The sequence below is a fragment of the Mixophyes fleayi genome, chromosome 2 (genome assembly GCF_038048845.1).
Source record: "Mixophyes fleayi isolate aMixFle1 chromosome 2, aMixFle1.hap1, whole genome shotgun sequence".
NCBI lineage: Eukaryota > Metazoa > Chordata > Amphibia > Anura > Limnodynastidae > Mixophyes > Mixophyes fleayi.
Genome location: NC_134403.1, coordinates 322,739,845 through 322,841,834, shown reverse-complemented (window position 1 = coordinate 322,841,834; position 101,990 = coordinate 322,739,845). Strand labels below are relative to the sequence as shown.

Here is a 101,990-nt window from a genome sequence, read left to right as displayed (position 1 = left end):
CAATTATAGGCATTGTTGCTACTAAAAAAAAATCAGATATTTACAGAATTAACGTGTTTAATGCAAAAATGCCTATTGTAGAACTAATGTATCTAGCAGTGAGTTTATATATTTAAGGGCTCTTTCAGATATATGAGCTGGAAAAATGGGTAGGAAATTTTAATCACAGTGTTAACACTTTAGAGCATAATTGTGGTAACTGCAACTTTACTATTTACTATTATTTTCCTGTTTTGTGTTTATTTAACACATGAAAAGTATAACAACTTGGATATGTGTGAACAAGACCTAATGGTTTTTGTTTGTTTGTTATTAAAGGAAAAATATCTTTTTTTTTAATCCATAATAGAAATACCTATGTGGGCTAGTCCAAAGACTTTTAATTACTATGATACAACTGTTCAGCTTACTGCTTACTCTTCATGTCTTTGAACATATTTTTAATTAAGACATCTGATACTTTCTAATAAGGCAGTGTCCTGGCCTAGTTTAAATGCAAAGTATAATGTGCATCAAAGAAGATCAGTAATCACTAAACCCTCTCCCCTTTATTTGTCTACATACCTACCTACTAATGTTTCCTTAACTAATCTCTTAAAAATGCATCATCAAAATATTTTTTCTTTGTTGTTTAATTAAATCCCCCACCCCATTATTATTATCCACACAAATAATGGTCATTTGTTTTTGGGGTTGTTTTGTTTGTTTTTTGGGGGGGAGGGGGGTTACTCTTACCTACATCACAATTCAGCAGTGATTAAGCTAAGTATAGACACTATATGCCTCTCAGCTACTTGATCCCAGGCTGCATGCTTATCAGCTTTGAGGGGTATGTATTGCTAGGTTCCACTATAATGTTCTATCAGATATGGCACATTGCAGTGTATCACAGTGGCAGTATAACTGCCACTGTGATACTGCCACTGTGGCAGTATAACTGCTTGAAAATGATGGTCTACAGACATGTCAAATCCATTACCATGCAGGCTGGAGCAGGGAGCCAAGCAGTTTACAGTGTTTGTACACTGATTAGTGTTTACTCACTGTTTAGATAAGTGTAATTTAAAAAAAAAAATATGGGTTGTCAAAAAGAGTGAGGGAAAGTGAAAATCATTATTTAATGGGACAAAACCTTTAAGCAAAATTGGAGACTTGTATTTATTTTATTAGAAATGTGCTTAGTTTTGGTGATTGTGTAGCGATTTGTTTTGATTCTTCTCCTGTATACTTGTGGAAATCAACTAATGCAGACTTGGCCAGTTCGTTTAATTTCACAATACTTGGTCCTGTCCCAAGCGATCTCTAAGTATGATGGGATTTGATGAGGCAAGGTGGAAAATGAGGTCACCTATGTCCCCAGCAGTAATATTGGTGTCACAACTGGACGTGATATAGTGTGTGTGTGTGTGTGTGTGTGTGTGTGTGTGTGTGTGTGTGTGTGTGTGTGTGTGACCTGCTTTCTATTGCAATATTGTTGTTTGGCAAACCTATGCACTTTTTCTATGTCACGTAGAATGTGACCATTGAGTACCATGTAAGCAATACAAAGTCTGATTACCGTTATATAGTGCTCAGCCCATAGTTAACCCGTTTGATGTCCACTATGCAATACAGAGCCCCATTTCACCATTGTTATATTCACTCCCAACAGCAGTCCTGTCTCACTCACTACTACCACTAAGTTCATCAAACAAGCAGCAATGTCATTGACTGCTTTTCCTTCAGAATATCCAATTGAAATGTACTGAAGTTAAGTGAACGCTGATTGGCTGATAATCCATAGAGGAAAGAAAACAAATCAGCTAAGGACAGCATTGTCTTTCTCCTGATCTCCAAAATGCAGCACAGCTGCAGGGGGATATAAATATCTTGGAAAAGGGGCAAGAGGTATGGTTTCACATGTGGTGTATTGGAGAGTTGACACCTCTGTCTACCTTTTATATTATTACACATTATAATGTGCATTTTTTTTTATAGAATAAATCATATCTAAAAGTCTATGGAAGTGCATGTGCATATCTGTGCAAGCATGAGCAACTGCATCTTTTTATAACATATCTTAGTCCCTAGTAGGTGATTTCAGATGATGGGATTTAATAGGATGTGACAAGACAGACAAACCAAGAACAAGCATCGTAAAATGTAATCACATAAATGTACTCTGTTCTATCTTACATATAGCAATTTAGAATCTGGATTTAACAGTGTTATATTAAATAAGTTTTCCACCTTTTAGACAACTTTATTACTCCATTGTAATACAAAGAAATAGCTCTGCTAGTATAATATGAAACATCCGTAAAAGCATACATTGAAGCCAGATGGAATGTGAAGGTCAATACATTAAAGTCATCTGAAGGAAGAAAGTACATTACGTAACATCCAAGGCTACGTCCAGATTTACTTATTTGTAGCGTTGCATTACTCATTTGATACTACACTATTACAATGCTCCAAAAACCGTCTCTGCTCACTTGAATGGAACTAAGAAAAGAGGCTTATAAATGCCAATGACGTGTAATGTGAGCACTGCCTTGTTTTTCACACGCTTGGATGGGGTGAGGGAATAAAACACCTATGGCGATGGGCCTCTAGATAAACCACTGTACTAGTGTTTTGTAGATCACCTGGGAATGCACATACAATGATATGAAGGAGACAGCCACAGCAACAGCCTATTCTGCAAATACATAGACCTCTCCCAGGACTGTTGTAAGGAACTGCTGGGATTATGCAGGTTGGGACTAGAATCTTTGAACATGTTGGTGAACATGTTTTAATTTCCTTTAGTGGGCCAAAAAACCAACTGTAGCCGCTTGTTTCTGGTGACTGTTCTTTAACTTTAGCTATTTCTGTACAACTTTATAAAGCAATAAAACACTGTAAGATAGAAAGGTAAAAGCCATTTAATTGTATATAACCCTATAACCCAGTAATTTACAATTTTTTAAATGCCCCTAATGTTTATCATTATTGACTCGGATTAGTAAATTCACTGGCAGTCATTTCTTATATCCAAGCAAGTCATATCATTAGCTGTATGAAAATGTATGTTTGTCTACATGATGGCCTTCAGATTGTATGTCCTACTAACAAATGGTAATAGTTGTACTCTATGAGAGTATGACAGTATATAAAAAAAAAAGAAACTCGTCATAAAGAAAAGATAATTAGTTTCGGTGTGCATTTGGTAGTGCTGTGTGTGGATTCTGCGTACAGAACTGGTTTTAGAGAGGCCACCAAAGTCATAGGATAAGAGGCAATAAGGTGTAGCTTTATGGTGTAATTGCAACCTGCATTGGTGTGTATTTCCAGCCTATGGAAGATGGAAACATACCAGATTCCTGTATCAGAATGGATGATAGGGGAAGTTTAAAGTTATTTCTCCCTCCCCAAACAGCAAAACAGTAGTGGTATCATCCCTGACACTTTAATTGTTCCCAAAGTGTAGCCATTTAAATTGTCCAAGCATTGCTGCTGGTAGGAAGCTCTTACAGTCATCATCCACCTGGTGGCCAACTGTTAGGAGGAATAATCTCAGAAACGGTGGGACCACCATAGGGTTGTTTCCTCTTGGAGAAGGGAGAATAAAAGACTGCTTTTGATATGGCGACATCTTGACCTTTGCTTGAAGATGCTTAAAATGAAATATATATATATTATAACACATCAGTGTTAAAGTTAACATTAAAACTTCACAAATAACCCTTCCAATTGTAGGTCCACAAATCTCCCATATCTAGTGCCTGTAACATTAACTTCTATTTGCCTGACAACTGGATTTTAATTACATACATATCCCCTTCCTCATTAGCGGACAATGGGGAGGATGTATAATAATTTATAATTTATATGAATTTAACACCTTCCTTAGTGGACAGTGGCTGCTGCTCCTCTGCGTCAGGGATAGGCTGGGGACGTGGTATTGAGCTGATGCAACAGAGATGTGCCACACTCTCAGAGGGTTGAGATAGCAAGGCATAGCAATGAACTGGTGCGGCACGCAGCATTGAAGTAGTGTTTATATAGGAGGGGCTGCACCCTTCCCAGTGCTTTGGGAAGCGCTGTACGTGTTTTGGTGCCGTGACCCACCATGACGTGACCACACCACTTCACCTTCTTATGTGTGTGTAAGCATCTATTTTAATTACATGACTAATTTTGAAAATATTCAGTGGTGGAATGCATACTTTCACCCACTTTTACCCCTCCGTGCCTTTCATATCAGTCCTTTGCAGTCTTTGTTATTTTGCCATCTTTGTCATGAATAGTGCAATTGCCCTTATATTGTACACATGGGAGAGCAATAAAGAGGTTTATGGGGCCTATGTTACTTGTGCACTGTTCTGATTGTAATGTTGTATTTTTATTGGTTGTATCATCTGAGTTTTAATAAAACAGCCTGTCACCTTCTATTCACAACAAAAGTCTATGGAACAGGCATTTTGCAAATCCTAAGAGCTTGTTCACATGAGCATGTTGCAACTATTCAACCTCTAATGCGCTACATGAGATCATAAACTGGAAGAGGAAACAGGGAATTAGCTATCAGTGATATTGAACAAAAATGGATGTCCTTGTTCACATGGCACAAATGAGAGTAGGTTACATAGTGCAGATATGAATAAGTCCTAAAATGTATAAAACATCATATAATCAGACTTGTATACTACACATTTGCTTTTGTAATACTGAAACAATTTGATCTAGGACAAAAATTCTGTTTGGCTGTGAATGTTTAGCACAACAAAAAACTGTTTTCTTTTTAATATTTGATGTATGAAGATAGGTCATTTACGTGTTATGTATGTTTGGATTTTTTTATTGTGTTGCAATAAAACGTACCTAGGGCCAGATTTACTATGATGCCTATGACCCTATGGGACACAAGAGTTATAGAAGAAATAGAGCAGCTCCACTATGCTGATGTGGCTATAGTTGATGTGTCTCTGTTTTCACTAATCTATAGGCCTGCGCCTAGGTTGCCTAGTGGTAAATACGACCCTGAATGTACCACTGCTGTAAGTGTAATGAGGATCATGTTTTGAGTGCCTTAGAGCTTGTTCAAATTGCCAGTGTTGTGTACAGCTGGCAAACAGGTCTTACCTTATGTATAAATTAAGAATCAGCGAATGGCCGATAATGTCTATCATTAAGGGTATGTGCTGCTAGCAAGTATTATGTATTGCAGAGGTTCTCCATTCACACAACTTAGCCTCCTGTTCCTCATCCTGTGATAAAATAGAATTTACATGAATTATTGTGAAGGGAATCCAGTCATTAATGTATCTGACCATGCACATTTCAATAAATATATATATATATATATTGTTAGTAGATAAATGTTTTCTTTTTTAGAAAATAATGTGTTTTGCTATTTTTCAGCTGAATAAAACATGCGCCTTGGCATCTTTGACAAAAATTCTATTCTTTGTGTCTTTCTTGTTCTTGTTCTTGGTTGGTTCAAAGTTATTTTAAACATTTTCATATGTGCTAAAACTCTGTTACCAACACACAATGTAACATGTCAGTCTTCCCATGACATGACAGACATTTTTAAGACACTTTTGAGAACATACACACACTTGTAAAACGATTGCAAAATAACCGATGGAGTGCATGGCGGAGTGCAGCAAAAGGCATAATAACATTGAAGATTTGTGGACACATATTTAGAAAGCCCAGTAAGAGAAGATGGCAGAAACAGGGACTACATAAATAATGTAGGTTATTGGGCATATTTAGAAGGGCATGACCTTGAGGCAAGGTGGAGAAACATAATCTCACGTTACTTCCTTTGCAACTAATGTGCGAGATTGCCATGAATATACACATATATATTTCATAGTAGGAATATTGTCTGAAACACACATAGGAACATTTTGTCCCAGAGGTCTGTCTGTTTCTGACGATAGTATTAACATTCCTACTGCTGATTGGAAGAAGGATAACTTGTGACCATCTGTCTGCTCTTTAAACAGCACTTTTGTATGAGTTTACTCTTATGCCTCTGATGAAGCAGCACTTACAGCTGAGAAACGCGTGAGGCTAGGTTGCATCTTGCTCAAACTAAACTGGGGCCATTCTGTGAGACATCTAACCCCGGGGTATAGAGACTGCTTTTTGGATTTGAAAATCGATATATCCACTATTTTCTGTGCACTCCAGTTTCCTATTGTGTAGGACTACAAGACTCCACTGCATAAGTATCACAAGCTGACTGACATTATTTGCCATCCTTCGGTGCCTTGAAAAGTTCCCCCATTCTTGAGGGTTCTGTTTTTTATCAGCTTATTACGCCATCTGGCTGAATTAACAACTCTTATTACTAATAAGGAGTCATTTTGTTTGGAAATATTTATTGGAGGAACATTGAATTTATCTATTTTTATGAGTATTTCTCTATACACAACTCTGTATGAACCTACTGCTGTAGATAATACAGGACATATATTTCACTACTATATGTCTAGATCCCAGATAATTTATATTTCTTTTTGAGCCTATGCAACAGAATTACAGATTTAAATTATTTTTTAACTGTATTTTATGATCGTAAAATGTGATACTTTGCCAATAGCATTAAATTGTTTTGAATTTTTTCCTCTGGTACCGGGACTTTCCTGGTTATATTCTTCTGTCAGTTTTTAGACTAATGTGAGGAGGACAATGGCTTTCAGTAGTGCTCATGATTGGGTTGACAAGTGTACAGTTCCCTTTTAGAAGTTTTTTTCAGTAGATGGTATTCATGCACTGAAAGGCTTAGGAATGGGGGCCTTCATGTGATCATATATTAAGCACAGGCACAAAAAGATTGCCAATTCCACTCAACATCTGAACTGCTGCACTTGTGTTCTGGCCAATCATATAGATCTTTCAGGTTTGGGCATAACCGTACATCTGTGTGTATGGTAAAATCTAAGAAGACTATGTATCTTGAATGTAGTTCCACCCGTATTCAAGTTCAAGTATCTCACAAGATCGGTGGTAGTCGGTTTAACGATACTGACTACCCCGAAAGCCACTATAACGACATGGCAATTCCGAAGACTACTACCCCGACATGAAAAAAAAACGACTAACCATGACACAGATGAAGTGATGTGACGACCTGATGTGTTGCCAACTAAGGAAAATGAGGTCACGTCAAAACGCTACTTCTTTTAAAGCACTGATCGACGGACCCGGCTGCCATTCATCCAATGTAAGTACTATTTTAGGGGTTAGGAGTTAGGGTTAACCTTACCTTTACGAGCTGGGTCCATCCATCGGCGCTTTTAGAGGAGTCGCGTTTTGACGTGACTTCATTTTACTTAGTCGGCAACACATCGGGTCATCCCATCACTTCATCTGTGTCATGGTAAGTGGTTTTCTTTTCATGTCGGGGTAGTACTCTTCGGAATTGCCATGTCATAGTCGCTGTCAGGGTAGTGAGTATCGTTAAATGGTACTGCACCCCTCAAGATTGCCGTACATAGACACACATAACAGACTGCAGTATACTCACATGTGTAAGTATAATGAACGTTCACATCAGATCGTATAAAACTTTTATTTGATCGGAAATTAAAATAACTGTTAACAGTACAATAATTAAAAAATATTTATTTTTAAATATAAAACTTTTTTTAAATATCTTTTAACACTACATAAATAATTATAAAATTATTTTAATGCATACTGTTTAGATAGTATATCTTAATTGCAAACAGTGATAGCTAAGGACACGCATACGTGTAATGTAAAGATTGCCCTGTCGGTCATCACTATCAGCCAGCTTTTACATCTGACCTGTAGAGGGTGTAAAAGATACAGCTGAAAGCATACATACTACAGACATAGGACTTGTATCGGCCACATCTACATTAAAAAAAAACCTTATTGTACATGGCCTACATTAGTCCGCCCCTTTCCTCCCTTATTCTGCCTCTCAAGTCATAGGTAAGTGTCACTTGCGTGCGGATATGAATTGCCTGCAATTGCACTCGGTGGCGTAATGTCCGTTTCTGAGCATGTGCAGTTCAGAATCCCACAAGATACGCTACAGAAGTGGACGGACGACCGAACATGAATCAGGCCATAGTGTTGTTGTTCTTGCTGTTGGTGATTATGTATATGTTGATCATTATGGGGCTGAAGTTGTACCTGATGACTATTGTAACATGCAAACTATAAGTTCTCAGTCTTGCCAGGAAATATTTGTAATAACTCCATGAGACAATTTCAAACCAGCCACAGCTTTATTACCAACAACAATCTGAAGTATGAGATAGAGGTAAATAGTACAGCAGGATGCATCGGAAGGCCTTCTGCCTAAACTTGCACTTAAAAAAAATGTATAGCTTTAGAAATTATGCCTTTCAAGTTTGTTGAGTCTGCACCAAGTTTGTGCAACCCAGGACGGTATGTACCTATTCTATGTTAGCTTATTAACTACAACTGCACCTGCTCTGTATGCTGATATTGTTACAAACATAGAATGGCCACTTTCTAAATCTGTGTGTTCTGCCACAACAGATATGTGGTCAATACATGATTTTCACAACTCACTGGGTGGTGAAATTCGGGTAAAAAAAGTCAAGCCATACTTTCTTCACCGCCACCGTCATCATCCTTATCACCATTGCCTTCCACACTTTTTAATAAGGAGAAATTGAAGTATTTCCACACCAGCATATGTTTACTCAGTTTAGACCAGAAATCACAGCAAACAAAATCCTGTCTTGTATAAATCAAAGGATTAAGCACTGGTTGTCCTCCAGAAAACTTAAGGTTGGAAAAATGACCTCTGACAATGTCTAGAATATCATTGCCTTGCGGTCCAGATGATTCCTCACATATCCTATTTTGCTAATGTGCTTATTAACCTAATAGAAAAGAGATTCTTGCATACATAGCAGAGCATTGCAAGTATATTAGGAATGTCAATTACGATCTGTGGCAATTTGAATCGATCATATTAAGCAAAAAATGCCTTTACCATTTTACAAAGCTGTAACACCATCTGCTCATATGTGATCTTCTAACTAGATGTAATTCTACATTTGCTATAATTGAGAAATTGCATGAGCAAAAGGAAAGCCAATAATGATTATGTCATGTTACATAATTTGTGAGAAATGTATTTTTTCATCAAAGTTAATGGCAAATAATGGAGGGCAAGTGTTCTGCCCCTTTAATGAGGTGACCACATTTGTTAGTAGGGATTATTGTGGCATCAGCAAAATGATACCTACTATTTTGTGTTAGAGCAATGATAAGCTATAAGCGGCACGATAACAAAGGAGATCTCCAACCCGAAAATAATTTTCTGTGTGCTCTCGTGAGCAGACAACGTATGACGATGACAATGATGATGATGGTCTGCTAGGTATTAATGATGGTGCTCAAAAACTGATTGTTGAGGATGCTACGTGGATATTTTAGGTGGTAATGAATTAGAGCCCTGGCACGCAGAATGATGTTATACATGCAAAATGCAGTAATTTAGATAAAGTTTATTTAACTGCACCAGGTAATCAGGTGTATCAGCCTTTTCAAATGCCTCACCCTCACCTACAAGGCCTTCTACCACTCTACTGCCCCATATATCTCCAACCTCTCTATTCACACTACCTCACTCTGCCTGCGATTGGTCAATGACTGTTGCCTCTCTTCCACTCTGATCACCTCATCCCATTCCAGAATCCAAGATTTCTTGCGTGCTGCCCCCCTCGCCACACTACCTCACTCTGCCTGCGATTGGTCAATGACTGTTGCCTCTCTTCCACTCTGATCACCTCATCCCATTCCAGAATCCAAGATTTCTTGCGTGCTGCCCCCCTCCCCACACTGGAATGCCCTCCCATTCTCTATCTGACTGTCCCATGATCTGAGCTCCTTCAAACGGCACTTAAAACTCACCCGTTCCTCAAAGCCTATCAGCCACCCACCTAACCCTCTCTCCATGCTCCTTCTCTTCACCTCTCTCTTCCCGGCCCTTTTACCCCCTTGTCCTGCGCTAGATCCCACTGACTCTCCATTGTGCTTCCTGTCTGTTTGCCCTTCCTTTAGGATGTAAGCTCCAACAAGCAGAGCCCTCTGCCCTCCTGACTCTATACCATTTCTTATGCTCCAACTTCACTGTAACAGCTATGCTTGGAGATTTGGGAGTCTTGGTATTATTTGTTTATTGTTCTGTACTGTTTTATCCTGTATGCTCTACTGTTTGTATTATGTTCAGCGCTGCAGAAATCTTGTGGGGCCCTATAAATAAAGCATGATAATAATGATAATAATAATAATAATAATAATGTCCTAAATTCAACCAAAATATTTGGTTGCTCAGGATATTTATATATTACATAGCCCAAAGTGTGCACCGCACATTTAGAAGGCAACAGTCGCATAAAAAGAAGAATAAGATGTCTATACTGGGGCAATCTGGGATGCTAATTATATTAAAATTCAGAGACTTTAATACAATTAGCATCCCAGAGTGCCCCAGTATAAACATCTTTTTATCCTTTTCATGCGACAGATACATGCAAAATGACAAGCAAATGAATTGCCCTGCAGCACTTCTACCAGATTGTGATCCACTGGAATATTGGCAGAAGAAACTTCACCACAGATCGGAATTATCCAAATTTTATTTTGTATTGAATTTTACCATTGAAGCTCTTTGCTGTTCATGTTCAAGTGTATTGCCTAAATGTGTATTTGGTGCTGCTGGTGGAATTGTAACCAAAAAGTAGAATGTGGAAATAGTGACAGCTAAAAATCGAATCAAGGATGGATAACACCTAAATTCTCCCTCATTGCACAAGATTCACAAGATCAATAAGTGCTTTATATTAAAAATGTACTTGTCACACATCGCACCAGTTAACCATTCATTATGGTCTCTGTTCAAACCTGTTCCCTTGGTTTTCACTTCCTGCATTTACCTGGTCTTTTTGAAACTTACTGTGTTCACTTGATTGGCTAATTGCCTGTCAGCCCTGTCTATTTAAAGCGTCTGCCTCCAGGGTCGGACTGGGCCGCCGGGGGGCTGGGCTATCCCCCGGTAGGCCCCAACTCTGATCGCTCCCCTCTTCGTTGGTGGGGGGAGCGGGTAACTTAAAAAAAAATAGAGAAAAAAATACTCACGTGACCGAGGAGCCGGTGCCCCTCCTCTCTGCTCCGTTCTCACTGAGAGGAGGAGTGGCGCAGAGAGGAGTGGTCAAGAAGAGAGAAGACAGAAGAAGAGAAGAAAGAAGCCGATAAAAAAGGTAAGTGAAAGAATGGAAGCAAGAGGGAGTAAAGGCAGCATGGCAGAGAGTGAGAAGGGGCAAAGGCACCATGGCAGAGAGTGAGAAGGGGCAAAGGCATCATGGCAGAGAGTGAGAAGGGGGGCCAATGCCAGTGGCAGATCCAGGAGGGGGAGCGCCCCCCCCCTACCAGGAGCTTGCTGCCGACAGCTGCACACTGTGCAGGTCCGTTCAGCAGTGACAGTGTGCTGCCCGGCTGCTCTGATTGTGTTTTAAACACAATCAGAGCAGCGGGGCAGCACACTGCCACTGCAGAACGGACCTGCACACACTGTGCAGCCGCCGGCAGCCTTAGACATCAGAAAGGGGGCGGGGCCTAAACCCCCCCCCCCCTAAAATCGCCCCGGGTAGGACAAATGTCTAGATCCGCCCCTGGCCAATGCAGCATGGCAGAGAATGAAGGGCGGCCAAAGCAGCATGGCAGAGAGTGAAGGGGGGCCAAAGCATCATGGCAGAATGTGAAGGGGGGCCAAAGCAGCATGGCATAGGGTGATGAAGGAGGGGAGCAAAAGCAGCATGACACAGGGTGATGAAGGGGGGCCAGGAGAAGGGGGGAGAAAAAGCAGCTGGAGGGTGCAGTGTGTTCATAAGGAGGCACAGAATGGTGATGAAGGGGCACAGTAATGTGTGTGTGATGGCACAGCGGGCTTGTAGCAATGTAATGCGTGTGTGGTAGGTAGTGGCTAACTCATGGGTGCTATTTTGTTTGTGGGGTGATGGTGGGGCAATTTAATTTTATAGTGGGGACTATTAATTTAAGATGGGGTGGTTTGGGGGAAATAGGTATATTTATGATACGTAAATGCTATTAATTTATTGCTGGGGCTGTCTGGAGGGAAGGAAATAGGTTTAGTTATTAAATGGGAATTGTGACAGGATGGACCGCCTATGACACCCTGTCTGTTGTTGCTGGGAACCGGCTGTGCTTACTTTGCCACCGTTCCCTTTCGTTATCCAAAAAGCGCCCTCATGCTGCAGTAGTAGGGGCTTAAGCTGCTGCCATCACTGGACTCCTATACCGGCATCCAGAACCGGGTTTCTTCTGGGTCACTGACGCTGCTAGTGTACCTCGTTGCTGATGTACCTGGGCCGGTAACTCCGGACCTCTTACTATGGATCCGGGTTGCTGTAAATGGATCCCCCCTGGCCTATCACATGGAACAGGGCTGCATGGGTAGCAGGCAGAGCGTTGGTACCGGAAAAGCTTGGGTCCAAACCGCAGAGTCAGCCAGAGAACGGATTAGATTTTAGGGTCTAATCTGTAGATCACAGGAAAACAGCAATATTGAAGATGTTTCCAAGCAGGTCTTTGGAGCAAGATGGTTTATTTGCTCACACACACTGGTGGAAGATACCAGTGTGATCAGGTCAGATGAAAATTCAGAAGAACGATTACATGCTCACACAGCTCATCTTTTATACAGTTCTGACATAACTCCTAGCAGAGGTAAACCAGCCTCTGGCTCCAACCCGTCTAGAATATTCCCTTAGATCTCAGAATGTAATCTAATTTTGCATCTAATAATTGAACTTATATATCAACTTGATTTCCATCAGATCTCAGGATGTAATCTAGTTTTGCATCTAACACAATTTAACTTCCAAATCCCCCCTTCAGATGTTCTGTCTCCATTGTTTAGAGTTCCTGTCTGTCTAACATGACCTGTACTCAGGTAACAGCCCCCCTGTTGTGCATTCAAGTGTTGGTCACTCACATAGAATAGACTTAATTAGCCTTAATGGGGACACATCCTCTACTCTACACAACAGACTTACAAATGCTTATCAGACATAAAACATATACCTTAGACATGAATGCATTTCCTCTCACTAAGATATGCAAAAGGATTTCAAAACAAAGACTTATTGTATCAGATATATACATCAGAAATAGGCATTTCCTATAGCAAGGTTAAACAGAAAAAACAATTTTTCTACCCTGATCTCAGAGATAATGACTTCCTATCTTACACTAAACAAAAATAAATGCAAATGCAATTACATAAATAAGTGCCCTGCGCTATTCGCTTTAAATACATTTTTACCAAAAGTTATTTAATAGTGATCCAGTCACAGGAATACTATTACTTTAATGTTGGGGTTGAAGGAAGGCCTAAGTATTAATTGTGAGTCCTATTGATTTAACGCCAGGATTGGTTGGAATTTTTAAATGTACCCATTTTTTTTCCAAATAGGGCCCCCAACATTCCAGAAGCCAGACAAGCCGCAACTAAAGAAACCAGCAGCCACAGGTGGTGACAAGAACAGGTAGGACAGTCTGTCAAATGTTCTGAGTCTAGTGGGACAATCGCGATTTTTGGTGACTATTCTGCCCAATATAAGGGGCAGGTCAAGACTGTGTACTCTTTATACACACATTGCATTCTTTATAGACTACACTATGGTGCTAGCTGTCCTTCGTGGGCTGACCACTCCCCCTCTAGTGTCTGGTCTCTCCTCTTTGATGGCTGGCCACACCCTCTCTGGTGGCCCCTAGCATTGCAGTCCCCCGGTGGGCACTTCATGCCTTAGTCTGACACTGCCTGCCTCCCTTCTATAGTGCCAGATCTTCAGATCTCCTTATCTGTTAGGACGTTTCCTTCTCTGGCTCCTGTTTTTTGCTTCCACCTCGTTATTCGTTAGATTCAGCATCACCTCTGATCCTGCTCCAGGGCTTCCAGCTCATCAGGACTTCAGCGCTTCATCATTCTGCAGTCTATTACTGTCCTGTGTATACCAGTATCCACGCCGCTGCCAAGACGCAACAGCCACTCTGCAGATCATTGCGCATCTCCTCTGATCCTGCTCCAGAGCTTCCAGCTCGTCAGGACCTCAGCAATACCACCTTTAGCTCCTGTCCATCCATTTAGTCTCACTCTTTGCCCCCCCTAGAGGGCCGCGTTCTGCAGTTAGAGAGCCGCTAAGTCCATATCCCCCTGCGGAGATCCCTGCTGAATACCTCTCTACCGTTAGACTCTGCACCTCTCTTGAGGTAGTAACCACCTGAGCACACTTCGAGGCCTATCCTGACACTGAATTTGTGACAGTACTGTATATGTAACATTACATTAAACAAGAACAACAAAATATTCTGCAACGAGTATAACCTAGAAATATTAAACAGCAAATAACAATGTTTGGTATAACTTTACATTTCCAGAACAACTCTCTTCAGATATGCTGATTTAGACACTTTCGTTACCAGAAAAAAGTGTGTCACTGTAATTTGTTAGATTAAGTATAATGCCATTATATGTTTACAATGAATCGTTCAGATATAGTTTGAAAAGATCTATCATGTAAACAAAATGTTGGGGTGCTCCTGAATTTTTCTCCACATTTAACCTTCTTTTACCCATTCTCTGCTGTTGAAATCAAACTGACAGTCTGACACTTAGGGACAAAAAAGGGGGGAAGAAAAGTTGAACAAAGCTGCACCTGTAAATGAGAAAGGAAGTCCCTCATGTAATGTACCCAGGTTCACTGAAGAAGGTGGAAGACTTCAAATAGCCGAGGTCAAAGACGCAGGTGTCGAGCAATTTGTTAGTCAAACAGATAAGCCAAGCACTGGCACATGGATTATCACACACAGAAGTATGCTGGACACTGGTCAGGAAGGACTCAATAATCTGGCAACTCTACGCTTGCATTGCTGATCTTTATAGCCTCAGGTATGCTCCCGTCACCGCCTATCAGGAAATCACCTCTGCATAACGCATTTGAATCAGAGTAGCCATGAATCACTATCTCCTATCTCAGCTATACCTTCCCCTGCCCCAGTCCAGATGCCAGTACAGCATGTCAGAGCCCTAACTAGACATTTTAGTGCCCTGGGCGAAACAGGACACTGGTGCCCCCCCTTCCCCACAATTACCTTTATAAGAGTAGATGCTGTCTCTCAGTGGTTATGCATCGCCGGTGTCTTCTGCCTGCTGGTGTCTTATACTCTGTTGCTGCTTAGATGGATCATGGAATATTGGGGTCCTGTTTAGAAAAGAGATTGTTATTACTCACCTCCTGGAAAGTTGAGCAGTGAGTGAAGAATCTAGGTCTCTCTCAGCACAACCAGACAGACATTAACTTAGTAGCTTTTTCTGTGTAAAAACAGGCATCCTTCCACCCAATCGGCTCCAGAATTTAATTAATAGCATTTACAGTTAATGTCTATTTCCCTCCATATAGCCCGGACATCAAATTGATAGCACCTGCGTTTAATAAATAAGCCTCCCCCAACCAGTCCCGACATTAAATATTAACATTCCCATTTAATAAACAGACATACCCCACGCATTAGCCCATACATTAAATAAGTAGCATTCCCATCTAATTAATAGACCTACTTCACCCCTCACCAGCCTCCACCATTAAATTAATAGCATCCCCATTTAATAAACCAAATTATTCCTCACAATGCCCAGCATTAAAGTAAAAGCCTCCATATTTAACAAACAGACTCTCACCAGCCCTGACATAAAATTATTAATATTTCCATTTAATACAAATGCCTATTTCCCCCACCAGCCCCACAATTAAATTATGGCTTACAAATTTCTCCATGTTTAATAATAATAATAATTATTATTATATAATTAATATATTTATTATATAATTAATATTTTACTGATTTTTTACATTACTTACGTCATTTTCATAGTATGCATCATATACTTATGTACTCCAAAGAAGACCCCCTTCTCTCCAACCCCTGCATCTCCCTCTATTCTCTCCAAACCCCCCCTCCCCCACACACACACACACCTCCGGACTCCCTCCTCACCAGACCCTTCACTCCTCCTCACCAGACCCCTCACTCCTTCTCTCCAGACCCTCCAATTCACTACAGACACCTGCCTCTCCAGACCCTTCACTACTTCTCTGCAGACCCTCCCATTCACTCCAGACATCCTCCTCACCAGACCCCTCACTCCTTCTCTCCAGACCCTCCCATTCACTACAGACACCTTCCTCTCCAGCCCTCGCTCCTGTCCTCTCCAGACCCTCCCATTCACTACAGACGCCCTCCTCACCAGACCCCTCACTCCTTCTCTCCAGACCCTCCCATTCACTACAGACACCTGCCTCTCCACACCCCTCACTCCTTCTCTCCAGACCCTCCTATTCACTCCAGACATCCTCCTCACCAGACCCCTCACTCCTTCTCTCCAGACCCTCCCATTCACTACAGACACCCTCCTCACCAGACCCCTCACTCCTTCTCTCCAGACCCTCCCATTCACTACAGACACCTTCCTCTCCAGCCCTCGCTCCTGTCCTCTCCAGACCCTCCCATTCACTACAGACGCCCTCCTCACCAGACCCCTCACTCCTTCTCTCCAGACCCTCCCATTCACTACAGACACCTGCCTCTCCACACCCCTCACTCCTTCTCTCCAGATCCTCCTATTCACTCCAGACATCCTCCTCACCAGACCCCTCACTCCTTCTCTCCAGACCCTCCCATTCACTACAGACACCCTCCTCACCAGACCCCTCACTCCTTCTCTCCAGACCCTCCCATTCACTACAGACACCTTCCTCTCCAGCCCTCGCTCCTGTCCTCTCCAGACCCCTCATCCCATTCTCTCCAGCCCCCTCATCTCACCAGAACTGCAGTATTTTACTTACCTGAGCTTCTCTTCTTTCTGTCATCTTTTTCCTGTGTCCTTCTTCCTTCTGTCCCGGCTTCTCATCGCCTGTGTTCTGACAGCGTCCTGAATCATTATTTGTACGTCAGGATGTTGCATGAGCAGGAAGCTGGCACCCTCTTCCTTGCGCTGGCCAGTAGCTGTCTTTCAATGGGCAACGTAGTCCTGTGGTGCTGCCACCGCAGGACTAGATTGCCACTTCATTGGTGGGGATGTGATATGTAACAGGTGGGCGGGTGTTGCACACCCACTAGGCCTTGCGCCCTGGGCGGTCGCACCGGCCGCACCGCCCTTGTTACGGCTCTGCAGCATGTGAGTTGTAACTTTTTGCCAGTTGCTCATAGTGAGTCTGATTCATCTGCAGACCCTCTGCGCATGCTCAGAAACTGACCTTACTCCAATGACCGTAACTCCATGCAATTCAACTATGACACTTACAATGTCTACAGCTTGAAGGGCGGAATGGGGGCGGGAAGGTTCGGATGAACGTAAGCAATGCACAGTAAAGACGTTCCTCAGCAGATGCGGGCGATTCAAGATCAGCTGCTCGTATTCAGTCATAATGTTTGCACCAGCTCCAGGGCAGGTGTAACTGACAGATGATAGTGATGACCAAGCACGACATTCAGTCTCACAATCTAATGGGATGATTGACAATTCACACCTAATACCACTCATGTAAGCAAACAACACTATAGCAGATTGCAGATGGATACCAATGTGCCATTTAATTATAAAAAAAAGTTAAAAGAAAAATCTGCTTACTTAAAAGAGGCGTCTCAGTAGCAACACAAATATTTTATTTTATTTTTAAAGCACTGCATATGTTAGCATGTGAGGATGTTTTCAATTGTCTTACTGAACCCTTTTTAAAATTTAGCTCATTGTGAGAATTAAAAAATACAAATGATTTGACAATATGCATACAGTGCAAACATATTTTGCTTGATGGCAAATTTACCTACACGTCCATTTATAACTTAGTGATATTCCAAGGGCTCATCACAGAAAATACAGAGTAATCTTGCCTACAAGGCTAGGTTATCCAATAAGCTGACTAGGTTGCAGTTTAAGGCACTAGGCTCATATGTAAAAAGCCAAGTGGTGATTAATTTAGAAAACACAGGCATATTTACATTATTGGTGGGGCTGTTAAGATTTATTTAGTCACAACATTACAGTCATTTGAATAGTTAATGCATGCATTCTGATATTTGGGATTGTTATGCAATGGGGGGAGGGCTCTCACCAGTATCTATCCACCCCACACCTTGCACCATTTGGTCGTCAGTGCTGTCTGCTCCAGAAAACTGAGGTCTAAGGACTTCATGGGCCCACTACCTGTTCAAGTCTGCGATGCTGTCAGCATTTGTCTTTAAGTTTGTCTCTAAGTCTTCTCTTAATGTGGTATATTTACTAAACTGCAGGTTTGAAAAAGTAAAAATGTTGCCTATAGGAACCAATCAGATTCTAGCTGGCATTTATTTAGTACTTTCTATAAAATTACAGCTAGAATCTGATTGGCTGCTATAGGCAACATCTTCATTATTTTCAAATCCGCAGATTAGTAAATATTCGCCAAAGTTTTGCCACATGTGTGAAATGTCCAAAGTGAAGAATATTGCAATGTATACTGGCCAAAGCAAGTTCAAAATACTGGTGCAGACATACTGTACATATATATAAATGTATTTTTTGGGGGACCTAAAGCTTACACAATAATCACCGGTGGTAATCGCTTCAACGATGATGAGAAATCCGACACAGAGAAGACCTACAAAAAAAAAAATATTTCAGGAAAAAACGACTGCAATATACACAGACTTACCTGAAAACCGACTCTGCATGAATTTTAATTTAAAGCGGCAATGTCGGAACCCCGCTGATTAACTGTTTAAACTGTTTGTCCCGACATTGCCTCTTTAAATTAAAATTCATTCAGGTCGCACTGACGTCAGACACTACTGCCGGAGAGCTGTCCGTTCGAAAAGAGGTCCTGTCAGCCTTCTGGTGCCATCGGATATCTGCAGAGTCGGTTTTCAGGTAAGTCTGTGTATATTGCAGTCGTTTTTTCCTGAAATCGTTTTTTTTGTAGGTCTTCTCTGTGTCGGATTTCTTGTCATTGTTGAAGCGACTACCCAACCCATTATTACAGGCTGCTGCACACCCATAAACTATTTTTTCATCTCAAAATAAAACAGTTCACAATGTAATATTGCAAACATTTAAATTCTTATATTTTGAAAAGGTTTTGTGTTTGTTATGTCCTTGCCTTGCACAACATTTGTGGGTTTGACAATACTGAAAGATGGTGCCATTTTGGTAATGTATTCTGAACACAATATATTTAAAAACTTTGTGCGTTCGCTTACCATTTCTTAATCTCAGCCACAGACCTCCAAATATGACCTACAGCACTGACCAGCTCTGTGAGAAAAAGGGTGGTGGAGGGGAGAGGAGGCTACCGAAAAAAAGGAGAGAAGGGGCTGGAGAAAATGTGGGGGGAGAGGGGGCTATAGAAAATGTGGAGAAAGGGAGGTAGAGAAAACAGGGGGAGAGGGGGCTACAGAAAACAGGCGCAGGGGGGCTACAGAAAACAAGAGGGAGAGAAAACTACAGAAAATAGTGGGAGAGGAAGCCACAGTAAATGAGGGGAGAGGAGATTGCAGAATATGGGGAGAGAGGGGGCTACAGAAAAAAGTGGAGAGAGGGTTTACAGTAAATGGGTAGAGAGGGCTACAGAAAATTTGGGGGAGGAGGTTAAAGAAAATAGAGGGAGAGGGAGCTACAAAAAAAGAGGGGAGAGGGGGCTACAACAAATGTTGAGGAGAGGGGCTGGAGGAAATGTGGAGAGAGGTGGCTGGAGAAAATAGGGGAAAAGGTGGCTGGAGAAAAAAGAATGAGAAGGGGCTACAGAAAATGGGGGGGGGGGTGGCTGGAGAAAATAGGGGGAGAGGTGGCTGGAGAAAAAATGGGGAGATATGGCTGGAAAATAGGGGGAGAGGTGGCTGGAACAGCATGAGAGGGGCTACAGAAAATGGGGAGGAGGTGGCTGGAGAAAATGAGTGGGGGGAGGGAGCTGGAGTTACATAATATTGATTTAAAGGAATTCACCATTTATTTATTTTGTATTTGCCCACTATTTGGCTCTCCCCTGTTGCTATCTATTAGTATAATTAAATTTACATCTGCAGAATACAGTAATACATAAAGAAAGGTAATCTAAATGACATACATACAGCATTAAGATGTTTATTAGAATTTTGTGGGCAAGAGGCATGTGAGAAAAAAGCTGTTGGGCAGGGGGGGTATGTGTAAGAATAGCTGGTGGGCAGGGGGCATGTGTGAGAAAAGGCAGCGGAGGAATGTCAATAGGAAACAGGTGAGTGATGTCAACTTGTTCAGAAATGTAACATTTGGAGCCACCCCTCTATAAATCCTACGTTTGCTCCTGGGCAGAAGTGAAGCCTGGGCAGCATTCTGTGTCAGACATCAGCACATCTGGACATCAGTGCATCTGGACTGCAGCATTTCCAGGCAGCAAAGAGGAACTAATATTCACTATTTTTATTTTACAAATGTCAAACATGTGAGGGACTATGAAGTAGCAATTGGGGGGAGGTGGGGTGGTAGGCTGAAGCTTTGTCTAAGGTGCCGAAAAACCTTGCACAGACCCTGTGCAGCCTCTCCACCTCAAGCTCCACCTCTCTGTAGGCAATATTGGACTACCTGTGCTTGGTGGAGGATTGGCTTTGCCCAGCAGTCTCTTCCTCTGAATGGGACATTCCAAAAGGTCCAATAGATATAGATACACAGGAGGCAACCACTTCTCCTTGCAGAGCTAAAGAGGGAGCGTGTCAGGTGTAAGTTCACAATTGTAAATAAATACATATGATTATACTTTTATTTGCCCCATGTAGTTATATCCCAGTGTAGAAGACAAAGTAATATATATAGTAATGCGGCTTATAATAACCTTCATTGGACAAAGTAGAAAGTCTGCTATGTAATAGTGATGTTTCAATTTCGTATTAAATTCACTTTAGGATACTGAAGTTTTAATAAACCTTCTAGATCAGTGTTTCTTAACTCCAGTCCTCAGGACCCCTAACAGTGCATGTTTTCCATGTCTCCTTGCTTAAGCACAGGTGTATTCATTACTGACTGACACATTCAAACAGATCCACAGGTGGTATAATTATTTCCCTTGTCACTGGAAAACATGCACTGTTAGGGGTCCTGTGGACTGGAGTTGAGAAACACTGTTCTAGATGAAGTCCATATGCATGTCGTGTAGAGGTGTTTGTATTTGGCCAATTGTGGAGTAATGCTTTATGTTTGGTATTTAATAACTAACATTGAAACCTAAGATTAGATCTATGTATCCTTCTATCAACAAGAGAGAGTTAATATGTAATAAAAGACTAAAGTTTCAAATTTCTTCCGCCAGAACGCTGCCGCCACATGCATCACCAACAGGAGGCCAAGAAGGAGCCCCAAGAGGAGCACCAGAAGAAGCCCCAGAAAGAGTCATGGAACAAATCCTGGGAGGGACCCCTGGTCATTGAGGAGGAGCCCCAAGAGGAACCCTTAGAGGAGCCCCAGCTAGATGAGGCACTGAGCCCATCCAAGAGCCCTGAAGAAGAAGTTTCTTGATTTAATAATTAGTAGTATATTATTATTTTTTTCAACATAAAAGTATAGGCCCCAGAAATACTTTCTTTACAAAATCTGTGTTTGCCTAGACCTAGACAATTATTGCTTTTCTAGATGTTACTTTATGCATCTAGTAAGTGTTTATTGCCAAGCAATCCCCACCGCCCCACCTCCAACAATATATGTACATGTGTATCCAAAATGCAGTGCTCTGGCTAGTACTGTGTTCTCACTAAAGCTGGGTACACACTACACAGGTTTCATCCAATAATCGGCTAAATCAGCCGACATACGACCTCTCGTTCAAAAGTCGGGTCAGTGTGTGCAGTGACACGATGGTCGAAAGTCTGCCCAAATGGATGATTGTCGCCTCATTTGGTTGGTCGTACCGTTTAATATTTACGTTCCAATCTCGTTTCCGTTGTGTAGTGTGTATAAACTTCCGACCGATCCACAACAGTGAGTATGAAATTACAGTCATTGCTCACGACAACATGGCTTTAAAGAGTCGCTAAAGGGACGTCCGCTCTTCCCTTCATCGTCCTAAACAAGGCTAGTGTGTATGCAGTCCATGGACCGAGCTATCGGAACATCGATCGCATGTAAAATCGCTCGGCATAAAAAGTTGGTCGAAATTTCTGTAGTGTGTACCCAGCTTAAGATGTATTTTTCATAGAATTTCTATGAATGTAGAACCTCTGAACTCTACAGAGCTAGAAAAATGTGGGATTAATTTGCACCCATAGAGCAAAGAAATGTTTATAACAAGTAATAATGTTGTAATGTTTAAATATAGTAATATGTTTTCTGGTACAGACCCAACACCACCCCTGCACAAAATTTACCTTTAAAGCCATTGCCATTTTACATTTCCCGGCGACTTCCTAAATCCACACTTTAATACATTTACCTCCTAATCTTTCCACCCATCGTTTTTATGATTATTTACTAACATTGCATTGAGGTACAAATTTGTAATACAATTGAAGCATGTAGCCAGCAATTAGCTTTTTACCTGTGTAGGAGAATGTCAGATTGTTTGCTTTGGTTTACTGTAAATTTGTATCAAAATGCAATGTTAAATAACTCTCAGTGTCCTCTAATAGTGGAAAACTGCCCTTCAGAACCGTGATAGGACTATGGCTAGGCTTTCTGCATGCTTTGTTACAAAAACTTTACATGGATATTTATAATCATGCAATTGTTGTGTTCAACGGATGAAAAATTGCTCATTAATAAATAACCATAATGGAATATTGATAAGTGCATTATGCATTTGAATTTGTCTATGCACTTTGTCTGCAATACTTGTAGCTTGCACAATCTATGATTTCTTCCTGGTGGTGACACCAGTGTTTACTTACAAAATATAAACACTTAATAGTAATGTTGATACTGTTCTAAATGTAGTTTGAATGAAACCTTTACCACAAATCACATGCCCAAGCGTGACAAGTGTGTAATCTGAAGTAATTAGATATGCAATAACATACTTCAAACCAGTGGTGGGATTCAAATAAATTAACAACTGGTTCTCTGCCCTAATGACCGTTTTAATGGGGGTATTCAATTGTCAGCAAGTTGTTTTTTTTGAGAGTGTTAAGTCATTTTAACGCTGTTTTTTATCATTTTCGAGCAGGGTAACTTTACCCGCAATTCAATTCCATTTTTAACGCTACGTTTTTTTTCATGAAACGGTCCTCTTGCGCTCCAGTAGAAGGTCTATTGACAGTATAGGGTGTGTGAGAGGCAGCCGCGTTAGAAGCCATTCATTTGTTTTTTAACGCGACGGGTAAAACAGGAAAATATGCTGTTTTATCTCGCACCTCCTTGGGGTGTGTTAAAAATAAAAAACCTCTGTAAAGTATTTGAAATCATGTAAAAATGTTGAAAAAAAGTTAAACTTATGTTTATCACTAATGCCTAACTTGTGTAAGTTGATTTTCTTGTGAAAAAAGCTTGAAATAAAAAAAACATTAAAAAAAATAAAAAATAAAATCACTAATTAATTAGATTTATGTATATTTGTGGTACAAATATGAATGTAGTAATGTGTTTGACATGGTATAGATGATTGTATGGTAAAAAAAATATGCTAAAAGAAAGTACTGTAATGTAGATATTATCAATGTGAATCAATGTGTAATGCAATCTAATGTATGGAAAACCTTTTTTTTGTGTTATACATGACAGCGTTAAACAGGGGCAGCGTTCCCTCTTTTTCAATTGAATTGCACGAGTTTTCCCACTGTGCTAACTCAAAACGCTTGCTATTGCCGGCAAAAAAACACATGAGGTTTTTTTTTTAACACGGCGGGGAAAAAACAAATCTCACTAACAATTGAATACCCCCTTAAGTATACAAAAATGTGTTTTCCCCTCAAAACACTGTGCCATGTCGCTTTTGCCCCTCAAAACACTGTACCATGCTGCCTTTACTGCCCCTCAAAACACTCTGTCATGCTGCCTTTGCTCCCCCTTCAAACTCTGCCATGCTGCCTTTGCTTCCATTCCTTCACTTACCTTTTCTATTGGCTTCTTTCTTCTCTTTTCTTGTCTTCTTCTCTTCCTGTCTTCTCTCTTCTTGCTTGGCGCCGACTCCTCTCTAAACCGCTCCTCACTGAACTTCGAGCGTGACGTGATGCACGTGAGCAGGGAGGAGAAGTGCCGACGCCGCGGGCAGGTGAGGTTTTTTAAGTTTTTTTTCAAGGAACCTGCTCCCCCACCAACAAAATGAGTGGACTCAACCTGTAGTCATTGGTTCGCTGAACCAAGCCTAAAATTAGGTCACGGTTCTGGCGAACCAGTGAGACCCGGCTGAATCCCACCACTACTTCAAACCCTTCGTCCAATATTAATTATGTTACTTGGTAAGCCATATGTTTGAGTCAGAAGTCCACAGACGGTACTAGGCCAAGAGGCCTATTTAATAATAATAATAATAATAATAATAATATGTTGAATCACATTTCATCCAATCACATATCTGTAATTAAGTATAGTCAGACATATTAATGAAAGCAAAAATCTGATTGGCCTCTATCAGCAATTTTGATTAACATATCTGTGCTTACACAAGAAAAACATATTTTACACAATTGCCCCATTAATTTGTGTTCTTCAGTAGTATGAATAATGAGAATAGAAACAAGGGAATAACATGCATCGCTTAGCCATATAGCAAAATTTGGCTAGTGGCCCAGAGATGCTGCTCTAGCCTATAAGAGCTCCCTCCTCCGAGCTCAGCTCTCTGCATCATGAGTATCGCTCAGCTGCCTCTGGGACATTTTAATAATAAATCATGGAGATAGGTGGTTTTCTATTGCTGTGATAAGCGGTGATAGAAAAACAGCCCTATCACCATGTATTTGTAATAGACCCCTCAGTCCTAATCTTTAGTTGAAAATTGAAATTCCATTTCAAGGTTATCCCTTAGCACACCATAAATGCAAGCAGTGGTTGCACTACATTTTTTCTGTGCAGTAAAATGACTCCTCTCAACATTTCTAAAGGGTAATTCTATCCACAGAGGAGTATGGCATTATAGCAGTAATAAGACATAATAATAATCAGTCTTATGGTCAATATAAATTCAGGGCAGCACCATAATAACAAATATATGTTTTATATTTATAAAACAATTTAAATACAATATAAGACTACCTAGACTGGCAGAAGACATCAGTCAGGACCCCGCACCATAATGATGCTTTGTCTCCGTTTGTCACGATCCAGCACTTACCTGCATGAAGCATGTGTGATTCATTAAAGACAGTAAGGCAAAAAAAGGGAGTAAGTTCTCTCCTGGACAAGACATGTTATAACGCAAGGGGTGCAAATTAGTTTATTATTTTGCACATAAGTTAAATACTATGCATCAAACGACGATGAGCCATTAAAATGGAGAAAACAGCAGTTTTCTCCGTTAAATGGCTATCGCAGAATGCATTGAGGCAGTGGTTCCCAAACTTTTGCAGTTCGCGGTACACTTAGAGTCTCCATAATTAATTCAAGGCACCCCTCCAAAATAATTATCGAGCAGTCCCCTTTTATAAGTAGTCAAAAAACCGTAATAAGTATTTAGATCAAGACAGAAATACTTATTTAGTTGTATGCCAAAATAATACACATAAATCCAAAGGAAAAGAATAATTTTATATATATTTTTTTCAATTATATCTCTGTCAAAGAATAATTTACAGCTAACACACTCTGTGCCCCTTCATCCACACACTCTGTGCCCCTTGCATCCACACACTGTGCCCCCTGCATCCACACACTCTGTGCCCCCTCTGCATTCGCGCTCTGCCCCCTCGCTGTGCCCCCTCTGCATCCGTGCTCTGCCCCCTCGCTGTGCCCCCCCTGCATTCGCGCTCTGCCCTCTTCATCCGCGCTCTGCTTCCTCTGCCTACCCCGCTCACCATTACCTCTGGGGACCGCTAGGCCCTAGGCAGTTCCCTAGGTTGCCTAGTGGTAAATCTGGCCCTGCTGTGTGGAGCTTGTATGTTCTCCCTGTGTTTGCGTGGATTTCCTCCAGGTACTCTGGATTAATCCCACAATCAAAGACACACTAGTAAATTGAAGTCTGGCAAAATTAACCCTAGTGTGTGCGTCCGTGTTGTAGCCAATATAGATTGAAGCTGGACTGATTTGAATGATTAAATATTCTCTGAAAAACAATAGGTAGGTGTTAATAACTACAGACCTTATCAGAAATTCTTGAAGGATCTACAATGTGGTAGTCTGCAAATCTACTTTATTTGCTTGATTTTATTATGTTGTGCATTGAAAATCCATGTTCTCAGCTTGCAGTAGATACAGGAAGAGTGAGGGCTATCGAAGCCAGAGCTGAAAATTGTGGTGAAAATGCAACCTCATCATTTCATATGAAAACAGAATTTGGCAACTGGCTGTCACTTTCATGCCTTTGTACCTTTCATGTAGTTCTGACACTAACAGTCATTCTATCCATAAGCCAGATTAACTTTACGTCATCACTGGTACTAGGTAGCAGCTTCGGTTTCTGGTGCACAGAACTTTTTAACAACATTGTAGCTATTGGATTTAAAACTTGATCCAGATCCTATAAAAGGGATACAATACGTTGAATTAAATCATTTATTCATATTGTTTAATAAATTGACAAGGAAACTTCTATTTCACACACTTAAACCCTAGCTCTGCTGTAGTGTGAACATTATATTTGAATATTTCAGTGAGATCATCACCGTGCAGGGACTTGAGACAAGTAATCTGCAAGATGCTTTCCTGGAGTGTCTTTCATTTTGTCTAGTTAAAGAGTTACAGAATTCAGTTCACTGAGCAACCCTGAAGAATTTCTATCTTTAGTTTGAAATCCTCTGCAGGCTCTATTGATTATTTCGTGCTCATCTCTAAGGAAACAAAGAACGCAATGAAATTATATTCTGAAGAGCATTTAAAGCAATCCAGGGGCTCGTTCTGTTGCACAGCATTTTGCGGTAGCCAGAAAGTCTGTGAGCACCAGTATAAAAGCATCACATGTAACACTTCTACAGCCCTTCCCAGTGAGTCATCCGAGTGTATGAAATCAAATCCTGTTCCAGCACTTATGCATTTTCTTTAAATGCTGATGTCTTATTGTAAAGTCATTAAAATATGAATACAGGGCATCAATCATATTCTGCATGCTTCCCATTGGAGGATTGCCTTCCGACGAGTGTGATATAGATAGGGCCAAACAATAATGTAATGAAACCAATGTGGGAAACAGAGATAATGATAACGTTATGGTGCGCTGCAACATCTGATTAATCGTTTAACAAAGGAATACATGGCCTTTTCTTTACTTCATTGACAATGTCAGCGTTTCAGATAGCCAGCATTCCCTCTCAGAAAGAGTGCAATGATGAAGGTTAATGTGCTTTAACTTGATCACATCATTCCCCAATGATTTTATTAACCCCGTCATTAAATGTTGATTGGGGCATTGGACTTCAGTTTTATGCCAATCCAGAGTGGGGGAATGAAGTCTGAGCCAAGGGAGTCCTAGAACCAAAGGATTTATAGCCCCAGGAATGACCAGGAATGATATGGTTTCAGTATGCAAGGCTCCAATCTAAAGAGACCGTTCAACAGTACGTCTTCTGAAAGAACCCTCCAACTATACGACTCCCGTCAATAGCTGTTATGGCAATGGGCGGATCTAGAGGTAGAGCAGGTAAGGCTAATTTACGAACGGTGGCCAGACTCATGAAATTTCCTGCCGCTCCAGAATCTATGAGAGCAGGGAGCGAAAGCTGTTTGTCAGCATAGAGTAGGAGAACTTGAATAGAAAAACTGGAGTCAGATGGAGAGGAAGTGAAAACACCTAACCTGACCTCTCCGGAGTCGGTTAGGCCCTGTAGTTTCCCAGCCTTTTGGAGCAGTTACTTAGGAGGTTTCCAGGTTCCCTGCAGTACAGGCACAAACGATTCTTGAAGCGTCTCTCCCTCTCCTCCTGAGAGAGAAGAGCTCTACCCACTTGCATGGGTTCCTCAATGGGTACCATGGGACTCTGAAAGCAGGGCGCCAGACGAAATCCCGAATAGCGGGATAACTCTTTCTCCTGAGAACGTTCCTTAAAACGTATATCGATCTGGTTACATAACGTAATCAATACGTCCAGTTAGGAGGGAAGTTCTCGGCCTGTTAATTCATCCTTGATCCGCTCAGATAGACCTTGCCAGAAAGTGGCCACTAGGGCCTCGTTGTTCCAATGGAGTTCAGCCACCAGGGTACGGAACTGTACAGCGTATTGACCTAGAGAACGAGTACCCTGGTGAAGGAGTAGAATACCCGAGGCCGCGCTGGATACACCGTCCGGGGTCAAACGAAAATACGCCTGAAGGTCTCGAGAAAGGTGGCGCAATTATATAAACTGGGATCATCGTGCTCCCATAAGTGAGATGCCCAAGCTAAGGCTTGGCCCGATAGTAAGGAAATGATGTAAGCCACTTTGTTTTTTTCGGTAGGAAAGTTCCCAGGTTGCAATTCAAACTGGATGGCACATTGGTTTAAAAACCCGCGTGCAGCTTTGGGATTCCCGTCAAACTTGGGAGGGTTCGGAATCCAAAGCTGAGAGGTCATATGTGCAGCAGCCACAGGACTACTCTGGGAAGAGGAAGGCTGCGGAGGAGAGAGCGGTGGAGGAGGAGTAGCTGCCTGAGCCGAGAGTGTATTCTGAAGCGGATCCAGACGAACAGACATACTCTGAAGGAATTGTAACAACTGGATTTGATTTTTCTCTTGCTCCTCCACCCCAAATGGTCCAGAAACTCACTGGCTGAAGGGTTGCCGGATCCGTCCATCCTGGTGTGTGGTGTCAGAGCAAGCTGTTACGTCTCCCGAGAGACGCCTATTAGTCAGTGTTGACACTGGCCTTCTCAGGGTGTGGAGTCTAACGGACCTCCCTGTCTTCACCAAGAACCGCCGCAAGGCGGGATGGAGTTGGCTGCCGGAGGACCACAGGTCGCGGCCCCTGGGTTGGCCCCCTAACATAATAGATGGAGAACAGGAGGTGAAAGAGCCAGCGGATAGACTCAGAGGTGGAAGCGCTGGGCGGGACTGTTATTTGAAATAGCAGCAATGAAGCAGAAGTCCTTACGGGTCAGCGAGGTTCCGGTTTGGACACGCTGAGGCAGCCAAAGATGGGAGAGTCATCGGATGGAATCCTGGAAGCAGCGCAGAATGCTCCAATGAGCAAGCCGCAGAAAGGTCTAGGAAAGCCGGGTCGGTACACAGGTTCAGCCAGGTCGGATACACCAAGGAGCAGACAGTAGAATGGTCAATGTGCTTAGCCGGGTCGGATACACAGGTTCAGCCGGTTCAGATACGCCAAGGAGCAGACAGGAGAATGGTCAATGTGCTTAGTCGGGTCGGATACACAGGTTCAGCCAGGTCGGATACACCAAGGAGTAAACAGGAGAGTAGTCAGCAAAGCAGGGGTCATGCACAGGGGAAACAGCAATAGCAGCACAGGTACACGGAGGGAAGCCAGACGCCGAGGAGTAACTCGTTGCTCTGATACAGCTAGTGTGTCAGAGCGAGGAAGAAATAGGAGGGGAGATTCAAATTCCCCGCCTCCAGATCACATGAGCACAGCCGTCCCTGGCCGGAAGCACGGAGCAGCGGCCGTGATCGAGGTAAGTTTCTGACAGGCATTTCTTCTTATGCTATTGTATGCAATGTTTGGCTAGCTGCCATCTCTCCAGCTTTGACTTTGTAACTTGCTACTTAAATATTTTGGCCATCTTTGTGCTTTATGTTCCTCTGTCTCTCCATGAGGCACAGACGTGGACCACTGTAGGCTCACGGCACCACTTGTTGCCAATTTTGTTTGCCTACAATTATGATAGAAAGTCTGCCTACTGTTTTCATTATAATGTAGCTACTTGCTTAAAAACTTATTTAGTAGCTTCATTTTTTTTGGGCTGAAGGAACAATAGACTCGCTAACACACACCATGGTCACAGAATTATTACAGTTGCTATTACTGCTGATACATTCCCCTCAGAAGCCTCATTTCATGGTTCAAAACTATTCTCTAATGTACCATCCTGTAGAATCTCCTATTTCCACTGGAGTGGGCCATGCTTTTAATCAAGATTTTAAACAATCTCATCTGTTTATTTTTAACAGACTCCATTCTCAATAAAAATCTAGAGAAAAATAAAAAGCAGTATGGTTACCTCTTTATGTACAGGCTTCAAATTAAATATATCATAATAGGATAATGCACAATAATTGTATGCCTTGCTCTCACCCATAGCACCACTAGTGGACACTGGGCAGCACAAGGGGATGGAGCCTAAGACTGGTGAGCCCAACAGGCTAATCTGGCAGAGGCTCCAGTAAAAGGTTGAAGGAGGCAAGACAGGCAGTAAGGACCAGCTCACGTAAAGTGATTATGGTACTCCTTTTAGAGACCATGGCTGCTGCCAGCATTCTTACCAACACAGCGGCTCCTTCCCTTAGCAACAGACTTGTTGCAGGCTTCTATAGGAACGGGCTCCAGAGTGCATTGTTAATGTTCTTTTTCTCTGCCAGATTATCAGGTCTCGTGCGTACAGCGACACATGAGACTGATCTGTAGGCATGCCAGCGTTTAGTAAGTCTTCAAGTATGCCTGTACATGCATTAACGCAATCTCTGAATGCAAACGCCCTCTATTTCACTCATAAGATTGCATAGGCTGTTTTAACTCTTTCAGTGTAAGGAATTTGATTGCAAGTTTTGCTGCAAAGCTTTTTCATTGTGACACCTAGAGGAAGATCTCGCACTCCAGACGATAACGTTAATCAGAGAAAGGCAGCAACGGTAGCTACCACAAGCATAGGCAAACGGAGGGAGGTTTCCTAGTGCCTGGAAACATCCCTCCAAGCCTGGGGCACTGTATAATTGAGGTGGCTGGACCCTGCTCCCGCTTCACATGGCTCTGCTTGAAAAGGGAGAGCTGCGTGCACCTAACAGTAGTCCACGCAGCATTGCCCATGTATATTATGGGGATAGGAAGAGTTGGAGAGCAGCCAAGCACTGTCTAAAATTATAGCCACGCCCCCATGCATTCTGGTCACGCCCACTGGCAGCGTGGTGTGGAAGCCCCCCTCTACAAATCCTGCGTTTGCCCCTGACGAGCGTTACAGAAACTGCAAACACAGACGGAGAAGAAGCCGGTCGAGGACCAGTAGCAGCGACAGAGGCCGTGACCAGCGTCCCTGAGCTCGCCTTACACAATAACCCAAAATGTGTAGAAGTAAAAAGTAGTAGTGTATACATATTATAAACAAGAAGATTGCTAGGGACAATTTATTTTTTTGAAAAAAAACAAAAACACTATTGCTGGAAATCTAGGGTGTACGACAGTTATGTATTAATATGTATTAAGACTGAATCACTATGAATAGCATGAACAAATGTCTCTATAATGCAATATTAGGGTCAAAAAATTATATTATGTTCAAAAGTCTTTAAAAATGTTCTCACAGTCCATTTCTGTAGTTTGGGACAAAACAACATTAAAGGGGCACAATCATCAAAATTATATCATTTAAATTTATTACCTGTAGAAGTATGTAGTTGCTAGCTGTTTTGGGTGCATAACATTTTACATAATAAGCCTCAAATTGAACTTTTTTATTGTTAGAACTGCAGCTGTTGCTTCTCATTGCGAATAGGCAGTTGACAAGTGAGGGGCATCCACAGCACCACTGCCTGTTCCATAAGTCGTATTAGAAACCAGCGAAGATTTTGTGGACCCCAGCAGATCAAAAGTATGCTGCATCCCAGGTGTGACAGGACAAGCAAAATGGCAGCTGAACCCCATTTTATTGTTCTTGTACTTTTATTGTGTGTACTATGAAATGCTATTGTAACTAAGGCAAAGCCAGGCTATGTCTATATACATTAATCAGCTGTTAATCAGGTGTTATCCCAGTGCTAACTGCGTATGTACTGGAAAGTCCAGTGAAAGCTTTGCATTTGTGTAGATTAAGTGAAACTGTTTATTACTCATAGCTGTGCCAATAAGAAGTTCTTAATTCTGTTTATACTTTATCTGTTAGTAATATCCGGCACCCTTACTTTCCTCTCTATAAAAGATGGTTTTACTGTCACACAAGTTGCCTTGTCCTGGACCGTCGGTAATGGTGCCAGTCATTTGTCTATCCAGCGAGAGAGAGAGAGAGAGAGAGAGTGGGGCCCTGGATAATTGCTGATTAAACATATTTCTAAGAGAACTATCGAAGCTAAATATATGATTATTATATTTTTACTTGTTTGCAATAAAAGATTGAAATTTGAACTTTGTGGTCACGACTCTTTCACTCCTTGCAACCTGAAAGAACCTGTAAAACGTTTCACCGCAAACACCAGGGGGTAAATGTATGAACCTCCGGATTCTTCAACTCCGGCGAGTTCGGCGTCTTCAGTGCTTAAATTTAAAGCGGCGCTGCCTTGTAAAGGGAAGTTTAAATTTAAGCACTGAAGACGCTGAACTCGCCGGAGTTGAAGAATCCGGAGGTTCATACATTTACCCCCAGGTAAGGACAACTTCTGGTCTATATTAGAATGTTTGGCTCTACGAAATAACATTTCCTGTCCTGTCTGCCTTATATTTACCAGTAATAGAGATGTTCAGTTAGGGGCTATTTGTTGGCTTAAGTGATTTCTGTGGCATAAATACGTACATTTCAGAACTGTGCATGTGCACCAAAATGCGCATCTAGATTTGTGCATTTTGCAGACTTACTCCTGAAGAGACGAATGGACTGGACAATCATAAGTTCAGTACAGTAAGGGTGTGTTTACTTAAGGGTAGCTCCCCCTCTCTCTTACACGGGAGACATGATATAAAGATACACAATGATGATGTTAACCATCAACAACACTATCTAGCTACTTCTGATTGGCTATGTGCACATTGACCCCTCCAGCTAATAGTACTTCATTTATTGGTGTCACAGCTATATCATATCAGACGTAAGGATACACATTTGTATACTGACATATGCCTATACTGCTGTTTTTGAGTTGGACGTATCTTGCCACTTAACATACACTCGTAAGTTTGTTTTTACGTGACAGAATTTTTATTCCTACATTTGGAGTGCAAAATGCATCCGACTCTAAATTAGGACCTTAGGGCCTTATTCAGGATGAGATGTACACCTGTTTGTGTAGCATATATTTTTTTAGCACCGCACATGCTCTGAAAGTGAACATGGTAGAACTATTCAGACCGGCGACTTTTGGGCACTTATAACACCTTATGTTTGAAGAGGCTTGATGGGAGAGGGAAAGGGTGTTGTAACATAGGCAATGTACAGTGATGGCGTGTTCGAGCAATTACGTATGGATTCAGACTGGGATGTAGTTACGGATGGTAATCATATAATAATAATGATTTCATGAAAAACAACACTAGGCCAACCACTGGGGTGGGGTCTCCGCTGCCATAATGACAACTAACCCCAGACTGTTCAGCACGGGGCTGGATTCCCTAGGGAGTGGTGTCTGCAAAAAAATTGTGCGGGTCCCCCCTCTAGGAAGAACCAGCCACGTGCTGAAAGCACTAGGGCTCTTCCAACACCCCTGGGGCGGTGGGTGGAAAAATAGAATGAAAAGGTAGAAAACACCATTTTAGCTTACAAGTCCAGCTCGGGTGCCATTAACAGCCAGAGTAGGCACTTGGAAAACCACTAGATGATTGTTTACATGGACTTTTGGATACAAAGGGAGGTCTTTATGATTGAAGAAAAGAAGATGCTGTTCATGGTCTTTTGGATTGCAAGCTTACAGGATTACAGCATCACTTACAGAAGAAGACATCACATAGTATGTACAAGTATTTGGAGATTGATTACTTTTAATAAATATATGTGGTTAGAATAAGGGTTGTGTGATGTATTCAAGTGTTTAATTAAAGTAATATAGTATTAAAGAGGGTGTTTTATTTAACATTTTACTTTGGTACTACAGGTTTGCAGCAAGCCCTGGGTATCAGGGCATGGTGGCACTTGTGGTTCGCCAAATGCCAGCATGAACTGGCTGCCATAGGTATGCTGGTGCTTGTAGTTCTGTAAGCACCAGCATCCCCAGACTGTTAATGGCAGCCATGGCTGGCTGGAAATTGTAGTTCCACCAATTAAAATAGTGTTTTATACTTTTTCATTCTATTTTTTCATTTTATTACCCTACACCCACCGCCCCGGAAGGTGTAGGAAGAGTCCTAGTGTTTTCAGCACAGGGCTGATTCTTACTAGAGGGGGGACCTGCACAATTTTTTAGCAAACCCCACCCCCCTAGGCAATCTAGCCCCATGCTGAGCAGCCTGGGGTTGGTTGTCATTATGGCATTGGGACCTCTGCCACGTGTCCCCCTGCTATAGTGCCACCCACCCCGGCTGGTTGACCTAGTGCTGGTCTTCATGAAATCGGGGGGACCTAAATCTTTTTCTTCTCCCCATTTCATGGAAACCAGCAGTAGGCTGGCAACACTAGGGTTAATAGTGGTTATAGGGGGGACCCCACACTTCTTTTTCTTTTACTTGTTCTATTTTTAACAGCCGGCTAGTCCAACCCGCTCGCATTGCTGTCTTAATGTCGGCAGTGTGATTGCTGGCTTTTTCACTATCAGCAGTCCCACTGTAAGTATTTTATGTGTGTCGGGCTTTCTTAAATGTAGGTATTTAGGCTGTCGGTATTTTTTGCATGTCTGTGTTTTTAAGGTTAGGTATTTCCTACTTGTCAGTATGTTAAGTGTCAGCATTTTAGTGTCAGTATTCTTCGTGTCAGTATTGTTTGCGTTGGAAATTCGTACTACACCCATAGTCGCAGATACGACTGAATAACTGTTTTTATTTGCGAGTGGTCAGGGACGGGTGTAAGTAGCAGATGATGATGATAACAAACCTTCAAACTAGCAAACTGTTTGCAATTAGAGGTTTGTGAATGATTTGCAGACACTTGAGACACTTTGTCGAGCGTGTTGAAGCAAAGACTTTTTGAGTTGATATTATAAATTAGAAAACGGGTACACCCATGTAACTTCATGGATTCTCAAACCAGAAAGAGCCAACCCACTATTTATTTTGGGCACCAAATACAGTAACAGTGATTTGTAACACTATTCCTACTCAGGTCCAGGAGGAGTCTGCATTCTATAAAAATAAAATTTCTGCGTTAAATAATTGTATAGGAACAAAGCAGAATTGTCCTGAGAAACAGGGAGAAATGGGAAAACTACTATAGTTGCATACCATTATGAAGATATAAATGAAAAAGAAATGTACCTTGCAATTATTTTTTCTGATGTCAAAGTCTTAATTGAGATGTACACCTTCCTTTATATTACCTGACTCTATTACCTAAGCACATTGGTTGTCTTAATGCCTCAGTTCCACATACAGCAACCAGAGTGGATTTATATGACTGGGTCCTGTGCGTGCATCTGGAAGATGACCTCACATACAGGCCAATAATGGTCATCTGCAGTCATTTTCAAAGTTAGCAACATATCCAATACTGATACAATAAATTTCAATCTGATTATTATTGGGCATTGGTTTTGGGCCATAATTGGCTGCTAACAAATTGACCCTAGTCTGTGTGTGTGTGTGTGTGTTAGGGAATTTAGACTGTAAGCCCCAATGGGGCAGGGACTGATGTGAGAGAGTTCTCTGTACAGCGCTGTGGAATGGCACTATATAAATAAATGGTGATGATGATGATGATGATACATGCTACACTACATTAAAAAATGCTTGATATCCTCCTTGAGCGAGGAAGGCCTATACCCTATGAGGTTCTTTGCTCTAGAGTTCCTAACTTTTATCCGCCTTTCTACCAATATTTTCAGGTTCGGCATTTCCTCCTGTCACTCCTGTCGGGTAGTACGCCCCACCTTCCCTCCCAATTTGAATCTCTTTGCCTCTCTTCCCCCCTACGAAGAGGTATGATTTCCTCCCTGTATAGTCTCCTACTAGAAAAATTGGTGACGGCCGGGAATATACATGAGAGGGAGTGGGAGAGGGATGCTGGGAGACCATTAGACTGAATGTGGCCTCTAGCTCCATCTCCACATTAATTAAGGAAAATGCGTATAAAGTGTATTATAGGTGGTATCTTACACCTGACAGGCTCGCAAAGATGTATCAGTCGGCTTCTCCTGACTGCTGGATAAATTGTGGACACCGAGGCACCCTTGTACATATTTGGTGGTCGTGCCCTGTCATTTCCTCCTTCTGGGACAGGGTTACGAGACTTCTTTCCTCCCTTCTCCAATGCCCTATCAGGAAGAACCAGTGGGCCTTCCTTCTCTGTTATCCTATACAGGACCTTGATACCCACTCTGCGAAACTAGCTTCACACGTGCTGGCGGGCGCCAAGTGCCTGATAGCTAAATCATGGAAGCGGGTGAAGCCCCCCCGCATCTCTTCTCTAAGATCATATATATGGTTTATAGCCAACATGGAAAAGATCACCTCGTTACTACGAGCAAAGACAAATTCCATCAGGTTTGGGCCCCCTGGCTCTATGCTTAGAGTCTCGCAGTCTGACTTCCTCTAAATAATCTCCCCTCTACACAACCACATATAGAATTGAGTCTATCGCTTTCCGAAAAAATACCACCATACAGACCTGATAGCGCTCCCTCTTGAGAGAGAGAGACCACGTTTCTCTTAGTTTGTCTCATTCGACGACCACGTCCTTTTCACCCTTCCCTACCCCACACCCCTTTAATGCCCACTACCTTTCCTTCCCCATCACTAATTTGTTATACTGTAATACATATTTCTGTTCTGAGAGTGACATTGCTGGATACATGGATTTTGAATGTTCCGCTCAAGTTTCTTTCTGTTCTCTGTTTATGTCACTCATGTTTTTTTTTTTGTATGCAATAAAATTTTTGAGTTATAAAAAAATGCTTGATATCGAATCCGATATTACAGCCTGTGGGCAGCATGAATTATGGGCCTGAATGTTTCTTCTGGACCCCTAGAGAACCAGACAGCATATGATTATGGCTGCTTTAAGCTCCATTCATCTTCACTCACCTTTCGCCCTATATGTCTCATCATACCATTACACTACTGGGACTGTCAATCAGATTTATATATGTCACTTCTCATAGGCCTACCGCCAGTTTGTTACATTTTAAAAAGCAAAATTGGGACAAAAGAAGCCCCTCCCATGAAACATAGAAACTGTGCCCTGATTTACCCAAATCACACCCATATCCATCAGGCCACACCCACATTCTCATTAAGCTTTTCTTTTTATGAGTCCAAGGGCTAGATTCACAAAACTGCAGGTTTGAAAAAGCTGCCTATAGCAACCAATCAGATTCTGGGGCCTGATTCATTAAGAATCTTAAACATACTTGCCAACTCCCGGGGGCGTGACTGGAGGGCGGGAGGGGCGGGGCGAGGCCAATTGCGTCAATTTGGCCCGCCCCCGAGAACCCGGAATGTGCATCGTGGGGGGGCAAAATTATGCTATTGGCCTCGCCCCGCCCCCTCCCTCCAAAATGGTGTGATTTCAGGATCCGGGAGAAATGCCAGCTCGCCCGGGAGACTGACCCGAATTTCGGGAGTCTCCCGGACTTTCCGGGAGAGTTGGCAAGTATGATCTTAAATGAAGAGGTATCTTATTTCAGTCTCCTGGACAAAACCATGTTACAATGCAAGGGGTGCAAACTAGTTTTCTGTTTTGCACATAGGTTAACTACTGACTGTTTTTTCATGTAGCACACAAATACGGTACTTGATAGCTTATTTGTACACTGAAATTTAAAATTGATATTTGTGTGCTACATGAAAAAACAGTCAGTATTTAACTTATGTGCAAAACAGAAAACTAGTTTGCACCCCTTGCATTGTAACATGGTTTTGTCCAGGAGACTGAAATAAGAAGTTTCTCAAGTTAAGATCCTTAATGAATCAGGACCCTAGTTTTCATTTATTTAGTACATAATACAAAATGACAGCTAGAATCTGATTGGTTGTTATAGGCAACATTTCCACTTTTTCAAACCTGCAGTTTAGTAAATATACCCCCAAGCAGTGCTTTTTTTCCCATAGAACGCTGGGAACGGCGTTCCGGGACCTTTTTTTTTTGGTTTGCGGCGGCTTCTCCGCCGGCCTTTAACAATAAAAAGTAAAAAAAAAAATACCATCTCTCCGGCGCGGCTGCGCCCTCCTCCCTTCTCTATTTGCTAGGACTGTCGGGCGTGACGTCATCACGCACGTCGCGCCCGGCATTCATTCACGGAGGTGTGAGGAGCATATTCAACACAAGAAGAGGAGCGCCGTGCCAGAAAAGAAAGCTAATAAGAAGTGAAGAGGAGAAAGGAGGCAATAGAAAGCAAGGTAAGTTAAAGGAAAAATGGGGGGCCGTTTAAAAGAAAGTGTGCAAAAAAATAAATGGTGAATTTTTTTTTAAAACAGGCCAGCATGAGGGTGGGGGGAAGGGGAAAGGGGGTTCGGTATAAAAATTAGTAGGGCCCGGGGCACAGCATAAAAACTCAAGGGGGACCAAAAAATTAGTAAGGGCGCTGGCATTGGCACAGGATGACACCTGAAGGGGGACATAAAAATTATTAGGGGCACTGGCACAGGATGACACCTGAAGGGGGACATAAAAATTATTAGGGGCACTGGCACAGGATGACACCTGAAGGGGGACATAAAAATTATTAGGGGCACTGGCACAGGATGGCACCTGAAGGGGGACATAAAAATTATTAGGGGCACTGGCACAGGATGACACCTGAAGGGGGACATAAAAATTATTATGGGCACTGGCACAGAATGAAGGCTGAAAGGGGGCATAAAAATTATTATTAGTGTTTGGAATTTACTATGAACATTTGCCTGAAATACAATACATTAAAGGTATGTTTAGACATGAATATATAATTTTTTTTCATAAAATATTAACAAGATGTGAGTTCCACCACCTTTTTTTTTACAAAAAAAGCACTGCCCCCAAGAATAGAAATAGTCCTGTCAAAACTGGGACTGTTGTGAGATATAGGACTGTTTTTTCATACCTCCCCTCTGCACATCATAGAAATAAGGCATGAAACATAGTAAAGTATGACTAAGACATATAAAATAATAATATATAAAGTGATTACTATTAATAGTTTAGCAAACAGACACTTCTGCCTCAGTTAGGATATTTATTTATATAAATCAATATATTATACTCAAGAGGGACAGTTTAGAAGGAAATAATGGACAGACTGTCCAAACAAAAACAGGAACAGTTGGGAGGTATGAAAGTGCTCTCCACATATTTAACAAAGTTTACCTAAAATAACTTGTTCAAAGTACACAGTACTGCAGTAAACAGAATGTTGTACTTTGGATCTTTATCAGTCATTATACTGCAAGAAAAAAAGATTAGTTTAGCTATTTTCAGTTATGTCCTATTATTGGGTAAAATGAATGCAAACTTTGCTAGTAATACTGCTACATGATAAGTCATGCTGCTCTGATTAAGGTGTATTATTAACAGGAAAAATATTGGCTTTACATTAAAACAATATTTATTATGGTGTAACAGAGATCTATTGTATTTCTATGCTTTTTTGGAAATTGCTGATTATTCCATGTACCTCACAGATATTCACATTTCAGGAATATATTGACCTCTGTTTTCTCCATAAATCGCCTCCCAAAATCTTGAAATCATTATCCAAACTCTCTCCCAGACAGTGATTTTCTGTCAAAACCAAGATAATTGTGGATATTTTGATTGATTTGGGTTGATTTTGTTCTACTTATAAACAAAGGTCTGTGCTTTCAGATCCACTGCGCTTGTGTGATTCAGCTAGCTGGGTCACGCATGCACATAACCTTGGAGACTGGGAGCCTTATCACTCCTAGCTAGTATTGCGATATTTTATTAATGAATTCTGATGATAATTCTTTTTTTATCACTGCTATAAATGGCAACAGATTATCAGCCTTATTGCTACAGATTACTAAATAGGCCCCAAATATTGGAGCTCTTCTCATGCATTCCAAAGCCCACTTCATTTCAATGGGGTTTCCAACATATGTGCTACATGTAAAACCCTTTTAAAGTACATGGGCCCATTAAAATGAATGCAGTTTCACACCATTGTTAATTGGCTTTCTCTCACATCATGGAGATCCAATTAGTCTCTACTGAAAGTTGCCATTCCAGGGATCCCAAAATTTGATTATTCTATCTTATAATGCCACTGGTCAACAAATTAAGGAGAAAGAGCTGCTAATTATACACTGCACTAAATTCAGATAATTGGTGATAAAGTGCTCTGTATATATGCTGCCCATAAAGTAACTAATATCATGAATAAAGGGCTTCTCCCATCTCTAGTAGGACGGTGGCTAAGTGGTTAGCACTTCTACCTAACAGCACTGGGGTCAGGAGTTCAATTCCCAACCATGGCCTTATCTGTGAGTTTGTATATTCTCCCCATGTTTGTGTGGGTTTCCTCTGGGTGCTCTGGTTTCCTCCCACACTCAAAAACATACTGGTAGGTTAATTGGCTATCAAATTGACCCTAGTCTGTGTGGGTTAGGGAATTTAGACTGTAAGCCCCAATGGGGCAGGGACTGATATCATGAATAAAGGGCTTCTCCCATTTCTAGTAGGACGGTGGCTAAGTGGTTAGCACTTCTACCTAACAGCACTGGGGTCAGGAGTTCAATTCCCAACCATGGCCTTATCTGTGAGTTTGTATATTCTCCCTGTGTTTGTGTGGGTTTCCTCTGGGTGCTCTGGTTTCCTCCCACACTCCAAAAATATACTGGTAGGTTAATTGGCTGCTAACAAATTAACCCTAGTCTGTGTGGGTTAGGGAATTTAGACTGTAAGTCCCAATGGGGCAGGGACTGATGTGAGTTCTCTGTACACTGCTGTGGAATTAGTGGTGCTATATAAATAAATGATGATGATGATGATACTGACACAAAATTTCCACAACCTCTCATATAATGGCTAGCACTATGATATATGTAACTAGTAAGAAAATCTTTGCAGTTCATGCCCTGGATATGAGATATTCCAGGGGTAGTGCTGCTATATTAAGACATCCATAGCTGAATTATGTAAAGGATCTATTATAATTGAGCATAGTAAGGTGAACGTGCATTTCGCATACTTGCTTTTTAAAGTGAGGCAACATAGCAAAGCAGGGCAGCAAGAACTGCCAATTTTAATCACTTATTCTGCACCTTGTATCACTGCCACTATTATTTTTAAATATTCCACTACTGGTGGCACACAGGCCATTATAGAAACATTCTTTTAGACGTATTTAATAAAGTATTTTGTTTTAATAAGAATCAATACAATCAAAGAGTGCTCCTAGTTTCCAGTTTTCTTCTTCTTTTCCTTTGTGTTTACCAAATTTCGGGTTTGATTAAACAGCCAGAAGTTTAGGTGTTTTGAATCCGCCATATATTGCTGGTGGTTTATATATTTAAACTACCCTTTACTAAAGGCGGAATTTTGGATCACTGAGACTCCAGCAATGTACAGCTGTTTAAAACCACAGACAAACACGAATTTTAGTCAGTCTAGCCATAAATGTTGAGAGGTATGCATTACAATTATATTTCTGTCTCACTTCTGTGCTTTTCAGCAGGCAAACGTATTTATTTATTTTTGCCCTGGGATACAACACAAGTTTGCTTCTCTGCCTTTTGGCTATGATCAAGTGTAGTAGTGGCAGTGCTATACTTGGTCCTCTGGCCAGAAGACTGAGGCTGCAGAGAGCCTGAGACAATGTGTCCCCGAAGTGACGACCAGGGGGCCTGAGAATCACAGATGCACTGACACATCATTTTTAATGGCCTGGCCCTTTGATGCCCTCCATTCTGGGGATGGGCAAATTTAAATAAGGCCAGTACAAAGCACAAAAATAATCTTAAAGTGGAATCCAAATTTAAACTTGGAAGACTTAGAATTGTAAAGTGCTACGGAATTTGCTGGCGCTATATAAATAAATGTTGATGATGATGATGAATTTAAAATCTCTCTTGTCCTCAGTTATCAGATTGGTGATTATTAATTTCTGCAGATGGGCTTTAGTGATTGGCAGCAAAGGACCCTCATGAAGATGATCTTGATTGAAGATTAATTAAGTTGGAAGTTCGTAGGCATTTGTCTATAAAATAACAATTACATGCAGCAAGAAAAAATAGTAATTTTTCATTATATTTTAAGATAAATTAAATAAGCTTCCCTCTCCATCAGCATCTCACATGAGCTCATCTTGTGAAGCTTGGCTGCTTTGATTTAGAATTAGTTGAGAGATGCCTGGATACAGAGCATTTGCCGTGTATACATTCTTTGTAGGCTTCAAAGCCTTTGTAATAACAAACAATAAGAGCAAAGAGCTTCTGCAAGATACCAGCTGTTCCTTTAAGGCGTTGTGTGACTCAGCAGGCAGCCAGACATTTGTCCCCCAGCGGCTGCCGTCGGTGGAGTTTGCTCTGGAAGGTCGGGTGGCAGAGGTTACAGCTGCACCACGTGTGTCAGTGTGAGAGCGGCCGGCTCTGTCCTTCCAGCGCGATCCACCCCCAGCCCCAGCACAGAGGACATGGTGAGCAAGACGGAGGAGCCCGGCGTGCAGAGCCCCGCACACTGCCCCGACAGGAGGCCGGGACCCTGCTGCGGTAATAGCACTGTCCCTTTATCTGTGTATTGTGGGTGATCCAGAGCAGAGCTGTAGGAAGTACTGTGTATAGAGGTGTGCAGGGTATGTCATAGTCCTAGAGAAGAGACTTTATACAGTGCTACAATATACAGGAGTGCAGAGTATGACCAAGTCCTCCTAGAGAACAGACTCAGTGCAGAGTATGACAGACAGACAGAGAGATGTCACTTTATACAGTGCTACAGTATACAGGAGTGCAGAGTATCACCTAGTCCTAGAGAAGAGACTCAGTGCAGAGTATGACAGACAGAGAGATGTCACTTTATACAGTGCTACAATAAACAGGAGTGCAGAGTATGACCTAGTCCTAGAGAAGAGACTCAGTGCAGAGTATGACAGAGAGATGTCACTTTATACAGTGCTACAGTATACAGGAGTGCAGAGTATGACTAAGTCCTCCTAGAGAACAGACTCAGTGCAGAGTATGACAGACAGACAGAGAGATGTCACTTTATACAGTGCTACAGTATACAGGAGTGCAGAGTATCACCTAGTCCTAGAGAAGAGACTCAGTGCAGAGTATGACAGACAGAGAGATGTCACTTTATACAGTGCTACAATAAACAGGAGTGCAGAGTATGACCTAGTCCTAGAGAAGAGACTCAGTGCAGAGTATGACAGAGAGATGTCACTTTATACAGTGCTACAGTATACAGGAGTGCAGAGTATGACCTAGTCCTAGAGAAGAGACTCAGTGCAGAGTATGACAGACAGAGAGATGTCACTTTATACAGTGCTACAGTATACAGGAGTGCAGAGTATGCCATAATCCTAGAGAAGATACTCAGTGCAGAGTATGACAGAGAGATGTCACTTTATACAGTATACAAGAGTGCAGAGTATGACAGAGATGTCACTTTATACAGTGCTAGAGTATGACAGAGATGTCAGTTTATACAGTATACAGGAGTGCAGAGTATGACCTAGTCCTAGAGAAGAGACTCAGTGCAGAGTATGACAGAGAAAGATGTCACTTTATACAGTGCTACAGTATAGAAGAGTGCATAGTATGCCCTAGCCCTAGAGAAGACACTCGGTGCAGAGTATGACCGATAGAGATGTCACTTTATACAGTACCTTACAGTATAGAGTATGACAGATTAAACAAACCAAGTGTTTGTTTTTGCAGTGCAGAGTATGACATAAGAGTGAGAAACTCCATTGTGTTGATAGTACAGAAGAGAGTATCAGGGGTCTTGTGATGATGACATTTGTTTTGTCCATCTAGTTATTTAACACTATGTGGTTAAAGGAATCATTCACTAAATATTAGTGCTCCCTTAATCTGAATGACCGACAATGGTTTGTGTTTTTGATTTGGTTACCAGTATAGTTTTATCACCAGAATTTTGTAGTACACAACCAGGACTGCAAAGAATGTTTACCAGGGTTATTGGAATTTTGAAGATGATGTATCAGACTATTGAGAAGGTTATGCAATTTATGGTATATGCATTGTGTGTCTAGTGTGAAAGTCAATCCAGCACACGTATTGGTGGTGTAAACGGGCACCCACATTTTATAAATAAATACAACACTTCATGGATACTGTAAAAGTAAGTAGTTAAAAATGATGCCACAGCATACTTTTACACTATACTTTAAACCGCATTGCTTGTATTGGCATGTGCATTCCTAGCAAATTCATTTTGTTCATTTCCCAGTTCGGAAAATATTGCCCTTGGGAGTAGTGCTGTTGGACATTAACATGCCCTTGTGCTTCAGTCTCTACTTCTGGTCTATTTATTCACTGCCACAGGAGCTAGACAATGTCTGCTTTCTATGATCACATTGCTCTGGTAAACAGCAAAATGCCCTTGATCTGTAAACCAGAGCATCATGTGGAACATTGCAATGTCAGAGACCTACAGTTGATGTTTAATCTAGAAGCCCATTTCACAAGTCAGACTGCAGTACCTTCAATAGATTTTGGTTGTCCTGTTTATAGTGTGGCGAGTATTATGAATGTATCAAATCTGTAACTTAATACAATATAATTTGTTAATACTTAGTGATAAGTTTGTTAGTTTCAAAGCTGATTTATGCAATATTTATGTCGATGTTTGTAAAATCATTATAGTGAAATGGTGAAGCCATATTTAATAGAAATAATTCAAGAAATCAATAAAATACTAAATTGCTGCTTAAACCAGTTTGTAAAATTGTGTCTTTTAAGATTCAGTATTGTAATATGCACAGCATCACATTGACTGACACTGTAACAGTATCTGGTAGGCCCATATGTTTACACTACAGTTCTACTTTATTCCTATTTTTTAATTGCTTGTTGTTTAGTTTTAAATATAGTGCTGGGTTTGGTTTTGCTAGTTCCTTGGTTTGTTAATCACATTGAGTTTTGAGCTGGAAAATCGTTTACATGGAAGTCACAGTGGATGGACAAGTAGCAGTTATTATTGAGGCAACCTAATGCTCAGAGTAATGAGGCAGGTACTACGAGGCCATCACTGGCTTCTCATCGCCCAAACCAGTTTATCCAGATTGAAGTAAGCCAGAGACAGCCCCCCCGTGTGACTATCCCTGTGGCTGGCCTGGCAGCAATGGTCTGAGAGCCGCTGTGGAGCTGGGCAGTGGTGGGAGCTGTCACGTGGTCTGAGAGCCGCTGTGGAGCCTGGGCAGTGATGGGGGCTGTCACGTGGTCCTGGAGGTGACTGCTCCCGCACTGTGGGAACACACAGCACTCGGCGTGTCATACATTCTGCCTCAAGAGCCGTAATCAAGGTCACCTTCATCCGACCATACCATTGTATCATCTTGTAGGGGTGCGTGTTTAATCCTACCTACCTACAGCACGTCAAACACATAACCCCGTGTCTGAGGACCTGAAGAAGCCTACTGTGTATAATTTGTTTATTATTTGTTGTAATGCCACTCAAATTTTACAGCTTTGCAGGTCAAAAGCAGGAAGTAGATTATGAAAACGGAACACCCCTATATACTTTAGTAGATGGGTGCGCTCCAGAAACCCGGAAGTTATTGCACGCCATGCTGTGGTTGGCAGGTGTTTTGAAGGTGGAATCAGAAAGTAAACAGTGAGGCAGGAGAATGGAAGGGCTGATTAACCTATTCTGTGCTTTACTAATGGAGCATATTCAGGGGTTGTACTGCAAATAAAGCTGAGCGAAATGCAAACTGTTGACATTGACTGTAACATGCCATTTAGTTGTGTCAGAGGTACATACTGCTAATTTTATAATTATTCTCCACTCAAAATATGTGGTTTTCTGGCTGTTGTGCAGGTTAATTGGCTGCTGTCACAATTAACCCTAGTCTGTCTTTGTGTGTGGTAAGGAATTTAGTCATCTCCAAAGAGAAAATGACAACTATTCTCTACTATGCTGCAGAATGCGTGGTACTATTTAAATAAATGATGGTTGTGGAACTGCAAGCTATATCATGCCTTGCAAACCTCTGGTTGTCTACCTCTGATCTAGACTAGATATCAGTTTTGATGTGTGTTTTATAAATTGATAATATCTTTTTATGTGTTTTGATTACCTTCAGTAACTTTCACATTGGTTTTGTTTGTTTTTTTTCCCAGAAAAGAGACAGGGTTTTCTTTTAGTAGCACAGTGATTTTTTTATTCTTTAAGTGCCTTTACAGGTAAAATGCAACCTTAGAACTATACATGTCCTGTTCTCCTGTGTATATGTTTACATAACTTGTTTGTTATATAAGTTATATGGCCTAGAAAGTTATTCTATTTAATGTTTTGCTTATTTTTTAATTTTGTTTAACTTACAGGGTTTTCAATCTTTTATCAAGGATCCTTTCTCTAATTTCCATTATTCAACATCGATAGAGTCGGTGTAAGTTAACTGTTACTGCCACACATGTAGGTGGCCCTTTTGGGAGAGATTTAGACCATGGAGCTGAGTGGCTGGATCAGTTCTGGCATTGGGCCTTTTAGTATGGTCACAAGCTCGCAGTGGCCGAGAGACATCTGTGGTCATCTTCTGACTATATTTGCAAAAATTACCTGTTGTGATCAAATTGATTTTTGCAAGATTATTTTCAGGCATTGTTTTCGGGCCAATTCATGTGTGTATGGCTGGCATTAGATTAGCTCAGCTCATTGGAGAAGGCTAGGCTTCCCCTCTGAGCTTTTACATAGCAATCATTTTGCACACTATATACAGTGATTGGATGACTAGTAAGAAGCATACACTATGTACAGTAACTTATTGGGTGTCCAGTAGTAGGCCTTCAGTATGTACAGTGATTGGGTGGCCAGGAAGAGGCCTTCAGTATGTACAGACATTGGGTTGTTGGTAAACATAAGTGACAGTTAATGGCAACTTCAATAGAGCCTGAGGCTGTCATTGATAGATGATTTCGTCTTTGGGGTCACGCTCTGCAGTGAATGACCACTATATCAAGGTGTCGCTGATAAATGACACCTCAGTGCTAGGACTACCAGTTTCCATAGTAAATATACTGTTGGCAAGTAACATCAAGTTAACAGTTTAACACTTAAACACACGTTCCAGGACAGTTTGTTGGTATTCAGATATGCATCACAAATTAGTCATAGAAACCACTGTCTGTTCTATACAGTGTTAAATGGCAGAATGCACAAAAACCTTAATAATATACATCATAGATGCTGTTAGAAATTTGCATTGGTTGCCAGACTGACAGTTGCATGTGCCTGTTGTCTTGGATTTTAATTGTAAACTCCACTGATTGATGGACCAAAAAAAAAAAAATTGTACAGCAATGCTTAATATGTTCTGACTATCTCAATGAAGGGTAATAATATAAGCATGCAGAATTAGGGACATGGTAGTTAGACTATATAAAAAAAATGGGACAAATTGTTATACAAGACTATAATACAGGCTATTTGCTATACTGTAATACGCCCAACAATAAAAAAAAAAAGAAAAAAAAAAAGGAATTTCAGTCTTTTTAGTGGCTGGAATATTGTTTTACCATCAGTAGGCTGAGTAGAGAATATTCCCATTGTGAGGTAAATTACAAGGCAATAAATTAAGGTTTAAAGTTTTGCAAGACTTATTTTCCTCTCACCGCTTCCCATCTGCTGAACCATGTTGCAAATCTCTACACTGGCTCCCTGTGTCCTCCAGAATCCAGTTCAGATTTCTCACCCTTGCCTACAAAGCCCTCAACAACACCACCCCTTCATTCATCTCAAATCTCATATTAAAATACTATCCCTCTCGCCCTCCTAGACCTACGCATTGTCTAATCTCTGGTAACCACCTCTCACTCGCGCCTACAAGACTTCTCCTGTGCTGCTCCACACTTATGGAATTTCCTACCACACCAGGCTTTCCCATAGCCTTCAAATCTTTAGACGTTCTTTAAAAAACACTCTTTTTTTTTAAAGCTTACCTTATCCCTTATGATACTATTCACCCTAATGCACCCTCACAGCTGTCCCAATCTGCGTTCTAAGCCACACTCGTTCCTGTTGTTTAAGCTGTGCCCTCTGCCGCTTAGAATGTAAGCTCTCTAATGAGCAGGGTCCTCCATACCCTTAGTTTTCAGGTCTGCATTTATTTTGTCTGCCTTGTATGTCCTTGTTTTCCCTACTGCACGGCGGAGCATTGTGGCGCCTTACAAATCTACAAAAATAATAATAAGGTTAAGAGTCGACAGGTTATTTAGCAAGTCATGAATTGTAAACTATTGTCAGCTATTGTGGTGCTCTTTTATCAGGGAGTACTGAAATCCCAATGGAAAATAGAGTAGGAACGCGCTCTTTCTCATTTGTTGCAAGAGCTGCAATAATACAGGGCATCCCTCCCTCTTAATACCTAAAAAGCAATGATTATTATGCGCTTTATTGACTTTGATATAAAACAATATAATACCTAAATGTGGATGATATAAGGTATTTGGTTGTCTAACTTAATGTTTATAAACAAGGGGATGTATCCAGATTATGATGTCAACGTGTACAGAATTTATATATTTTATCAATTTATTGACCTAATACCATATACTTTGGATTAATTAAAACCATATTTTGTCCAAGACTCACAAAATGATTCCACTGTTATAGGTAACGGACATAAGCAGTTTAGTCAAACATTGCAAATGTTGATCACAACGTGATGTCATGCAATAGATAAAAATACATAGAATATAAAACATGAAAATAAAAATAAAATATATTGAGTATAAAAATAGCAGGGAGTGAAAATGAGTAAAAAAAAAAAAAAAACTCCAATCCAGGCTAAAGAGAACTGTTCAAGAGAAGAACCACAGTAACTAATGATCGGGTAAACCAGCCAGCGATATCCTAAAGTTTTAAATTATTGAAGAAGGAACAGCGCTATTAGCCCATTAACTCACTGATCCTTTTAAACGTAGTAGGAATCTGAATAGGAGGGAAGATATTTCTCAGTCCATAAGTTCCATCGTTAAGTCTAGGTAAACGGGTCAGTGCAGCCTCTAACTCGGTATGAGAGATCCAGTGCTGACAGAATGAAATAACGATCTCCCTGCCGTGCGTTCCACTGTGGAACATAAGTGCTTTGTCTTTTCCTGTGTGACGTCAATAGGGGGCATGTCCAACGCGTTTCATCTGTCTCACAGATTTCTTCAGTGAGTTGAGTACTGAAATTCCAAAAATATATGGCTGTGCTAGTACACTGCACCTGTTACGATGGATTATAGTTGAATTGACCACACACAAGCTGATCCAGCCACTCTGCAAGGATGAGTTGATAGTATGGATGTCCAATTTGGCTGCAAGTATGTGGCCAAATTAGGTGACATTTAGCCATCCTGCCCCTTGGAGGATAAATCTTGTAGTCACTTGTAGTCTGATGATGAGGTTTGAAGATGATCACAGTCATCTTCCCATTGCATTTATTAACCTGATCCGATGGGAGTACCACTGATACCTGCAATCGGCTGTGATTCCACAGTGTGTGTGACCAGCATAACTCTTGAATTCTCTTGCAGCATTGGCAGGAGGGAACTGTTGGCCTGCATCCAACTAAACTACCGTACAATGTAAATGCTGTTGTTAATGTTCTTGTATATAAGAACAATTTCATTCATATGCTTACAAGTTATTAGCCACTTTTTCTTAAAAAAAAAAACATTCATAAATTCTCTTTATATGCTCTACCTGGTTTTGCATTTATTTTATTTTTAGAGTGGTTGACTTATTTGCTGTGAGCATTCATGTTTCATCACATAATATCCTGTTGACATCTGAAGCCCATTTAAGGAGTAGGATAATTGGGATTAACTTTCAGTAGTTTATTTTTGTATTAGAAATGTATTTATTGTTTTAGAGAAAATTGTCTGTTTTAGTTGTAATTTAATGACATTTATTTAATAGAAGTTTCTACAGTCTTATAAGTGTCTGGTAATTTTTGTAGAGACCTTTACCTTGTGAAGGCCTCTCATGATTCTTTTACGCTGAGGCTCCATAACACCCACTTTGTTTTAAGAGTTTGAGCCTTACGTGCTATCCAAGTCTGGCCAGCAGCCAGTGAAAGTTTGTAGTCCATGCACCGCTCTTCAGAATTACATTTAGGATCTACAGCCTGATCAGCCACTGTCAAGTCCTTTATTTTCCCCCTCTTGTTTATAAATAGTAACACCAGCTCACTGGTGGCAGGATCAAAATTATTCCTTGTTAAACGTAGCTCCGTCCTTGTAGTATCAGTGACGATGGGCAACAATATTTGTTGTGGACGGTGCCTTGAAGTTATTTCTCGAAAGCTAGGCACTCCTTCAGAAGGTGAAGGTGACTCTCTTTTGCAAAATTCCAGCAGGTCACAAAGCGTCCGTAGCTTAGCCAGGAGTGATTATGGCAGTCACCTGCATGGCACCTTGGCTGAAGACAAGTTTACTATTGATGTTACAGTGCCTTACCAAGATGTATCTGAAAACCTGAATGACAGGGGCTATGACCATGACTGTGAGGAAGATGAGGGAATTTGTGAGTGTGAAAACTTTCATCCCATGTCTTGTCATTCAGGAAACTCTCCAGAGTTGGTTCAGGCTCCCTGTGCCTTTCGCAGTGACCTTCCAGCTGACATAACAGATGTCCCAGACCCTCCTCCCTCCCTGCTGACATGTGCTCCTCCAGGTCTAAACTTTGCTGCACAGCAACTACAGAGACCTGAAGCAACAACTGACCCGACAGTGGATTATGCAACGGCAAATGGAGTGACAATGCAAAGACAAAGAAGTATAACATCTGATGATATGTGCACCTCTATTGAGCCTTCAGTTTGTAGTAAAGGTCACCAACTTGTCATGCAGTGCCATGGAATAAGGTTGGAGAAAGAGGTCATAGCTTGTATATCTGAAGACAGAAATCCCAGATCACATTTAGTACTGGCTAATAATAAGGCAAACCCACGTAAACTACTATGTTTAATTGATAAAAGGGAGCTGAAATCAGGTAGGTGTGATCTGTCTGATGCTCTGCCCCATTAATTAGCCTAAATACAATTATCTTTATGACTTATCCATTCAGTTTTAACCAGAATCCTACTGACTAAGCGATAATTGGTTAACGGGCATGTATGTGCAGGACCCTAGAATGACTTTAGTCCCGAATGGGCAAAACAATGTTTTCAACAAGGGAATATGTTGATTCCGCTAGTGTATTATTTTGTGTTACTTAGTCTGAAGAGTGAATTGCATTTATTTAAAAAAAAAAAAGTTCTTATTATGGTAGAATTTTGGAATATTGTTTTATTTTATTTTTGGAAGGAATGCAGGTGACTTTACAGTTAGTTATGATTATTCCCCTCTGTTATTATCGCAGAGATAGGCTAACCACAATTTTACCCCTAACTTCCAACATTTAAACAATGAAGAATATTACTTTTATTATAGGTTGGGTCTAATCATGTGAGCCAAAATAAACGGTGTATGCGTGTTGCTCATATCTATTAAAGGCCACGTGCTGACATAAATGACCATTTCTGGAAAAGCCACAGGTTTTTTCTTTCTCCAGGAAGACGCCACTGGTGACCTCAATGAAGCAGCAGCATATAAATAATATATATTATTTATATATTATGTACAGTTTATATAACATTCCATAACATTGTTTTGTTTTTAAACTGTAAGTAGACCAATTCAGATATTACTGAAGAGGTTCATTTTTTATAGTAGTAAAACCCCCACTGTAATCTTTATGGAGATGGTGCCTCCACTCATAGTTTGCCAGTCTTCAGCCTGGTGAGCCTGAGAAAGTAGGTAGACCAGCCACAGTACTACTTGTCAGGTGTGGGTAAAGGTTTTCACTTTCTGATGTGTCCATCTGAGGCTTGTATGGTGCCTATTAGTGGTTTTCTGGTATAGATAAATAGATGAGTATAGTGTTACCATCTCTTATATCTTCTACACAACAATATTATATAATTCAGAGGTTGTGGTATGTATATTGTCCAATAATTGTTGAAGTCTGCTATTTTTATGATTTGTCTGTTCCAGGTGCTTTTTGTTTATTTAATGAATTATTCTCAAACGTTATTATTATTACATGTAGGGCAGTAGCAGTGTTTATAGAGGGCAACCGAGGTCTGACAATTTATACACTGTAACGTTTTCTTTTTTGCGGTCATGCATTTGGGTTTATAAATCGGATATCAGACACAGTCATTTTACTCGGCAGCTTAATTCAGATTGTGAGAATATCTATTTTAATAGTAGTTAGTAAAGAAGTAATTCCATTGAAAATGTACAGAAGTTATCCAAAAATGTTAAACGGTGAATTTGGAAAGTTTTCTGTAGGACAGAATTATTTTTAGGTGCTTTTGTGTAGGGTCAGTGCACCTATTCATTCTTCAAAGCCAGACTGTTATGTGGGCCTTGCATAATATATAGCCAGTAACAGCAGGACGTAGTATATCATATATGGTATGATCTACTCCCAACAAATTCAGAGCATCTACACATTAACACTAGCAGGGAGTATACATGTGAGGTTTCTGTCATAAAGCGGGGAGACTGTGTATTACTTAATGTATAACAGCAGTGCTATTAACAAATATCCCCCTCACATGGGATTATTTCAGACTTCCCAAGTCTTGGTTTGTTTAGCATGACATGTATATTCTCAGTAATCTGCATTCAAACTCCAAACTGGTCCCATAAACGAGGGATAAACCTATAGACTCCCAGAACCTACAGAGCCTGTTCTTTCCTCTGCCTCGGATGCCAGCCACACCCATAGTATGTGCAATCTTTGTGCCAGTATTCAAGGTAATCTGCCTCTCCTTTTTATTGAATACTGTAGTTTTTACATTCATTTTTCTTATGTGTTGATCACGTATTCGTTAATTAGGGAGATCAGACATTCTGCAGGCTGCTGACAGGGAATAGCAAACTTGTATTTATTTGTTAAAGACAAAAAAAACACACAAAAAATGGTCACTCACGCCCCTAGACTCCAAGTTAAACGATCGGCACTCGAGGCATGCCAAGAACAGATGCTGGCTACACTACAATTATTTTTTTTAGGGTAGTATTTGTACTTGTAATAGACACTTCATATACTCTGGACAGTGAAGGTGCTTAGCTTGTGCCTGTATGTTCTATATGGTGGCTGTGCACCTTGCTCAGCTACTAGACTTATTTATTGAACTTGCTCCATTTACGTGGCAGCTTCTAAAGGAGAGTTGTAATGAGAATAGTGCATTATTTTCTCTTATACAGTATCATATTTGAACACCCCTGCTGCTGTCCCAGGTGGTGTTTTGCTTTCAACCTGTTCAGTATATACAAGTTGCAAATTCTTTCTGTCATGCATTATTCTCATTACAACATGTATACATACCTGTATGCTTGGCATTTACATCATCCTTATAATTGTTCTAAATGATCCCTACAACCTACTACCGCAGTGACGTAACCCTCCTCCGTACTGGAACCCACTGCCTTTCAATACACATAAAGTGCAGTTCAGAGGTTTCCATACAGCCAGGGAAATGGGACGTTTTCTTAATAGACATTTGTTACTATTGATTGTAGATACTATTTTTTAAGTGGATATACCAGCTCTCTGATTGTGTTCATCAATCTGAAGAAATTTGTCTTTTTGCACATATTAAACCCATCCCCCTTAAATAAACAACTTACTATTTGTGTATATAACCAGTTAATATATTTGACTTTATAAACTACTGCTTTGTAAAGCAGACTACTTGTAAGGTTGGGTACACACTACAGTGTTTTCAGCCGATTATTGAGCCAGCCAAACGATAAACGAGCGTTCGGCCCTATATGGCATTTCTGTGTACTCTGAAATGATGAACGATTATTGTTCCAAAGGACATCCTATCGTTTCATTTTATTTTTAAAGCAGATTAAAAAATGTTGTTCAACGATGGAACAATGTTCCAATTCTGCAGTGTGTATGTACTCACGACTAGCAGTGTCCATAGATTCCAATGGAGCGTGCAGAGTCATGTTCTTTTCAGCCGATGGTTATGACAGATGAAGAGCACAGATCTGAAGGTAAATCGTATAAACCGTATATAGTGTGTACACATGAATAGACATGCTGATCAGGACTTTTTATTTTTCTGTCTTTATTAAAATCATTAAAGATGTCGCATCGGGAGAAATCTTCTGTAGGGGTGTACCCAGCCTAATAGTTGTTTTTAATTTGAAACCCCCTATTGTACTGTTCCTGTACCTGGTCCCAGAATTTCTTCTGATAGTTTAATCATTTATATTGTGTGACATTGTATACCGTGGAGAGAGGTGGTGGGCAGATTCGCTGCAGTGTCACACTGCTAAAACTTACTGCTGTCTAACTAATACATGCTATCCTCAAAACAAGCAGTGCTGGGAGCGTATGTAATGACCACACAAATCTGTATATCAAACAAAGACAGGGGACACTTCCATGGTGTAGAATTTTCTCAACAATTATCATAGAAAATTTTCAAATTGGACTGTACTAAAGTATATGAAACCAGGCTTACCATAGTTAAAATGCTGTACTATGTAGTTGCCACATTTCGTCATAGTGCTTCGTCGGGAGTGGACAAAACTGTATATTTCTACAGTGATATCCACGTGTCTTGAATATGTAATGTATGTAAGTAGTCCTGGATCACAGAGGTTTGTTACCTGGCACACCAGAGTAGGTGTGAGTCTGTATGGCTAGTGGGGAAATAAATGGTGGGTGTCCTCTGCTCTATGCTCTTGAACACTGCTGAATAGCCATTTTTCGCTTAAGTAGGCAAAACTATTTATATAGAGTCAAGTTAGTTATATTGTATTAAAGAGCTGTGTGTGCGTTTGCCTGTGTTTCCAGTCCTCCCCTTTCCTGGCCTATAAATTCTTCATATGTGAACTTTCAAACACAATGCGGAAGCGGACCTTTAGGGTTGATTCACCAAACTTCATACCTCTGCCAAACGGCCTGTTCCTTACCTTATATCTTTGTTACGGTTTCCCTCATCTCTTGTTTAGCCAATGACTACCACCACTCTGTAGGCATCAGGTACACTTGAAGAAAGGTCTGCTATGGCACTTGCTAATATTGTGGGGCTAACAGCACAGCTTCTTTACTTAAGTCAATGACTTGGTAGGAGGGATGAGCTTTTCTTAGAATATGGCAGCACCAATTGGGCAACCAATAAATGATTTCCTCTGTAAATAGTAATGCCCTTACATCTTATGAAAAGTTTGGCAATGCAATTCAGTCTTTACTTAAAACATATGGAATATTTTCTACTAGAGTTGGTTTTTGTTCCAAACTTTCAGAAATTTGGCATTTTTTTTAATGGGGGGAAAATAAAAAATTGAAAGTAGCTTTTTTTTCTCAAGTAAACAGTTCAAAGAAAATACCATACATTAATATGATTAGGAAATGTATATATTTTTGGATGCCAAAGTTAGAGGAACAATGTGAGAATTGTGATTTAATTAGCTGTTTGTTTACCACCCCTTCATTTCTTTTACACAGTTTTAGTGGAACTCTGTATTCAGCCTTGCAGCAAGAAAATAATATCCTTTGTTAGGATCATATGACGTTCCCGAGTCTTGGTTTGTTGAAGCATGACATGTAGATTCTCAGTAATCTGCATGCAAACTCTATAGGTTTTTCCCTAGTTTATGGGACCAGTTTAGACTCACAAAACCTACAGAGCCTGTTCTTTCCTCTGCCTCGGGTGCCAGCCACACCCATAGTAGACATTTTTGTAAACTTTGTGCCAGTATTCAAGGTAATCTGCCTCTCGTTTTTACTGAATACAGAAGTTGTACATTTATTTTTATGATGCGCTCCTCACATATTTATTAATCATGGAGATCAGACAGTCTACAGGTATTATTTATCTTTTTGCACTGCTTTATCTCTTGTTTTGATTTGTGTGTTTACGGTCTATTAGCTATTTATGTACGCCTAACAAGGTGCACAGAAGTTGTGAATGAAAACACTCTGTTAGAACGTGCTACATGTGTTCACGTCTGTCACATTTTCCTCGCAAGCTCATTTTATATGATTTAGCCATTTCCTCTGGGATCTTTGTGATATTTCCTGTGATCTCTCAAAATCAAATTCTCTAAAGATAGATTATATGGTGGTGCTTGAATAATTTAGCAGGCACAGTATGGCTAGATCTATAATGAATGGCTTGAGATTTCCTCTGGACTGGAAACTACACATTGTAATCTAGAAAACATTGTTTAATTCCTGAAATATACCGTGGGAGAGTTATATTATAGTCCAAACCATTCCTCAACAAAGGTAATCTATGGATTATTTGGTGTTAACTGTACTTTTGTCTGCATGTCTAAGGATAGTATCAGTGAATCGCATTCACCAGCAGATTGTAGACTTCTTGTAAATCACAAATCAGTCTCATTTTATGTGAATGATTTGATAAAGCATGAGATAATATTAGTTACCTAAATTGTCCAAAGAGTTTGTGTCTGTGTCCCACCCACCACCATTCTTTTGTGTGTATGTTTAGAAGTAGTAATGTATAGTATGTGGTGTACATGAATCTCCCAGTGTAATATCATTTATAAAGTCCTATAAATAAAAGGTATCTGCCTGTTAATGCATTGTAGGGCAGTGATATGGAATAATCCTTTAATAGGCAAATTTGAACCAAGCTAAGTAATATTTTACTTTTAGTGAAACATGAAATTTCAAATGACGTCTTTTCTCTGAAATATTGGATTGTCTAGTAGGAAGAGTGTGTTGTCTTATGTGTAGTTTGTTTTTGTTTTTTATAACACTACTCACTGATGCAACATACACTCAGCAGCTACTTTATTATATACACCTTTCTAGTACTGGGTAGGACCCCCTTTGCCCCCATAACAGCCTGGATTCAACAAGATGCTGGAAACCTAGGTTCTGGTCCACGTTAACATGATAGCATCACTCAGTTGCTGCAGTTTCATGCTGCAAGTCTCCCGTTCCACTACAACCGAAAGGTGATCTGGTAACTGTGGAGGCCATTGGAGTACACTGAAGTCATTGTCATGTTTGTGGAACCAGCTTGAGATGACGTGCGCTTCGTGATGTGTCTGGTTATCCTCCTGAAAGTAGCTGTTAGAGGATGGGCAGACTGGCAGTAATGGAGCGCACATGGTCAGTAACAACTGCTCGGGTAGGCTGTGGCATTTAAGTGATGCTCAGTTGGTATTAAGGGGCCTAACGTGTGCCAAGAAAACATTCCCCACGCCATTACACCACCATCACCTTAAGCCTGTAATCTTGACACTTTACAGGATGGATTCAGGCTATTTGCCACAAATTCTGACCTTACCATCTGCATGTCGCAGCGAAAATTGAGATTCATCAGACTAAGCGATGTTTTTCAAGTTTCAGTTGTCCAGCTTTGGTAAACCTGTGCCCACTGTAGCCTCCTATTCTTAGCTGACAGGAGTAGAACCTGTTGTGGCCGATGTGCTGTTCATTCTTAGATGCTCTTCTGCATACCACTGTAACGCATGGTTAATTTATGCATTCTTTCCATTACATGTATGTGTAGCTGGTAAATGGGTGTTTGTTATACAATATCTGCCTTTTTGTGAGTTGCCATAAACAGGTCTTCCAGAGTACTAGGCAGTGCTAGTGCTAGTGCTAGGGCCTGCATTCTGATCTCGTCTCCATTAGGCTCTATTTCATGTTATCTGTTGGCGTTTCATTATCTGGAGGTTCCTTATTGCTTGGCAGATGCAGCGCTTGTGACTGAAAGCAGTCCTGTTCCAGAATGACTACCCCTTTCCACAGGACATGAGAATAGTTTGAATATGCCATGGAAGTCACTAAACCTATTTGAACATTTACGGGGGATACTGGAGCAACACCAGAGACCGTTTTCCACCACCGTCCACTAAATCTCAAATGATTGTATTATTGATGTCACATCCCTCCAATACAGATTTGAGATGCACTGAAACTGCTAATGAAACAAGCTATTAAGTTGCTTTATGTGCAGGTTTCTGTTATTTTGTTAGAGCAGTTTGTTGATTGAAGTCAGTGATTTGAGATATGGGACAGGTCCCACTAGTGAACTGAAACAGGCTTCTCAGTACATTAATATCTGCTGTCGGAAAATGTTTGAATGCTGTTCTTAGCGAGAACCTAGATGCTAGATCCCGAATTACAAAACACTGATAGATACAGCGCTGTGAATGCCCTGCGGCACCTTTCGCATTCTGTTGCTCTTTTAAATAATTCATGGCTTTGGTGATAGAGTTCCTGCTTTGTCACGTTTTCTCGCAACAGGGACAGCATTAGGGGGGAAAAAATGAGGGTATTTACAGTGAACAAAGCTCCCTGTGAAAACACAATGTTATACACATTTAGCCAGACCCCGACTGAGCGTGGAAGAAAGTGAAGTTGAGCAGATTATTTAGGAGCAATGAACAATTTGGGAAGTATAAGCTATTTTGTGTTATTTTTTATTTTATTTTTTTATTACTGAAAAATTTTTGAGATTTTTTTTTTTTATGTATAAAATGTTTTTTTTTTTTTTTGTTTTTTTTGTAACATACATTTTTAATTGAATTTTACAAGAGTGAATACAGCATAACCGTGTTCGATTGAGCCAGACAAACATAACAGTAGAAAATTACATTTAAAGAAATATAGATTAGAAAATATATACATGTGTAAGGCATCAAGAGGTTTAAGCGTAGCTATGTATAAACAATATTATAAAGGAGGCAAGTGATAGGAAGAATAGAGAGATAAAGGGAAAAGGGAGGGGAAGTCACTGTTCATAGTGATGGGCATAAGTTAGAGTGAATTGTACAATCGTTGTACTGACCATGTAGCGGGCTAAAGATAAAAACGCCAAGGACGGAGGGGAACCGTGATATTCGGTCCAGGGATTCCAGACCCAGGTGAAGGGGACAGGAGTATGACGTATAATACTTGTGATGTATTCCATGTGGGAGACCTGCCATATGTGATTGATAATGGAGGGAAGAGGAGGGGATTCAGGATTTTTCCAAAAAAAGGGCACGCTGACATTTTGCGGCACTAGGTATATGTGTGATTAGCTTCTGAAGTGTGTTTAGGAGCATAGTAAGGAATAGGAGAGAGAAGCAGGAAGGGACACTTGCGTAATGTTGGGGATAAAGCGATGGATAAATGCTCAAAAGGGGAGTAATTTTGGACAATGCCACCAAACGTGGGACAGGCCGCCCACCTTACCACACAAGCAACTAATGTGAAACCTATGGGCAACCATGTACCATCATAAATACATTTTCTGAGCATTTTCGCTAATTTTGACACAAATCGAGGTTTTAGCTATGTTCAAGCTAATTTCGACTCAGTCCTTCGGATCGAGCGCCTTCTCTGTGTCCTCCTCCCATTTGAGTTCATGTGGTTCCTTGGGGGCGGGGGGGGGGTGTTGTAAAATGAGACAACGGAAAGTGGAAATGAGGCATCTGGAGGAAGAGCGTAGTGAGCAAAAGCATACTAGAGGTGGTCTGGTAGATGCCAATAACTCTGCGTCTAATGGCATCGTAAAAGTGGCGAATATTGGTAGAAGCAAGAGTTTCATAAAATTTTAACGGTGGGCTACAGAAAAACCAAAAGAGAGGAAGGGTACAACATAATATTAGGCTAAGGGAAGGAAGGGGGTACATAAAACGGATTTAACAACATTTGGTCATAAAAAAATAAAATTTGTTCAGACAAGTGATCACAACACTCAAATGGTTTAGTATGTTTATAATACAAAATATTTCTTGTATACTCTGCATTTACACAACATTTGGTCATACCCTTGGATCTCTCTTGGATGATTAGTATCTGAGCTCAGGGGAATATCATTAATGCTTAGTTGTGGGTCTCGCATCAGAGCATCCTCTCCCTCAGTCATATAGATATGCCAAGTACGCCATTTCAAAACTGAAGTTTATTTTTGAGATAATCTTAGACCGTTTTGGTGGAAGAGGTTGTTTCCATGCTTGGTCAACAGCAGCCCTAGTTGCTATGAGAGCCTGGCCCAACACATATCTTTCCCATTTTGGGATTAAGGTTGGATAGTAATGCAAAAGAGCCACCTCTGGGGAGGGGTGAACCGGGTGTCATAAGATAACCCCAAGAAAATTAAATACTTCAGTCTACAGGAGCTGTAATACTGGGCATGCCCAAAAAATGTGGAATATATCTCCTCTCTCTGAACAATTACGCCAGCATGTTGGGAATGTAGAGGGCCACATCTTATGTAACTTTTCCGGGGTGACATACATTCTATTTATAAGCTTCACCAGCATTTCATTGTGGTTTAAGATATTTAGAGATTTTAAGAGTTCTTAAAGATGGGTTCCCAGTCCTCTCCTGTCAGATCCAAATGGAGATCAGCTTCCCATTGGAGTTGTATTTTGGATTTCGGTGGATCTGTTTGGGTTGTCATAGTATTATACCATGAGGTTATGCTAGCTCTATTGTTTGTATTATAATATTTTAAATTCTAGTAAATGAGGGTAAAGTTAGAGCATTAATATAGTTGTTGTTTTTGAACTAACTTTTATCCAATAACTTTGCATGATTTTTTCCTAGTTTACATATAGAGCTGCTGGTTTTATTGTTTTGAGCGAGTCAAAGCAGATTGCTGTTTTAATTTAACTTGAGATTTAAAAAGACCCTTCTGTTTCTTTCTTCTCAGAGCATTCGAGCGGCATGACATTAATGAATGGAGATGGGGCCCACGAGCATCGCGCAGAGGTGGAGCCGAAGCAGAACGGACATGATGTTGGAGAACAGGCAGAAGACGGAAGTGAACAGGAGGTCATTGTTATTCAGGATACTGGATTCACGGTCAAGATACAAGCCCCTGGCATAGAGACCTTCTCTATTCAGGTAATGAGCTAGTTTTCCCTTTTCAATGCTGCTCTTATCTCCCTTCCTGTCCTTTCACCCAAAGAAGGAGGATATGTAATTGGGTAAAAATTAGTAATGCAGTATCTGTGTGATTCTTCAGGTGTCACCCCAGGAGATGGTTCAGGAGATCCACCAAGTTCTTATGGACAGGGAGGACACCTGTCATAGGACTTGTTTTTCCCTCCAGCTAGATGGAAATGTACTGGACAACTTTGCTGAGCTTAAGACCATAGAAGGCTTTGAGGAGGGCTCTTTCCTAAAGGTTGTTGAAGGTGGGTCATATGCTACCATATAACACACACATTACTGTATATAACATAGGATTAAAGAAAAATTATACATATCTGGGGGACACTGCTACCATGAGTTGTATGAGGGGTGTGTGGATTTGGCACTTAACTAGTTAACTTGTTTAATGTATCACTGCTGACAGACCCCTCCCTTCTGCACCCCCTGTAGCTCCCCAGTTTAGCTTAAGTGCCCATTGGAGTTGGGCTTACTTTTTATACTAGGACAGTTTTTTACTTTTATTTACTATTTTATTCTTTTATTCTTTTAGTAAAAGTTTTTTTTTCTTTGGATATTATCTGAGGAGTGTGCTCTAGTGATAGAGAGCACACTCTGTTTAAGCAGCTACACTAGCCGAACGGCAATGACAGTGTTTTTACAGTGTGACAGGCGGTTTAATGAAACCGCGGACGGACTGACAGCTCCCTGACGTACCAGCGCTGCCTTCAGAGGCATAGAGAGCCGGTAAATCGGAGGGATGACGGCCACCATCTTGCGGGGCATACCAAGTTCCCCCTTCAGAAAAAAGAGGGGGCAATCTTGTGGGAGCTGTAGAGTCTTCAGTCAGGAAGGACTGAACAAAAAGCGAAGGAACAAGATGTGGTGGCGCGTTTAAATAATACAATACAGCGGCCAATTAAAATATTAAGAACAGGAAAACTGTGGGGGCGGAGCTACAAATAAAGAGCTCCCCCACCTCTTCTGGCATACTTGGACTCCTCCATCTGCGCACCAAGAATTGCCTGGGAACACAGCAGACTCTCCTCAGCCATAACATCTGGGACACTGCTGACTTGACTTTTCTCCTGCTTATCAGACTTAGCTGGAAGGCTAAGTACCAATATTATATACCTTTATAATTATATTGAATATAGGGATAGATAGATATGTATGTATGTATGTGTATATATATATATGTGTGTGTGTATATATATAATATATATATATATATATGTATGTGTGTGTGTATATATATATGTGTATATATGTGTGTATATATATATATATATATATATATATATATATATATATATATGTGTGTATATATATATATATATATATATATATTATTTTTTTTGAAAGGTGTTGCAAGTAGTTTAAATATTTATTGTATTCTACTGGGCCATATTACACCCCCTTTTTCTTATTGTTTGTTACATCATACCACTTTGACTGTCCTAGATTAGTTGTATACTTGTATCTAATTCAAGCTATATCTTGTGTGATTGCATTTCTATTGCTTTGCTGTGCTTTCCCTTTAAAAATATGTCTAATAGAGGAAAAGCACCACTTACAAAATATTTCACTTGTTCAAAGTTTAAAGCTAAGTGACCAATTGGAGAAAAGGACCCGGGGGCACTTTGTACTGACTGTGTCGCAGGGGGACACACTACGCAGGCCCAGATTAACGTACTACCACTACCGGAAGAACCGGCATGGGAAGCTTCTCTGGCGCAGCTGGTTACTACATTGGTCCAGCTGCTTACTAAGCCTACGGAGCTTACAGCGGTTCTGCTGTTCTCCCCACTGCTACTGTAGAAACTGTCCTTCCTGTGACAGTAAGGATGCCAGTGATCCCCGGCCCCTCTGAAGTGGCTTTGGCGCGTCATACTGCGCTTCGGTTGCCGGGAACAGCGGCCCTGCAAGACGCCACGGACCACAAGGTCGAGGGTCATTTCAACGCAATCTATGTCGCGGGAGGCACCTCTTTCAGACCCATGTTTTCATCAGCAGAGCGATGGAAGCATGGGCAGAACAGTTGGCCGAGGAATTGCAGGATTCAGAATTGCTTCCTCTTGCACTGCATTTAAAGGAGGTGTCTGGATACTTATATGAGGCGGCTCAGAATGCAGCCTCTGTTTCATCCTCCATATCGGCTTCAGCAGTGGCAGCTAGAAGGACCCTATGGCTGAGGTCCTGATACGCAGATACAGAATCCTAAGAAATCGCTTCAAACATTACTTTATTCAGGCGCAGTGTTGTTTGGGCCGAATTGGACAATATCATTTGCCAGGCCACTGGTGGAAAAAGTTCTTTTCTGTCAGTAAATGTTACCAAGGCAAGACCTCCACGATTTGGCTCATTCCGGCAATCATTTCGGGGGGCTCCATATTAAATTTTCTGTGACATTTCTTGGCATTCTGTATCTGCACAATAATGTCTTAAGCTGGAATATTCTTTTCTCTTTCATCCGGTCTGGGGGACACTGCTTACCATGGGGTTGTGGAGGGGAGCTTGGGAGTTGGCACCTAACTAGTTAAACTTTAGTACTGCCGGCAGACCCCTCCCCTCTACAATCCCCCTGCCTCTTCCTGTCCAGTGTTTTTTTTAGGTGCCCTGGAGTTGGGGCAGTGTTTTAGTACGTAGTGTAATTTTTTATATATTTGCTTTATTTTATTGATTTTTAACTTGTTTTTTCCCCAGCAGTGGCAGCGCTGGAGTGTGTTCTACTATAGAGAACACACTCACAGCAGGACAGCGCAGGCATCCCTTTGGCAGATGAGCGCCAGCGGCGCTCACTGGCATGGATTTGAACATTTTATAGGTGCCTGATTGAAGAGTGACAAGCGGTCTCACGGACCGCTGTCACTCCTCCAGCCCCCACCGATAACCGGCGCTGCCATTACAGGCAGAGAGTGCCGGTTATCGGCAACGGAAGACGCCGGCGGCCATTTTAATTCTGAGGCCAGCGCTAATGGAGAAGGAGGAGAGGGGGCCATACCACGTTTCCCCCCTCATACATAGGAGGGGGGTGCCGGGTAGCTAACGCTGCGGAGACCTCTGTCCTGGAGGTCTCCACTACTCTGCCACGCTTGGAGCTTTTAATATAGGCTCCGTTTTTTACAATTTTTTTGCAAGAAAATAATATAGCTGCAAAGCGGCAGTACTGAAGGGGGGGGAGCTACAGCATAGAGTTCCCCCCTCCTTCCAGAGAGAGATGGTCTTTCCCAGCCTTCTGGCGCCAAGAGAAGCCCGGGAAGAGGAACAGTACGGAGGGAGCAGGCACAGGACTAACTACTGTTGGACTTCTCCTTTTCTGTGGCCCTTTTGGCTAAGTATCACCTTTATTTGAACACAAATGTTAATACCTGTCCTAGTAGGATTTACATTAAGTCTCCTACTGGTTTATATATTATTGGTGGTGTTATTTTTACAAGTACAACGTTTATAAAGATCTGTTGATTACTTGTTTTGTTTTTTTTTTATATACCTGTTCCTCCACATTTATATAGACAATTATATATATATATATATATATATATATATATATATATATATATATATATATATAGATATATACTTGCTCTCTCTATCTCTCTCTCTCTCTCCATTTCTCCTCTGTACTCAACAGTAAGATTTTACTCTGTGTGTTTGGTGTGCCTTCCTTTATAAGAATGACAGATAAGGGAAAGGGCCCCATGGCAAAATACTTCACATGCTCAAAGTGTCATGTAAAATTACCATGTGGCCAGAGGGACCCCTTGGCGCTCTGCTCTGCATGCGAAGCAGGGGCTCCCACTATGCATACCCAGCAGGTTTCAGCCCCACCGGCGGAGGAACCGGCCTGGGTGGCCTCCCTGACACAGTCGGTTTCCTCCTTAGCTCAGATGGTTTTTCAGTCAAATCAGTTGCTATCTACTGTAGCAACTTCGGTGGCTAATAATGCTAACCCACAGTCAGACCTCCCAGCTTCCTCAGGTTCGAGTGCAGCAGGTCTGCCAGGACCTTCCTCATTGCAGCCTGACCCGGCTTCTGTTGTTACAGACCCGGCATGGTCTACAGCTTTTTTGAAGGGCTTGAACAAGCTTAACCAGTTGCTTGATACCGCTAGTACCCCACCTGCTAAGAGAAGGAGACCTAGATCAGTAAACCCTCTTATGGTCCTATCTGATTCTGAAGAAGGCTCTGAGGAAGAGGGGGAGATTTATTCGGATCCTGACCTATTAATACAATCGGAACAGGAAGACCATCCCAAAAACCAATTTGTAAATGATTTGGTTTTAGCGGTTAGACAGGCGTTGGACCTCCCAGAGCCGGAGGATCTTACCCCCAGAGACAGAAGCCTCTTTAAGAAGGATAAGAGAAAGGCCAGTCATTTTCCCCCTTCTGCGGAGCTTAAGGTTATTGCTGAAGGTGCATGGAAGCAGCCGGAGAGAAGGTTTTCTATTCCTAGGAGATTTTCCTCCCTGTATCCCTTACAGGAGGAAGAGGTAGCCCGCTGGGAGACTATTCCCAAGGTAGATCTCTCTATTGCCCGCTTGGCAAAGTATACCTTACTCCCTGCTCCTGGTTCAGCGTCCCTACCGGACGCCAATGACCGCAAAGTTGAATCCCAGTTAAAATCCATTTTTGCGGCTGCGGGTTCTTCTTTCCGACCTACATTTGCCTCAGCTTGGGTGGCTAGAGCCATGGAAGCATGGGCGGACCAGCTGGCGGAGGCCTTGCAGGACTCAGAACTTTTACCCCTGGCCCTGCATTTGAAAGAGGCTTCCGGGAACCTATACGAGGCAGCCCAGAACTCAGCAGCGGTTTCCTCTTCCATTCAGGCGGCCTCTATTTCTGCAAGAAGAACACTATGGCTGAAATCCTGGTAGGGTGATGCAGAATCAAAAAGGTCCGTTGAGTCTATTCCATTTTCTGCAGCAGGTTTGTTTGGGCCGGAATTAGATACCCTCATTTCTCAGGCAACGGGGGGCAAAAGCACTTCCTTGCCAGTATACTCGTATAGGATTTGCAACCCACGGGGCAGTTCTTTTCGCCAGGGGACCTCCTCCCATAGGGGACAGTCCTTTAGAGGCAGACAATCTAATTCTCGAGGCTTCTCCACCAGGGGGAGATCCTCATTTGCATCTAAGCGCCAGGCCTCCAAGACTCAGGAGAAGCCTGCGTCCTGACGACCACCCTGTACCACAGGGGGCACCGGTGGGGGGACGTCTGTCTCTGTTTTGGGAACAGTGGGCAGCGTCCTCCCAAGACCCTTGGATCCGGGGTATTATTTTAGAAGGGTACAGGATAGACCTATTGGGGCCCGCCCCGCAGCGTTACTTCCAGACCCCGCTACCCCGGGATCCATTAAGAAGACAGGCTATACAGGCTTGTGTCGCTTCTCTTCTGCTTCAGAAGGTTATCTGCAAAGTTCCAGATTGCCAGAAAGGTCGGGGTTTTTATTCCAACCTGTTCCTAGTAAACAAGCCGGACGGCTCCTTTCGTCCCATCCTAAACTTAAAAGGCCTCAATGTTCACTTAAAAGTGGACAGATTTCGGATGGAGTCTCTGAGGTCCGTAATAAACGGCCTAAAAAAGGACCAGTAATATGGCGTCCCTAGATATAAAGGACGCATACCTCCATGTTCCCATTTGGATCCACCATCAGTCTCTTCTCCGATTTTCGGTGGGATCACTCCACTACCAGTTTCAGGCTCTCCCCTTCGGCCTCTCAACTGCGCCAAGGGTTTTCACAAAGATTATGTCTATAATGGCAGCATGTCTTCACCTGCAGGGAGTTCAGGTCGTTCCTTATTTGGACGACCTACTTATCAAAGCTTCCTCAGAGAAGTGTCTACTTCATCATTTAGCCCTCACCCGTGCGGTTCTCGAGAGCCATGGTTGGCTGATAAATTTAAGGAAATCCCAGGTGGTTCCGTGTCAGCGCATGGTTTTCCTGGGACTCATCATGGACACCAGCAAACAAAGAGTGTTTCTCCCAGTAGAGAAGATGAGCGCTATTCAGTCTGTAACTTCTCAAGTTTTGTCTTCCCCAAGCCCATCAATGCATTTATGCATGAGGCTACTCGGAAAGATGGTGGCCTCCTTCGAGACCATTCCCTTTGGTCGGACCCATTCTCGATGTTTCCAGTGGGATCTACTGTCAAAATGGTCAGGATCTCACCTTCACCTGGAACTTCAGAAAATCTCCCTATCCCCGAAGGCCAGAGAATCTCTTCAGTGGTGGCTGGTTCAGGATCATCTGAAAGTGGGCAGATCCTTCGCTCCATGGTCGTGGATCATAGCCACGACGGACGCCAGCCTGAAAGGTTGGGGGGCGGTAATCTTGCACCTCCGACTTCAAGGACGCTGGTCGGTTCAGGAATCGGCTCTATCCATAAATGTATTAGAATTGAAGGCCATTCTCTTGGCCCTCAAGGGAGCCCAGTCCCTTCTCCGGGGTCACCCGGTCAGAGTTCAGTCCGACAATGCCACGGCTGTGGCATACGTCAACAGACAGGGAGGAACCAGGAGTGCAGCTGCTATGGAGATTGCAGCTCAAATATTGGTTTGGGCAGAGCTAAACGTTCCGGCAATATCTGCAGTTTTCATTCCAGGAATAGAAAACGGGGAGGCGGACTATATAAGCCGAAACCGGATGATGCCGGGAAAATGGTCGCTCCACCCGGAAGTCTTCCAGTCTCTGGTTCGGAAGTGGGGTCTTCCGGACATAGATCTCATGGCCTCCAGACACAACAGGAAAGTTCCAAGGTTTTGCGCAAGGGCAAGAGACCCCCTAGCGGCGGCAGTGGATGTCATGACGATGCCATGGGAGTTCAGGATGGGATACTTGTTTCCTCCAACTCCCATGCTTCCTCGCATCCTCAAACGAGTAAGGCAGGGCGGTCTGCCAGTAATCCTAGTTGCTCCCTCTTGGCCGCGCCGAGTGTGGTATGCAGACATTTTGTCTATGGCGGAAGGTCCAGGGGTCCTTCTTCCGCATCGAGTCGACCTTCTTCTGCAGGATCCATTCCAGCACCAGAGTTTACCTCAGCTCAGTTTAACGGCATGGCTGTTGAAGCCAGGCTCTCGAGGTCTAGAGGTTTTTCTTCCAGCGTAGTTAACACTTTGATGTTAGCTAGGAAGCCTGTTTCATCTCGCATATATCACAGGATCTGGAAGGCCTACATTAAGTGGTGCGAAAACAGGACATGTAATTCGTCCGCTTTTCATATTCCTCGCTTGTTAGCTTTTCTTCAAAAGGGCCTGGAAGCAGGTCTCAGATTAGGTTCCCTAAAGGTGCAGGTATCGGCACTTTTTCAGTATTTTTTCATATGAAATTAGCTGATTTGCCAGATATTAGAACTTTTTTTCAAGGAGTCTTGCACATACAGCCTCCTTATGTACCTCCTACAGCTCCGTGGGATCTCAACATGGTACTGGATATGCTCAAGGGGCCTCCATTTGAGCCCTTGAGGGTGACAGATTTAAAATGGTTGACCTGGAAGGTCCTCTTTCTTTTGGCTATTGCATCAGCTCGTAGGGTTTCTGAATTAGGAGCCTTGTCCTGTAAAGAACCTTATTTGGTTTTCCACGAGGACAGAGCGGTGTTAAGGACCCTTCCTTCTTTTGTCCCCAAAGTGGTGTCGGCTTTCCATCTTAACCAGGAAATTGTAGTTCCGGTCTTTTCATCTGCTTCCCATTCAGATAATCAATCTATGGATAAGTTAGATGTTGTTAGGGCTCTCCGCATTTATGTCAAAAGAACTTCCCAGATTAGGCGCACTGACTCTCTGTTTGTCCTTTATGACGCTAATAAGAGAGGCTGGCCAGCCTCTAAGCAATCCATCGCAAGATGGATTACGTCTACCATCAGACAAGCATATATAAAGGCTAACCGTCCTGTGCCGGAGAGACTTACAGCCCATTCCACCAGATCGGTAGGGGCTTTGTGGGCAGCGCGGAATGGAGCTTCTGCGGACCAGCTTTGCAGGGCAGCCACCTGGTCCTCTGTCCACACCTTTACAAAATTTTATCAATTTAATGTCTTTGCATCAGCTGATGCAAATTTCGCTCGTAGCGCTTTACGAGCAGGATTTTCGGAGTAGTCCCACCCTTAGGGGGCTGCTTTAGAACATCCCCATGGTAAGCAGTGTCCCCCAGACCGGATGAAAGAGAAAAGAGGATTTATGTACTTACGTTAGATCCGTTTCTCTGATTCCGTCTGGGGGACACTGCGATCCCTCCCTTCTGTTTTTCTTCTGTGTGTTCTTGTTTGACTGCCCTCTTTTATCCTGGGGCTTTTTAAAACTAACTGGACAGGAAGAGGCAGGGGGATTGTAGAGGGGAGGGGTCTGCCGGCAGTACTAAAGTTTAACTAGTTAGGTGCCAATTCCCAAGCTCCCCTCCACAACCCCATGGTAAGCCGTGTCCCCCAGACAGAATCAGAGAAACGGATTTAACGTAAGTGCATAAATCCTCTTTTTTCCATAACTGTTAGTTGTTATGGATTCAAGTTTTGGATGTATGTCTGTATTCCATAAGAAACTATTCCTCATATTTTGTATATGTCTGTAATACACTCATGTAATGTGCTGTTTACGTCTCCACTCGTAGAACCATACACCGTACGTGAGGCCAGAATCCATGTCCGCCACATAAGAGACCTTTTGAAAAGCCTGGACCCATCTGATGCTTTCAATGGAGTGGACTGCAACTCCTTGTCATTCTTAAGTGTCTTCACAGATGGTGACCTTGGAGGTGTGTGAGCAGGGCATTCCCATTTCTTCTGCTGTAAAACCTCACTGGTTTCATTTCTCTGCAAAAGAACTATACAATGTGGTGCCAAATATTTCTGTGTATTGCAAACTGAACACTGTGTTTTATATCCCATACTTCATAAGCCTGGTGTTTTCACTACTGTTCTTGCATATTAAAAGGCTTTTCTACCTTTAGGAGGCATTTTATTGCCTTGTACTTGCCCTCCTGCAAGTTTTATTAAATGCATGCATTTTCTTTTTAGTCTTGTTCTGCGGTTTTCAGCAGGAGTCTAGAAAGATTTATCAATGTATTTAATAAAAGTTGTAGGAGGGTGTGATGGTTGTCTGAAAGTGGAAGTTCCCTTGTAGAGCTAGATCAATTTCCAATATAACAGCATATGCCATTACACACACTGAATAAGCAGATCCTCTCTCATCCTCACATGTTTAGCTTTGCATGATGTCACTAACTACAATATTCTTGATAGCCAGCCAGGCCGACAGTCCAGGTTTCTGGAGCTTGTAATTCATCAGTGACTACCAGGTCAAAGCCTGCATTTATTTAAAGTTCAGTATAAGTAGGAAGAAATATATTTGGATACAGTAAAGGTGAAATAATGGCGCTATACTTTGAAAGTCCTTAATTATTAAGCTTTTAGTTTTCCCAGTTAGCAATTTATATGAAGTATCCGGATTATTACCCGATGGCAGCCAACGTTAAAATACCTGTCATTCAATCAGATCACAAGTTGCCAATAGTGTAGCGCACACTGAGGCTTTTCTGCATGTGATATTGATTTACATTAATAAAACTTTTTACCATACACACTACACTAGGTGATGGTGCTTTTATTTGTATACTGTTTTGAGTTCCTGCATCTGATTGGTCCATGAGATACAGACCTCCTGCACTTGATTAATGCAGATAAGCAGCAATGTGTTCACATATTTGGTTCACTTGGCTTCACTATATTTCTCACAACATACTTGTGAATTGCTGCACCATTGGGTCCTATACCTTTTCTATTTTTTGTAGGAAAATATATATGTAAGGATTGCAAACAATGTGATCTGTAAGAAATACAAGTTTAATTAGCTCTGTCTGTTGCAGATAGTGGAAAGAAGAAAAAGAAGGGGGCCGAGCTTGAGCAGATAGATTGTACCCCTCCTGAATACATCTTGCCGGGCAGTAAAGAGAGACCCATCTGTCCCCTTCAGCCACAGAACAAGGACTGGAAGGTAAATCTGCAATATGTGTAAATAATCCCTCTGTATTCAAACCACTTATAATTACATATTCTACAATTGGTTTTTGTTGGCTGCTTAAATAACAGTTTTACCGACTAGATATGTTGGCGTTTATAAACCTGCCCAAAGTTGGTGCTAAAAACTATTTGTGACTATTTTCAATATTCTGTTTAAATTTTCTTTTAGTTTCAACAAGTTTGTTTATTTTCTGCCTCCCTAAAATCCTGTCCCTTCTGATCTAGAAAGTGAAATGCCTGTATCACTACCTATTAAGAGGTTACAGTACTGTATCAGTCCAGTTTAGTAACCCTAAATAAAGCATAGTCACTAACCCGTATGTTTCCGTCCTGATGTTTGGGATGTTATCTGTATAGCTGGTAAATATAAAATAATTATATCATAGAAACACACACATTTTAACCTAAACAGTTATTTGATTTTGAAGTTTGAGTTATTTGCTCCATTATTGTTAAATCTTCATGCAGATTGTGGTGCAATTTATTTATGTTTTTGTTTTCCATTAACCATGTTTAGTCTTTAACTATAACCTTACTTGCACTTTGGCTGTGCTTTCAAAGGTCATATCGTTAAATGTTACGGACTTATTTCACATGAGGCAAAGTCATTAGAACTGGATCTTCCCATGCTTGTTGCTTCTCTGGGGCTCTGCAAGATTCTTATTATTTGTTTTATCATTTCTAAAGCACCTCTGTATCACATAGGACTGTTCAGAGAATATATGATCATTTACATCAGTCCCTGCCCCATTGGTGCTTAGTCTAAATTCCCTAACACACGCACACACTCTAGGCTCCCTTTTGTCAGCAGCCAGTTAACCTATCCGTACAACAGGTCATTATTTGCTCACCTCTAACGCCTCTGTTCAGAGGAGATCAGTAAATGCTGGGATTTTCATGTAATTAAAGTTTATTGGGTTTATTTTCTTGTTGCAGAGTAGTATTCCATTACTTTCCTCTTTGTGGTCATTACACTAGCTGGTATCACAATAATTGATTACGGCTAGTGATTTTTTTGTTTTGTTTTTACAGCCATTGCAATGCTTGAAAGTGTTCACTATGAGTGGCTGGAACCCCCCTCCTGGCAACAGGAAAATGCATGGAGACCTGATGTATTTATATGTGATAACTATGGAGGACCGTCATGTCAGCATCACAGCGTCCACACGGGGATTCTACCTCAACCAGTGAGTCTTGTTGACCAGATTAGTAGAGGAAATAAATGGGTCTACAGTACCACATCTAGCAAAACCAATATTTTTTTTTTTTTTTTTTTTTCATTATTATTTAAAAAAAAAAAAAAAAAAGTTTAATATTTTATTCATTTTACATCTTATTTTACTAGTGAGTATTGTGCTAACATGGTGAATGTGTTTTGAAGTGCCGATCTGGACTAATGTCATAACGTCAATTATTGTAACTCCATTCTTTGTAGCCCATTTGCACCAGTCCGATGCTTTTAACAAGTTTGATGGTAACTGGATATATATAGCTTACGACTGTGGAGGATATTAACCCATTGATCCTTTTACGCTAAATAGTAGAATGATCAGCCTCCCCTGTCTGGAGCCCTAGCAGTTTATGAGATCCTTGCTTCCCTTGGCTGGTGCAAATGACTGCTCCTAAATAGTCATGAGATGTTGGAATACAAGCCGCTGTCCAGGGGAAGCTGATTGGGCGAGGATTTCCAATGAATAAAGCACCCTTTTATGTAGATCAAGTTTCATGATTGCATCTTTAATTTGGCTCAGATTTTCTGAATTGCGTTATTTCATATTTGGAAATCCTGGCTTGCCACATGAGGCAAATAACACTTCTCAGATCTCATTGGGGTTAAACATCTTCAAATGGGTCTTTAATCTGCTTTTATTTTTAGTTTGGGACTTTGGTGGTAAGCTTGTTGAACTAGTAATACATTACAGTTGAATGCTTTTTATGAAATTTCGCAATGCACATTAACCCATTTGTTTTTATATTTTACGTTCCTAACTAAACTGCTGAACTTTGTGCCTGGGTAACTTGGTTAATCATACAATCCTTTCTGCAGATCTACAGCATACAACTTTAATCCCAAACCAGCCAACCCCAGCTTCCTCAGTCACTCCTTGGTGGAATTGCTCAATCAGGTCAGCGCCATATTCAAGAAGAATTTTGCTGCTCTGCAAAAGAAGAGGTACAACCGCATTGTAGTATAGTGCTGTGCATGGAAAGTTTAATTCTTTTATGGACTAGACTGTTGATATTCGAACAAAAAAGCTGGACATTATGCATGTTTCTCAATAATGTAAAGCATAACAGACAACCTAAAACAGCATATACCTAGAATCAGTATAATTGATATAGTGATTATTGAGCACATGATTTCTGTGCTGTCATCAATGGACTCCTGGCATCCAGGCTCTGGCATTTACATTCTATTTCATCTGCTTCATAATCCATTACGGGTGTTGGCGATCTACACCTAAAAACCATAATAAACCCCTGCAAAATGCTCTTAAGGAGTAACTTTAATCCATAAATTAAACAATAATGCAGAATATTAGTTTTGAGCATTTCACTCAGTCTGGCTGGTGTTGCAGTGTGTTCTGCATCCAGCAGTGCTTTCCTCGACCTTGTCAATGGACAACACGCTACTTGTTTAGTTAAAGCCTAATCGGTGCAAGGAATAAGAGTCCCATGATGTTGTTCAAGCGTGCTTTATCATACAGGCAGCGAGTTGTCTATTGACAGCTAGCTTGCAACAGGAGGTAACGAGCATTGCTAGTTTGCGGCAGACATCTGGACCCACCAGATTGGTATGGGCCTGTAACGTTTATGTTATGACACTGCATACATTACCAGCCCATAGGTTTCTTCCCGGGGCTCCAGCTTTATTAATGTGTTTGTTCCGTAACTGCCTTAGAATAAGGAAAACGGCCGCAGGTAGCAGCCCCAAGACTCCTGATGGGGGTGGAAAAATATTTTCCTGTCTGGTAATGCAGCTAGTAGAGGAATGTTTCCAGGCATATTTGTTTATGTAACTCGATGCCTTTCTACATGTATCATCTTGTATTTTTAGTGTTCCTTTAATATTTTCCTCTCGGTGCCTCCACCCCAACTGTGTAACTGATAATTGTAACTTGTAGCAAATACCTCCCTAGCAATTAAAAGTATACTGAAAGTGAAACACCTTTTTGGGTCTTGAAGGAAATAGTTTCATTAAAAGTGGTAAAAAAAAATTCAGCTTTTATCGGTAAGGTTTTTTTCTTTCTGTATTTAAGAGCAGGCCAGAGCTTGTTCTAGATCTGTGTAGGTGGGTTTTGCCTTTTTGGCTAAATAATTGTCATGGACTAAATGATGTGTGCTACTGTACAGACTGCCTAGGAGCAATGTCATACCCGTGACACCTGCTTCTACGTATACAGGCTTACTGTGTGCTGTCTGGCTCTATTAGTGTTGGCATTGTTTTACCGAGAGCATAGAATTGTTACGTTAGCTTTCCTGGGGAATTCTGCAATGCTGTCTGCTGAAACTCTGCAGGGGAGAAATGAATGTGTTTTAAACCTATGACCTTATCTAATTAAATCTATAAATGGAGAGGGTTTATCTGATTAGTAATGTACCCATAAGCACAATAGTTAGGGGTTGTGGTTTTTTTTTGTTCAGAATGAAGACATATTGGTGAACAAATTAGAAAACACGGGCATAGCAAAACAGATTTAATTTAAAATATGAATTAATTTAACATATGTTGGCAATGAGGGCATTTTAATCCCATGCTATTTCTTGCTGAGCATTTTCACCTAAACTTTTATATATTTTTATTCTCCAAGAAAAACTATTATAGAAAATCAATTGAAAATGTTTTATTTTTAATAAAATAAGTTAATTGGTCAAGAGTACATTACATGTTTTGATGGAAATATTCATCTGGTGTTTCCAGATATATTGGTATTGTTTGGTTCCTACGTTTGTGCAGAATCTGCTGTGATAAGCTTTTGGCTGCATTTATCCAGGGTTCAAAGACATCCATTCGAGCGAATTGCCACCCCGTTCCAGCTGTACACCTGGACGGCACCGCAGGTTGAACATGCCATGGACTGCGTTAGGGCGGAGGATGCCTACACGTCCCGCCTGGGCTATGAGGAGCACATTCCTGGGCAGGTAAATATTTATTTATTTATCTTAACATAACCTCCATATAGACATTATGTTTATTAGAGAAATTATATGTGTTATGTTAAATAAAAAAAACCTCAAATTTCACAACAAATACATATGAATTTAATGGGCAATTCATATATTTGACACATACGCCATTTCGATGTTTAAAAGAAACAAAAGGTTTACATTTACAAACTTTGTGTAAGTTAATTGTTTGTGGTTAACAGGTGGTTGCAGATCATTAGAATACACAAGTGATGCCAATGTATACAATCCTGGTAATACTAGAAACTGTGAGTTCTGCTGTTAGTTCAGAATGCGCACCTTCTGCTATAAATTATTCTGGTTATTAGAAGTTACTTTTATAAAACAACTTGGCTTGCGGCCTTGTCCCAAAACTCCTCGGTGACTTCTAGTTCATTTCTAACTTGTATCCGGGATGTGCGTGTCCCATGTCGGTCACATTCAACACAACATGGTGCAAGTTAATTTTTTTATGTCTTTCAGGATCTTTTATTGTTAGGTCGGCGCTTTTTGCTCTTTGACACGGTTACTGTACGATACCTGTTATACACATGTTAAGTTTTATTATCTTTCAGACCAGGGACTGGAATGAAGAGCTACAGACGACAAGAGAATTGCCTCGTAAGAACTTGCCAGAAAGACTTTTGAGAGAGAGAGCTATTTTCAAGGTAATGACTACTGCGAAGTGCCATGTAATAATTTGTATTTCCAGCATGTGTGTTTTGAAGCTTCCAATTATGTTATCTTTAGTTTTCCATGTTCAATCAGTCAGTGTTGCATACAATCCTTGATATTATACACAGTGGGCTACATTAATATGTATGTCTTATAATAATGTCAGGCCATAGACCACGTACAAAAGACTATATTCCATAGGTTTAAAGTCTACGTTGGAATTTCCCCACTCACGTTCTTGTGAAGGACAGCGTCACTAATTAATTATCTCTGTGACAAATTAGTTTAAAGAAAAATGCTTGTCCACACCATATTGATTTGTTTTTACTAAATGAATGTGACTACATAATTAGGATCTTTTTGGGAGGTGTTACTAAACTGAGATAAAGTCAAAAGCCTGAAACCGTACAAGCAGCAACTACATTCCTACAACTAAGTATAACTATTGCACCAATGAAAACTACTCCCCATTTCTAATTCTATAGAAATATTTGACATATTTCAAAAGTTTCCTTTTGTAGAGAGTTAATGGTATTTTAGCTATATTGTGCATAAGTGTGATGTTTGGGAGGACCTTCAGGTTAAGTCACAGTGTTGGGAGGTGTTTATCTGACAGCAGACAAGCTGACTGCTTGGCTGAGTTGTCCTGTATGGTTTTATACACAGGATAGCACAGTAACCCATATGACTACATTCTCGCGTACAGTTTTGTATAATATGTTGTTGCTTTATAAATGAGAATTAATAATCTATACTTTCTTACTTGTGTCCGATCCCTTAGGACATTGTCTTATAGATGTGGGAGGAACTGCAGTTGTATATTGTGGAGTGGTCAGGCAACACTTTATAACCGAGTGTTCAACACTGAGCAATTCATTTTTACCTTTTTAATGTTTCATATCTGAACATTTTAATTTTGGGGTTTAGCTGTCCTTTATTATTGTATTATGAAATATGATATAGCGGTATAATTTAGCGCTTTGTAGGTGTGTTCTTCTAGATGAAAGGAGTTGTTGCTTGTTTCTCCCATGTCCGAGTTGTATGACGTGCCTCTTATTCAGAGGACTCTGTCTTCGATCTGCACATGTCCCTCACTGAGACTTTCTTTCAGGTCCACAGCGACTTTACAGCAGCTGCTACCAGAGGTGCTATGGCGGTCATCGATGGCAATGTCATGGCCATCAACCCAAGCGAGGAGACAAAGATGCAAATGTTTATCTGGAACAATATCTTCTTCAGTTTGGGTTTTGATGTCCGGGATCATTACAAAGATTTTGGTGGGGATAGTGCTGCTTACGTATCGCCCACAAATGATCTTAATGGTGTACGGACATACAATGCAGTGGATGTGGAAGGACTGTACACATTGGGGACAGTGGTGGTGGATTATCGTGGTTACAGGGTTACTGCACAATCCATTATTCCAGGGATATTGGAGCGGGAACAAGAGCAGAGCGTCATTTACGGGTCTATTGACTTTGGCAAAACTGTTGTTTCTCACCCCAAGTACATGGAGTTATTGGAGAAAACAAGCCGGCCACTTAAGATTCTAAAACACAAAGTCCTTAATGACAAAGATGAGGAAGTGGAGCTGTGCTCCTCTGTGGAGTGCAAAGGCATCATCGGCAATGATGGGCGCCACTACATCTTGGATCTGCTACGCACTTTCCCTCCGGACCTCAACTTCCTGCCTGTTGAAGGTGAGGACATGCCAGAAGAATGTAAGAAGATGGGTTTCGCCAAAGAACACAGACACAAGTTATGCTGCCTACGCCAGGAGTTAGTGGACGCTTTTGTGGAACACAGGTAACTGCCTCTTTCCTAAGTGACGTTGCCTAGAAATATTAAAACTTATTAGAAAGAACTTTCTTCTTGCGGGTTGAAAGGCCACGACACTATTTCATTTTTGAGAGAAATTTAGGGTCGCAGTGGGGATGTTTTAAAATTTATTCCAGGAATGGTAAAACGTTGCAGCAGTCACCAGAATTCTCCGTTTAAAAGCATATATTTTCCTAAAATTTTCAGTACAGTGTTCTTAATCTTATAACTATCTGGTAATGATATGGTATTGTGAAACTTAAAACAAGTCTGAGTGCCCGTGCAATTCACAGCGATTTATTTTTATTCATGTCTTTAGTTTCATTTGAATGCTTTTTTTTTTTTTTTTAAAGTACCCTGACCAGTGAAAAGTCCTTCTGAAGTGTGAAAGTAGCAGTACAGGAGATATGGCTCTGGGGGGAAAGAAACCTGACCCCTTATATCAACTCCCCCCACCCACACTCCCCCCCCCCCCCCCCCCCCCCCCCCCAGCACTCTTACTGTAGGAGGAGAAAAGGGATTATGGTTTGTATTTACTGTTAAATCCCTTGCTCCGATGATGTACAGGAATACAGACCTAACCACCCAGGAATACTGGGCCTCTCTTCTATGCTCCTCTGGAGGGTCCAGTCTCCATGCTGGACTAATGCCACCTAGGTTAGATTTCAATCCCTATTGTCTGTTCCTCCTAAAGCATTGGATAACGGGATTAAATAATCTTCTTTTATCCTTACACCATTTTCACATCAGATTCGGGGCTTAACTGTCTTGCAAGCTATAGTTTCCTGTTGTCAGCCATTACATGCTTTCTTTTGCTCTACACCCTTCATCTAAGTCATGTTTCAAATACAGTAGAGCACCATTTCTGGGGCCTGGACAGAGAGCATTGTGAGTTGCAGCACAGTGTAACTTAGAAGAAATGGCATGAAATAAAACACAACTCCCAGGGGCATATTCCGTTAAGACAGCACATAGCAGCTATGCACAGCTGCACTTATAAACCGCAACATCGTGGATTTTCTTTCGCAACCCAAGGGTGATTCGGTAACGCGAATTGCCTTCGGTTTAATTTGCGCTTAATTGCATTTGCCCCTCGATGTTTTATGATTGACCTGGAAAGTTCGTCATCTAAACCAAAGAGAGATTCTTGGCACATCTCGTAGAATCAAAGGTTAATACTCATATTCGTTTGAAAACTGATGTTAGCAATTTTCTGCTGCTCGTAGTAGAACAAAAGTCACAGCAGATATAATTCAGGAACTTTTGCCCGAACACTACTATTTAAAAGAAAATCACTTATTGTAAATTTATAAACTACCACCTAATGTAGACTTTTACTAACATACTCCTCCCAATAGACCAGTGATGGGCAACTTAAGATTCTTCAGTCATCAAAAGTGCTGCACATTAGTGGCAAAGTAGTTTTCTGGCTATTTTGTTTCATTCTTGAAATTTAGGCTCACACATCACTGCCCCAATATGCCCCACACTTGGTCTAAAATTCCATCACATCTCAGTAGGACCTCCCAGTTGCTCCAAAATAGCCTCACATGCCCTCAGACCCCCACTTGCCACAGAATGCACCTACATGTACCACGAGTCCTCGGGTCACACATGCTTCTCAGACCTCCCCCACATGTTCTTTAACATGTCCATCTCAGCGCCCTCATTTTTACTTTTACAACTAGTTCTGCTAGTCACTGCTCCTACCTGCAGAGGAAGAAGGGGTTGCATGTTGTGCAGAGCACACACTGCTCCTCCTCCTCGGATATACTGCATGACCGCCACGTGTTGAGAAGATGAGGTCACATGATACGGAAGTCAACGTCACTGTCCAGTTATATTATCTGCTTAGCTGTAAAGCAGAGACTGGATCACCTTATTGGGTGCCACAGGTGAAGGCTCACCAGGCTACTGCCTTAGTCAAAGGTAGTGGGGGGGGGAGCATGTTCACCACTTTAGAATGGAGATTGGTGATGGGAGTGAGCGGGAGGACAAATCAGGAGCCGCACACATTCCCTCACCCACCAATCCTAGTGCTCAAGAAACCAATATTAGATAAATAATTGTGATTATACAACACATGAACACATTGCTGACAAAGCAGACTAAATATAAAATAGCTAAATGCATATATATTACACACACACCCAGTTGGGTAGCCTTTTGGGTGATTTAGAATGTGTAATGGTGCATACTCTGGTGACTAGTGTACCAAACAGACACATTTAGTCAGGCGTATATAAAGCTTAAGCTAGTCTGGTGTCCAAAGTTAGGCTTTAATCTAGCCCATGCATATATATTCTGCTTACATTGATGACCTCAATTACAGTGTATACCGTATGTTCAGGTGGCAGCACAGATAAGAGTTAGCTAAGACGTATATGGATAGCAGTCTTAGTTTGTGTAACACAGCGCAGAGTCCCAAACATGAGCAATATAATTCCTAAAATGTCGTCCTTTACTGGATTATCATGTTTCTGTCAACATTTGGAGACAACCAGCATATGGTGCTAGACAATTGTTGTGGAAAAACAAAAATAGACCAACCCTTTAAAGTAATGGAGGGTGATTATTTGTGATGACTCCATTATTTTGTCTTCATGTTCTCATTAGGTGATGTAAGTTAGTCTCACCACCCCTTCGTTGTTATATTACTGATATGTACAGGCTCGCGGTCTCTTCTTTGAGTGCAGTTGGCATCCTTTGTGAGTGTTGTCATCTCTTATATAAAGCATTATGAATATAGGATGTAGTTCATTTTTAGATGAGGATTGTCAAAATAATACATATTTATTTGTAAGATGAAAAATTGAGTCAATCAATGGGCAAATACTGTTTGTCACATCCAGAAATGGTCTTGTCTGGCAAAGTTTTGGCGAGTTGGAAGTTGGTACTTTAAACTCTGAAATTTGTTAAAACTGCAAAACTAATGAAATTATGGAGGATGTTGAAAATTGTCCCCACACAACCTCTGTTCAAAAGTCTAACGCTTGTCCATGTAAAGCGCTTGGTTTTTGTTTTTTTGCTTTTTTTTTCATTTATTTGTGTGGTTCTGAATAATCCTTTGCTTTATTTGGCCATGTGTCAGCATTAGCAGTTGACTGTTTTCTTCCTTGATATAACAGTATAAAGCTTCATTGTAGTACATCATAATGCTACTGAGAAAATATTTTTCCCTCAGTAAAACTGGAGCCTGAGGTTTCCTTGGTGACAGTGATTTGAGGTAATTTGGAGATGTTCTGATTTAGGAGGAGAACAAACTGGTGACCTAGGGCCTGCTATCAACAAGTTCTACAGTTTTTATGTATTACAAAGCACCTTGTGTACTGTGTATTTAGAAAAAGAGAGTTTATCTGTGATCTCATTTGTCTGAGAGAGAACATATGGTCATATAGCGTGCTTGCTATATGCTATTCTCTGTCTAAGACCTGCTTCCCTGATACCTCACTGTTGGAGATCTGTGAGGTATAGATGAAGCCGGGCCAGGAAAAAGCATAGTGTACTCCGACAGCTCGACTTGGAAGCTGATAGGGCTATTGTCTAACAGTTTTAGTGCATTATGTATTTTAGCAAATAAAAAACAGAGTAACACATCAAACGTTTTCCGAATGTTCACGAGTTTTATCAAGGACAAACTTACACTTGATCAAAATCTACATTAAAGCTATTGCTGGGTTGACATGATACTCTTTCAGATACCTCCTGTTCATGAAGTTGGCTGCCATGCAGCTCATGCAGCAGAAGAACTCCTCACAGGAGAATGCCAATGCCCTGGAAAATGGAACCCCTGCAGCCTCATCTGAGTCCTCTTCCAAAAGTGAGCCTCAGAAAGATAGCCCATCTGTGGAGAAGGCCGAGGATAGTGAAGATGTAGAGTCCCAACTCAAAGATTTAGAAGAGACTGAGGCATCCCACAAGGAAACAGGTATTCATATCAACGTTTGTAAATGGACTGTGTACACTTCACTTAGACCTCCTCGGACAAAAATAAGTTACGTTTAATGATTTTTACTTAGCTGAGGTCTTGCATTCCTCCTGATCCAGCTTGTTCCTCTTTGGTTCTTCCATCACTTGCCTGTTTCAAAAAGACTACAGCGTTGTCAAAGTCCCTCCTCCGTGGCTTCTCCTTCATATGAAGGGAAATGTGGATGGGAAGTTCATGGTAGAATGGCATTGACAACACAAGGTCTGTTTTAAGAAGAGTACTGCTGGACTCTTAGACAAATAAGGACAAACACTATATTACAAGGACTGCCAGACCCTAGGTAAGCAATTCTCAGGACTTTTGGTTAACTTACTGACCTTCACCCAAAACTGAATTTTCTTCATTCCATTTTCTCGAAGCACTTACGAATCTAAGGACTTAAAGGACCATTTATGCAAATAGTTCTTATCCTTTGCAGTTGAAATCTATTTATAGACCATCCCTTTATTTTCAGTGGACCTGAAGAGCAAGGAGGTGATCCGGAAAGCATGCCAGGCTGTGGGTTCCATCAGTGAGATGTCCTTTGATATCCGCTTCAATCCGGACATCTTTTCTCCAGGTATAGAATAAAGCGGCCAATTGCTTCTAAATTTTATCTGGTGATTGCAATTATTTTTTGGGGGAAAAAGATTGTGAGTAAGCTGCATGTGTTTGAGACCATCCTTTCCCGTATTAAATGCATATTGGGGTTCTTCCACATATACCAATGTATATACTGCATTCTGAAGTTTGCATTCTCCAGAGGTTAAGGGGTCATCTCTGGGAGAGGAGCATCTTATTTATACTGTCCCATCCCCTTCTCTGTGCATTGCTGCACATTTCAACAGACTACATCTGAATAAAGCTGCCACTCATACAACGTAACCACTCAGGATAGGATTGTGTAATTATTACAGTAGTGGTTCTCCTATTGTGCACCTCTGTGGCATGTGCGCTGAAATATATGTACTGTTCTGGTGGTGTTTTGATCAACAGGCAGATACCAATGAGCCTTCATTCTGTTGTTTGTCTCAAAACATTGATGTAATCAGTAGACACAACACCATCTCCATTCATGTGTCTGTACTCTGACAACAGGAGTGCGTTTCCCGGAGTCTGTACAGCCAGAGGTGCAGAACCAGAAACAGTTACTGAAGGATGCAGCAGCTTTTGTCCTGTCGTGTCAGATTCCATGCTTGGTAAGAAGGACATCCATTCTCTTTACTTTTGGACTTTATTTTGTCTACGTATGTTGGATACATTGCACTAGGGTCAGAGCACCTTTTTCTATCAATCTTTATCTCCTGTTCATTCATGTGCAACCTGTTTTGTAGTGGGTGGAACAGAACACCCTTTAGCAAATGAGAACATCAGAATGTTCACAGTAGCAGAGAGTATATTGCTGAACTTGTGGCAGACAGTGACCATTGAGATATCTTTTATCAGTGAAATTAAATATAGTTTACCAACAAAACAAACTGTGCTTTCAGACCATGTAATTCTTAGCGTACATGCTTTGTGGCGCAGTACCTGTGACTAAGGGTAAAGGACATTCTGAAATATTTTTACACATGTAGTCTATTTTGTTTAACTGTGTAACATGTACATGTAATAAAATGGAACAGAACACTTGTTTATAATTTGCATGTTCCATGGATCAAATAATTGGCAAATTATTTTTCCAGTGGGAATAAAGCAACTACTTTTAACACATGTTTGTATGTTATGGAATTCGGCTGACCTGTGAGTTGGTTTCAAATAAGACTTCTAATGAAGTCTGACCTTTCTTGTCTGTCCTATCTTCCTTATTCACTATTTACAGACCTGGTCAGATAGTTTAGAAAACAATTTTATGTCTTTACAGATCAAGGATTGTCTTGACCATAATGTAGTCCCTATGGATGGAGCCACATTGGCTGAAGCAATGCACCAGAGAGGAATCAACATGCGCTACCTGGGCAAAGTTATAGATATTGTCGCCAAGTTTCCTGTCCCCTCCCAGCTTGATCATGTCTATGTGAGTGATTCGGTACTTGATTGAACCTTGTCAGTGAGGAGCTGTGGCCTAAACTTAATGTAACATAATTTGACTCGCTCCTGGTGAATTAATAGACTGCATTCTCATGAATATGGGTTCAAAGCACAAACTGGCTGCCTCCACTGGGTGTAGGTGACTGGTAAACTTTAAGCAAATTGTGTATAAGTCAGAGTTCTATAGGTGATATTCACGTTTGCTATATAAATGCTGTTTTTTTTCCCTCTTTTCTTTGTTCTTAGAAAATACTAATCGGTGAAGTAATTACAAGGTCTGCAAAGCACATCTTTAAAACATACCTACAGGTAAGAAATGTTTTGTTAATTATCCCCTCATGTATAATATGTGCCATTTGGAGATTGTAACACCTGCCAACCTGAATGCCCCATGATTAATCTTTGTGTGACATACCAATGTTGGAATAATGATAATGAGTAATTTATTAAACTAGAGCAACTGAATTATGACTAATTTATTGTGTTTACTATTAAAATATAATATCACGGGAACCATAAATTCCCGTGATGCATCCAGCCTGGTATTGTGATACTGAATGGGAATCTTTGACTTCGATAAATGGTTATAAGACACCCAATGTAGCTTTAGTTGAGGAAGACTGTGCATAAAATATAAAAGCTGAGAACCAAGAGTGACCTGTGAAGGTCTTTAGACATTCTAAGTAAGGCAGAGGGATAACGCTTTTGTGGTATAACTGTCTGTATTACCTAAAATTTTAAACAGAAAAAATATAATGTTTCATTAGCAAATAATGCATTAATGACATGAAATTGTACTGATTATACTGAATCCTAATTTGCTATGTTTTGTATTGGCGGATTGGATCATCGAGTGCCGCCTTGTTACCCTTCATCGCACCAACTAAAAGGCCCCGCTCTAATATAACCCCTTCTTTCATCCCTCTCCAGGGAGTAGAGCTGTCAGGTTTATCTGCTGCCATTAGCCATTTCCTGAATGCCTTCCTCAGCTCCTTCCCCAACTCTGTTGCTCACCTTCCTGCTGATGAGCTGGTCTCCAAGAAAAAGAACAAGAAACGGAAGAACCGAAATCTCAGCAACTCTGACAACACAGCCTGGGCCAGCGTCACCCCACAGGAGCTATGGAAAAACATCTGCTCTGAAGCCAAGGCCTACTTTGACTTTAGTCTTGAATGGTGAGTAAGTTGGAGAATGGTGGAAGCTCTCAGCAGCAAACACGATTACAGGGTGTGAATGATCCTGAGTACCTGTCACTGACTCTGAACATATAAATTACAAATCCATTGATGATCTGTACCACAAAATGTCACAATTCTTATCTATTGCAGATACAAGTGCAGTGACGCCAGCATTAGTGCATTGTAACCAGTTTCTGAGTAGTAGGCCGCGCTGCACAATAGTGCTTAACTTCTCCAGACTACTCCAAACTACTTTAACTACTCCATTTGGAGTTTTGAAGCAATCTGAGAGTTTGAGAAACAATTTTCTTACCAGTCAGACTTTCCTTTCTGTAAAAGGAAAGGTAATCCGCTTCCTTTGTCCTTCATACCTCAGTCACAAGACGCTAGGGAAATACCATTTAGTACTATAAAATGCAGTGTACAAATACAGCTGCCCAGTGTGTGCAGCACACGGTATTTGCCCTTAATGTAAATATGTTTGCATTCGCACCAATTGCAGTGCAGCATGGTTTGCTCGGCTGAAAGTTTTGTACCCAGGCAAACTTTGCACCTGACTGTAAATAAGCCTATTAATTGCTATTTTCGTGCATTTAACAAAAAGTTTGTGGTTCTGCACCTTGTATTACTATGAAGGTTTCAATGATCCCTATAACTGACTGCACGGGGCATATTCAATTACGTTTCCGGTCTGCGGGATCGCGCCGGAAGGGGCCGCAAAGTTAATCCACGGTACCGCAATAACGTGGATTTTCGCTCGCTAGGGTTGTGTATGAAAATCCGCGTTATTGCGGTACCGTATTACTGGCAATACTGCGCAGGTTCCGCGGTAACGCGGACCGGAATCCTAATTGAATATGTCCCCATATGTCTGTGTGTGAGCGATTAGTTTATTGTGATACCGAATGAGAATCTTTGACCTACATAAATGGTTGAGACACCCAATATAGTATTAATTTAGGAAGACGGAACATTGAATGATGGGTTTATTCTGTGTCCTAACACAAACAAAAAAAAAAGTTGCAGACTGCTTATGGTGCTGTCATTCAGTTCTTATTTTTGATTTCTTGTTCTAAATGGTCCTTTGTGCAGACACTGGTTATTTAGTAGCAAAGATGAATCGCCTCAATACTGTTATTAAAAATGAAGTTTATTGTATAACTTTGGAAATGTGGTAATCATATGTCCTTTTCTTTAGTGAAAATGTGGACCAGGCTGTGGAGATACATAATCTGCAGAAAATCAGCCTTCTCCGAGAAATTTGTATCAAAGTTGGCATTCAGGTATGTCTCTGCCTACAAGTTAGAGCAGTATTCTTGAGTTCTTCTTTTATCACCAACCCATATGACAGTTATTCATAGTCTGGGTCTTAACTTTTGTATGAAATACTAAAGTGCAGAAGCCACTGCTTGGTCTAGCTACTCATTCTAACTAGCTCACCATTTCTAACTTGCTTGCGCACAGTTTTTGCTGAGAAAAATACATCCTCTTTATTCCCATGAGCCATGCACCTGAAATCAGACCTATGTATGAGCCAACACATCAGGTACCCTTGGGTTAGGGCTGGTTCACGTAGGGTTGTAGGCATTTTACCTGCATATCTTGCTGACCTTGTGTCAGGTGGCAAAGGGATATCTATGACCACCATTCCCTTATTAACATAGTAATACATAATAGAGAATTTCCATTGCGTTGTACTTAAACCCATACAGTTGTTGGCAGTAGTTGATGAGGAACTTGAGAAGTTGCGGTATGGAAAATGTAAGTGAATGGGATTTGATAGTTTTACAATGAAGGCAGTAGGAGAATTGGCTTTATGGCATACCACCATATACCAGCTCTTTTCGACCACTAGCGGTTGCATATAGGATGATTATTGGCTATAATGAGCATTGACTGCTACACCACATGGTATTTATGCAATGGGGGTGCCATTACTGCCTCACATGCAAGTCAAAATCCTTTGTGAACAAGCACTAGTGGATTTAGAACAGCCGGTCCACATTTCGTTAATCTAGTAATGGGACCAAGCTGGTATTTTGAGAAACCAATATTTTATTGAGCCAGACCTTATTTTCTTTGTTTATTAATATTTTGTGATAAAGCATGCAGCAATGTTACATTCACGATGCCTGTTTAAAAGTTAATGTTATATGCAATGTGAACATTTTGTACAAGTGCATTATCATTCTCAAGCCACATAATTTAACATAGCCACCTCCATTTTATGTGAACTAATGCATGCAGTCCATGTAATGAGCTTTGTGTGCCACAATATTCTCACCTTTTGTGACTGGAACAGTACCTTTTCTTTATCCTCCTTTGGGGGACAATAGGAATATTGGGGTTTAGAGTAGGACAGGGACATTGGGGTATAGCGTAGGTAGGACAGGGCGAACTGGCACTTTAAACTTCTGTTTAACTAAGCCCTAGCTCCTCCCCCTCTACCCCACTTCCGGTTAGCTTCAGTTTAGTTTAAGTGCCCGGCGAACGGGCTGTGTCTGGGCTGATTAGCAGCCCACTTCTGTTATTTTTTTCTAAATATGAGGCTTTTTGCCTCCTGTGCCTGACAGCCGCCAGCTCAATGAGCTATGATGCAGTTGTCACTCACCGCTCCCCCGCACTCACCAGCTGCCGGCTCCTGTATGATGGGTCCGCATCAGCGGTGAAGTGCAGCGGATCAGCCCCCTGTGGCCTGCAAATTTCAATGCATGCGCTGCCGTGCCTGCAGCTGATATGCCTACTGGCCGGGGGTGCCAGGTGCGCAGGAGGTTTGTGTGCAGCACGGACGGCTGTGCGCTGTCTGGAGGGGGGATTGGAGGTGCTGTGGAGGTGTTTTTTTGCCAGCCCCCATCTCTCGTTCAGATGCCCTCCTAGGAGCCGGGCACAGTCGTCGCAGGCTGTGTCCGTCCTCCTGTACTGACAGCCAGTTAACTGCAGACAATGCTTGAGGATGGATGGCTGCAGGTAAGTGTACCCTCTCCCAGCACAGTGGGAGTAATAAATCGCAGTATGTCCCCTAAGTTAGACTGCCTCTTACTAGTGGCAGGCATTGAATAAAATATAATAAATATATATAAATGACTTGCATTCTCCGTATACGGTTTCGGTTTCTTCCTCTTTAGAGAGGATGTTGCAAAATGCTACACCGTCTTCCTCACATAAGCGCAAGCGGGTGGCGGCACCCCTACATGGAAATGAGTCAGATTCTGACTGTTGTTCCCAGGAGGAGGGTGAATTAGCGGTGGATTCTGAAATGGATGCTCCTTCTGTTGTGGCGGAGGTTCATTCTGAGCGTCAAAGTGTGGTGGAGTTAATACAGGCTGTGCGTCAGGTACTTGATTTTCCTGAGGAAGAGGTTCCTGACGTTGCTTCTCTTTTTGCGCGCCGGAAAAAGAAATCTCCCTATTTCCCCGCTTCTTCCCAATTGGAAGAATTGTTGGCTGAGCCTTGGGCTTCCCCAGATAGGAAGTTCCAAATATCTCGGTGACTGTAGTTGTGTTATCCTTTTCCTCCTGAAGTTCTTGCTAAATGGGAGACACCTCCACGTGTGGATGCTCCTGTTGCAAGGTTGGCCAAGGTAACTACTATTCCTCTTCCTAATGCAGCCACTCTTAAAGATGGTACAGACCAAAAGGTTGAGGCTGTCCTTAAGTCCATTTTCGTGGCACCAGGTGCCTCTCTGAGGCCTGTCTTGGCGTTGTCGGCATGGGTGAACAAGGCTGTAGAACGCTGGTCAGAACAGCTGTCTGAAGGTTTGTTGACAGGCAGGCCGTACTCTTAATTGCTTCCATTAGTGGAGCAGATTTAGAGGGTGGCAGATTATTTAGGCGAAGCGGCTATGGACGCGGGACTAATTGGGGCACGGATCTCTGCTTCTGCAGTTTTGGCTCGTCAGACTCTCTGGCTTAAGTCCTGTGAGGCTGATGTTGAGTCTAAAAGCTCTTGAGACCATACCATTTTCTGGGGATGTTTTGTTTGACCCCCAGCGGGACACCATTATCAGTCAAACAACGGGAGGGAAGAGCACTTTTCTCCTGTTAATGCTCCCAAACAAAGAATGTCCTGGTTTCGGTCCTCGGGTAGGTTTTGGGTCAATATTCCTCAGGCCAATCTTCTAGGGGCCAGTCGTCCGTCCCAAGGGGGGGTGGTTTGCATCGGGGCCGCCAGGCCTGGTCTGCTCAACGTTCAGCAGTGAAACCTGCAGACAAGCAGTCCACATGACTGGCATTTTGCTCCTCCGTTGTCGCCAGTGGTGGGAGCCAGTCTTCCTTTGTTCAGGGATCGGTGGTTTCAGTCTACCACCGATGTCTGGGTATGGGGGGTGGTGGACCAGGGATACAAGTCTTCCTCCAAGGCGGTTCTTTGCCACCGGGCTTCCCACTTGTCCACAAAAGCGATTGGCTTTACGAGAAGCAATTCAATCCCTCCTCTCTTCCGGAGTGATTATTCCGGTGCCAGATTCTCAAAAAGGTTTGGATTTTAATTCCAACCTTTTTCTCATGCCAAAACCAGACGGCTCATTCAGACCCATTCTGAATCGAAAATCATTGAAGTTGCGCTCGATCATTCACGGCATGGAACATGGAGAGTTCATGTTGGCTCTAGACATCAAGGATGCCTATCTCCATGTTCCTATCGGGAAGGGTCATCAGTCCCTCTTGAGGTTTGCAGTTCGATCAGAGCACTTCCAATTTCAGGCTCTTCCCTTTGGTCTTGCCACTGCCCTGCGTATCTTCACCAAGATCATGGTGGTCATGGCTGCTCTGCTAAGGTCCAAGGGGATTACAATCAACCCTTACCTGGACAATCTTCTTTTAAAGTATCTCCAGAGGTACTTTAGCCGCATATCCAAGTAGTGAGCCAGACTCTAGACTCTCACTGTTGGATTCTCAATTTAAAAAAATGCAAGTTGGTTCCATCCCAGCCGATGATCTTTTTGGGTCTTTTATTCGACACCCGACAACGACGGGTGTTATTACCTCAGGACAAAATTCTAGCCTCACAGAAGATGGTGAAATCTCTGTTGGTGGCAAAACATCCCTCTGTGCATTTCGGCATGAGAGTTCTGGGCAAGATGGTATCGACTTTCGAGGTCAAGTTTGCTCAGTTTCATGCACAGCAATTCCAGTTGGAACTTCTGTCGCAGTAGAACAAAACCCATTTGACTCTGGCGGGCCAGGTATTCCGCCTGTCTCCGCAAGCACGTCGGTCGCTTCTTTGCTGGTTGCACAAACAAAATCTCGGCAGGGGACGCCCATTCTCAATTTAGAATTTGACCTTGATCACGATGAATGGCAGCCTTAGAGGTTGGGGGGCCGTCTGTCTTCACGGTCGTTTTCAGGCTCTTTCGACTCCGAAGGAATCCAAGCTTCCAATCAATGTCTTGGAAATGCTCTTATGAGCGCACAGCACTTGTTGCAGGGAAGGCCAGTGAAGATTCAGTCAGACAATGCCACGGCGGTAGCATACCTTAAGAGTCCCTTGGCCATGCGAGAGTTGCACAAAATTTTTCAGTGGGCCGAGGCTCATGGCCATCTTTAATCCCGGAATAGAAAATTGGGAAGCAGATTTCCTAAGCAGGCAGACTCTGCATCTGGGACGAGTGGCGTTTCATCATTTGGTGTAACGGTGGGGTCAGCCGGATGTCAACATGATGGCATCTCGGTTGAACCACAAGGTCCCCCTCTTCTGCTCCCGCGCAAGAGATCCTATGGCTGTCGCAGTAGCCATGCTCCCACGGGTGTTAAAAAAAGGTAAAGAGAGAAGGTGTTCCAGTCCTTCTAGTAGCGCCGCATTGGCAGCGGAGGACCTGGTACACCGACGTGCTCTCCATGGTAGGAGCTCGGTCGTGGCGTTTGCTGCTACACCCAGACCTATTAACTCAAGGTCCCTTTTGTCATCTAGGTTTATAACATCGTGGCTGTTGAAGCCATGATCCTGCAAGCTAAGGGTTTTTCCGAACGTGTGGTGCAAACCATGTCTCGGGCTCATAAACAGAGTTCTGCAAAGATCGATCATCGAGTCTGGAAGACATATATTGGTTGGTGTGAAGAGAAGGGGTATCCTACTTCTTCTTTTCGCTTGGCCAGGTTATTTAAGTTCTTGCAAGACGGGTTGGATGCAGGATTGCACCTTACTTCTCTTAAGGGTCAGGTGTCAGCCCTTTCAGTCTTCATTCAAAGAAGACTCGCTGTTATACCTGTTGTGCACCCTTTCATTCAGGGCGTGCTTCATGTACAACCTCCATATGTTCCTCCGGTAGCACCATGGAATTTGAATTTGGTGTTGAATGCTTTACAGCATCCGCCTTTTGAACACAGTGGAATTCAAATTTCTGACCTAGAAGATGGTCTTCCTTTTGGCCATATCTATGGCACAAAGAGTTTCAGAGCTTGCTGCTTTATCTTGCAAGTCTCTTCCTTGTTTTTCATGAAGACCGGACAGTTCTTCGAACCAAGCCTTCTTGTCTTCCTAAGGTCGTGTCTAGATTTAATTTAAATGAAGACATTGTCATTCCTGCCCTGACTAATCCTAGGTCTTCGGAAAACGATGATTCTATTCGTTATCTCCATGTTGTCCAAGCCTTACACATTTATGTGCAACGGTCTCAGAATGTGCGCAAGACTGAGAATCTTTTGATTCTCTATGATGCTCACAAGAGAGGCTGGCCAGCTTCTAAGGTGACTATTGCAAGGTGGATTACTGCTGTTATCCGTCAGGCTTATAGTGGGGCTCGGGAGCCTGTCCCGGATAATCTGCAGGCGCACTCTACAAGGTCTGTAAGTGCCTCCTGGGCGGCCCGCCATGGTGCCTCCGGTGAACAGCTGTGTATAGCGGCAACGTGGTCTTCTGTACACACATTCACTAGGTTTTACAAGTTTAATGTGTTTGCATCCAAGGATGCAAGCTTTGGAAGGAAGGTGCTTTGTGCCCTTTCTTTTGAGCGTTCCTTCCCGTGAGGCAGCTTTGGGATTTCCCCAGTGTCCCCCAAAGGAGGATAGCGGAAAATGGATTTTTGTACTTGCGTAAAATCCGTTTCTCTTAGTCCATTGGGGGACACCGGGCAGCCACCCTTAACGCTGTGGTTTCTCCTACTGTTGACATGTTGTCTTATTGTTAAGAGAGTGTTGTTGTTTTGTTCTTTTTATATTCTTTTCTTGTTTTCTATCTCCACTTTCTGTGGGCTTGGTTAAACATAAACTGAGACTAACCAGAAGTGGGGTATAGAGGGGGAGGAGCTAGGGCTTAGTTAAACAGAAGTTTAAAGTGCCAGTTCACCCTGTCCTACTCTACCCCAAAGTCCCCGGTGTTCCCCAATGGACTAAGAGAAACGGATTTTACGTAAATACAAAAATCCCTTTTTTTTAAAAAAAAAAAAAACCTTCAATTATATAAAATATAAATGTTAGTGTTTATATAATACTCAATTTTCTCATTCAATCTCAGATCCTGCTGAAGGAGTACAACTTTGATAGCAAACACAAACCAACCTTTACTGAAGAGGACATATTGAATATTTTCCCTGTGGTGAAACATGTCAATCCCAAAGCTTCTGATGCTTTTCATTTCTTCCAAAGTGGACAAGCTAAAGTGCAACAAGGTAAGTCATTTCAGTCTTCAGAATTTCTGTGCATGTGATATAATAAGAACAATGTTGTAGAAAGCAATATGACGAACTATGAGTAGGAGCATTTTTTTTTTATTTTTTTTTAATGAGGTTCTTAAATATATTAATATAGAAACTAGTTTACATTACATGCCCACATAGAACTACTCTGTAAGCCTATGCTAAGCTATATGTTTTCCAAACAGAAAGGAACCGTTACAGGGACCTTGGTAAAACTGATGTAGTTCACTTTCACATGTATGAATAGATGCCTTTGTCAAGTGGATTTCTAAAATAAGTATTTTTGGGTTTGGCTCCATGTAAACAATGGCCAAAATATGACTGGTTTATAATAGTGCATTCAGTTTGTATAATTACTGGGCTCTCCCCACGACCATTAACACATGGCTCAGAACTCACCTCTTTATTCTTGCCTCCCTCTAAGCCCTCTGCCCCATCCATTCACCACATTCACTCTACCCCCACTTGAATCTACTATCTCTGATTTACCCGCTCTCTCTATAATATAATCTCAGACAGGGTCCTCCTCATGTCTGTCTCCCTCATACAACCTTGTCATGTCTTAAGATGAATCCTGCACTATCTCGTGCTAATATTTCTAGTTCATGACCATCCATGGTGACGTTATTATACTTCATTGTATTCATATCACTCTTATTGTCTGTATATGTCATATTTTTTTTTCACTTATGTGTCTAGGTTTTCTAAAAGAAGGTTGTGAACTGATCAATGAAGCCTTAAATTTGTTTAATAACGTATATGGCGCCATGCACGTAGAAATCTGTGCGTGCCTACGACTGCTTGCCCGACTCAACTACATCATGGGCGATTACTCAGAGGTAAGTCACCAAAGCTGACACATGCTTCCGTAGGTCCTTCCTCCACCACATTGCTTTGTGTCCGCTCCCACAGTGTCAATTTTTTAGTACAGTTCAGCAACTTTTTTTTCCTGTGTACCGGTTTTCAGAAATGTCTCTGACCTTGCCTGTGATAACTCACTACACTGCTGTGCTATAACTCCAGTTAGAAAAGATACAGAAGATATATATTGGGAATCATTGCCTATGTGGCCATTAGTCTGCAGGCTAACAATATATTTTAAGGTGGTTTTCAAGCCCTGCGTAGTGATTACCGTGTGATGAAATAGGTAGTAATGCACTGAATGCATATATTTATATATTTGCAACACATTTGTTTGATTTTTCATTGCAAATGTTCTTTTTAATTACTGTTGTCTGCAGATTAACTATTTTATAAAGTGTAATACCTTGAAATTGGTATTAAAGCATGACTTACAACTATATCTGTTAGTACAGTAGTACACAATAGTATTACAAAAACACCATCAGTGGGTCAGTCCATAATGAAATAATTTTCTTTTGTTCCTATGGAAATAAAACATTGAATAGTTTGATATTATTATTATTATTATTATTATTATCATTTATTTGTTAGGCGCCACAAGGTTTCCGCAGCGCCTTACATAGTACAAACAGTAGACCATACAGGGTAAAACATTACAGAACAATAAACACAAAGTACCAATGCTTCAGAAACTCCGGGCAGACATATGGAGTGAGGGCGGAGCAGAAGAGTGGGTATGGAGACAGGAGGGGAGAGGGGCCCTGCTCATGCGAGCTTACATCCTAAGGGGGAGGGTGGATAAAACAGGCATGGAGGGAGGCAGTGATGCAAGGGAGAAGAAGAGACCAGGGGAGAGGGGGGAGAACAAGCAGAGTGGATGAGGGGTTAAGTGGATGGTTGGTAGGCTTTCAGGAACAGGTGAGTTTTGAGTGCCCGTTTGAAGGAGCATAGATTGGGAGCGAGACGGATGGAACGAGGGAGGTCATTCCAGTGCAGGGGGGCAGCTCCGGAGAAGTCTTGGACTCTGGAGTGAGAAGAGGTAATTAGAGTGGAGGAGAGGCGACGGTCATTAGCCGAGCGCAGGGAGCAGGCAGGAGTGTGAATGGTAAGGAGGTTAGAGATGTAGGAGGCAGTAGACTGGGAGAGAGCTTTTTAAGTGGTGGTGAGAAGTTTAAAGAGTATTCTGTAGGGGATGGGGAGCCAGTGTAAGGCCTGGTAGAGAGGGGAGGCAGAGGAGGAGTGGCGTGAGAGAAAGAGGAGTATAGCAGCCGCATTAAGCACAGATCGGAGGGGGGCGAGATGGGGGGGGGCCAGTGAGGAGAAGGTTGCAGTAGTCAAGGCAGGAGATAAATGCATGGATGATGGTTTTGGTGGCGTCTTGTGAGAGGAAGGGTCGGATGCGGGCGATGTTGCGCAGTTGGAAGCGACAGGCTTGTGCAAGGGATTGGACGTGGGGGGCAAAAGAGAGCGAGGAGTCAAAGGTGACACCCAGGCAACGGAGTTGGCTGACAGAGGAGATGGTTGTGATGTTAACAACGATAGAGAGGTTGTGGTGTGAGGGGAGTCTGGAGGGAGGAAAGACAATGAGTTCAGTCTTAGAGATGTTAATTTTGAGAAAGCGTGTGGACATCCAGGAGGAGATGGCAGAGAGACAGTCAGATACACGAGACAGGAGGGAGGAAGAGAGATCTGGAGAGGAGATGTAGGTTTTCTGAAATGCTGTGCTTGTAGAAGCATTTTATATGTGTCTAATTGTAGTGATGGCTTTTAAATGTTTGTTTGGTTTTTTTTTTTGGTTTTTTTTTATGCAAGGCTTTAAACAATCAACAGAAAGCTGTTTTGATGAGCGAGAGAATTTTGAGCATTGAACACCCCAGCACCATCCAGGAATATGTGAGTATATAAAAACCCAATGGAGCTTGTGCTGTCTGTCAATCTCCATTTATATCTTTGTTCCTTTACTACATCCTTAGTGTGTTGACTGACTTGTGTTTGTTTTAGATGCATCTAGCACTGTACTGTTTTGCAAACAACCAGCTCTCCACTGCATTAAATCTGCTCTACCGGGCTCGTTATCTCATACTGCTTCTGTTTGGAGAGGGACACCCTGAGATGGCGCTCTTAGATGTAAGTCTTCTACAATACCTAAGACTAGTTAAAGAAAAACAACCCTATTAATGCTGATTGTGATGTTGCTGTCTTTATTATTTTGGGGTTACTCTTACCCCAAATAATTGCTTCTTACACACTAAGGCCGGGTACCTACTGGCGTTTTTTTTTATCACTAATAAGAACAATGGTGAAAACGCATGCATTTGTTACTAGCCGTTTGATGTCACTGTTGTCCTATGGTGAATGCATTGAGAAAACACAAGATTGGTTGAAGAAAAACGGCAAGTGCCGGAGCACCAGTAAATATGTAAGTGGGTATGGTGACATTAGAAACAGTGAGTTCTATTGTTATATCCGTTTACCTGCAATGTGCCATTGTTAAATGCTAGTAAATGCATGAAATTGACAATGGTGGGTAAGATGTCTTATAGCTGTTGATGTACAGAGATGCCAATACATGGAGCAATGTAGATATTGTGTCCATATCCAAGTAAGTATTTTAAAGTAGCCTTGGCAAAGGGCTCACAGGCTTGTTACCTTGTTGTGCTTGCTTAACCATGTGTGTATTTTATGTATCTTTTAGAGCAACATTGGCCTAGTGCTTCATGGAGTAATGGAGTATGACCTCTCCCTTCGCTTCCTGGAGAATGCACTTACCATCAATTCTAAATATCACGGAGCCAAGTCACTCAAGGTTGCACTCAGGTGAATAGAGAACCATCTCTCAGGCACAGAGGTTGACTTAGAAGGGTGCAGACATGTTTTATAGCAAACAGTTACTACTTTTAAAACCATGGATATTTGTAAACCAACATGAATCTGCAAGAAAAAAAAATATCTAATTTTAAAACTAGAGACCATTTATTTTCCTGAAAAATGGATGTTCTGATGTTTAAATTTCGTCCAAGCACAGAACATACAATGGATTCATGATATGGTTCACTGGTACAACTACCACTACGGGGAGTGGCGGCATTGCATATAAGGAGTTGTCCTTTTGTAGTCTGTCGTCTTTGTGGTGCCCATAGGGTCACCTAGCAAAACCAATCTATTTCTAAATGCTGGGGATGACTAGGAGCATTGTTGTTTTATATATATATATAATTTGCAGTTCCTAAGAGTTATTCTTATTTGCTATAATTTCTTAAAAAAACAAACAAACAAAACCTTCAATATATTACATGAGACCAATATCTTGGATAGACTAATTCTGCAGAAAAGTGTACTTGTAAACTATTTTTAAGACTGGCAGCCATTATATATAACAAAGGCTATGTGTTATGGAGCTACAAGTATGCATGGAATAATTGAATTGCTTATACTTAAGTAAATATTTTATTCCTCCACATAACGTTTGCTATATTAGCAGCTTCCCTAAGCAAATAGTAATTGACAGTTGTTCAGACTCTCTGCAGAAATGCACTATGCAGATTGGTTGATCCACACCCTGTATCTGATCTTACTAGGACACAGCAACTGGGCGCAGTATTGGGAGGGAGTCACAGTCTTTGAAATGCCAGAATTTTCAGCTTTTTGCCATTGTACACTATTCTATAGATCTCTGCAGTCTAACAAATTGAGGAGGTGGTACTTGACTTTTCACTGCAGCTCTTTTAGTAAGGTTATCACTTAACAAAGCATTGCACCCCATATGTGAAAATGTAAAGGATGTAGGGGTCCTTTAAATATATCTAAATATATTTTTATATTATTATAAATGATATTGACTAAGAGACTCCTTTTGCCTAGGCTGTGCCCTTGTAAATCCTATCGCTGACTTTCTCTTTACAAAAGAGTAATGCCAGTAAATAACAAAATCCGTTTCAATTAGAAAAAAACAACACATAAAAAATTATAAGGAATAATAAACGGCCTGTTTTTGACTTGTCTGTTCATTTTAATACTGCACTGCCACCCAGTCATTTAAGTTTGCCTCTTTAAAATGACTATGGGGAGTGTGTAGGAAGTCCACATGCTGCACACAGATGCTAAGGCCATGTTTGGTATTCAAACTCATGACATCAGTGTTGTGAGACAGAAGTGCTAACCACTAAGGTACCAGTGCAGTGTGTGTGGGAAGTACTAATCAGAAACTGTAATCTCTGCAGCTTCTGATTGGTGCTCAAGCATAGCACCCTCCATCCCTCCCTCGGCAGTGACACACAGACCGGTTCTTGGACAGGATTGGGAGATGAAGAATGTTGCATGGAGCAGCTACGGAGGCTTCTGGGAGGGAAGGAGAGAGTCACTTTGCTTAGGTCGTGTGATATCTCAATTCATCTGCACATCTTTCCTTTTTAATAGATTTTATTTGTCTTTATGTCTTGCAGCCACCATCTTGTAGCGCGGGTGTATGAAACTAAAGGGGAGTTTCGCTCTGCATTACAGCACGAGAAAGAGGGATACACAATATACAAGAACCAGGTCAGCTTTTGTGAATAGTTCTGCTAGTCTCCATTTCTGGACAAGTCTGGACTTGTTACATTCCATATTAATCTGGAGCTCGATGTCACTGATGTGTGACCACAATATTGTCATTATACAACGTAAATTGCTATGTTATGTGTACAGTGACAAGTTATTGGGAGTCTTCTGATTGTTTTAGTAATGTATCACTTACCTACTGTGTTGAGGGATTTTGCTCTTTATTGTTTTGCATTTGAAACTGAAAACTAATGGTTGTGTTCTGTACGTCCATGATCTGAGCATTATCTTATTACACGTATGGTAGATAAATGTGTACATATTTCATTCTTCGTCCAGCTGGGAGAGCTGCATGAGAAGACCAAAGAAAGCTCAGACTACTTGAAGTACCTGACCCAGCAGGCTGTAGCTCTACAGCGGACAATGAATGAGATTTACAAGAACGGATCCAGTGCCAACATAATGCCATTGAAGGTATGTGCCCTGTGTCCTCCATGGAACTTTGATTTAAATCATTTTGTTGATTGAATAGCATGTAACAAAAAAACAAATGGGAATTAAAACCTGTTGACTTTTTTTTTCCCCACCTCAGTTCACAGCTCCCAGCATGGCCAGTGTCCTGGATCAGCTCAATATCATTAATGGAATCTTGTTCATCCCGCTCAGGTGACTGACATTTTCATTGTTGTACAGTATTACTCTTAATGAGAATTAATATACAGCACATACAGATAGTGGAACATTCTTCACATACGTTGCCATGGGGAGAGCTGTTTACACTGGGCAGTGGCAATGAAACAAGAATGTGGCGCAGCAATTAAATTTAAGAAAAGACGTTACTGTCAAAGCAATGTCATTAATAAGATACAGTGTCTGTGTACTATGGATTAGGTATTAAGTAGAATAAATGTAATATTTCCATTGGCCAGCTAATATATAAGTTCTCAGCACTGCTAAATCTCCTGTTCATTGTTTATTGCTCACAACTTTTATTGATTATAGGAGCAGACATCCATTATTGATGGGCAACCCATTATTTATCCACAATAGGGTTGTTTATCCTGATTTGAAGAGTTTACAATAAATGTGTATAAATAATTTTCTTACTACCACTTTTCCTGCTGTCATATTTTTGTCTTTTCTGGGTGTGACCATGCCCACAATGATACCATTCTCCACCCCCAATGATGTGGCACATATCCTTTTCCACCAGGTCATGCCTGTAATTATATCGTAAGGGGAATACAGCAATGAGATTGACTTCAGGGCTCTGTAATTATAGGGATGGTACCTCTTCTGAATTGAGACCTCTTCAAGCATTCACACTAGAAAAATGCAATTGTAAAATAAAAAGAATCAATTTACAGTTCCTTTGAAAATACCCTAAAATTAGAATCTTCCTGGTGTAACTTGCACATGGCAATTTATACTAATTGAGTTGAATGAAAAAAGTTATATAGAATAAATAATTCAAATCACTTTAATTTACCCAGGACCATTTATGAACAAAATAGGGCCCTTGAGCAGAAATAATGTCTATCCCCCTACACCAGGCCTGGCCAACCTGTGGCTCTCCAGGTGTTCTGAAACTACAAGCATTTCTTGCCAGCTTTCGGCTGGTTAACTACAGTCAAAGCATGGCGGGGTTTGCAGTTTCACAACTCCTGGAGAGCCACAGGTTGGCCAGGCCTGCCCTACACGGTAAATGCTGGAACATTGACTCGGCTGTGTGCAGTATGGCTGTAACTTTACAGCCATGTTGCACAGCCCAATTGCTAGCTAATTTACACAAATCCACAAATTACACAAACCACAAATCCTCTATCAACCATCTCTAGTGCTTCCTCCGCCCTACCTCTGGCAAAGAAATCCACTCCCTCATCCTTTCCTCTCCCCCTTCTACCTGCAACCCATCCCCTGTTACCTCCTTCTCTCCCTCTCCATTACTGCCTGTCCCTACCTTGCATACCTGTTCAATCTCTCACTCTCCACTGGCATCGTCCCCCGTTCCTTCAAACATTCCTTCTCTCCCATCCTCAAAACACCCAATCTTGACCCCACTTCTCTTGCTAACTACCACCCTATCTCACTTCTCCCCCTTTGCCTCTAAACTACTTGAGAGGGTTGTCTTCAACCGCCTCACTAGACACCTCTTGCACAATTCCCACCTTGACACTCTCCAATCTGGCTTCCGCCCCCTCCACTCCACTGAAACCGCCCTGGCTAAAATTACGAACAACCTTTTCTCAACCAAATCTAAGGGTCACTTCTCCTTGCTCATCCTCCTGGACCTCTCTGTGTCCTTCGACACTGTTGACCACCCACTGAGCCATATCTTGGGCCAAGTTTACAAGACTAAATTAGATGTAGTGACCAGTACAACATGCTGAGTCATTCCTGTTGCCAAGTGCACAAAGTTGGGACATTTCTGCTGTCAAGTATACAAAGCAGAGCACGATCTGGTGGCAAGCATACAAACCTAAGCCATAATGAATACTTAGTATTATATTCTAAGCCATCTATTGTGGTAAGTTTACAAAGTTTAGCAATATATGGTGCCTAATATGCAGAGGCCTTGCTGTCGGTGTATGGTTAAGCTATATTTGGCTCTTTGCATTCTCTGTTTAGAGATCAGGGACCTCTATGAAACCCAAAGAGGATAGAAGGATATAAAAATGGCTGTGTGCACATGGCCTGAGATTTATTTTCCTTTGACTACATAATATAAATACATATGCATACATGTAGAATATTCTCTCCAAGCATGATATAGCTTAGGGTTTAGCTTAGGTGCAGTTTGTGGTCTGTAGTTTTATTTCTGATGTTAATCTTATTATTCTAGTCAAAAGGACCTGGAGAATCTGAAAGCAGAGGTCCAGCGTCGTCAGCTACTACAAGACACCATCATGGGGGCTGAAAATCAGGAGACCGAAAACAAGGAAACTAAAGTATCAGAAGCCGCTGAAAAGAGCACATCCACAAATGAAACTGCTGAGACACAAAACTCTGCTTAGCGCTGTCTTCTTTTCCTCGGTCAGGCACTATTTTTTAAACATTAATTCCTCAATGGGGTTTTCACCAAGGCCTGTAGTTTAAATGAGCGTGTCTTGGCGATACTATTGCACAGGTACAAATGCCAATAATACGCAATGCAAAGAACTAATCATTATACAATCAAATGAGCTTGTGTCTGCTGCACCGAGACTCCTCCGTCCCTAAGCAGCTTTGTATGCACGAGAATCAGGGGCTTCATCCAGCCCAAAACTGGGACTTCAATGTGTGTGTGTGTAAGTTGTTGAGTGTATGTCATGGCACATCCATTTCTGCATTTTATGTTTGTATCTTTTATAGGGAGTCATTCTGCATTGAGGTGACTGAACATTTCTCAGGTCATTTAGTGATGTGGACTGAGACATCTTTCATGTGAAAGAGTCCATGAGAGAAATTAGAAGTCACATGTCCTAAACTCGAGCTATGATGCTGCTCGCAACCACAAACTTAAGCCATACACTAAATGGAAAACAGGCCCTAAAACATTATTCCACAGTGCATTTGGGTGAAAATAGACATGCTTGATGTACTCATGCCGGACTTTTTTCTTTTTTTTTTTTTTCTTCCAATTTTTGTTATTTAGGGGAGAATACATGGTAAACTATTTGCTTTTCAGCTTTCTTTTATTTTTTATTAAAGACTTTTAGGTTTTATATGTTTGTTTGTTGGGAGCTTTTTTTTTGAGGGTATGGTGATACAATGACACGCATGAATATGTGTGCTTGTTTCATACGTGTTCTTCAAAGACTTTCTAGGGCAACACTATCTGTTCATCTCCAAGAACTATGAGAAGAACCCCTTCCATTCCCCTGTCATCCGCAAACTAGTGCCTGAATGTATAAACTACACCACAATACTGTGTAGTGACCAGTTTTAAAGTCCAAAGTC

At 41.5% G+C, this 101,990-nt stretch overlaps 1 protein-coding gene across 5 annotated transcripts; it reads left to right on the top strand.

The window, feature by feature from the left end:
- Positions 1 to 42,596: 42,596 nt before the first annotated feature.
- CLUH (CLUH binding protein of NUMT mRNA) lies at positions 42,597 to 101,755 on the top strand. 5 transcript variants are annotated; one of them, XM_075196771.1, is made up of 26 exons: positions 42,597 to 42,712; positions 60,953 to 61,146; positions 61,268 to 61,439; positions 69,778 to 69,921; positions 71,032 to 71,159; positions 72,218 to 72,372; positions 73,233 to 73,358; positions 75,181 to 75,328; positions 75,928 to 76,020; positions 77,139 to 77,833; positions 81,544 to 81,773; positions 82,288 to 82,392; positions 82,911 to 83,011; positions 83,677 to 83,829; positions 84,090 to 84,152; positions 84,774 to 85,018; positions 86,220 to 86,304; positions 92,471 to 92,624; positions 93,351 to 93,490; positions 95,328 to 95,408; positions 95,517 to 95,642; positions 96,211 to 96,332; positions 97,958 to 98,051; positions 98,391 to 98,525; positions 98,644 to 98,717; positions 100,894 to 101,755. In XM_075196771.1, exons 2-26 carry the CDS (start codon positions 60,967 to 60,969, stop codon positions 101,063 to 101,065), a joined length of 3,921 nt encoding a protein of 1,306 aa, XP_075052872.1. In that variant the 5' UTR covers positions 42,597 to 42,712; positions 60,953 to 60,966; the 3' UTR covers positions 101,066 to 101,755. The 5 variants fall into 5 exon arrangements, with proteins under 5 accessions (XP_075052872.1, XP_075052869.1, XP_075052870.1 ...); XM_075196768.1 differs by having other exon boundaries at positions 42,616 to 42,785; XM_075196769.1 differs by lacking the exon at positions 42,597 to 42,712 and adding an exon at positions 45,918 to 46,018.
- Positions 101,756 to 101,990: the final 235 nt, after the last annotated feature.

Coding starts and splice junctions, on each gene's coding strand:
- CLUH (XM_075196767.1), top strand. CDS start 50,505: ATGGGCAACAATATTTGTTGTGGACGGTGCCTTGAAGTTATTTCTCGA. Junction 69,922..71,031: donor CACAGATGGTGACCTTGGAG/GTGTGTGAGCAG, acceptor TGTCTGTTGCAG/ATAGTGGAAAGAAGAAAAAG. Junction 73,359..75,180: donor GCTGCTCTGCAAAAGAAGAG/GTACAACCGCAT, acceptor GCATTTATCCAG/GGTTCAAAGACATCCATTCG.